The 144,179-nt window shown below is 44.2% G+C and overlaps 3 protein-coding genes across 8 annotated transcripts; 1 reads left to right on the top strand and 2 right to left on the bottom strand.

Annotated features, from left to right (window-relative positions):
* Positions 1 to 11,690: 11,690 nt before the first annotated feature.
* LRRC74A (leucine rich repeat containing 74A) lies at positions 11,691 to 38,829 on the bottom strand. Of its 3 annotated transcripts, XR_014168707.1 has the most exons (16): positions 38,541 to 38,828; positions 36,467 to 36,589; positions 34,927 to 35,102; positions 33,906 to 34,013; positions 32,155 to 32,251; positions 30,975 to 31,024; positions 29,752 to 29,833; positions 26,143 to 26,228; positions 23,947 to 24,141; positions 22,863 to 22,958; positions 20,924 to 21,067; positions 18,138 to 18,245; positions 16,905 to 16,990; positions 15,135 to 15,212; positions 13,089 to 13,163; positions 11,691 to 11,896 (listed from the first exon to the last, which is right to left on the bottom strand). XR_014168707.1 is itself a non-coding variant. In XM_081912988.1 (15 exons), the coding sequence occupies exons 1-14, from the start codon at positions 38,575 to 38,577 to the stop codon at positions 15,152 to 15,154; spliced, it is 1,449 nt and encodes a 482-aa protein (XP_081769114.1). In that variant the 5' UTR covers positions 38,578 to 38,829; the 3' UTR covers positions 11,691 to 11,896; positions 15,135 to 15,151. The 3 variants fall into 3 exon arrangements, 2 of the variants coding, with proteins under 2 accessions (XP_081769114.1, XP_081769113.1); XM_081912988.1 differs by lacking the exon at positions 13,089 to 13,163 and having other exon boundaries at positions 38,541 to 38,829; XM_081912987.1 differs by lacking the exons at positions 11,691 to 11,896; positions 13,089 to 13,163 and having other exon boundaries at positions 14,993 to 15,212.
* Positions 38,830 to 38,875: 46 nt separating this feature from the next.
* ANGEL1 (angel homolog 1) lies at positions 38,876 to 56,016 on the top strand. Of its 2 annotated transcripts, none has more exons than XM_081910623.1 (10): positions 38,876 to 38,994; positions 44,506 to 45,099; positions 46,262 to 46,488; positions 46,986 to 47,055; positions 48,468 to 48,901; positions 50,437 to 50,563; positions 50,938 to 51,048; positions 52,457 to 52,526; positions 53,355 to 53,518; positions 54,665 to 56,016. In XM_081910623.1, the coding sequence occupies exons 1-10, from the start codon at positions 38,979 to 38,981 to the stop codon at positions 54,823 to 54,825; spliced, it is 1,974 nt and encodes a 657-aa protein (XP_081766749.1). In that variant the 5' UTR covers positions 38,876 to 38,978; the 3' UTR covers positions 54,826 to 56,016. The 2 variants fall into 2 exon arrangements, with proteins under 2 accessions (XP_081766749.1, XP_081766748.1); XM_081910622.1 differs by lacking the exon at positions 38,876 to 38,994 and adding an exon at positions 41,906 to 42,403.
* A 4,071-nt stretch (positions 56,017 to 60,087) lies between these two features.
* Positions 60,088 to 76,369, bottom strand: VASH1 (vasohibin 1). Of its 3 annotated transcripts, none has more exons than XM_081914103.1 (8): positions 75,872 to 76,369; positions 75,218 to 75,581; positions 68,910 to 68,998; positions 68,061 to 68,117; positions 67,168 to 67,242; positions 66,201 to 66,582; positions 64,352 to 64,464; positions 60,088 to 62,895 (listed from the first exon to the last, which is right to left on the bottom strand). In XM_081914103.1, exons 1-8 carry the CDS (start codon positions 75,916 to 75,918, stop codon positions 62,823 to 62,825), a joined length of 1,200 nt encoding a protein of 399 aa, XP_081770229.1. In that variant the 5' UTR covers positions 75,919 to 76,369; the 3' UTR covers positions 60,088 to 62,822. The 3 variants fall into 3 exon arrangements, with proteins under 3 accessions (XP_081770229.1, XP_081770228.1, XP_081770230.1); XM_081914102.1 differs by having other exon boundaries at positions 75,218 to 75,584; XM_081914104.1 differs by having other exon boundaries at positions 75,218 to 75,615; positions 75,872 to 76,366.
* Positions 76,370 to 144,179: the final 67,810 nt, after the last annotated feature.

Consider the following 144,179-nt stretch of genomic DNA (forward strand, 5'->3'; position numbering starts at 1 on the left):
AACACATTATGACTTCAATATTAAGCCCGCTCCCCCTCTCCCAGTGCTCACCTGCTGCCTCCCATATATTGCTTCACATACAGCCAGATGAAAAGTTCTGGTGAGTTGGAAACTTTACTCACTATTCCGTGACATTTTGGACACACTAAAAATGCTGAAAGCTGTCCAGATAAAAGTGGCACTCTAAACCTTTGCTATGTGTTTTAACCTGCCTCTTCCTCCACTTGGCTTATTTGGCATGCAGCGGATCAGAAAATAGCGCACCGGCAGATGACATTATAGTCCTTCATCTGTTCTGAAAAAAGTGGTGTCGCTTTGTTCCTGCCTTCTGCCCAACACACGCAGACATAGGCTCTTGTAAGTAAGGAAGAGATCCTTGTTCAGGAAAGTGAAGGTACAGGCTCGGCAGCAGACACAGTGCCGAGGAGTCACGGATCAAGAGATCAGGGGCAGGGCAGGCAGCTTAGAACTGGACAAATGTTATGAGGCTGTCCCAACAAGTTTCACCACCCCTTCGACCAGCTTTGAAAGATGAGGTGTGGCCTTAAAGGAATGTCTAGGTTGAAACTGCATGCTCCATCTGCAAAGGTATTCCATTGTTCAGACTCCTGTTGAGGCTCCCCTCCTCATAGCTGATCAAAGCCCTCCTCAGCCTCCAATGAGGTTCTCTGTTCCAGAGGAAGGTCAGAGGGGGGAGCCAGTATCCCTGCTTCCCCTTCCAAAGTGATAGAAGTCAGGCTGGAAAGCGGAGAGCCCTGCTCCTCCAACCCAAGTTCCCACCACTTCCATTTCTTCCTCTCTCGCATTGGAGCCTGCCATCACAAGCTCAATCACATCAGGGCTCACGACACAGCCTGACTCTGCTCCACTCCACCCCTGCTTCCCAGAGCTCTACAGGAAACTGTTCAGGATTAGGCTGGGGCAAGGGAAGGTGGAGACAGTAGAGCTGGGTGTCAGCGGCAGCTCCTACAGGTCCTTTCAATTCTTTTGCAAGCACTCATAAAGGGCTCAAGGGATGCGGGTGGCGCTGTGGCTAAAACCTCAGCACCTAGGACTTGCCGATCGCATGGTTGGCGGTTCGAATCCCCACGGCGGGGTGCGCTCCCGTCGTTCGGTCCCAGCACCTGCCAACCTAGCAGTTCGAAAGCACCCCCGGGTGCAAGTAGATAAATAGGGACCGCTTACCAGCGGGAAGGTAAACGGCGTTCCGTGTGCTGCGCTGGCTCGCCAGATGCAGCTTGTCACGCTGGCCACGTGACCCGGAAGTGTCTGTGGACAGCGCTGGCTCCCGGCCTATAGAGTGAGATGAGCGCACAACCCTAGAGTCTGGCAAGACTGGCCTGTATGGGCAGGGGTACCTTTACCTTTACCTTACATAAAGGGCTCAAGCTTCTGTGAGTGCTAAAGTCCATTTTCCAATTTACACATAAAGTTATTGCCCCAATGAAAACCACAGCCCAATACAGTAGTATGTCAGTCTCTTGGTTGCTGGGGGTTCTGGTTTCTGGGAGAGGGACAGCATTGCAGGGCAAATGGAATGACACTTGGCATGAAAATCTGCCAACAGGGAGGTCTCCTACCACCAGGAATAAGTGCACAGCAGCTGTTTTCTAGGTCATGCTCCCCGCAACTCAGAGAACAAATATGTAATGAAAAACTACCAGCAGAGATTTTTCCAAGGCACTAGTTCCAGGTACATGACTTTCAGAAAGCTTTTCCTTGTTCAGGATATTCCTTGACTTACAAAATCACGGAGAAGCTTTAGGACTGTAGCCAGAAGAGGAATGAGTCATCTGTAATAGAAGAACTCGACTGATTTATACACTATCAGAGATATCCGTTATGGCTTTGACCTTTCCTGCTGTCTTGCGAAGAACATTAGCATCAATCGCATGGCCCAGATAATCTGCAGTGCTGGAAGCGGTCACATTTGTCCTTGCAAACTTTCCTTCTTTGGGCTCTCTGAGGCAGGGGTGGAGAAACTCTGGGCGGTGGGCCGAGTCAGGCCTCCCCATTCCCGCCTTGGACTCCTCCGAGCAAAGTGCAGGCTATAAATCAAAGAAATGAGGAAATATTTGGCTTGCTAGGACATCTGAGCAAAGCCACACAACTTACCCTACACCTGACGTCTGAATGGGGTGGGCACAGGTTGTGATTGAATCAGGAAGGCATTTGCAGGATGCTTTGAAGTCCTATTCGTCGGCAGACTTGCAAGCACCAGCAATCAGCTGATCATCTGAAGAGAGTCTTGCCTAGCCTAAGGCTCAACTATCAGCTAGATCAACTGGAGGAAGTAGCTCTGGTTGTTCACCTGTAATTCACCTAAACAAAATATGTGGCTTGTGTACTTGGCTCCTGGCTAATAAGGAGTCTGCTCCTGCATAGATATCTGCAAAATTTGGGGTGGGTGGGTTAAAAGCTGCAATAATTCCCTGGAATACAAAAAGAGGGGCACATTTCATCTCCAGCAATTATCAGAGACCACTGAAATGTGCTTTTATGCAATCAAAGCAATGCATTGTGATACTAAAAACAGGCTGCTTTATTGATAGCTATCCTGTTTTTTTGATGTTCTTAGAAGATTCTTTCTGCAACATGATACCCAGGCCTCTTCCATATTTCTGTTATCTGAAGCTCTGCCCAATGTAGCTGGCCTAATTTGAGATACAATGCTCTCACTTCAGTAGGGACAGTTTCCATATGATGGACACATTCGTGGAATTCCTTGCCATATTTAACAGAAACAAGAAGCGCAATAACTGCTGTGACCCCTCCAGCCTTCTGCGTCTGATGGTATGGGAAAGGATGGGGCAATAAACTATGCAATCAACTAGGCAATGAATGGAAGGTGGATAAACTGACTTTTGCTTTCCGCATGCACACCCAATTGCAAACACATGTGCCAGCAGGCGAGCACAAAACAGGCAAGACTTCTCGCGATTCCTACAAGCCAGTAATTGCCTTAAGCATGGGAAACGTTTACTTCTTGTTCTTTCCATGTACATTTCCAATCTCGTCTTGGAATTTGCCTACCTTTTGGACTTAAGTAGCAAACTGCATTATCCTTCTCTATGGATTTTCACAGCACAATTGGATGGAAGATACGGCCCTTGATAGAACAAGCCAGGAAAACTCTCTGGCTTCTGGGTGGGTGGGATGCGGGGCAACGAAGATGTAAAGGAAGGCGAAGTAAAACTTGTGGCTGCTGTTATAAAAACAGGAAGGTGTTAGCCTGTTTGTGTGCAGCCAGATATATGGAAGAAGAGAATGGACGCAGAGTTGTTTTTGGCCCTGGGCTCCTCCAGATGCCTTCGTAACTGTCCATTCCTGATGCTTTCCTGAGGGGGAACGTTCAAAGCAAATAGATTCTGAATTGTATCATTCTACTGTTGGAAGTCTGATGTACGTTTCTCAATGGAGTAGGCCAGATATCAGTTATTCTGTTGGGATATTGAGTAGGCTTGAAAGTAATCCTACTGAAGTGGCTTGGAAAGGGTTAAAACATATTTTCGGATATCTACAAGGGACATGTGATTATTGTCTCAAGTTGTCCTCCTCAGGACCAGAAGAACTAAAGTGTTTTGTAGAAGCAATTGGGCAAATTTACCTGACAGAAAGTCAGGTGAATCTGGAGCTAAGTTGAACATATTTTGTGGGGCCAGGTTAAGACATTTTAATGCACCCAAGTATTTCAATATTGTTATCTATCTTTCACTCATTCCATGGATGGTTTTGAGCTGCTTGGTGTTTTAAAGGAATCCCTGGTGATAAATTTATGGTGGGAAATGTGTACTTGCAGGAATTTTTGAGTGTGTTCAATTTTATTTATTGTTGTATATTTTTTAATATTTATTTCTTTACTATGTAAGTTGTGTTTAGGCCTTTGGGCATAATACGACACATAAATAAAGTTATAACGACAACAACCAGCAAGGAAATTTAAGGATGGTGGAATAATGTGCTAAGGCCTACAAATAAAAACAGCTGGAAGCTTGTTTCCATGGATTCACTCAGCAGGCAATTGTTGGTAACATCATGGGTGAGTTTCTCCTTAGAAAGGTAAGGTGACATGGAGAGACTAGACTTCCTTTAATTTTGGATCTTTGCTGACACCTAGTGGCCAAGTAGTTGCATAAGCAAAATCAAGGATGCTCATCTACCTGTATAGCACATATCTGTTGGTTTGAGAGGTTTTTCTTTTGCCCTGTCGCTTTAACCAGGAACAAACATCAACCAGGTTAACTGTGGAATGACGCTTGTTCCAATTACTGTAGTAGTAAACCACGGGTTTTCTTGGGGAATGTGGCGGGACAAAAGAAAAACCTCTTGGGCCCGTACCTGGAAATCATGGGACAAACAGAATACAGTGGTACCTCGGGTTAAGTACTTAATTCGTTCTGGAGGTCCGTTCTTAACCTGAAACTGTTCTTAACATGAAGCACCACTTTAGCTAATGGGGCCTCCTGCTGCCGCCGCGCCGCCGGACCACAATTTCTGTTCTTATCCTGAAGCAAAGTTCTTAACCTGAGGTGCTCTTTCTAGGTTAGCGGAGTCTGTAACCTGAAGCGTATGTAACTTGAAGTGTATGTAACCTGAGGTACCATTGTAAACTGCAGGGATGTATGGATGAGTCCTAGTCTGTTCATTTCTACCTCCAGTGTTTTGTTTTTTTCTAAAAAATGTTTAGGGGTACTCTCATTTCAACTCAAGAAAATCACCATTTTATAGTTCCAATTGGGAAAAATAAATACAGTAAATGGACAAAAGCAGAAAGATTCACAAAATGTTTAGGGGTATGCATACCCCTGCATAGTCCCAGAAAAAGAAAGCGCTGTCTATCACATCTGTTGCATTTAGGGAGCTTCCTCTACTTCTCATACAGTCCACTTCGAAGCCCACATCAGTGGGACATGAGGGCATTAGCTTTCTCCCACTGTCATTCCTAGTTACTGATTTTCAGAGGCCTGCTGCCTCCGATTCTGGCACACAGCCACCATGACCAGTAGCCATTGATAGCCCCACCCTCCTTGAGTACATCTCGTCTCCTTTGAAAGCCATCTAAGTTAGGTCAGGGGCATCACTGAGCCTTGAGGTGGTCATTTCATGCTCTGTGTGAAGACGTGCTTGCTTTATCTGCCCTAATCTCCCACTCTTCAGCTTCACTGGATGACCCCACGTTGAAGTATTATGAGAGGGAGGAAAACATTCTACCCACACCTTCCTTTCTCTCTAAACTAAACAGCTCCAATTGTTGCAAGCTTTCCTCATTGCTGTTTGGAAGAAATAAACCACAAGTGCTAGTTTGCCCATCACGGCCTCTATTATTGCCTCTATTATTATAATAATAATTATTATTAATAATTATTATAATTATTATAATTTATACCCTGCCCAACTGGCTGGGTTTCCCCAGCCACTCTGGGCGGCTTCCAGCAGAATATAAAAACATAGTCAAACATTAAAAACTTCCTGATACAGGGCTGCCTTCAGATGTCTTCTAAAAATTGTGTGGTTCTTCATCTCCTTGACATCTGATGGTACGGCATTCCACTGGGAGGGCGTTACCGAAAAAGAAGGCCCGGTAACTTCACTTTTCGTAGTGAGGGAACTGCCAGAAGACTCTCAGAAGTGGACCTCAGTGTCCAGGCTGAATGATGGGGGTGGAGATACTTCTTCAGGTATACAGGGCTGAGGCCGTTTAGGGCTTTAAAAGTCAGTACCAAGACTTTGAATTGTGTTCAGAAACATACTGGGAACCAGTGAAGATTCTTTAGGACCAGTGTTATATGGTCTCGGCGGCCACTCCCAGTCACCGGTCTAGCTGCTGCATTCTGGATTAGTTGTAGTTTCCGGGTCACCTTCAAAGGTAGCCCCACGTAGAGCGCATTGCAGTAGTCCAAGCGGGAGATAACCAGAGCATGCACCACTCTGGTGAGACAGACTGCAGGCAGGCAGGGTCTCAGCCTGCGTACCAGATGGAGCTGGTAGACAGGAAGGGCAAAACAAAAAGGGAATCATTTGGCAGTGCGCTCTGTATTGCTGCTACTTCATGTTTGGTGAATGAAGCTGATGTGGAAACTTTATCAGTTTTACAAATTCTCTTTATTTTGAGGGCAAAGCTTCATGGGAAAATAAGCCTCGTTTCAACATGAAAGCTGCAGAATTTTTGGTTTCACCGCTTTGCTACAGGAAGTCTCTCCTTTTCAGCGGAATAGCACAGATGGGTCCCTGACACAAAGTACAACTTAAGTTATTTTATGAATCTGGTTGTGCGGTGCTAATAGCTGTTTCCGGTACATGAGCTTATGTCTTGCACTTGTTTTACACAGAAATTTTATAACCTCACTAAAGCAAGATCTCGCAACAAACTGAGGAATGAAGTTCTGTGGCATCAATATTTCATGATAAAGGACTAAATCACTCCAACTTTTAACATTTCCACGGACTTGCTTGGGATTTACTTCCAAGAAATTGTATGCAAGATTGCAGTGTGAAGAACTGAATCCTGACAATCAAGAGATCCAATCATTTCCATCCTGTTGTCAGAATCTTCTCTCATCTTCCCATTTGGGCCCATTGCTGATAATTCTTGACTGCTCGCAGCTGGCATTTTTTCTACTGCTACAAAGGATGCCACTAGTAAGGCAACTGTCATAAAATATTCCCAATTATTTTCCATTGCTTCCTGAGACATGACATATAAGCTCAAGAAGCTGCCATATACTGAGTTAAGGCACCGTCCATTTAGCCCCATAGCTGTCAACTTTTCCCTTTTCTTGTGAGGAATCCTATTTGGAATAAGGGAATTTCCCTTAAAAAATGGGAAACGTTGACAGCTATGTTTAGCCCCATACATTCTACATTCACTAGCAGTCGATTGTCAAGGTCTCCAGTAGAGATCTTTCCCAGTCCTGCTCTCTGATAACCTTATTACGCCAGGGTTAAACTTGGGCCCATCTGCACACAACACCTGTGCTCTATCACTGAGCTGTGGTCTCCACTCTCTAGCTAAAGGACCCATTTTTTTCAAGCAACCTATCAGGCAGCTCTCCATTAAAAGGCATCCCCATTTCACAATAGGACATAACCTTAAACTGGGGACACACCTGGGTAGGGATGGGCAAATCTGTCAGTTTTTATTTCTCTCAGTTTCTAAGATTTCCAGTCTTAAGTTTGGTTATCCACATTTTCACATCAGTTTGTGACCTTTTTTTGAAGTTCTCATGAAAATTCAATAACATTTTAGTGCAGATTTCTCCTAATATCTGCACTTTTGTATGCAATTCTGCCTAGCCCAATGCATTTTTATGTATATTATTTTCACCAACACGTGCATTTTAATGCACATTTTACCCAAGTATATGCATTTTTGCACACATTATTTGGCTAGAGGACTGCATTGCAAAGTTTGAAGTTAGAATTTCGAAGGATGGCTGGGCTTCAATTTGCGTATTGTTTCAGAAACTGCAAATTAGGTAGGTTTGCCTTTACACACAGACTGAATCAAAATTCTCTCCCATCCCTAGACCAGGACATTACTAACAAGCTTAGCTACATCCTATACATGATGTATACAGAAACTTCTTTATAATTTATAAATAGATATTAAAGCAAAGGGTTCTAACTTCCTCCGGCAGTCTTATTTTCTGTACAAAATGGTCCTGACCTGACACATAGCAAAGTATCTGATCCCAATGAATTTTCCTTGCCTTCTAGTGAACCTGAGCGATAAGTTTGTGTCTCATTACTCCTCATGTGTTCACAGTGATTTCATCCCATCTTGCTGTGAGACCTGAGAATTTTGGAAGCTGGTTGACTTTCTTAATCATGGAGAAGAAACTTTTCTTTAGTATGTTTAGTGTTGTCGTATTATGATTCCAAAGTATTCTGTCGTAGTAAAATATCCTCTCCAAAAGCCATGTGCGCTTAAGGAAGTTTTTACACTGCACTGTGTTGTAGGGTGTGGAAATCAAACCAGACTGATTTGCCCTGTGCTAAATCTCCTTCGGAGATTTCCTGCTCAACGACTGAGGGGACGAGAGTAACTCCCTAAAGACTTAATTATCTGTTCTTCTTTGCAATTTTCAGTCTGAGTCTTTGCTGCATCTTGGCAACAGTGTTATGCTCTTGGGCCCATTGGTAGTGGTGTCTGTGGGGAATATGTTTGTTCCCCACAGGCATGACTCTGTAGGACTTAGCCATGTCGCTGGGTTGGATATTGGACTCCACTTCTAGTTCTGAGGTGGCCATGTTGTAATGGGAACGAACGGGGGCTTCCGAGCAACTTAGGTTGGGCTCAGAGTAGAATTTCACTTCCAGACTGGAGGCTGGCATGCCCCTTGAGGCAGAATGTGGTTCGCTCTGGGAGAGCGGGTTGCTGGAAGAGGGCGCTTGGCCAGCAGAATGTTGGCTGCTGGTGGACACTCCTGTCGCCGCCGCTGGGTGATACCATGAGCTCAGAGGGGTGGCTGAGGAACGGGTGGGCGGAGGACTATCAGGCTCCGCCTGCACCACTGACTTCTGGCTGGGAGAGATCACCATCGAGCTGTGCGGTGTGGCCACTTCCACGGCACTCCTGAATGTCTGCAGCACACGCTCATTCTTGTGCTTCTCTTTCTTCTTCTGCGACTCCTCCAGCCTGAGCTGACGCCGCTGGTCACGCACCATCTGATTCCGTGTGTCCACCAGGCCTCTGTGAAGCAACAGGGAGGGTAGGTAGGAGAGGGTTTTTTTTAAAAGCAGGAATGAGAGAGCTGAAGGTACAATGATTTCCATACACTGCAGGGATGGACAGAAGGTTGTACTGGCAGATAAGCCTCTGGGTGATATGCAGTGCATCGGCAAAGATTTCTGACTCCTCCCATTTGTTTATCAATGGCAACAACAAAGCAACACACACACCAATTACACTGCTGAAAAGGAAAAAAGCTGTAAAGCAGGGAAGAGGAATTTTTACAGATCCAAGGGCCAGCCTGAGTTGGATACACACCACAATCACAGCTCAAGGATCTATTCCACCCAGGCAAAAGTACTGGAGGATGTGGGTCAGGGCCCCAGTAAGGGGTGTGGCCTAGGAAGAGTTGCAAGGGCCAGAGAGGGAAGTCTGGAGAGCTGCTTGAGGTTCCCCATTTCTGATACAGAGGGTGGAATAACTGGAGGTATTTTGTGTGTGTGGAAAGATTGTACAATCAGTTCAGTTTTGGTAAAGGTAAAGGGTAAAGGGACCCCTGACCATTAGGCCCAGTCGTGGCTGACTCTGGGGTTGCGGCGCTCATCTCACTTTATTGGCCAAGGGAGCCGGCGTACAGCTTCCGGGTCATGTGGCCAGCATGACTAAGCTGCTTCTGATGAACCAGAGCAGCACATGGAAACGCCGTTTACCTTCCCGCTGGAGTGGTACCTATTTATCTACTTGCACTTTTACGTGCTTTTGAGTCGCTAGGTTGGCAGGAGCAGGGACTGAGCAACGGGAGCTCATCCCGTTGCGGGGATTCAAACCGCCGACCTTCTGATCGGCAAATCCTAGGCTGTGTGGTTTAACCCACAGCGCCACCCACGTCCCTTCAGTTTTGGTACTTGGACCAAATTCCTGGGCTCAGAATTGTTTTATTCTAATTGTCTGTCTTTCATCGTGGCTCCAGTTGGTGGACCTCAACCTTCCAGTAAAAAAATAAAACAGATCCTGCAAGTCTTCCTGTTTCTGTTATACAGAGGAGCCTTGTGTGAGTAAGCTGCAAGGCTGGGTGGATGTAGGCAAAGGATGCTTCCAGGTGAGAAGTCCATTCACTGGTGCACTCAGCAATGTAGCAGGACCACCACCTTGAAGGCCCTGCCTTAGCACGCAGCACATAGCATTGCTTTGTCCTGTTGCATGGGTTTCTTCTCTTTTATTACTTCCTTGAGGGTGCTTTGATCATCCCTGTGCTTCAGGTGCTTCTCTTCTGAGTTACCAACCTGTCTAGTATTTTTACTAGGATACTATTTTGCAGTTGGGGGGTTAGTCTGGATGAGCTCACTCCCAGTCCTGTCTATAACTGCAAAACTAAGGTTTGCTCAGGAGAGTGGTGATAGAACCAGCAGGACTGCTGGAGATCATCCTGATGGCACTGGCAAAGTAGTCAACCATGCAACTGTTGCAAAGAAGATTTCTATCGATAGATGGGGCCTTCTGGAAGCAGAGAGTCATCTGGTAATCAGGTGTTCACATCCCACCTCCCTGGGAAAAGTGGTATCATTGGTGTGTAAGACAGCAATAGACTGGCAGTCCTGGAAATGAGTGTGAAACAGGCACATCATTCTTCCAGGGGACATGTTTATTCAGCATTCTTCTTGATTTCCTTATGTAGCAGCTGGATGATGTGCACTCTTTACTGAACATTTGTTATGATTTGTTTATGGGGTGGTTACATAACAAGGAACATTTATTCTGATTTGCTTGTGGTGTGTCTACACACCCTCCCTAGAAATGGGGAGGCCTGGAAAAAAACCGGAATTTTTTGGGGGGGGAACCAGTTATTTCCCCCCATTTTTCCCACTGCCATTTTTTCAAGAAAAATTGAAAAAAACAGTTTGATATAGTTTTAATATTCCACACACACACACCATTTTCCTGGGGGGAAAATCAGCTTTGGAAAAACCTGGGTTTTTCCCAATTTTTCCGGGTTTTTCCCAGGCCTTCCCATCTCTAGCCCTCCCATCAATCATTTGTTCATCTGACACTTTTCAATGCATTTCCCTGTCTCTTTCCAAACTGCAAAAAGTCTGTGCATTGTTTTTAAAGTGGATTTGTTGCACTCAGGCAACAGGGTGTTTTGATGCACTTTAACGGTGCAAACAGTAGAGACATCACCTTGCCAACAAAGGTCCGTATAGTAAAAGCTATGGTTTTCCCAGTAGTGATGTATGGAAGTGAGAGCTGGACCATAAAGAAGGCTGATCGCCAAAGAATTGATGCTTTTGAATTATGGTGCTGGAGGAGACTCTTGAGAGTCCCATGGACTGCAAGAAGATCAAACCTATCTATTCTTAAGAAAATCAGCCCTGAGTGCTCACTGGAAGGACAGATCCTGAAGCTGAGTCTCCAATACTTTGACCACCTCATGAGAAGAGAAGACTCCCTGGAAAAGACCCTGATGTTGGGAAAGATGGAGGGCACAAGGAGAAGGGGATGACAGAGGACGAGATGGTTGGATAGTGTCTTCGAAGCTACAAACATGAGTCTGACCAAACTGCGGGAGACAGTGGAAGACAGAAGTGCCTGGAGTGCTCTGGTCCATGGAGTAACGAAGAGTCGGACACGACTAAACGACTAAACAACAACAACGGTGCAAACCTAAAATACTAGTATGTACTTGAATCTGGAGGGCACAAACAGAGACCTGACTTTCTGTCCTAGCTGGTGGACAGAACTCTAACTTGCTTGCCTAAGCTTGCATTCCCCTCTTCCCTCCCCATTTATTTTTCTTTAAGTGTGTCATCTCTTTCAGATTGTAAGCCTGAGGGCAGGGTAGGGACTGTCTCCCTACTGAGCTTCTAAGCAGCTCTGAGACTCCTTTTGGCCAAAGTGAAAGCTTTTAGAGAATGCTTTTACATGTGCAAACAAACAGGATGCAGAACAGAGGAATAATGCAGTCTGCTGCACATAACATTTCATATTAGGATTTTAAAAGAAGTTCGGTTTCCCAGGAGAGTTAGCCAATGCATCAATTTTATTCCATTCCTGCCCTTTTTTCTCTCCATCTACAGAGGCTGGATAAAGCCTTTAAAGAAAGAACAGCCCTTTGATTGGATCGTCATCCTTGAACCCGGGAAACCAAGAGCCAATGCAGATGTTTGAAATAAGTACAATATACAGTCCTCCTGGGCTCGCTTCGTTCTCTGCCATTAAGAAGCCAACCTGCAAACGGAACAGCAACTTCTTTTATAACTATGGAAACTTATTATCTAGTCCTGACAAAGCATTTTTCATCCTCTAGCTAAGTCAGAGTTTTAGCTAAGTCGGCATGCTATTTTGGTGTGTATTTTCTTATATGCCTGAGCTTATTTTGCATTTGCTTCCCCCCAACCCACCGAATAAAAATATTTTCAATGATTTAAGACTCTTCTTTTGCCTTAGCTTACTCAAAGACTGTGAACTATCAGTGTGCCACATTTCTTATTATCAAACTTGTATAATATCATATTCCTGAAGAGGGGCAATGGTAAGATTCAAAGTACCCTGTATTAAGAAAGAAATGGTTGCACAAATTTCATAGACTCACAGAATCATATATCTGTTACAGATCTGCCTTTTACTGGATTAACTACTGCTATGGAACTTAGTCATACCATATTTTCCCATGTATAAGATGACCCCTATTTTGGGGGACACCAAATTAAGAAAATGGAGGGAGATTGCCCAGAGTTGTTCAGCTTTTTGTGTGTGTGGGGGGGGGGGTGCTTGCCAAAAACCGCTTGCCCAGTTGCCACAGTGGCAGCCAATCATCAACAGGCTTTGTCACAGCCACCAATCACCCGCCAAATCGCTGCTGACAATCTCCTGCTCACAGCTGCAACCAATCGCCCGACCCCCCCTCTATACTATAAGTGTATAAGATGACCCCCAATTTCTAACATTATTTTATAACAAAAAAATTGTCTTATACACGGAAAACTATGGTAAATCTCATCTAAAGGCTGGATCTGCACAAGAAGCATCTTGGGCTCCTCTAAAACAGCCACATATGAACTCAGTTTAAAGGACCCCTGACCATTGGGTCCAGTCGTGGCCGACTCTGGGGTTGCGGCGCTCATCTTGCTTTACTGACCGAGGTAGCCGGCGTACAGCTTCCGGGTCATGTGGCCAGCATGACTAAGCCGCTTCTGGCGAACCAGAGCAGCACACGGAAACGCCGTTTACCTTCCCGCCAGAGCGGTACCTATTTATCTACTTGCACTCGATGTGCTTTCGAACTGCTAGGTTGCAGGAGCAGGGACCGATCAATGGGAGCATTGTGGGGATTCAAACCGCCGACCTTCTGATCAGCAAGCCCTAGGCTCTGTGGTTTAACCCACAGTGCCACTCGCATCCCTGAACTCAGTTTACTCACCTTTAAACTTTTGACATGGTGACCCAGCCGCTCAACGGTTCTCTGTATCTCTAGCTAAGGGCTCATCCAGATGACCTGTTTATGCAGCATTTCAACCTGATTTGCTTACACAAAGCTTACAAGGTGGTTAGACTATGTTTGGTCTTTATTGCACATTTCCTCTGCTTTGTTTATAGGGTGGTTATATGACAATGAGCATTCATTCTGCATTCATCCTAATACTGTTGTGGAGTGTTTGCACATCTTGTAATGAACCATTCATTCATTTCAGAGTTTTCCATGTATTTCTCTGTTTCTTTCAAAACTACAAAAAGTAAGTGGTGTGTTTTTTTGTTTTTTTAAAAAAGAGGGGGATTTGTTGCACTTTAAAAGAGCACTTTAATCCACTTTATTTGTGCAAACTTAACATTCTGATAATTCCTCCTGCAAAATACTGAGAAGGGAGGCACTGCAGATCACACAGCCCAGTGTTGCTACTTTGCAAAACAACAGTGCCTTGCAATTTGCAATGCAGCTAATCTCCTTTGTCACGCAGTGAAGCAAGAGAAGGATCTCAGCTCTTGAAGAAGAGCAAAATTCCTTAGGAAGCCTCAGCTGTTTTGAGAAATTTGTCCAGATCCCACAGGCATGCCTCAAAATGTGCTGACTGGAGTAATCTGAAGCACAAAAGACAACCTCCAAATCTTTCTTAGGGCTTATCCCCACTTCTGCCTGTCCTGTGTCTAGAAAGCATGATTCTGAGCATGGGTTTTGCCTTTGCCTCACCACTTCCCACCAGAAACTCCCTCTTTAGTGCTAAATCGGAACAAATGGGCAATCTGCAAAAAACCCGGTTGCCATTTGTTCCGATTCAGCACTAAAGTGTGGGTTTTTCCAGGGGAAAGTGTGGGACAAACAGCCCATAGTCATGTAGGAGTGGAAATTTATGCAGGTAAAGCAAATATTGTACCTGCTAAAATTCACTCTTCTGAAAGAAACAGGAACTCAGTATGCAAGGAAGGCAGACTGATTGGAACTTTTACGCTTACTCTTCATCCTTAAATCACAGCAATTTGAAGTATCTTAATGTTTTCGCTTTTAGTCTACAATTATGCATACTATCTTAATGAATACAAATATTTAGGAGCATAAGTACATCAGTGCCTGCCTTATGCCAAGTCAGACTATTTGTCTACCAAGCTCAGCATTGCCCATTCTCAGGCCTCAGCTGTATTGTAAAGTGCAATATACAAATGTGACACTAGATGGGGAAGGTGAGCTATGGCAAATTCAATATATTTCCCCCCCCAAAAAAAACAATTTAAAAAAACATTTCACAACGGGTTTTTAATGGGTGTAGATTCCATTTGACTGTCAATATGGATTTACTTCCACATCAGAGCTGTATGGCAGGAAAGTACATGGCTGCTGAAGGGTTGAAATATAAACAAATCACACAATGGGAGAAGTGTGTGTGTTATTCCTCACTTGCCAGACTAATTTTTAAAAGAGCTTGCTTCAGAAACAGCAAAAATGTGTCTTTGTTTCAAGCAGAGATGGGGAACCAGCGCACTCCCGATGGACTACAACTCCCCCCATCTCTGACCATTGACAATGCTGGCTGGGGCTGATGGGAACTGGAGTCCATCAACACCTGGAGGCTCTTCACCTCCTGATCTAGAAAGCACTAAAACTGCTTCTGCCACACTATAAATATAAAGCATATTAGATGATGATGTCTGAAACGAAAAGGATTTCGCAAAATGGCATGAGCCTAGGTGGGAGAATCATGACAGGAATGTCTAACTGGTGACCATGACACACACAGTTCCACATGGGAATGTAAAGATAATAATAATCATAAATGCACTGCTTGGGGGGGTTGTACTGTGTTTTCTAGATTCTGTATTTCTTTCTTTTGGAAATCAGTTGATATTTCAGTATATTTTACGATCTCAAGTCAAGACTTTTGATTATTTCCCCACTTCCAGTACATCTCCCTCAGCCCACAGGACATGTTTCTTAGCTTCCTGACACAACTTATCCTTCCATCCTTCACTGGCTGACCTCACTCCTGGACCTGATTAGCCTTCTTCCTCTTCCACCTCCTCAGGCTTCTTTTCTGGCTCCTCAACTTTATAATTACTAATTTGAAAGGCGAAGGAAAAAAACCAGTGAGGATTTGTTTTTTGAAAAAAGAGAGTTCTATCCAGTCTTGCAGAAGCAGCATGTTGCACAATGGATCTTTCCTTTCCCTTCCACTCTCTCCACCCCCAGCCCATGCTGATCCCTTTACCCCCTGAAAAGCATCTCAGGAGGCCGGGGGGCCTACCAAACATGGTGAGCTATGTCATATAGGCCTGCAGTGGGAGGGAGAAATTGCCCAAAATTGGAGAACAGAGCCTTGCACAGGCTACCTTTTGCTCACGCGATATGGGATGCATACCTGATTTTTTTCTCCCTCATCCCCCAACAGACCTTTGAAAAGAACTTAGCACTGGGCACAGAACAAACAAAGCAAGAGTATTTTTGCATGTGTGCTGCTTTCAAACCCATAGTCAGATCTATCCACCGCATCACATGTAGAAATCGGCTTCGGGCACATAATTACCCCCTGTGTGGCTGTGTGCCAAAGGCTCAGTCCTGCACATGATGCTGAAGGCACATAACCAGCCTGCCAGAGGCTGGAAGCAATATGCGCTGGCCATTAAGTTGCGAGCTGCCCGAACAATAAACCCGATAGCAGGGTTCTCCAGCTGTTTTTGGACTACAACTCCTATCATCCCTAGCTAGCAGGACCAGTGGTCAGGAATGATGGGAACTGTAGTCCAAAAACAGATAGAGGCCCAAGTTTGGGAAACCTTAGCATATAGCATTATCACTAAAACAGTTCTATTATCACTTTAGAAATGAATCTACATTCAGGCTCTTAGGAAGAGTTGAGGCCAAAGGCAGTATATTAACTGTTTTTAATTCTGACATTTAAAATTGTTGTAACCCATCCTGGGACATGCTACTGAAGGGAAGGTAATAATTTTAACACCACCACCACCACCAACAACAACAACGAAGAGACTGAATTTACAAAGGAAAGAACAAGGAAGAAGCATACAAGATTGCCCACCCCTTAAAGGTAAAGGTAAAGAGAGCCCTGACCATAGGTCCACTCATGACTGACTCTGGGGTTGCGGCGCTCATCTCGCTTTATTGGCCAAGGGAGCCGGCGTTTGTCCTTAGACACCTTCCGGGTCATGTGGCCAGCATGACCAAGCCGCTTCTGGTGGACCAGAGCAGCGAACGGAAACGCTGTTTACCTTCCCACTGGAGCGGTACCAATTTATCTACTTGCACTTTGATGTGCTTTCGAACTGCTAGGTTGGCAGGAGCAGGGACCGAGCAACGGGAGCTCACCCCGTCCCGGGGATTCGAACCGCCGACCTTCTGATCGGCAAGTCCTAGACTCTGTGGTTTAACCCACAGCGCCACCCGCGTCCCACCCCTAAGAGACCATCCTTAGCACCTTCAGACCTTCTTAGTGGCTGCTCCCAGACTTTGGAATTCCCTCCCTAGAGAAGCTAGACTGGCTCCCTCCTTGTTGTCCTTCCTTGTTGTCCAGACAGAGCCTGCTGACTCCTCCTAACTAAAAAGAACACCATGGAGGTCAGTGTGTGACCCTTTTCCAAGCAGATTTGTAATAGGTGAACAATTTTGGAAGTCATGCCATAGGAAAATGCAGACCTGTGGCCTGGTTGAGAGATCTATTTGATCTCTTGAGGGAAAACCAGAAATTGAGAAGAGAATAGAGTAACAGGCCAAATCTGGCTACCGTTTACTCACCTGTAGTCCACGTACCCCGTCCTGCTTTGGTCTAGCTTACGCACCAGCTCCACAACCTGTACCCGGTCCAAGGGGATCTTTTTTTGCTTGTGATACAAGAAGAATAACATTATTGAAATGGAGTACAGTTACATATTCCAGAGATGGGGAACCTGTGATCCTTCAGATGTGGATGGACGACAACTGCCGTCATGCCTGGCCACTGGCTTTGCCAGAGCTGGAGTCGAGTAACATCTGGAGGGACAGAAGTTCCGCCCTCCTGATATATTCCTTCCTCTGTTGGGTGGCTGTAAGGTAATAGTGCCCACCTCCCTCTCTTCCCTATCTTATCTGCTGAGAAAGGGACCATGCAACAGACGGAGCCTACTGATTCATCCTAACTCAACACCTCTAAACACATCCTGTTTATAATAATACACCTCAAACTGCCGGAAACATAGGTGCCAACTCCCTGGGCCCCGGATGCCCAAGCACCCACAAAATTTCCCATGAAGGGGCTGGGAACCCACAAATTTCGGTGCCATGGCCATGCACACTGCATGGCACCCACGGCCCCGGGAGCCAAGCTGGCACTCCTGGCCTGAAACACAAGGTGGAAAACCCAACTCTCATGACCCTCGCTCACCACTTCCAATATTTATGTCCATTACCAATTCTGAATTTTAATTTAAGCACCCACCCCTGCCCATTGCCAATCTCACATCTAGACTTTGGCCAATAATGTTTCAGCGCATCCACACTGATTTGTTTGAGTTATGTGTTCAGATGGCTCAATCTCTGCAACTCGTCTCGTTCTCTAAACAGCCACGACCTCTGCCAACAAATGTCACAGCTTTTCCTGACTGTTTGATGAGCCAGTTGTCTCTCTTCCCATCTGCTTCTCTGTACCAGCAATACTTACGGGGATGAAAATGAAATATTGTAACAATAAACCACAGGGTTTGTGGTAGGTACTTGGAGTAGCTAGAGATGTACCAATGTGAGAAAATGAGTCTTGTTTTCATCTGTCTACACTAAACATTTAAATTGCTTCCACACTTGCTTGACTGTTTCATTTTCCAACAATGGAAAACATGGGAACTGCAGTTCTGGGAAAGGGCTGAAGTCCTCCCAGCCAATATTGCCGACACCCCAGTGAACTTGCAAGACCCAGGGGTCTTTGAGAGAATCCGTGATAATTTAAACCAATCAAATCTCTTTAAAATTCTAGTATAGTCGGCCTCTGGGACATACCAGCATCATGGTTCTTCGAAACTCCGCCACGGGAATCTTCATGTTGCCATATTTGTCCATATTCCTAAAGAAGTCCCAGAGCCTCAACTTGTGTTCATCTAAATAGTTCTAGGAATAGAAAATAGAAGAAACCTATGTGAGACCAGAAGTCTGATCCCTCTCCCCTGGATAGAATTTACTGTTTTTCTTATATGTTCAGATTATATCTACATCTTGGACTTCTGATGCAGAGGCTACATTTTCTGTTGCTCAAAACCACTAGATAGAACCACTCTTGAAGCGATTCTGCTTATTCTTTTGCTTCCTTCCTGTTTATCTTTAAGCTTTTACAATACAAATATGTTATTGGGTGCTCTTTATGAACTGAAAATATCATCCATTTACTTAAATCTACCCATTGCAGGAATATTCAAGGCATTAAACAGGATTTTGGATGGTACAGATGGACCCTAAGATTAGTACAGTGGTACCTCACAAGACGAATGCCTCGTAAGACGAAAAACTCACAAGACGAAAGAGTTTTTCGTTTTTTGAGTTGCTTTGCAAGACGAATTTCCCTATGGGCTTGCTTCGCAAGACGAAAACGTCTTGCAAGTTTGTTTCCTTTTTCTTAAAACCGTTAATACCCAGGGAATCCGTGCTTGGCAAGACGAAAAATTCGCAAGACGAAGAAACTCGCAGAACGAATTAATTTCGTTTTGCGAGGTACTACTGTACATGCTTCTTAGTTGTGGCACTCACTTAATGGAATACCCTCCCCAGAGATGTTCATCAGGCCAGCTCTATTTTCTCTTTTAAGCAGTTAAGAACAGTGTTGATTTTTATAAATATGTCAGTGCTGAGGAAGAAGTTAAGATTATTTTTGCGCTGTTTTATTCTCTTGGATTATTTTATCACCATGGGATTTATTATTGAAATGTTTGCTATCGACTCAAAAGGCCTGGTAATAAATTGCAAAATCAAAAGATACTGGAAGAGGTCTCTCGCAACTTGATACACTGCCACATGCAATTTAGCCTGCAACCCAATACACATTTACCGGTACTTGGGAGCAAGCACTATCGAAGACAATGCAACTAAGCTGTGAGTAATCTAGTCAAATTTTAAGGTGTTTATATTTCAGAATTGTGGAATGAAGATTTGGGCTGACTCCAGGCCTGGGTCTTCATATTGCTAGGAGGAGACTCTTATATTGGCTCCTGTGAACCTCTGTCCCAGCACAGCAGTTTATGCCCTCAACATGTAGGGGAGTGATAGCCAATGTGGTACCCTCCCAAAGCTGATGGACTCCCATCAGGCTCAGCCAGTGTGGTCAATGATCAGAGATGATGGGAGTTGTAGTCCCTAACACCTGGAGTATGCCACTCTTACGGATTACGGTAGGTCAGGTTGGAGAGTAATTGCTTTCTCTCCAGAAGTACTGTAATGTTATTTCCCCATTCAATAGCACCATCTACTGAGTCTTGTAGAGAATGCATGCTTTTGAAAACAGGAGTCGACTAGGAAGCTGGTTTATGTGTAGCATGGCCAGATTATTATTAAAGGTCTCTTGTACCTTTAATAATAGTATTTTTATTATTTGCACTCCCTCCATCTGACTGGGTTGCTGCAGCCACTCTGGGCAGTGAAGGGTTATGTCAAAAAGGCATTTTGGTTTTAAACTCTTCTAAAACAAGGCTAAGGGATGCGGGTGGCACTGTGAGTTAAACCACAGAGCCTAGGACTTGCTGATCAGAAGGTTGGCGGTTTGAATCCCCGCGACAGGGTGAGCTCCCGTTCCTCGGTCCCTGCTCCTGCCAACCTAGCAGTTGAAAGCACATCAAAGTGCAAGTAGATAAATAGGTACCGCTCCAGCGGGAAGGTAAATGGCGTTTCCGTGCGCTGCTCTGGTTCGCCAGAAGCAGCTAAGTCATACTGGCCACATGACCCGGAAGCTGTACGCCAGCTCCCTCGGCCAATAAAGCAAGATGAGCGCTGCAACCCCAGAGTCAGCCACGACTGGACCTAATGGTCAGGGGTCCCTTTACCTTTACCTTTAAACCAAGGCTAGTGTAAGTGTGCTGTTTTCTGATGTTTAACAATATTTTAGTGCTAATTCTCTTTTTTGAGACAATAAGCCGAATCCCTTTTGATGTATCTCTGTTGTCTGTTAATTTTGGGGGTGCCCAACTCTTGAGTACATCCAGGTTCCAACATCAAAAATTCCCTAGAACTGAGAATCAGGTTACATGTCAGAACTGCAAGCTTGCATGCAAACTACACACTTCATAACATTGCTCCAGAGGAGAGATGAGGGAAGCAAGCTCGGGGTAACAGCAGCCGTGGCTTGCACCCGTGCCAAAAACAAATGAAAACCCCTGTACATTTCCTTTAAAATGTAAAAATTCCCCATGGATGGGCATGTTGGCCCCCCAAAAGAGAACATGTCTGGGATTAACCAGACCTATGGCAACCCTAAGTAACCTCATTTTGATGAGCAGCAAAAGCATGGCTTTTAAGGGGTGTGCTCTCTCCGGTAATGCAGTGTTCCTGTAGTACAAGTGCAGCCTTGAGATAAGATGTGCAGTCTGTAAATAACCAGTGGTGGATGCACTGTTTGAAAAGCCGGACTGTGCAACAAGGCCACTAAGAAAGGAATGGGAAGCCTGTGGCCTGTCAGTTACTGAACTCCATTTGATGGGAGCCTAATCATTGTTGGAATGCCACGGGTTCTCCACGGCTACCCAAAGAGAAGCAAACTCTCTCTCTCTCTTTGACATGACAAAAATGCGAGAAGAGGACCTCACCTGAATCAGCTTCATTGCATCTGGCCGTGGTGGAATCTTATGGGCAACGTGGCCTCCAACTCCTCCATAGACGACATCTAGTTCAGGCCGTATGTCACAGACTACATCTAGCAACCTGATGAAGCCTTCATTCACCAGCACATTCTAAAGCAGAGCAGATTGGATTTAGGGCAGACAGGCTAGATCCCATTTCCATATACAGTGGAACATTGGAAGCCAAACGTCTCAGAAGCCAAATGTTTCAGCTCCCAAACTCCAACGAACCGGAAGTGAATGGTTCCATTTTTGAATGTGCCTCAGAAGCTGAATGGCTTCTCTTTTTCCTTTTTTCTCAATGGGGCTTGCTGACTGCCCCATTGAGCCTCGGTTTTTGAATGTTTCAGAAGCCAAACGGGCTTCTGGAATGCATTATGTTCAACAACCGAGGTTCCACTGTAATCGGTTACAATGGGATTACAACCCTGGAGCCTCTCTGGTTGGTTTCAATGTTGAGGGGATAGGCCGAGTGTACCTTATGCAATCCATCTCAATCAAAATTTGGGGCCCAGGCAATCCAAAAATTGAATTCTATGAATAGAACAAATGCTCTCATTTTGCATAATTGATTCTGCCCCCTTCTAACTTTTTGTTTACTTTGGTATTTACACACACACACACACACACACACACACACACACACACTCTGCTATTTATCCAAAAAAGGCCTCCAGTGTGATTTGCCAATCACTAAAAACAGCCCCTGTCCTCAGGTTTATAATCTAAAAAGATGCAGCACAAATGGAAAATGGATTGAACCCAGGACAACACCCTGTGGCTTCTCATTTGTCACTTTTCCAGGATGACAAAGAACCTTAGTGAGCACTCTTTGGGTTTGGTCAGCCAACCAGTTACAAATCCATCTAACAGTTATCTCATCCAACCAACATTGTACCAACTTTCCCAGAAGAATATCATGGGGGACTTGGTTAAAAGCCTTACTGAAATCAAGATACCCTATGTCCACAGCATTCCCTTGATCCATCAAATTGGTAACTCTATCAAAAAAGAAATGAGATTTGTCTATCATGACTTGTTTTTGAGAAAGCCATGCTGGGTGTTAGTAATCACTGCATCCTTTTCTAAGTGTTCACAGACTGACTGTTTAATTATCTGTTCCAAGACCTTTCCTGGTATTGATGTCAAGCTCACTTGTTGGTAGTAACCCGGGTCTTCTTTCCACTCCTTTGTGAAGATGGGGACAACATTTACCTGCCCTCAGTCTGCAGTGACCTCATCTGTTCTCCAAGAATTCTCAAAGATTATACACAGAGGCTCTGAGATTACAGCCACAAGCTCCTTTGGTACTTTTGGGTGAAGCTCACCAGGCCCTGGAGATCTGAATTCTTTTAAAGTAGCTAGGTTGTTCCCTTACTACCTCTTTTCCTATCTTGGGCTCCTGCTGCCTCCTTGCATTGTTTATTCTGTTATCACCAGATTGGGCACTTTCCTCTTGGGTGAAGATAGAGGCAAAGTAGGTGGTGAGGAGTTCCGCCTTATCTCTATCACCTCCTAGCATTTCACCGTCTTCTCCATGCAGAGGACCTACTACTTGTTTGCTCTTCCTCTTGCTTCAAACATAGCTGAAGAAACCTTTTAAAATTATTTTTAACCTCTCTTGCAAGCCTGAGTTCATTCTGAGCTTTGGCCCACCTGACCGTTTCCCTGCAACTGTTGGCTACTCGTGTATACTCCTCCTTCATGATTTCCCCTTTCTTCCATTTTTTAATAGATGCCCTTCTTAAATCTCAGCTCATCTGTAAGCTCCTTATGCAGCCACACCACTTTCTTCAGATGTCTCACGCTTTTCTTTCTTGCTGGAATTGTCTGCATTTGTGCCTAGGCAGGATTTCAACATTATGAATTATGAGGGCTACTGAACTCTCCCTTAGCATCCTCTTACCGAAATATTGATTTCTTCCATTTTGGTGCTTGTGTTCTTTCTGACACATGAGACGAGAGCAATGGCGCCTTCTACTGTAATGGGATTGTGGGACATCTATAAGGAAAGGAAATCAGAGATGATCTGAAGACAGGAAAGATTTCACTTGCTTGAAAGGAATGCAACATCAGTAGTCCTAAGGTTAAAGAACTGAGTTGAAAGGTCTGGGATGGTTCCAGTTCTGACATGGATATTGTGTGGCAATACATAAACGCTTTACCTCAGTTCTTGATCTGAGAAATGGGAATTATAGTGACAGGACTAAGGGCAGTGGAACGCACTGCTTATCTATTGCCATCCATGGTGTGCTGACTGGGAGGTGGCACATTGGACTGACTGAAAATTTTAACAAATCAGTATGTACTGTATTTACCGTATATTTATTGATGTTTTATTGATGTTTTTATTGATTTTATTCTTATAGTTTGCACTTTGCTATATATTTTTATGAAAGTCCATTCATAAATAAATAACTTGTCCCAATTATATCTACTACATCATAACAGTACTGTAAATATAAGCAGATCTTTAAAGTGAACAATAATAATTTAGTCAGGGCAAAGCCTAATCACTATATAATGTGGGGGAGGGGCAGAGATATTTCTTCTTTACTTTTTCCACTGAGTTTCTCATTTTTAATTTCATGTCCGCCTGATTAGAGAACTGTAGATGTAGACATAGCCTTTCCGCTAACAAACAACAAAAAAACCTTTTGGTTTAACACGTTTCCTCCAGTTTGGAATGCCCTTCCTTCAGCTATACCTGAAGCATCATCAATTATTTGCTCCCAACATCTTGTAAAGACGTATCTTTCTCTGCTGGCTTTCCCTGATCAATAGGCTGGACTTTGTACCATTTGACTTCTGCTTTTATGATATTGTTCTAGTTTCTTTAAGTTCACTTGTAGGGTTGTTGAACACTTAGACTTTAAAAAAAAATTACGTGGCTTGGGAATACTTTTGACTAAACAATTTACAAAAACAAAACATCTTTCATATACCACATGCTGCCAAACTCCAAACCAGCTCAGAAAATAAAATCCTACCTTCAGGATTCTAAGGGTACCATTAACTTCTAACCCCTTGCACAACTTTAACGTCCCTTCATTGTTGATATGGTTGCTACTGATGTCCAGCTCATTTAGCACATTGTTGACCTTGAGGGCTTCCCCAAGGGCCAGAGCACCCTCATTCCCAAAACCGTTCCATGAAAGGTCCAGTACCTTCAATGCTCCATTGGCCTCCAGAAAGAGAAAGAGAAAAAGAGAGAGGAGAAATTAACATTTATTTGTGGTTTCATGTATATGTTCTTTTTAACCCTGTAAATCACCCTGGAACCAGTTCTGGAGACATAATAGAAATAATAAAAATAGAACTCTTCAGGAGGATCACAGAGACAAGGAACGCCAAGGGAGTGCAAACGGACACCTTCATCTGCCCAACTGCAACAAACCATGTCTCTCCCATATCACTACCTATAGCCACAGCAGGTGCTGTAACTCCCAAAGGTTTGACTTTACACACCTTTCCCCCCACCAAGGCACACTCCTCCATTGTCTCCCGAGACAGATGGGTACCAACTGAGGGGCTTACTTCCAAGAAGACATGCTGAGGATGGCACTGTAAAGCTCTCTGTTGGTTAAAGTCCAGTTTAATTACAATGTGAATGGCTCTTCCAAAATTCCTTTAGGATCAGCTGCAGGTCACAAAATCCTGTCTGCTCCTTCAGTGCCAGTTTTCACATAATGGTATCTAGCTTGTACCCTTAATAGCACCACCAAACAATAAAGTAACTCGATTTCCTCTTGGTGCCTGCCCAAACACCAGTGATTTTATTATTATTTTTAATCCTTTTAGTGGTGCCAGGCAATTATGCCAGCTTATAACCCACCAGCCAAAATTTTCCTCACAGGGCTAGTTTATATTCCAAGCTCGTGGGTTGTGGTTTTAGTTATGCTTTTAAAAAAAATCACTGCTGTACATTGCTTTGAAATCTTCTAAAATATAAACTGGCGGGGTATAAAAGTGTTTGGAAATAATAAATAATAGTGCCCAATTTGGACTTTGGCCCATACTGGAATGTGGGTTGACTTAGAGGGGCCTCACCTGGAGTGTGCAGCTAGGTAGGTACGGCATACCCACGAAGTGTCCCAGGAGGGAAAGGGGGGGGATCCTGTTTTTTCAAGCAAGACCACAGTGGCTCTTTTGGGTGCCACAATATCACACGCTACCTTGTCCCCCCAAAAAAAGCTTTTTTGGTGCAAGATAGTGGCACAGGTGACGTGACTTGCCCAGGAGCGCGTCCTGAATGTCGCTCATCCCGTTTTTTTATCTGAAAAAGTTGGATGGTGTGGGTATGGTACTGCCTTGCCAGGTGCTTTTATCCCCTAAAAAAAATATTTAAGGGTACTCTCATTTTGACTCAAGTGAATCACTATTTTATAGTTCAAACCGGGAAAAATAAATACAGTAAATGGACAAAAGTACGAAGAACATACATTGTCTCATATTACACAGCTGACAGCTCACAGTTGTTTTCCGACTCGTATTGAAATACTGCCCCTCAATGAGGGCAAATTTTCATCAGTAAAACAACACACATCCACATTCCACACTGCTTCACACATTAAACGCTCGCTTCCGTCTGAGACTCAGGAAACATCATGACAGGAAATGAAGCTGCCATAGGAGGTGGTAACAACGAAACTGACCAATCAACGTGCTATTCAATGGAACTGACAATTCACCGTGCTAAAGAAGAAACTAAAAATTTTAACATTTTGAGTTTCTTCTCCCGTTAGATTCACAAAATGTTTAGAGGTATGCATACCCCTGCGCCCCCCCCAGGAAAAAAGCACATGTGCCAACTCCCAATGCATGCCCGTTTTGCTGCCACACTGAGCATAAGACAATCCTGCTGGATGAAGCCAATAGTGGATCTACTCCGGCATCCTATTCTCACAGCGGTTAAGCAGATGGAAACCAGAAAGAGGGACCTGAGGGCAACAGCACTCTCCTCGCCACCCCAACCATCTATGAGATGGGGCAGTAAAAGGTACTTTCAGCAGCAAGGGCACCCTGTTTGCTGCTCTTAATCACCACAGGCCTCTTTCCACCATTGCCTCTTCATCCCCACATGCCGGCCCTGTTCAGGCATTATTCCTGAATTGGTCTCCAGCCTCGCCTTGCTCCCGGGATCCTCTCCCCAGGATCCGCAAAGGCGAGGCCCAACGGAGTCTTACCCTGAGGCCTGCACTCAGGGCTACAGCCCCTTTCATGCGCAGGTGATTCCAACTCAGGTTCAGAACCTCCAGCGATTCATTGTTGGCTGAGGAGAAAGAAAAAAAGAAAAGAAAAAAAACTTGCTGAGGATGCAAAAGATTGGGGTGGGTGAAGATAAATGGCTCTCTGGAGTTGGGTCTGTGATGATCCCAGACTCGCATTGACATAATTAGGACGGCCCTGGGATTTTTGTACATTTCAGGGGTGGTGGGGTTCATATTTGGGGGCAGGTCGGTTCTTGATATTAAATATGAAATGGCTGAGGGCTTTTCTTTGCTTTTCACAAGATTTTTTTTTTGTTGGGGGAGTGTGTTCTTGCCATTAAATATGAAGTGGCTGAGGGTTTTTCTTTGCCTTTCACAATAAAACCTTCCTGCCCCTTCAACCTTCTGCCTTCCCCACTCCCTGCAAATGCCTCAGCAGCAATGATACAGTCATGACATACAGTTGTTAACAGTGACGGTTCTTTCCCAAGGATGTGGCCTGTTATGTACTGAAGTTCTCACCCTGGGCCAGCAGGGGGATACTGTAGATAGTTTTCACTCAGGTCCACGTCAGTTATTTTAGGCGGGAAACCCTGGGTTGTTGTTGCTACAATGTTGATAGCCGGCTGCCTATAAAAGCAGGCCGGCTGAGCTGTTTGCTGTTCAGTTTTCTGTTCCAGCTTACAAAATAAAGAGCTGCTTTGGAGAAATCGCTGTGTCGTCTGCCATGTCTACCCACTATTCAACATGGCCAAACTTCTAAGGGGCAACCTTCTGAAGGGGCAGACTTCTAAGGGGCAACCAGTACAGTCATACCTCGGGTTGAAGTAGCTTCAGGCTAAGCATTTTCGGGTTGCGCTCCGCGGCGACCCGGAAGTAATGGATCATGTTACTTCCAGGCTTCGCTGCTCAAGCATGCACAGATGCTCAAAATGACGTCACGTGCATGCACAGAAGTGGCGAATCGCGACCCGCGCATGTGCAGATGTGCAGACGAGGGTTGTGTTTGCTTCAGGGTGTAAACTGGGCTCCGGAACAGATCCCGTTCGCATCCAGAGGTACCACTATGTGTGTGTGTGTGTGTGTGTGTATACCGCGGGCGCGCACACACACACACACAGATACACTGAAACATAATCAGTCAAGAGTTTCTGAGGTGATTCTAATTCTGGGACCCAATTGTGCCTCTGCGGAGCTGTGGTGGAAAGAGATCTGAGAAAACAGTTGGATTCCTACACATTCCCAGAAGCTTTCCCTCTTGGTTCACAGAAGTCGCCAATTTGGTGTCCCTCAGATGTTGCTGGATTACAGCTCCCACCGTAGTGGCTGGGGCTGCTGGGAGTTGGAATTCAGCAACATGTGGAGGGCACCACCTCACAGCTGCTGGAATGGCACATCCTTTTTTTAGAAGCAAGCCTTCGTTTCCAAGCCAGATTTTGACGGAGGCATAAGCATATCAAGCTATCTATCCACCACCCCCTTTGGCTCTCATCATAATGATGGATTTATCTGCCTCTTGCAGGCATGCGCTGACCTTCACGCTGGATTAATAACATTAACAATGCTGAATTGGTTCTGTGAAAATGCTATTTCTGCTAAGGGGGTAAGCTCCAGACTAATTTCAAGGAAACTCTTATCTGGTTAGAAATCATATATCTGACATCCATTTTAACACCAAAAAATGTGTGTTGTTTGTGTGCAATGGAAATGCTCTAAAAGTTTGGGGTGTTATTCCCAGGAAGAGTATTAGAAGCTTATTTGTCCAATAAGTGAAAAATCAAAATTATGTTGTACAGTGGTACCTCGGGTTAAGAACTTAATTCGTTCTGGAGGTCCGATCTTAACCTGAAACTGTTCTTAACCGGAGGTACCACTTTAGCTAATGGGGCCTCCCGCTGCCGCCACACAATTTCTGTTCTCATCCTGAAGTAAAATTCTTAACCCGAGGTACTATTGCTGGGTTAGCGGAGTCTGTAACCTGAAGCGTCTGTAACCTGAAGCATCTGTAACCCGAGGTACCACTGTATATCTGATAGAAAGAAGACTAAAGCAAGTTGACAGGGTCACCCTTGGAAACTACTGCTTGAATGTTTCATGGTAAGGGCAGCCTTCTTTTCCTTTCACAACAGGGAAGGGCAAAGCTACCCACTATTCCAGAAGTAAACCGAATGCCTCAGAGGCACTGACTTGGGCCCCAGGTTATGGCTGCCCAATGGCACCTGTAATGTAACTTGACGTCATGATGTCACTTTGGGTCGGCAGGTCAGCGGCTCTTCCGAGGCTTCAGAGATTACATCCGAGACCTTGCAAGACCTCCAAAAGCAACTTCCAGTTTCCACCAGAAGTCTCGTCAGGTAACCGGAAGTCGCGTCAGAGCCCCGCATTGTGGGTGCTAGACTTGGCACCTATGGAATGCTTCCTGGCCACAACATGGTCTCAAATCCATGAAATGATGAGGCTGCTTATTTATTTTGCATTTCTGCCTCCAGAGCAGGAGTTAGCAGACTTCAGGTTTGTCAGACACACTCCAAGTTTTTTAAAATTAGAACTCAAAGATTTATCAACCAGAGCCAGTTAACAAATGGCACAGAATGCCTCTGAGCACATTATGAGCCGAGAAATTTGTTTTCAGTACAAGAACTGAAGTGAGCTCGCAATCTTTACACAAGAAACTCCTTCTGATTAGCTTTCTTTGTTTTGGCAGTCCGCCATACATCTAAAGCACTGAAAGCACCTGGCTTCCCCCAAGAAATCCTGGAAACTGTAATTTGTTATGGGTGTTGGGAACTAGTTTGGCAAGGGTGAAACTAGGATTACACAGTCAAGAGATATTATAAATGGTCAGGAATCATACTGTATTTGGAAGGCAAAGTACCAACATTAAAATACATGCATGCTATATTAGCTTTCCCAAAGTCTTCTTTAATTCTTACATTTTAAACAAATAAATTTACCAATGCACTGCTTCAGAAGGAGCCATTGCACAATAGGCTTTTTGCAGAATAAATGATGAATGGGTTAGTGGATCTGCTGCCTGCTAAGAATGCTTAATGTGCTAGTTTCCACCTGTGCTATATTTATATATTTGCAAATAAGCCAACTGTTACAAAAGCAGCAGAAGACTCCAGCGATCTCTCCATACCCTCCAACATTTCTCCAATGAAAATAGGGACATCCCATTATATAATGATAATTTTACTATTTATACCCCACACATCTTATTAGGTTGCCCCAGCACTCTGGGCAGCTTCCAACAAATATAAAAACATAATAAAACATTAAACATAAAAAACCCTTCCCTATACAGAATTGCCTTGGGGGTCACAAACCCCCATACTCTCCAATGAAAATAGGGACATCCTAAGGAAAGGTGGGACATTCCGGGATCAAATCAGAAACTGGGATGGCTTCTGTAAATCAGGGACGTCCCTGGAAAATAGGGACACTAGGAGGGTCTGTCTCTCCTCCAAAAGGAAACCAAACAGGTAGTGTTGCCTCTTGGAACTTCTTCCTGCTTGTGGAAGCAGGGAGCACGTAACTCTTTGGTTCCACTGGTAGCCATGTAGAAATAATGAAGACGGTTACCCAGCATCTGTCCCAGCTGCTCTCCTCCCTTGTCGGCAAACTCATTGTGGCTGAGGTCCAGCTCTATCACTCTGTAATTGACCTGTGGAGAGAAATGGTGCACAGACCTACAAGCTCAGTTGCAGCCTTCAGACCAAGCACTGGACCTAGACATCCCGTTTTCCTAATTTGTAGTATCTAATGATCATTGCTTCCTGTGCACATAAACACCCATTTGTGGTGTGCATCAACCTAGTCCACCAAGATACTGACAGTGATGACAAAAGAACATAAGTAAGAGCCTGATGAATCATGCCACTGTCCCATATAGTTCAGCATCCTGTTCTCAGATGCTTGTGGGAAAGTCACAAGAAGGATTTGAGCGCAAGAACAATCTCCTCCTGCAGTTTCAAGCAGCTGGTATTCTGAAGCATCACAGCAGGTATTTTTATAAGTTGGCATACTCTCAGTGTCTGGTTCAATGCACACCTTACCCCAAAGTTCTGCCTCTGATTAAGATTTCAACATTTCAAATTTCAATACAGTGACCCATCAAAAAACCCAACCAAAAAAACAACAGAAACTTCAGCAGCAATAATATTTCACCCAAGAGGAAGTCAACAAGCACAAAGGAATTCATTCCCTGTAGTGGAGCATTGGGGGCAGGGAGGATGAAACAAATCGTGCTCAACAACAGTGTGCTGCTATTTCTTCCTTTTTACTCACAGTACTGAGTACATTTACTTGAGAAGAACATTGTCAATATTCCCCTTCCTCTTTTCTTCTGGTCTCTTATTCTCTGATTCTCTGATACTCCCTCCCCAGTACTCCAGTGCATGGAATATAATGGTACCTCTTACCACAGCACCTTCCGGGCAACCCACATTTCCTCTCAGGGCTAAATTAAACATGAGAAGCAGTTCCATTAGGCTCTCTTATGACAATTTTAAAAAGAAAGAAAATCAGGTGACCACTAGGTGGGCAGAGTGAGAGGCTCTTCCCTTCCTGCCATTCGCCTGTTCATACTTTTCTACAGACAGCAGTTTTTCTATCCCATCTCCCACCTGCTGCATGAATAAACAAAGTTTGGCAAGAACGATTTTGAGCAGACAAGGCATGAAGTATCTTCTCTTCCCACTGCCACAGGTCATTGCCATCCCTCACTTTGAAGAGTGCATCATAACCTTTCATTTACAGCCTTTTGCACAGACTCCCAGAGTTTCCCCAGCTCACAAGTTACTCACCATTAATGATTCCGAAAAATATGGTGCTGTCTCTTCCCTAAAGTTGTTTCCTGAAGAGGGAAAGAGGATGCTAACAGAGGGCTGTTTCACACGAGTCAATTACCTGCATTGACCTCACTTCCATGTAGGAAAATCACACAGACAACACATGCAAAGTACATATATCTGTTGTGCATGACTGAAACAGCTGCATTTGGAGCTGGAGTCCTCCTGTTAAATGTACCATAGGCAGTGCTTTTTCTTTTCTTTTCTAAAAAATGTTGAGGGGTGTGCTTACCCCTGTGTACCCCCAGAAAAAAAGCACTGACCATAGCTTGTTGCTATGAACTTGTTGCTCAGTACATTACATGCAGTTTTCCTTTGTAGAGATTGACTTGTGTGATGTGTTCCCCAGACATGGATTGTGTATTACAAACGTCACACGTCAAAACAATGCAGAACAAAGCAGAGGTTTAAGAATGTTTCTCTCATTTCCTTCCCTCCTTTCTCCATCCCTATTCATGGCTCTTTCCAAAGGGCTTACAGACTTCCTACTTGGCTCAGATGTAATGCATGGCATTCACATTCATGCACACATAATAGAATCAGAACATTAGAAGGTGGAGACAAAAGGGAACTTCTACTGGTATTAACGGCAAAGACCAAAATTCTTCCTCATACACAATTTCAAATATGTACAGGTCGAGACTACAGTCTAATTGAAATGGGGTAAAAGTGGACTAACAGCTAAATACTGCTGAAATGTGGACAGGCCCTTAGAAAACGGTATGGTTGGCTGGCATCATGAATAGGAAGCACTCCACACTGCAACATTTTGTTGCAGGTCCCACTTGACCCTCACTCATCTATAACAAAAACATGAAAATCTGCAGGTTCACTTCTTCTTCTAGCCCCAGTATATGTCAGAAGTAGCCAAGAATTCAGGCACAGGTCTTCCCAGCCTTGTTGTCTAACATCCCTCCCCAGCTTGGTGCCCTCCAGATGGTTTTGGACTTCCAACATTCATCAGCCCCAGCCAGCATGGTCAGTGGTCAGGGAGGGATGAAAGGAGCTTCAGTCCAGAACATTTGAAGGACTCCAGGTTGAGGAAGGCTACTTTCATGTGTTCCTGTGTACAGTATTCAGAAATATCAGTGTTGCTGCATCATTCCACTTGTGTCTACAGAGGTAGAAACCATACCTGAAAGCTGAACAGCCCGGATATTCGAAATATTATTGTAGAACATCCTGCAGATAGCTTCAGCTCCGTCTGTGTTGAGATGATTATTGGAAATATTCTGAAATGCATGGGGAGGGGATAAGGCAAGGAAAGAGGACGAACATCTGAAAAGGATGAAGTTGTTCTGAATAAAGAGGCATTTGAGGAATGTGACCACTTACCCCCAACATGGTACTATCCAGATGTCATTGCACTACATCTGTAATAACCCCTTACCACTGGCCAAACTGGCTGATTGGCATTGCCATCCAAAACATCTGGAGGGCACCAAGTTGAGGAAAGTGGAGTCGGACCTTTGCAAAGATACAAAATGAACTGGTACACACCGCTCAGATTCATGTGAGGATCACAGACGCCAACTGTATGGGGCTGAGGACAGTTTAGCCTCCCCCCATGTGGGGGGACAGAGCTGAGCCCCCCCAATCTTGCACACAATGAAGGTCCCCCCCCCATTGTGGTGCAGAACTCGGCACCTCTGGTGAGGATTAAAACTTAGCTGATGTTTCTGTTCTCCAAATGCTGTGATGCACTTCTCTGCAGTTTGAACATCTCAAAATATGCATTTAAATGTATTATTAAATAAAATACAGAGAGAAAGTATAAATATGTATGTCAATGTTAATTGCACCAAAAATGCATATTTAATGTGCATATTTTTCATCTGAAGCAGGAGAGAGCAGCATTGAAATAGTAAGATGCGTGAAAGGAGAACTTAACCTTTACCCTGCTGCACTGGCCCAGGCGAAAATCCATCCCCACCTGCTATTTGCACAAGGAGGGGGGTTTTCATTGTTTATGATGCAAGTGTCTCTCCTGGTGCAAGCAGCAGTGAGTATTTGTTGGGGGCAGCACTTTTGGCGAGACCTTGGCAGAAGGGAAAGGTTTATACTCTCCACACTCTGCAGTTCCCTACTATACTATACCCTCCTTCTAGATCCTATTTGCATTTGAAACAACCTGCATGTTGAGTGCATTAATTTATTTAAAGTCATGTGTATTTGGGCCCTGACTTGTTGTATTCAAAAACAGGATGGCAAGAAAATGTGACATTTTCTCCTCTCCTTACAATTTCAATGCACATCTATGGATAAGCTGCCTGTTTTTCAGATTTGTGTGAATATGGGCCCAGAGCATGATGTTATTCTAGGGGCCAATGCAGAATTCAAAGGATGAACTTACGCATGGATCTCAAAAGACTGTGTGAAGATGCTACTTACAGGCAATACTGATATGGGCAATGGTACATATAGAAAGATAAATTTAGCTTTGAAAATAATTTGATGTGGGGCTTAGCTCTGCTGCACATGGCATTTCTGCAGAGGGCCCTGGATGGTCTCCAGGCTCTCACCACCAGATAAGGAGGTATATCAACAATCTCTTGCTCAGGGACTCCCAAAATCCTGAAGCTGATCAATCCACTACTAGGATTCTGATGGTTTTCTAGGGTTCCAGACCTAAGTCCTTCCTAGCCCCTGTATCCGAGAACATATTGAAGGGGTGTGGGCTGAACATGGGACTTCATACATTGAAAACATGTAAGCGATTACTGTGAAATGAGAAGGCCAGTGAACAGTTTCCAGAGATAAACAAGAAAAAGGTTGTAAAAGACTTTGCACATCAATAATAGCAATAACAATCAATACCAAAAAAAGGAATGAATTCGTCAAGTAATTGAACTCCCTTCACCCTCCATACAGGGAAAGATTGGGTACCATCTCCTGGATGTAGCAGTTCTCCCGCAGCATCTGTACCAGGTATGTGGCTCCTTCGCCCAGAATCCAGTTATCTTCTAGCTCTAAGTGGGTGATGGTTGTGTTGGACTAAAGAATGCAAAGAGGGATAGAGAACTACAGGAAATCAGCAGAACTGACTGACAGAAAAGGCCTTTTAAAAAGTTCTCTGTTTGCCCAAAATATTAGTTTTCGCAGCTCGACATCACAAAACCACAAAAAACTGTAAGCCCAGACAGCTAACACTGGAGTTAACGTTAATTGGATGAATGCAGCTAATGGGCTTTGTTTTTAAAGTTTAAACAGCAGCTAGGCAGAGGAGCAGATTAGGACACCAATGGGATCTTTACTCCTAGATGAAAAACAGCTTTGGGAGAGGGAGAATTTACAAACAGGAGACAGATGAATTATATTGGGATAGTTGTGTGTGTGTGTGTGGAGGGGGGGTAGTTTCCTCTTTAGACCCCGGCTCCCTCCGCCAATAAAGCGAGATGAGCGCTGCAACCCCAGAGTCGGTCACGACTGGAGCTAATAGTTAGTGGTCCCTTTACCTTTTTAAATTCTCTGATCAAAATCACACACCCACACCCTGAAGGCAGTAGTTACCATGGGAGGAAGACAGGCTGTTTTTTGTTTGTTTGTTTGTTTGTTTACATCTTGGCTGTAAATAGAACCTCTTAGGTTTACAAAATTAATAATACAGGTACCAACCTTTCCCCTAGCAGGGCTAGTAGGAGCTGGGAAATGTGATTCTGATGGGGAAAACAGTGTGGGACCAAGTTGCAGAGTGTAAACAAAGAACATCAATACAATTGCAATTCTGGTTAAAGCTCCAAATGTGAAGGGGAAATATGGGGACAGGGAAGTTGCCATCTACACAGTACAGTTAACCAGATCTAGTGATAAGACAGTGTCCTCTTTCTTCCTACATTTAAGAATAATCTTCTTTCTCCCCTATCAACTTGATGTGAAATAGTGTGGACTATTATTTTGAAGTACTTACAACCAGAGCAATGGCAATGGCTTTCGTTCCCTTGGGTCCAAGCCCATGATGGTTAAGGTTCATGACGGGCTCTTCCATGTTACGAATGAAGTACGAGACAGGAACCACTCCTACCAGCTTGCAAGCCTCTATGTAGAGTTCTGCACCCTTTATGGTTGCAAATGATCGGTCAACATCTGGAAAAGCAAACTAGTCTGATTGGCATAGCATTTCCCCTGTGATCACTACAAAGAAAACAGACGTGTCCTGACCTAGACTTCAGTAGCACAGTCGCTAAGGAAAGGTTTAAATTGATGGCCCCTAAAATATTAGGCAACTGAACACCTCTGAAGTTCTCCCTTATGCCTTGCAAATGTGCAAAATCCACGCTGAGTCCAGGAAAAAAAATCATAAGATCACAAATATCTCTATCCTTCCATTTATGCCAAGCCTGCACTGCAATATGCTGTAGTTAAATCAATCCTATTTATGTTCAAGACAATATCAACCAGGTAAACCAATACAACAAAGAAAATCCATTTGCAGGGTTGATGTAGGTGCACATTCTTGTACATGGCTGGTCCACATTTTATTTGATGGTTTCCTGATACAGATGTCTCTGTACATTCACTGGCTGGGCTACTGGTCATATACAAGTAAGTGCAAATAGAACTACCATATTTTTCGCTCTATAAGACGCACCAGACCACAAGATGCACCTAGTTTTTGGAGGAGGAAAACAAGAAAAAAAATTGTGAATCTCAGAAGCCAGAACAGCAAGAGGGATCGCTGCGCAGTGAAAGCAGCAATCCCTCTTGCTGTTCTGGCTTCTGTGATAGCTGCGCAGCCTGCATGCGCTCCATAAGACGCACACACATTCCCCCTTACTTTTTAGGAGGGAAAAAGTGAGTCTCATAGAGCAAAAAATACAGTAGATTGTGGTTCCTGTATAACATTTTGAGGCTAAGAACATAAGAAGAGCCTTTCGGATCAGGTCAATGGCCCATCTAGTCCAGTATCCTGTTCTCACAGTGGCTAACCAGCTGTCTATGGGAAACCTGCAAGCAGGATCTGAACAGAGAAACATTCCCCATTCCCCTTAGGCTTGCAGCAAATGGAATTCTGAAGCATTACTGCCTTTGATTGCGGAGCAAGAGCTTAGCCACTGTGGCTAGCAACTTGCGTTAGCCTTCAGTTAAATAAGATTGACAAGGCCTACTATTGTCAAATAACTTCGACACTGATATTTGTGGCTGATCCATGTTTTGTTTTGCCTTGATGAACCAGAATGAAGGTTATAGAGGCATTCCTCAGTTTAGCAACAGAACCCATACTTTTAAACAGACAACTACTGACATGGGTGTAGCCAAGATTTATGTTGGGGGGGCAGAACCTCAGTTAGTTTATTTTTATTGATTTGCTTGATTGGGGGGGGCAACTCCCCCCCCCGGCTCTGCCCATGACTACTGAGTGTCCTTGACAAAGTCACTACTATCCTACAAGGTTATTATGAGGCTGAGGGGAAAGGTTTGGCTGGAAGACAAGATACTAAACAGTCCACCTTCTATCTCAAGGTCTGTGTCAGAATTTTCATCCCTTGACTTCTCTTCTGTTTTGTCAGTGGTGTCAGTAACAGACAGGATCTCTGCAGACGTGCTGCCTTCCGACATCTCGCCATACTCATCTGGAATGAGATTAATTGCACACATTCTGCAGTAGGAATACAAGCACCTTGCTATGCCTAGTATACTACACAAGAAGCCCTCGTTGCCCATCAGTGAAGCCATTCATGAACCCAAGCGCCTTAAAGAGCTTTCTCTCTCCTTCCCCATCCATGGATCTTTGCCCTTCTCTCCAGTGTGCATGACACTCACCCAAAAGCCGTCAGAGGTTGATGGTTGCTTTCTGCTGTGAGATCCAGAAAAGTCCACCACTAGCTGTCTTGTGATGTTCGCCTTGCAGTGGGTGTGTTGATCATTTCAAATGAGGTTCTCCTCCTTTCTCACACCTTTGTCATTTCTCACACCTACAATCACTTACCGTGACTGGGCTCCCCACATTTTGTTGACCCCACCACCTAAAATGATGACAACTGCTTTCATCTCTTTCTTGTGTTGCTAACTTGGAAGACACACCGGCTGTGTTTTGTATCAGGCAGAGAAGGCTCTGGAGGTTGGGGGTGGGGATTGTGCTGTTCTCTAATAAGATGAAATGGTTTGAATGCCACTCTGCACAGGCACTGGAAGCAAGATTTGTAACTAGATGCTATTAGATGTGATTCCACCTCTCTCACCTCCAATTCATAATTTATTTTACAATTAGGCAGAAACAGCATTGGAAAACTGCCCCTTAAGACAACTCAAACTGTACAAGGGATTTGTTGCTATACCTCGTCCAGCCAAATGAAGGAAAGAAAAAAAAATGTGTTACTCTTTATTCAATCTCTTTTTTTGCACAGGGTGTTCAACCTCTTCCTTCCACTTACTGGGTTACTGAGCTGCACTTCTGCAACCTTCTTGAGTGTTATTCAATATTTAAGCTCGACATGAATGATCCCCAGTTCAGCCATTCAGGTATTGATATGGGTGGAAAAAAAGAGTGCTAGTTGAGGCCATTGACAGGTGTGTGTTGGGTTTATTGGTTTGTTTTTTCTTTCTTTCTTGTTCTTGTATTATGTATTTTGTGTTTCTATCTTGCGTTTTTGAGTTGTGAACTGCCCTGAGGTCTACAGATGGAGGGCAGTATACAAATTTAATAAACAACAATGATAATAAATAACAAAACTGATAACCACAATTCAGAATGAACTGGGCTTCAACACTGTCTTGACTTACAGTCAAAGATTCTGGTGGGTGCTGGGAATGGATGAAATAAAATAATATAGAATAAAGGATCCAAAAAAGCCATCTAAGGTCAACCCCTTATTTTGAAAAGCGAAATGGGCCACCCAAGCAGGGTTGGTCCAATAATTTTTGCAGCAAAGGATAAGGTAGTGAGCTCCTTCCCCGGTTCCATATTCAGAAGCCAGCTGGATGGGCAGCTGAATGGTGCTTCAACACTAGGGATGTCCCCTCACTGTACCAGACGGCAGCAGGCAAGTGAAGGGATGCAAGACAAGCCATGTGGCAAAACCAAACAGGTAGGAGGCCTAGGTGGAATGACTGAGAAGCTGCCACTGCCTCTACATAGCATCTGCTGCCCAAGGCAATTGCTTTACTGTGCCAGCCTTGCACAGATGTTCTTCCCTAATTCTGCTCCCTCCCCCCAGTCCTACTAGTCCAGACAACCTTTCTGTTGTGGTAGTGTGTAACCCTATTTAGTGATACTAGTGGTTGGTTCTTCTACCTCAGCCTCACTGTTGTTGCCTGTTTCATCAACCTGAGATTCTTTATAATTCCTGGCACATGTGAGCATCACTTCCTAGTTTCTTTTTGTGAAAAAGATTGCTGTGGGGAAGGAGAGTTGGTTTCTGGACTCACTTAACCCTGAATACTTCAGAGTTTCATAAGACACCAATGCCCTGCTTTCCATTTTTGGCTCTTATACATACACAGATAATTGTGATTTCTGCTAAAGCTCTAAGGGCATTCATTTGGTGATTGCTGTTTTAAACAAAACACATACAACACTCTCACCTTCATCCTCCTCAAAGTCAAAGTTCAAAAAGTCCATGGTGTTGTTAAGGAACCAGGCGGTCTGCTTGTGGATTCTTCCCTTATAGTGTTATATGTAATTTATTGTGCTATTTCAGATTTTTTCGAAACAGAATCTTTACTGGAGTTACCCAACCATAACAATTTTTTACATCACAGAAACATTTCCATGACCTAAGGTGTCAGCTGGTGATGTGGAATCCCAGATGGGATTGTTTCTGATTAGGAAGACATTTCCTAGTCACTGGGACTGTCTGAGTGTTGTGCATGCTGTTTGCCTCCTCTTGAGTTCAGGTCACTTTAATTTCATCTCAAGTATTCCATGACCTCATCTAGACATTGTGACTCAAGATATATAGTATCTCCTATGGTCACATAGCTCAGACTTGCATCGGGTCTTCTTTGCTGAGCTGGATCAAAATGGATCAGAATTCAGGTGAGAGATTTTGTTTCAGAAAGTGATGCTGTTGATTGCTTAAGGTAAGGTTACCAGATTTTTTTCAATGGATCCGGGGACACTTTACAACTTCAATGGATTTTGTATGGGGAATGATGTGTAAATCCGGGGACAGTCCCCGGGGATTGGGGACGTCTGGTAACCTTAGCTTAAGGGGCAGCTAAACCTGTTGAGGTTCTAAGAAATAATGTATGGTTCTGGGTACTAATGCTGCTACTTTTCATAACCCTAGTTCAGCTCCCTCTCTTTAAATGTGGTGATTTTTTTTACAACAGTCAGCATATGGATTTGTCACCCTAAAGCCTATTAAATTAGCCAGATCACAACAATTCAGGACACAGGTGACCCCTTTGTGAGAATTCTTCCCAATCACAACATTTAGATGTGTACCATCTGTATGACACTCCTATCTGACTCCTTCATAAATAGCAGACATCTGAAAGCGAGGTGTAATTTTTTAACCATAATTTTTATTAATTTTAGCTTTAAAATATTGCATAATACAATGGTACCTCTGGTTACATACTTCATTCATTCCAGAGGTCCGTTCTTAACCTGAAACTGTTCTTAACCTGAAGCACCACTTTAGCTAATGGGGCCTCCCGCAGCTGCTACGCTGCCGCCAAGCGATTTCTGTTCTCATCCTGAAGCAAAGTTCTTAAGCCGAGGTATTATTTCTGGGTTAGCGGAGTCTGTAACCTGAAGCGTATGTAACCTGAAGCATCTGTAAACTGATGTACCACTGTATAGGCATGAACGCTGGTAAGGTAGTGCTGAGCAAGAGTCTTCATAATAATAACCTTTCTTAACGGACAGCAAAAATGGTAAAATCTGTTGCCATCCAAAAGTAGCATACAATACAGAAGGAAACCAAGCTGAATGTGGTAGTGACATCTTTCCCGCCACCAAGTTGTTGAAAAGATGGTTCATTGGGATCTTTATTTATTTATTTATTTATTTATTTATTTATTTATTTATTTATTTGATTTCTTACCTGCCCTTCACCATAAGGTCCTTGAACTGGCTACAGTAATTAATAAATACAATTATTAGGGTGGCTCATAAAAATTATATATTGAATTTCAATGGACAAGGTAAAGAGAACTGATGTTTAGACATGCTTAAATTTGTATTGGATTGGGCCATTAACACCCACTCTTGCTTTCTATTTTGGGTGCCTGTCAAGTCTTTGTTTTCTTGCTGCAAGTTGTGAGCTGCTTACAATTCTAATTAGCAAACAGAGACTGTTTTCTTGTTTTCAGTGACAGCTGCACTAGTCATAACTGTTAGACAAGAAGAAAGGCTTCTAATTATCACCTAATGTGACCTCTGATTTATTCCATGAGCATGTAAATAAATCCAAGACTGGAGCTGGTGATAGGGTTATTTTGGGAGTGATCTTACAGACAAGCATGGGGTAAATTTAGTAAAACCAACCCACATGGTTCAAGTAAACGGCCCAGGCCTTACATGACAGGAAAAGGCAAAAAAGATAATGAAAAAAGAGAGGAATTAATCAGAGCAGCTGGCAGTACTATTATTTTTAGGACTTTCTTAAATTAGGTAATTTAAAATAATGGAGTTAAAATCTGATGAACTGTTTTCATTTTCAAAGAAGCCTTTGGATTGTGGGGGGAAATGGAAGCTGACTTTTTAAGTATGAGACACCAGAAGGAAACTCCTTCCCTTCCAAATTATATTTTACTTTTTAAAAAACACTAATAAACAAGTCTCATGTTTCTTTAATTCTGGGAAGATTTGATGGCCTGCACTAATTCAGAGCTCCTGAATGCTTCACAAACCACACAGTCCAGTTTTGGATTCATCAATAATAATTATTAGCTTTGATTCTGTGCTGCTAATGCTATTATTAAAATCCTCATAAACCACAAGGATGTGCTGAAGTGGTGTGTGTGTGTGTGTGTGATATTCCAGAAGGAGATTTCTAAGGTGTGCACCTAACAGGCTGCTATGCTGATTTGCACAACCACAAAGCAGTGAGATGTGCGCTGAGCGCAGGGCACCTGAATTGTCTCCCAACACAATTCCGTTGCTTCATTGCAGTACCCACCCCTCCCCGCTTAGAAAATTTGGGAAGGCCCAACAATTTATTTTTTACATCTGTATTGTGCCTTTCCTCTTAAGAAGCCACAGGTAGCCGACATTTGATCACGGCATCATAAGAGTACTAAGGAACGGACCCCAAGGGTCATCTAGTCCAACCCCCTGCAATGCAGAAATCTCAGCTAAAGCATCCATGAGAAATGGCCATCCAACCTCTGCTTAAAAACCTCAAAGGAAGGAGAGTCCACAACCTGCTGAGGGAGATGGTTCCACTGTCAAAAGACTCCCCTTTCAACCTCACAATAACCCTCTGGGGCATGGGGGGGCAGCTGGCCCCCATAAATCAATCAAAATTAATGCAAATCAGAGGTTCTGTCCCCCCAAAAATTCCTGGCTTCGTCCAAGCTCTGAGGTAAAGTTAGGCCTGCGGGAGAGAGCGACCCGCTGAAAGTCACCCTTTATTATTATTATTAATTGGATTTATATACCGACCTATACCTGGGGGATCTCAGGGCGGTTCCCAGAATAAAATCGGGATATAAAACCACAAAATACATAATAAAAATAAAAACAACCACCCAATACCCCTCCTCCAAAAAAAGCCTTTTAAAAGGGCATAGAATGTAAATCAGATCAACAAAAGGCCTGGTTATTGGCTGTCTTATTTAGACAAGCTGCCCAGATGTTTAGAAAGCGTGCACGATTTTAAATTTGGCTTCAGTCTATCCTATAGTAGTGTGTTTTTATCTATCCGCATGTTCTTAAATGATGGCTGCAAACTTTTCGGGGATAATTTTATTGTTTTGTCTTTTTTTCAACTTTGAGTGTGCCCTAAAATCAAGCGGGTGTATACATTTTATGAACTAAGATAAATAAATGAACATGGGCTGAGGGGGGGGGATGGCTTCCAGAGTTTCCCACAGAAGCGCCTGTTTGGAATATTCCGCATTTAGCAGCAGGCACCGGGGAGATCCAGCCGCGGGATCTGTACAGGTGCTCCGTCCCCCCTTCGCAGCCTCCGTCAAGCGGGCGGCGGAGACGGAGCCGCGTCCTCCCGAAGCCTCTCGCGCCAGCCCCGCTCGCTTGGGGAAGCTCCTCCGGGCCCGCCAGCCTTCCCAAAGCAAGGAAGGCCCTCGGGCCGCCGCGACGCCCAACGGCTCATCCCGCCCGCGCGCCGCTCCCAATCAGCCCGCTCGAGCCTCGCTGAGGCGGAGTCGGCCTCGCGCGTGGCCCACAGCTGGGAGGGGAGGCGCGGGCGGCATGATCGGGACCGTGCTCTGTTACGTGCTGCTGCCCGTGGCGCGGCTCCTGCGGGCTTTCCGAGGTAAACCCCCCTCCCCGCGCCGCCGTCCCTCCTTTTTTCCGGCTCCTCCTGTTTCCCTGCCCCCCCCAAGCCTCCTCAGAAAGAAGAGGCGGCTTCGGCGGCTCCTCACACGACGCGAGGGCTTCTGTCAGCCGAGGCCCAAAGCTGACAGGAATCCCCGCTGCCCCTCCGCGCTTCTCCACCAGGCCTGGCCGGACGACGCTCAGTTGGCAGCCTGGAAGCCTCCCCTTCTCCCCGCCTCAGGGACCCCTTTTTGCGAAGTCCGCCCCCCCCCCTCGAAGGACGTGGTGGTGGTTGTTGTTAACAGTTCTGCCCCTACATTCACGGGGACGACATTATCTGTCGCCGGTGCTTTATTTCAGTGTAATAAAATGCTTAACATCAGTGGGGGGGCTGTGTTATTTTAAAACCAGACGGCCACTTTCCCATATGGGCAAGTGAGGGGAGGGGCGGGGGGGAGCAGAACAGGCGTGCCAGTTGTGGGCGGGACCCGACGCAGAAGTGGGCGGGGCAATGAATGCAAAACAGAGCCTTTGTACCGTCGGCTGGTTTCTTCTACCCGTGCTGTTTCTCTATCCCGCAGCCGCGCGGAACGAAAACGCACGCACGCTCAACGAGGGTGTGTTTTAAGGTGTGCGTGGGTGCGTGCGCACGCGTCCGGGGTGTGTGGGGGGGAATAACACAAAAGGCCAGACGAAGAAGACTGGGAAGCTGCGTTTGTCTCCAACCCCCCCCCTCCCGCCCCGGGTTCCCTGCCAAATGTTGCTGTACGTTAGATGCAGTAATTATGGTTTGGCTGGATGATGGCAGTGGGAAAGAGATTAAGGAGGCAGGTGGTTTGGAGCGAAGTGTGTGTGGGAGCGTAGGAAGAGTAGGCAAACGCGTGTATTTGTGGTTATCATAATAAATGAAACATAAAGGCCTTTTGAACTGTTCAAAACACTTCAGATTTGTGTTGTAATCCTTTTAAGTTAGGTCGCTGTTACACTGAGCGTGAGTGAGTGAGAATGTTTTCTAAGTAGCCTAGCAGTACCTTGTCTCCTTGTATGACTCTCTAATAATCAGAGTGTTAGGGGCTAGATAGGTGCCCAATTTTCATTTTCTATGTGGCTTTGGAAGTACCTTTTTTGAGGTATGCTTTGAATACATTCTCTCCCCCTCCCCCTTTTGAAGAAGGGGGCTACAGAGGTCCCATTTCAGAATTTTCTAACAATTCAACACTTTGAACTGTAAATGTATCAATTTTCAGGGCTCCGGCACACTGGAAAGTACTCTTAAGGGTTAGTCTTTCTCTGCGACCCCTGACCCTATTTTCTTGTATAATAAAGTTATCATCCTGCAACACACTCCACCCATCATGATGACAAATATTTTGCTACCATGTAATGTCAGGTGACTAAAAGACAAATGTGAGGGAACAAGGATTAGCATTCTAACCCAGAGAAGAGGATTCATCTAATAGCCAAGCTAGATCCGATGCGGGAGATCTGTCTGGTTTGTTTGATTGGGATCATGACTTTGGGGGAGATATTTAAACCTCTTCTCCTGCCCTGTTTTCTTGCTCCCTTCCAATCTGAAACTACTGTTTCCTAAATACATATACCAGCCAGATAACATAGCTAAAACCTTTACATTCTGTACTACTTCATTCTGTTCCAGTTCATGAAGTAATCCAATATCACTTGTTTAACTTTTATATCTGTTTTAACAATGCCTCCTGATCTGGTAAGAATATTTTGGAAATGAATGTCTGTTAATGGTTACTTCTATTTGCACTCAAATCAATAATAGAAAATCATTGAGACTTTGAGATCAGCCAAAGTGATCAAGGAAGTCTTGATATTGCTAAACCCTAATGTTCAAAATCATGAACCTGCAACAATGTAGGACTGCTTTAGACAGTGGCATGGACTACTTTCTTGCCCACCTTCTCAGGATTGGTAAAAGCAGGTGTGCCCTACTGTGCCAACCTTTTGCTGATCCTTCTGAATTGTCCTCGTATTATAAACTGTTGAGTTCTAATAATTTTGTGGCACCTAATTTTGCTACCCTTTGGAAACGTGTTGTTTTAATCAGCACCTGCTGTTGGCTTATTTTGGCAGATGCTTTCTTTACATGTCGAAAGAACATGCTTCTGGCGAAGAGCACGACCACCCATATAGACGGCCTATCTGCTCCCATCAGTGGGAAGCCTGTCTCAGAGGAGCAGCAAGCCCTGCTGCAGCAGTGGCTGGAGGAAGGTGCTGGTGAGGTCCATGCCAGTGAGAGTGCTTCAAAACCAGAGAAGGTGCCCACGATATCAAATGCTGAGTGGCTGGAAGGCCCAGAGCTGCTGATGACAAGCTTAAGCGACCTGAATGTATCACCACAATCTGGTGGCCAGGAGCAGCTGCCAAGTGGGGTCCAGACTGAGACGTCTCCTGGACTACAGGAATTTGTAGAAGTGACAGGAAGTTTACCCGCAGAAGAAAGGGAGGCCTTAGGGGACAATGCTATATGGGCAGCAGTAAGGACACAGGCTGATCCTCAGATGGTTGAAGCTGCTCCTCTGTCTACAGAAGTGTGGATTGAAGACCCTGCAGTGTTAGCCTGGAGTCCTGCCCAGGAGACAGATGTGGCACCAACAGAGGGAGCAGTGTGGCCTTTTCAGAATGCTGGTCAGTTTCAGCCACTCCCATTAGAGATACCTTATCATGGTGAGTATAATGAATGTATTTTATCTTCTGATTTTGGCTCTGCTTTCATAGAGCAAAACTTTTCAATATAATATGACTGTATGATCTTTGCCATGTGTAAGGCTGCAACAGAGCTGAAAAACACCAGTATTATCTTTCCGTAGACTCCTTCAAAGTTTTGCCTCGGAAGCATAGTCCATTGCTGGACTCCTTTCATGTTTGGATATGTTATTACTAGTTTAATGTAGTATGACCAAAATTACAGCCCAAAAAGCATAGGCAGAAGGTTTTGTGAATAGTTGCCATCAGAATTGCCTGGCAAAGTAGTGAAAGGAGTTATTCGAAGTGTATTACTATCTGTGAAGCAGATGACGTTTCAGAGTACAGTTGCAAGGAAATGAATCTAGTGCTTGTTTGAAACATGTGAGCATTGCAGAATCTTTCTTCTTCAATACATTTAAGTCTGGAAGACTAGCTTTCTTAGTCTGTTGCTGTAAAATTTCATCATGTGAAGTAGGCCTATAAAATACCACACTCTATTAATCTTCAAGATGCCACCATGCTAACTTTGTTGCTTTTAAATACATTTATCCATCTCTGCCAGTGGAGTACTTTTACAATCTGAATAATCTTTCTGAACGATTATATCATAGTTCAAATTCTTCAAGCAACTGGTGAATGATTAATCCTTCATTTCCCACATAGCAGAGGTAACTTAGGGCCAAACTGTAAAGATAGTAAATGTGTCTTTGCATTTAACAAGTACCTTTTAAAGTAAGTAGTAACTTCTAAAAGATTGTAATTATGAGGATCACAGCTAGAGAGGATTTAACTCTTTCATCCCCTGCTTTGGTCCTGGTGAAAATCACTTCTAATTGCATTGTGGGGGAGGCAGATTGGTGCTATTTGCAGTTTTTAAAACAATGCATGTGAAACATAAGGGTGCATTTAACATCACATTTGATTTGGTCCATAGGGTCAAACTATTTGTGATGCTGGAGATCTGTGATCAGGATCTCCCACTGTGTTTTTAAATTAAAAGCACCTGTTTGAACTTTTGGAATGGATTGGGGTTCTGGAAGGGGGTTTAAGCCTTTTCCCTCATGCAGTTTCCTCTGCCTATTCCCTCATCCCCCACTCCCATATTTCTAACATTTGTCTTCCTTTCTTTGTCATTATGCAGAAATTCTGTGGAGGGACTGGGAAGATCTTTCTGCCCAGGCTTGCATCCCAGCGTTGAGCTCAGAGGCTGGGTCTTTATTTGAATTCAGAGTCATGTCGTATAACATTCTGGCCCAGGACCTGATAGAACAGAGCCCTCATCTTTATATGCATTGCCATCCAGACATTATGAACTGGAGCTATCGCTTTACAAATCTCTTACAGGAGATCCAGCACTGGGATCCTGAAGTGAGTGTAACATTTGCATTAGGCACTATATTAGTTAGAGAGGAGAGGGAAATCCTAAGTATATTGCTCTTAGCTAGTGTCTGATAATATGGCCCCCAGAGTCCTCACTTTCAGCAACTGGAATTTGGGTCCTTCTCGCACATAGCTCACATGACTGTAAACCTGTCTTTTAGTTTGGATTGTCTGTAGATTCCTACCAAGGGTCACTGAGAACTTTCTGGCTTTAGGTAGCACTATTCAGTGGCTGTGAATCTGTAAGCACTTTCACTTTCAGTCTCCCACTCCTTGAACTCTTTGCACCTCCTCTCCTTATTTTAAGTAGTTTTTTGAATATGTAATTGCTTGTAGTCCCAAAGGATGCTGTATTTTCCCACTCTGTAGTAGGGGAAATAGGTATAGGGAAGATATTCAGTCAGAACTAGTTATCGTGAGGGAACTTAATCTGTTGTGCTGCCTTGGGAGAGCTGCTGCTAAGTATGTTCTCTGTTGCTTTCCAGATTCTTTGTCTCCAAGAAGTTCAGGAGAATCACTATTGGGAACAGCTGGAACCAACACTTAGGCTGATGGGTATAAGTAGCTTTTGCAATGGAGACTAGCTCAAGAATACTCCTATGAGGAATACTCCTCCAAGCACTGCTTTTTCTACACAGTTTTAGTGGCCACAATTTTTCTGGGATGATTTGCTTTACCCCCTGAGTTTGATAGAAGGAATGGTTGTGGGGAAGTTGGAGCTTCTCTGCTATCTTTAATGTCACACTAGGATATCATCATTTAGTAAGAGGCTTGGTCTGTCTCTCCCATGATTTTCGTAGTGGGGTTGTAGCCTCATGCTGGGGATTAAAGTCAACATTCCTTTTAAAATAAAAAATAAAAAATGAGAAGCAGCCATGGGAGGCTGCAGTTAGGAACAGGAGGTTGATGCAGGAGGAGCTGCTTAACTTCTCTCCCTCCTGCTGTCTTCTCACTCAAAATCCTGCTCCTACCTGCAAGCTGCTTTTCCTGCGAGTCAGGATATGGATCCCAGCAACCCTTCTCCCCGCTAGTGGAAAAGCAAGTTGGGGAAACTGATTTTGTGCAGGGAAACATCCAGGATCAAAAAGGATTAAGCAGACTTTGACATTCCTTTGCGCAAACTTGGGAGCTCCTGTAGCATCTTTTCAGTTTAACAAGGAAAAATTGTATCAGGAGACAGTTGTATGCATCTCCTCCATACAGTGGTGCCTCGCAAGACGAAATTAATCCGTTCTGTGAGGCTCTTCGTATAGCGGTTTTTTCGTCTTGCGAAGCAAGTCCATTGACAGCTCAGCGGATTAGCGCTACAGCTGTCAAGCAGCTTCCAGCGATCAGCTGTCAAGCAGCTTCCAGCGATCAGCTGTTAAGCAGCTTATCAGTGGAACAGCTGATAAGCGGCTTAGCGGCTTAAGAAAAGGGTGGAAAAAGCGAAAAAAACCTGCGGGGGGATGCAAGATTTTTTTTGTCTTGCGAAGCAACCCCATAGGGGAATTCGTTTTGCGAAGCGCCTCCAAAACGGAAAACCCTTTCGTCTAGCGGGTTTTTCGTCTTGCGAGGTGTTTGTCTTGCGGGGCACCACTGTAACCTCTAGTTGAGCTTTGTGAATAAAATCATGCCAGGTTTAGAACGTCTGACTTTTAGGTTGGTCCTGACTTTTAGGTTGGTAGGGAACTTTCACCCCAGACATGGTTCCCTGCTTTCCTGAATCTGCTCCAACTCCTGTGACAGTTGGATGTGTTTGGCTTGGCATGGTTTCACAATATGAACAGGAGGAAGATTTGTTGGCTGGACACTGTAAAAACAGAAGTATAAGATCTCGATATAATTTCACCTTGCCTACAGAGACTTGCAGCCTAATCCTATGCAGATTTACTTATAGTTCAGTGAGGCTTATGTATGTTAGAGTTGCAGCCTTAAGTTCTTGGTTGTTTAAATTGATCTGATGAAGCCTTTTGTTGTTTGGCTAGGCTTCGCCTGCATCTACAAGCGGAGGACAGGCAGGAAGACAGATGGTTGTGCAATCTGCTACAAGCAAAGCAAGTTTCAGTTGATAAGTGCTAGTCCTGTTGAATACTTTCGGCCTGGCTTGGACATCCTCAACAGGGACAATGTGGGTCTGGTATTGTTGTTACAACCTTTACTCCCAGAAAGCTTGGGAGACAAATCAGTCAGCCCCTTGTGTGTGGCAAACACTCATGTGTTGTATAATCCCCGTCGGGGCGATATCAAACTGGCTCAGATGGCTCTGCTCCTAGCCGAGGTAGACAAGACTGCAAAAATGGCTGATGGCAATTACTGCCCTATTATCTTATGTGGGGACCTGAACTCTGTGCCTGACTCACCGCTATACAAGTTCATTCGGAATGGCCAGTTGTACTACCATGGAATGCCAGCCTGGAAGGTAAGCAGAGAAAGGGGATAGATGGCAACATCTCTTGACTCAGCTTAAAATGCATCATGCCTTTCCTCTGTAGACTTAGCGGCTTCTGAGATTTTCTACCATTGTACCACCTTTTTTGTGGCTTTGGTTAGTTCACTAAGAGAAATTGAATGATTTAATTTCTCTTATGATAAAAAGGCCATTATTGTATTTGGGTCATAGGTGCTACAGGAAGAAGTCCATGCTAGAATCTATGTAAACTTAGGCTATCTGCATGACAGCTTCCTGCATTGCTGCTTTAGTAAAGGTAAAGGGACCCCTGACCATTAGGTCCAGTCGTGGCCAACTCTGGGCTTGCAGCGCTCATCTCGCTTTATTGACTGAGGGAGCCGGCGTACAGTCATGTCGCCAACATGACTAAGCCGCTTCTGGCAAACCAGAGCAGCACATGGAAACGCCGTTTGCCTTCCCGCCGGAGCAGTACCTATTTATCTACTTGCACTTTGATGTGCTTTCGAGCTGCTAGGTTGGCAGGAGCGAGAACGGGGATTCGAACCGCTGATCTTCTGATCGGTAAGTCCTAGGCTCTGTGGTTTAACCCACAGCACCACCCACTTCCCGCTGCTTTAGTATATTAGCACAAAACATGAAGCTGGGGCGGTGGACAAAGCAGGCACAGAAACAGGAAGGTATTGAGAACAAAACTTTTCTACGTTAAATTAAATGTTCAAACAGATATTATGATACATTCAATTTAGAACAGATAGAAACTATTCCCCCTCATTCTAGCTGCCCCCAATGTATTCTATTTTATTCATTTGAAAATAATAAACTTTATGAAAAGCAGAAAGTCAAATGGGTGTAATATTCTATACTGAAAATGTGAAATCTGTTATGCAAATGGCACAAACTATGCTGGTTTTGCCGAATGGTCAGATGGGAGCAGAATAAACTGAAGCTACCAGCATATGTGGGCTGCTAGATAAGGGTGTGCTTTGGATGCACATTGAAAACTGTCATGCATATACCAGTTTAAAATTACTGGATTCTAAACCTTTTTCTCTCCTTGAGACAATCACATGTTTGCTGTTATACCCCCATCTGCTATAGGCTAGATTTCTAACATTCTTGATTACCTGGGAATAGTCTAGACTGGGTTCTTCCAGACAGAGGCAGAGTATTATAAAAGGGTCCTTAGCAACAGGCTTCCTTAACTTGCTGTATTATTTTTGGAAAGCATAACTTCAGATTAAATTGGAGTGGTGGGAGATACATGCTGGCATTCTGATGATAGCAGCACTGTACGGGTGCTTCAAAAACTTGCATGCAACAGCAGTCTTGACCCCATAATACACACCCTTCATTGGGTTTTCTTTCTTTTGACTAAGTGACAAATTCCTTTGCTTGTAAATTCCTAGCATAGTCACAAATCTGTAGATGTAGGTGCCAGTTTTTAAGCTTGTGTGTGTGGCTGCACCTACTATAAATTTTGCTGTATTTGAGAAGATTGTGTGTTTCAAAACACCTTTGTGTGTGCTTGTGTTCTGCCCCTGTAGGTGTCTGGACAGGAAGACTTCTGTCAGAACCCACACCAGCGGAAACTGCTGACTCCCCTGTGGCCCAGCTCTCTGGGGATTACAGACAGCTGCCAGTATGTCAGTCTATGCCAAAGCAAGAAGTCAGGTGAGCTTCATGGTGGAAATGAGGACAAGTGTTGCAGAGACTTGTTCTCTGCCATTAATGTACTGTCTGAAAGTTGCTAGTTTTTTACACTCTAAAACCATCAGAGCCTAACCACATATAATGTTACTATCCTATAAGTAATGTTTATTCATAAAAGTGTGTATTCCCGACATCCATAATTATAGGTTAGGGTCCCCCTCCTTCGCTTTAACCAGCATTTGAGTTTTGAAATTGCATTTTAATGGTTGTATGGGTGCAGTGTGGACTTGTACCTGCACTTCATTCAAATAACAACACTAGGTTGTGGAAATAATCAAAATCAACTTAAATGCTTGGTTTTATTTCCCTCCTTTGATCTGCTTTTCTCCCTGTAGACAGGCGCAAATACAGCCGTGACTTCCTGCTTCAGTTCCGTTATTGTGATGTTGCATGTGAGCGACCTGCAGATCTGATCCTGTTGGAAGGTGTGACGGATGCCACGCCAGGTATCCAAAATTTCCCACCGCTTCATTCTGCAACTATGATACACCTAGTTGGAACAGATCTTTTAATACTTAATGGCTTGGACTCACTAGCAGGGTTTGAGTAAACACTTACAATTAAGAAAACAAGTATAAAGGTCAAGATGCAATAATGGGGAAATAACATAGGGTAAGATTTAATGTGAAATTATGGTACAAAAATTATAAGATTATAACAACATTTAATTAATTAAAATTAAAGTTAGGAAAAAACAGGAGGAGAAGTAAATAATTAATGAACCAGAAGAGGAAGTTGTGGGAAGTCACTGGAGGTGGGGTGAGGGAGGTAGAGATTTATACGTTCTTTTTGTGATAATATTGATTGTGTTGAATATAAAATTGTAAAATTTATTAGAAATTATTTTTTAATAATAATAATACTGAATGGTTTGAGGCACTGCTGAACATGGGCGTAGCCAGGATTTTTGTCGGGGGCAGGCCTTTTATAAGGGGTCAGAACCTCAGTTTGCTATGTATTTTTATTGAATTTTATTGATTGGGCAGGGGCAGCTGCCCCCCTTGGCTATGCCCATGCTGCTGAAGGTGTTCGTTGGTGGGCTGAAGCATCGCCGCATACTTCTCTTGGTTCCCTGTGGCTCTTTTGAGGACTTTGTAGCAAACCTTGCATTCTGAAAAGAGTGTCAAATTAGATTACGTTTCCCCCAATCTTTGAAGTCTGCCTCATGCAATCTTCTGATTAAAATATATTTGTGGATTATTCTCATCCTCTCCAGAGGACACCCTCTTGCGGTTTGGTAATGGTAGTCCATTATGTGCCAACAGTAAGTTAAGTCCAAGGATCACAAAACATAAGCACTGAGGCTTGTATTTTTCAAATAGCAATCAGCCTTCCAGGCCATGTGGAAAATTTATTTTGATCCTGTTGGAAATTTATTTATTTTGAAATTTAGGACAGATACAAAGGCAGCTTGTGTATGTCATGCAGGTTTGCTGTTTTACGAAAAAGTCTACAATTACTCTTGGGCATTTCTAAAGTGGTTCTTTCAATCTTGGGCAAAATCTATTACTTAAAAGAGCAGCACCTTTACTCATCACCTGAGCCTTGTCTTGGTTTTATCTTGTTCCTGTTTGCGTATGAACTGCTTAATCCAGTTCTGGAGGTGAGAAAGCAGGAGGGGCCCATTTCTAACTGTGGTAGATGTTCTCACCTCCCAATCTCTTTATGCACCAATATATTTCATTGAATGCTGAAACCTTTACCTGTTCCCCACTCTCTCCCATTTTGCCACTTGGTCTTGACAATGTAGATTGTTGAAGCAGCAGTTTGGATGGGGTTACTGATTGTGAGTTTAAGCCAAAAATTGTACGTTCAGTGGTGTATCTGATCTGGATTTTCTTTGGTGCATTGCAGACCGTCCTGCACATTGGCCTAAGGAGCTCACTGTAGTGAACAACTCTGATCCAGATCTGTGTTACTCAAGGTAACTTGAAGGGGAAGGGTGTTGGGTCCCATGAATGAGACAGTTCCATGGCCAGGATTGTTATCTTGACAGCATAGTGGAGTCACCTTTGGTTGAAGGGGATTGTATGATCCTTGTCACAAAGCCTATGTTAGAGTCAAGGTTTTCTCCAAGGAAAGGGGGTTGTGTTTGCAAGAGCAAGTTAATCTTCATACTGCAGTTGCTCTCTGGGTCACAGGAGGGAGTTTTTCTTTTCATTTGTTTCAATGAAATAAATTGAAACCAACCATGGGTGGGCCAAGTGAGAATCTTTCTTGAAACTCAAATGGAGGTACAGTGGTACCTTGGGTTAAGAACTTAATTCGTTCTAGAGGTCTGTTCTTAACCTGAAGCACCACTTTAGCTAATGGGGCCTCCTGCTGCCACTGCGCTGCTGCTGCACAATTTCTGTTCTCATCCTGAAGCAAAGTTCTTAACCCAAGGTAATATTTCTGGGTTATCAGAGTCTGTAACCTGAAGCGTATGTAACCCGAGGTACCACTGTATAAGATTAGATATATGCCAGGATAGTGCAACAGTTATAAAGGCTACACTAGCTTGGTCCCACCTTAGCAAGATTTAGAGCTCTGAGCAGACTCCCCTTGAAAATAGTCATTTATCAAATAGAGTGTTGTAATCAAATTTAAGGGAGTTTCCCTAGGATCAGACAGTAATAGTAAAGCAAATGTCTGTGGAAGGCAGAGTTGAGTAGTTGAATAGTAGTACTTTTAAAGTGCTTTTCTTGCATTAATTGAGTTTCTTCTCCTCTTCCCCATGTTTTGGGAATGGGGAGCTGTTTCTCCTGTACAGGTATCCAGGCAGTATCCAGCATGGCCTCAACCTGACTTCTGCCTACAGCCACTTCCTGCCTGAGAGAGGTTGCCCTGAGATTACAACCATGCCAATGGGTGTCGGGGCCACAGTTGATTACATCTTCTATTCAGCAAAGCCTGTCAAGAGTGATAATGAAGAATGTGAGTGTTACAGAACTTAAATCTCCTGTATGGCTATACTTCGTGTATTTCATCAGAGCTTTTGTGATGGACTGCCTGTCTGTCTCAGCCTCAGCCCTTCAGTGAGCCACTGAGGATGGCAGTTTATGTAGTCATAAAATGCATAACTCCCCCTGTTTTTCATCTGGCTATTACTCTGCAGTGAGTTGCAGTGGTGATCATGTAAGTGCTTTGCTTCTTACGGCTGTTCCTTTAATTGTGATTGGAACAGACTAGAGTGCTGACTTCCTGTTGTTTTGCCATAAGTTCTTCCTTCTTATTGTACTTTAGCTCTGACCTATGCCCCTTGCCTCCCACAAACGCTTCTTCAGCAGGATCTATGCTCACATCTCTGATCTGGCTCCTGAAAGCTCTCAAGAAAAGTATCCTAATGTCAATGTCCAGTGCTGTCCACAATTTGTCACAGGGAGATACTGTACTGAATATCTACATTGTGTTGTTCCCCCACTTTAATTTGAGGTCTGAAGCCTGAGAGAGTCATTTGAGAGGGTAAAACCTGAAATGAAGCTTATACTTACCAAGCTAGTGATCACTTGCATGATGACTGCAACATGTATTGGCAACATGTTCTCTCACTGGTAGAGCATGTGCTTTAAGATGCAGAAGGTCTCAGGTACAATCCCTGGAATCTCCAGGTAGGGCTGGGAGACCCCTGTCTATGGAAAGCCCCTGCCAGTGAGTGCAGACATTACTGAGGCAGACAATTGGTATAAGGCAGCTTCAAAATTGCCATTTTCCTGTTTCCCTGGTTCATATTTTATTGAATGCTGAAAGATTTGGGAATATGAGCTGAATACACATATAGGATATTGCAGTCAGGGAAGGATGGTAGTAGAATGAGAAAACTAATTGGTTATGATTTTGAGAGGCTGTATAAGTGTGTCTGGGTTAGTGCATTTAGTTATTGAAAACAGTGGTTTTTGTGTGTGTGTGTGGTGCGTGTGCGTGCGTGTGCGTGCCCATGACACTTGCTAATATCAGTATTTTTACTTTTTGACACTTCCATTGCAGTCTTTCTGTGGTTGAGCTTATGCTTCCCCCACTCCACATGGGGAATGAGTGTGCATGCTCCGTGCTCCTCTTATTGCAACTGTGATTCATTTTCAGGTCGCAGGATGTACCAAGATGGAGCCCTAAAGCTGCTTGGCCACCTCTCCCTCCTCTCTGAAGACATCCTTTGGTCAGCAAATGGCTTGCCAAACCCTTTCTGTTCATCTGATCATCTTTGTCTGCTGGCCAGCTTTGGCCTACAGATCTCTGACTTCTGATCATGTGCCAGATCTCTAGGACTCTCGCAAGAGTTGGTCTGAATGGGAAAAATCATGCCGTTGAAGTTTACATTAGCTATCTTTAAAAAAAAAAAGCAAAAGCTATTTATCTTCCCCACCCTCACCCCTCCCCTTTTTGAGATGTCCTTGTTCGTTTCTCCCACACTTCTTTTTTCATGAGGAAATAACCTGAGTTCACCCAGAATGCTACAGTGCTTCACTGCCAGTTTATGGCTGCTGCACCAGCTTTTTTTCTCTTTTAACAAAGTGTATCCTGCCAGCAAATTAGCAGATTTCTGTCCGCTTGGCAAGTATGCTTGGCCACCATTGCTTAGAAGTCAGCAGAGCATGTCTTTGTGCACCACAAAGACCTTAGCAGGACTAGAGATGATTTGAGCCGGAGTCTAATCTGGCTTCATTCTTTTTTCTTTTCATCCAAAGCAGCAGTTGGCCCATACATTACTGCTTCTGTTGCACCTAGGCCAGAATGCTGCTGCTGATTTTTGCAAGTGTGCAAAACATAGGGCATTTTTGAAGTGCTGGTACTGCTCATAACCTCCAATGGTGGGTGCTTGTTGACTGAAATGTTCTTTCTCTTATCTGCTTGGAAGTAGCATCAAATCAACCTGTGTCAACTAACCGTACCCTGTGGAGGTCACCTTGCCAAAATTCAGCTCTCCTGCATGAACATTTGGAAGCCGCCTGCTCATACTGTAACAGACTTTTATCTCTGCTCTAAGAGCCCGCTTGGAGTTTATGCTCAGGTTATTGAGAAGGCTCTTTTCTCTCTCCCATCAACTTGTGACATTTTTGTTGCCTCTGGTGGCACTTCAGGGAAGAAAATGATGGACTAAAAGTGGCAAAAACCCAAATGAGCGCTGCTTTGTTCTTTGTTCCAGCTTGTAAGCCACAGTACTGGGTACCTCAACTGGTCCTGGCAGTTGCTGCTCATTTTTTCCTTTATCACCAATGAATTGTGACAGGAGCGTGCAGCTGCAGAGTTAAGGCCAGCCTCTAAATAACCCACATCCTTTCCTTGATACATGGAATCCACAGGATCAACTTCAGCTTTGTGTGGGCCATGGCACAACTTTATTTTGTGGGGGGAGGGAACGCATTCAGAGTTGTCAGTATTTTTAATGTTTTCTTAAAATTTGGAAAAATGAAATAAAATTTTATAATTTCAGAAAAGTTGTAAATTCAGTTGGTTGGAATGGCGTGGGTGAAACTGAGCAGGATGCTTTGTGAGAGCACTTTGTGTGTAGCCCTCTGGTGAACACAGTGGGAACTGCTGCTGAAGATGCACCCTGCTGTGTGGTGCCTGCAAATCCTGAAATCCAGTTTAATATTATGCACACTGACCCTCTCTGGAGTGATTACCTGAGTATAACAGCTCTTAGGAGCTTTCTGTAGAATTTGGCCAATAGGGCTTTTCATTTTATAGAAATGCAACGTTCTAGCTCTTACAGATATGAAAGTAGGCTTGGAAGTGTGTGGGCACTGGGCCATGCCTTGTTGAATGCTTAATAATAATAATAATAATAATAATAATAATAATAATAATAATTTATTTATACCCCACCCTTCTGGCTGGGTTTCCCCAGCCACTCTGGGAGACTCCCAACAAAATATAAAAAATACAGTAAAACAACAAACATCAAAAACTTCCCTAATCAGGGTTGCCTTCAGATGTCTTCTAAAAGTAAGATAGTTGTTTATTTCCTTGATATCTGATGTGAGGGCATTCCACAAGGCAGGCGCCACTACCGAGAAGGCTTCTGCCTCAGGTGTCAGAATGGAGTGTGGAAGGCCTAGTAAGACTTCAAGGGTGGGGAGAGGGGTATTCAGCACAGTGTGTCCCTCCCTTGTTGCTCTCCTTCCTTTCACAATTTTTCAGAAGCAAAATTAAGCAGGTGCAAACAAAGTTGCTTAATCCATACAAGTTGCAGAGTTTGGGTTACATATGGTTAAGGTTTTATTGGGGTGCGGTGCGGGTTAAGTATACACATACAGCACTAGATATGAGTATACTCACCTTAGAAGCAGAAGAGACTTGGTCTGCAATCCTATGTACGCTTACATGGAAGTAACTTCTAGTGAGCTCTCTGGGATTTCTGTGAGAAGGGGCACATGTTGCCCCATTTTTTTACCCCAACTGGAGAAAAGTTCTGCCTTCATTTATTTAATCTTCCTGCAAAGAAGTGGTGGTGGTCGTTTTTAGGATTGCATGGTGAAAAGGCTTCCTGAAGGGGAGGGTGCATAAATAATGAGGAAACTTCTTGGACATAGAAGTGACTACTTAATTGCAGTGCAAAGAGCCAGAAACTTAGAGCGATGCTTAAAGGTAAGGTACCCCTGCCCGTACGGGCCAGTCTTGACAGACTAGGGTTGTGCGTTCATCTCACTCTAGAGGCCGGGAGCCAGCACTGTCCGCAGACACTTCTGGGTCACGTGGCCAGCGTGACAAGCTGCATCTGGCGAGCCAGCGCAGCACACGGAACGCTGTTTACCTTCCCGCTAGGTAGCGGTCCCTATTTATCTACTTGCACCCGGGGGTGCTTTCGAACTGCTAGGTTGGCAGGCGCTGGGACTGAGCGACGGGAGCGCACAATTCCTAGGAGACTGCCTCTGTTGGCATAGCCATCATGGATAGCCTTATCCTCCCATGATTTTGTCCATTCCTCTCTTAAAGTCATCCATGCAGGTGGCCATCACTGCCTGCAAGGCCAAACCCACAACTTATATTTAAAGCACATAGCTTCTGCCACAGAGTCCTGGAGTTTGTAAAGGGGGCTGGGAAGTGTAGCTCCATAAGGCTTAAGTGAAAGTTGCCAGGATTCTGCAGGGAAGCTATGTGCTTTAAATGTATGAGATGGGAGAGATTTATACTCTTTTTGTTCCCTTACACGGCGCAAATGGTGGAGAAAAGAACTTTGGGAAGAAATACCAGAACTGAGAGGCAAGACCTAAGGAGGTTCTGTGTTATCTACTTAAGATCCCACAAATGGTGTTAGTTTTCCATACCGAGTGCACACAATAGTCACGGAAGAAAGCAAACCATCTGCTTCAGTTATGCGCTGTTATGACAACAGCTCTGAAAACAAAACCTAGCTGCTAAAACCGGGTAAGTCATACTGATTGTGTCAAAGCAAACCCCCAAGGTGCCATGAACATCATCTTATTTCTGACACACCAGGCTCTGCTCAGCTTACAGGGAGTCACAGTTGTCTGAAGCAGGTGGTCAGCACACCATGTCAAGTGGGAAGAGGGGTTTGGTGAGATGCAGGACATCTGCTACTGACATCATGCTTCGTTTTAGGATTCCCCAAGGAGCCCAGCATATCTGACTTTCTGGCCTGTTAAAAGGGCAGGAACAGCAGTCAATTAACAAGGCACTAAATTACAAGTTCATTTCATACATCTTAGAGCAGGAAAGTGTATTATTTAGTACTAATTAATTAATTACCTATACCGCCCTTCATCTGAGAACCACAGGGTAGTTTATAATATAAAAACTCAACATTACCATTGTAACAAACAAACAATACCCCCTCCATAGTTTAAAAGGCTATCGATTAGAATTATACAAAGGCCTGGGGAATATTAACTTTTTTTGCTTGGTGCCTCAAGATATGTAATAAGGACCTGCCTGGGAAGAACATTCCACAAGCAGAAGACAAGTGTAGACACATACGTTTGGGTCAGAAGAGATATGCAGTGATTTGTTTACTGGCCATCCTTCAAAGGCAGTTGATTTTGATGCAGTGATGCCAGGAGCCCAAAGGTTAGTCAAAGGTTCCCCAGTGTAGAAATCAGAAATAGCAAACAAGCTTTCCTTCCACTATGCATCATATTCTGCAATAGGCAGCTGGGTGGTGCTTGTTTGGAGGCACAGGCTCTGTTCATCAAGGGGAACAGCAGCTTCTCAGTTGTACAAACTGGTTCCAGACCTGTTCCGGGGTGCCTGCAACATGCAGAGGTTCTCCAACAGGTGCCTTGTGTTTCCTCCAGGTAGAGATCAGAACCACTTTAAGTCAACCTGTTGTTCCCCTGAACTGGGGAGCAAGGTAACCCCACAATTAATTGGTAGTTGTTGTAACCCTGAGCTCATATATATTTATAATCACTTGCTTTGATATAGGCTAATTGGCTTGCTTTGATGCTACCCTTATCTGTGAGCTTGGGACAGTGGGCTCTGAGCCTAGAAAGGGGAACTATCTGTAAGATTTGGGCATTTGCCACCTATGCCCTCATCTGGGCAGGTGGAGTGATGGGAAGTCCTGGCCAGAGTGACGTATGCTGCTCTGTGTAGAAAGAAGGCATGAATGTTTGCTTGGGTGTGGGGAAGACATCTCCTTGCTGCAATGTTCGTCCAATGTCTGTAAAGGCAGGGAGACCTAGCAGGCTCAACTGCTATAAGTCAATACCGTTCTTTTACCAAAGCACTAGAACTGGTCATTCTGACATTTTTGACATCCTGGTTCAAAACACTCACACCCACGAGTCTGGTGACAACTGATGAGTTCTTTCCTAACCTTCTGTCACAGCCCCCTTTGCTGTAATTATAAAGCTCAGCAGACACAGCAAACAGCTTCTTCCTCTCAAGATCACCAAAACTGTTTTCCCCTTGTGCCTTTTTGTTGCAAATATACCCAGTTCTCACCTCTGCCACAGCTGAATTGCTGGTTGCAGCTTTCCTCAGAGTCTGTTCCAGCTTGCCAACTAAAGCATTCTCTCTGTTTACAGCCAGTCTTTTAAAAATTTTTAAGAAAACGAAAACAGGCAGAGACTGCTACATGGCTTTGCAAAAGAACACTTGTTCCAATTGTGTGTAATGTTTACTTTCTCATTAGTTGCAAGTTTCATAAACAATGCAACCCACCAAACTTAGATTGCTTCTTTATAAGGGCCTTCCTGCAGAGATATCGCCATCAGTTCAGCTCAAGGACCACATGATGGATGCCAACCTCCTTTACATCTAATCTTGAAACTTGGCTCAACTTCTCCAGCTCTGGAGGATGTCTAAACATTAAGGCTCATCTCTCAGCCACCAAAGGTTCATGGCCCCAGTAATGAATGTGATCCCTCCCCCCCCCCTTTCATTATGCATTTCTTTTGCAGATAAACTTGGCAGTTAACATGCTAGAGAAGAGAAAAAACAAGGGATAGTTGGCGTTTGATGACAGGACCCACTATTCTAAAAAGGAATATGTTTCAGACATTTCAACACAGGCAGCTGCTAATGGATTAATACGGGCTTCGTTTTCAGTAGAATTTCACTATTTATTACCTAAAATTAGGCTCAATGTGAACTACAAAAAGAACATCCATCTTTAAATATAAATATGATCCAGTCATATTTAAAATCTTTTTCTTCTTAATTGTAGAGACACAAAAGGAGACAGGCAACAAGCATGTTGGATGGTTCCTTAAACAATGCTCCAAAAGTGTGTTTTGTTTTTGTTTTTTAAATCTGTGAACATTTTCTAACATGATATGTTTGCATTTGGCTCATAAGTGTCTGTACACATTCTGTATTGTAGTAAGACATGTTAAATATTCCACGTGTGAACTCCCACGCCCCCCCCACCCCAATTATGTTAACATACTGTAGATCTCACCTCGTCTTTGGGACCTACAGCCCCACGCCATATTGCCTCTTCCTCCGTCCACAACTCACAAATAAAATACCGATCACAGACAACACTCCCTGGCCCTATAGCTAGAGACACCCACAGCACACCATCTTCTGAAATGTTTAATTACTTTGCAGCAGCTCACTAGTCAAGAGGAAGACCAGCTCAATCCTGCTACAGAAAGGCAGTTAAGTAAAAAGAGTTGTTGTTTTTCTTTAAGTAAAAATCTGGAAAATACTGTCTGTTAGGGGGGTGGAAGAGTAGTAAAAGGCAATCAGACTTCCTGAAAAAGATGATGGAAAATCCACAGCCAGAACAGATCCTATGGAACAAGAGAACTAGGAAACATGATACTGTGGAGCAAGTGCTTTGCACTCTTGAAGCAGGGATGGGGAATTTGCAACCCTCCAGATGTTATTGGGCTGCAACTCCCATTATCCCTGGCCATTGACCATGCTGGCTAGGAATAGAGAGAGTCAGAAGACCATCTGGAGAGCATCAGGTTTCCCCTCACTGCTTTAAGCTGTGTCCCTTACATAATACATGAGCCCTTTTGTGAACTGTCCCCTCTCTCAGCTACTGACGAGTTCACACTGCTCTGAAAGCCAATTGAGCCCAAGGAGGCCATCAGCTAATCAACAGGGATGAGTGACGAGCGAGTATCATTTGTCGCAGCAGCATCTCAGATTCACTTGCTGCTGGGGAGGGACATCTCAGCCCTGTTTGCAGAGCAGGCTTCTTTTAAGGTTGTGGCCATACTAGTCCTCCCCACATTTCAGTTTATCATCCTTTATCATCCCAGGGCATGTCTTCTGCATACACACTATCTGCAATGACCATTCCAGATGCAGAGCCCCCCCCCTTTAAGTCAAGTGCTGAAATTGTTCCGACTGCACCCACAGCCACTAGCCCACCTATCCATCCATGTTTTTTGAGAAAGGGACATGGCTGGAGCACTGAGACGTGCTACCACATTTAATTAACAAGGTGACTTAAGTTTTTTTTTAAGGATTTACAGGTGCACTGGCACAGATTTTCTGCTAAAAACATGGCAGACAGAAGGGCAACACAAGGCTTCAGTCAAGGACAGACATAGAAAACCCCACACTTTTCATTATCTAGAATATGATTGGCAGAGGTGGTGGGCACACGGACGGACCAGAAAAGAGGGCACAAACAGTGACAGATGCACAGGACGTGATGTGGCTGGTACCCCAGTTATATGTTAATATCTGCATAAAAGAAAAGGCATGGGTATACCTTAAGAATAATCAGTGTGTGATCTTTAAATGACAACAAATCAACACCCTGATAAAGAGAACGAGCAAGGGTTGTGCTGCTAAAAGAGAGGGAGCGCAAAACATCCTTTTTTCTTTAAAAGGGAGAAATACTCATGAAGTCAAGTCATATGGATCTGCTGTTTGCATCCACATCACACTCCCACCTTGAAAGGCTATGATGCTCTGCCAATGCACTCGAGACACCAGAATAGCACCAGAAAGCAAAGAGATGGAAAACTGGTCTCCAACCAATCTCTTGAATGCATCACAGTGGCTGAGGGCCACGATTAGGCCGGTTAAGATGCTACTATCCTTCATTTGGCTTCTGCATGCAAGAAATGTCTCCTGATCTGCCTGCTATGAAGGCTCACTTCCTGGGACATCAAACCGGCCACCTTCACCTTGCTGCAGGAACTGCAGGAGAGCATTGTTCTCATCATACAAGGCACTCCATCATTTGAAACAGAAGTACAAGATGGTGGTTTCAGGGCATATGCAAAGACGGTGCTTGCTTTCTCCACACTCCAACTCGATAAAAATATTAAAATTCTCAGAAGGTACAAATTCAAAAATTCTTCCGCAGGATTCAGCTTTTTGTTTCCAGACCCTACTTCTCCTTCTCTGAGGCCTCATACCAGCTTGATTCTTTCAGAAATAAGGGTGGAAAATATGCCCTTCTAAAGGGATTAAAAGAAGTTCAGTTCCCGTTGGGCTGGCGAACACAAGGGTCTCGCCATCAACTCAGCCAAAAAGACAACTTTTCTTACCAATACTGTACAACACTGCAACACTGTCTGGCAGAGTCCACTGCTTGTGCAGTTTGTTTAGCTGCTGGATTACAATATATATATATAAAGGGGGAGGAAATCACCCCTTTAAAAGTCAGAGAAGAGAACTCCCAGAATGCCATGTACCCCACAGAATAGTGCTCTGGGGGGCGGTCAGCATTGCAGGAAATACCTCGGAGGAAACCAGCACTTCATGCCCCTGTGCCCCCTTCCCCACACATTGCGCCCCTTGTGGGCAGACTCGGTCCAAATAAGTGTCCAGAAAACAATCCTTGAATGGCGAGAAGACTTCTTTATACTCTGATTTGGTAACCATTGAGATCCGGCATAGCTTTGGGCTCTGTAGGCTTCTTCTCTCCAGATGGTCTAAAGGGTAGGGGAGAGAAAGGGGGAAAGGGAGGAACACAAGTGAAATGGAATATTGTCATGCAGAACCTTTCCCAACTGTTAAAGAGAGGGTTGAATATGCACCTCTCAATGCCCCACCCAGCTACTACAGTGATGGGAGGGATTTTCAGCCAGCTGGACATGCTGAATGTTCAAAGAGTAAGTTCAGGCAGAGGTCCAAGTCTTGGCTTGGCCAGCCACATTTTCAGTCCCCAACTATCCATCTGCTTTATGCTTGGGGGACCTCTGGAGAGATGGTGGCAGCTTTGGGGAAGGCTGGAAGTAGTGCTAGCTTCTTGCTAAGCTTCCCCATGGTGATCTGGCCAAGCCAGAGGGGAGTGGGTGAGGTTGCAGATGGCATGGATTTATTTTCTGCTGTGCATATCAGGGAGAGAAGACCTCCTTGACTTAGAAGCAGGTCAGATGTCTGCCCCAACCCTGTGGAACACTGAAGCTGCCATCCTAACACATGCTTGCTAGGGAAGAGGTGGGGATCCTTTGACCTGGCAGATGTTGCTGGACTACAACTCCCATCAGCATCAGCAAGCATGGCCAATAGCCAGGGATGAGCAGAACTATAGTTCAGCAACATCTGGAGGACCAAAGATTCCCCACACCTCTACTGAACATAGTTGGGCTTTTGCCTAAATAAACATCTGCAGAATTGCTCTGTAGAACGGAGGGCTCCACTGAGGAGCTGCACTTAAAAGTTCAAAGATAGCAAAGAAATAAATGTAACAAAGTTGCTGGTGGGTGCTATGATCAACTTCACAACATCCAAAGAGATGGAAAGTGAGGTGTTGCTGAAGTAGCAATCAGAGGCTGTATGCACCCAAAAGATGCAAGTAAATTTTTGTGACATGTGCCTCAGCTCACAACCACCTATGAGGTTTCAAAAAGTGTGCACTGCAGATGTGTTTGCATGCTTAAACTACAATAAGTTGTTACAGCTATTGGATTTTAATTAATAGTATGTACAGTGGTACTTCGGGTTACATATGCTTCAGGTTACAGACTCCGCTAACCCAGAAATATTACCTCGGGTTAAGAACTTTGCTTCAGGATGAGAACAGAAATCGTGCTCCGGCGGTGCAGCGGCAGCAGGAGGCCCCGTTAGCTAAAGTGGTGCTTCAGGTTAAGAACAGTTTCAGGTTAAGAACGGACCTCTGGAACGAATTAAGTACTTAACCTGAGGTACCACTGTATATGCTATTGCTGTTTCATATAAATCATTTTCTATATGCAATTGCTTTAACTGCTTTTATATAGGCAACTGCTTCAAATACATTTTTATTATATTGCAAATTGCTGTGGAGTGTCTCAGGGGAAGTGATTCATTAGTGAAATGAATAAGAATAAATGAGGAGAGAGATGGGGATAAAAATCCCACATCAGGACTGGTCATCTACATAGAATCAACATCCTTTGTGCTCACCGCCGTTCTGTCCGGCTGTTGCGACGATGTGGACTGGATTGGCTTCGCTGTGGGGATGACACATCCTTCTTCCTATCCTTGGTGGGCGATGGTGGCCCTGCTCCTTTGCTGATCTAGGAGGAGGAAAGTGACAATGAGCAGAAGAAGCCATTATGTTCTTCCCACAGCAGCCATGTAAATTCACATCCGACAAGTGCAGTAAACATTACGAGCAAGGAGAAGGAGGTTGCGGCAGAGAATGCTAACACTAAGCATCTATGTATAGCTCCTTCTGAAATGTTCAAAGCACATAACCAATATGTTGCATTAATCAACCTTCTTCAACTTGCAAATCTCCAGATGTTTGGGACTACAACTCTCACCATCTAGGACCATTGGTCACGCTGGCTGGGGCTGATTGGAGATATAGGCCCAAACAGGAATGCACCAGGATGGGGAGAGCCAAGTTTTACATTCATACCTTGGTTTTCAAACAGCTTAGGTCTCAAATGTTTCGGCTCCCGAATGCCGCAAACTTGGAAGTGACTGTTCTGGTTTGCAAACTATTTTTGGAAGCCGAACATCCGATGGGACTTCTGCAGCTGCAGAGCATGGCGGAGTAGGATTTGAATCAGGGATGGCCCAGCTCATATTCTTGGCCATTTTACTGTGCCAACTCTTGGTGGTTCTGCATGCATTTTACTACAGTGTGAGCTGTCTTGCATCATCTAACATCAACGCCTTATTAATTTAAAGCATTTTTTCCCTTGCTTTTCCACTAGAAAGTCTCCCAGAGTGGCTTAGGTATGATCAGTAAAACTGGTCTCTGCCCAGATGCTTACAATCTAAAAAGACACCACACAAAAAGGAGATAGGAAGGAAGGGGGGGCATGGGAAAGCAAATTACACACCAATTCTTACAGAAATATAGTAGCTATTGTGTAATGACCAACTGGAATATAAAACAGTTCAGGGAGAGGAGGAACCAAAGCAAGCTGCTCTCTCACAGAGAGAGTAGCCCTGGCTCCGTCTGCTGCAGCCTGATGGAATCCTAGGTACATCTACAGAATAAACGAGATACTGCGGCTATCAGTTTGTTAATAAAAACACAATATAAAAATTGAGTAAACAGACAGATCTGAGACCTGGATCAATGGAGAAGCAAACAATTCTCCTCTCCTTTCCATTCCTTAGCCCACTTCTGCCTAGCACTCAAGAGACTCTTAAAGACTTTGCCCTAAAGCATGGCATATAAAATTCATTAACAGGCATCCAAGTAAGAGGATTCAAGGACAGCAAACACGGTGTCCTCCACAAATCCCATCAGACCTTGTCAGCATGGCCAATGGTCAGGCATGATTGGAGCTAATTGTAGGAGGGGAGAGGAGGTGTTTGGTTTGGTTTGGTTTGGTTTGTTCTTTTTCTTATTATGCATTTTGCGTTTTTACCTTGTATTTTTATGCTGTGAACCACCCCTGAGATCAACGGATGAAGAGCAGTATACAAATTTAATGAATGATGATGATAATGGTCATGATAGTAATTGTCCAACAACCTCTGGAGGGCAGTGGCGTAGCGTGTTTTGTCAGCACCCGGGGCAAGGCAAGTAATTTGTGCCCCCTAACCCGTGGATTTGTGCCCCCTAACCCGTGGATTTGCGCCCCCTAACCCTAGCCCCCAGATGTTGCGCCCGGTGTGACCGGCCCCCCTGCACCCCCCACGCTACGCCACTGCTGGAGGGAAACATGTTGGCTACCCCTGAACTAGACAAACTCAACCGAGGGCTTTTGGCTTTAAGGCTTGACCCCAGCAAACAGAACTCAGCGTTAATAAACTACTCGCAAGGTAACACCACCTCCCACCCTCTCACCTTCAGCCTCATGTCACGGGAATGCCTCTCGAGCTCCTTGCGGAAGTCCTCACGGCCCAGCTTCTCCACATCCAAGATGGAGTGCTTCCACTCAATCTGCTCCACACTATGTGGGTCATGGGACACACACTGGCCAAGCTTCACCTTTTTTAGGGTGTGCCAACAGCGCCGGTAGGCCTCCTCATAGTCAAAGATCAGTTCGCTCAGTGTGCGGAAGGTGGGCGCTTTGTACATGAGATCCTCACGCCGACTAATGCCCAGGGCACCGTAGCGGCCCCCAAAGTTCACTCCCAGCACAATATGGCGGAAGTAGTTCCCTGAGAAGTAGGTTTTGAAGCTGATGGGGAAACGCTCCAGGGTTGGCATGTTGTTGGTGAGGTAACTGTGAATGGTGAAGTATTCAGGAAACAGGTGGTACAACAGAAAGAAGAATATAGTAAGGGCCCTTCCCCACATCTCCAACAATATCTTAGCCACCTTGGTTGATTATGTCCTACTCTTAGGACTACGCAAATAGGTAGATCTAGATAGCAAACCCCATTGATCTCACCTGAAGATACAAGCTGAACAGACCTGTCTGCTTTGGAGGGACCTTCTCCTCTAGGTGATATCCACATGCAGCCATGTACTTGGGCATAGTCCTGAAGCATCAGCGGACCAAAAAGGCTATTTGGTACAAAGCTCATTTGGTTCTTCTTGATTGAGACACAAGAGAACTCCCTGCCTGAGGAAACTCACCATGCCCTTCCTTGATGTCGGTCTTTTGTCACCTCCTGAATATTTTTTTATTATTATGGTAAGAATTTGTTCCCCCAAATAGAATGCTTGGTAATACCAGATGTATTTTGCTAGCTGGTTTGACAGGACATTACATGGTGGGCTTCAAATGGTACAGTATTAAAGCCATCCTGTTGAAATTACTGTGCTTGAACTGATATGCACACACTCTCCTGAGAGAAAAGGATACATTCCCAGGATGACAGCTTCCAGACACTTGATTGGCAGAGCCTCTTTTGTCATTTCTTTGGCCAGATCCATCAGCCTATGGAACAGGACAACAGGAGGAGCAAGAGAATTAAGGGGGGGAGCTAGTGTCAAGCAGAACATAGGTAGAGAGAATGGTTTGGGAGAAGACAGAATGGTCTGGTCACACAAGAACAGAGGGAAAGCCCTTTGCTTGGTTCAGACTCAGTTCCTCACCACATCCCTCTCCCTCACTGATGACACACAGTTTCCCTTCAATAATTCAGTGACAATTCATCTTCCAAGCCAGACTGCATCCTGCACATATATTTGGATTAATTTCTATTTTGATCAAACCCGTGGTGTTCCTCTTCTGTTATTCAATGTCCCAAGGTAGGAGGAACACGTGCAAGGTGGAACGGAAGTCTGCAAAAAGCCATGCGTAATCAGGAATGTGCAGCTCCAGTGTTCGTTAAATGTCTTTATGTAAGCAAGACATCAATAATGACAGAGGTTCCGAGATACTATGCTGCATGGAGTTCAGGGATACTGAAGCAGGGAGTATATGGACTGTGTAAGGCTTATAAATCCAGAAAATAAAGACAGAACTTTGCTCTTTACAGACTATTATGCATACTTTCCAGGACCCTGATTAATGGGTCCTCAGCATCTGGAAGAGTACTGTGCTCTTGTACTGTAGTTTGGGCAAGAAGACAAAACTCCCAGCAGCTGCATCCAACTTAAAGAGTTCAGTTTTTGTGCTGTGCCTCCCCTGGGAGGCAAGTCATTGAGACTTCAGCCAACAAAGAGCTCAGCCTGGGCCTTTTGGCCAGCCTCAGTAGAGTCTTCAGAGAAGGTAAGATCCAACAGGGATGACTTCAGAGTGATAGTACTTACCCAGTCAAAGGCCTGCTTTTCTTGATTTCAAAGAACTGTGTCCCAGTGTGATTGTACCTGGGAACAAGGAATTAAGGGCCACACAGCTTGGAAGAGGTGACGGAAGGAGGGAAAGTTGCTACAATCACAAAACTCCTAGCTAGGAGCACAAAAACAACAAAAAGAGAAATTGGGTGCTCTGGGACAAACCAGATGTAATGCTAAATGCATAATTAGAAACCATGCCAAGGCTGTTGCTTTTATGATTTAATAGCAAGTCCATAGCTCCCAATTTTCATCAGGGCTGCAGTTGTGCATGGAGAAGTTTAACCCTTCTCCCTCTGGCCACAATACTAATGAAATTCTAACCCCTCTCTGGCCCTGCAGCCACAGAAAAGCTCCCACTGGTGCCAGTTGCAGTTATGGGCACCTACACAGTTGGCTTTTAGCATAGCCAAGAGCCTTCAGCAATATGTTAAATCCCTCTTCCTTACCAAAGCTAGGCAGAGGAGAGCAGCACATTATCTCCTGTCCCTGACCTTCCTCAAAGAATTAAATGCAGAGTTCCTCCTTTTGGATTGCACAATGGGCATCAAGTAGAATGCATTTCTCATACCAGAAGCCTGCAATGGATTAACTTCATCTTGCTTACACAGAGGATGCTGAGATGTCAAGGGAACAAACAAAAGGAAGCTAGTTTTAGATGGCAAAACCACAAACAGCAGTTTTCTTTTGGGAGGGGACTGGGCTTCTTTCCCCAGTTGGTCTAAAGTGCCAAGCAGGCAGAAATTCTTTTTTGTGGTCAAAGCAGGGAACTTGCCCGGCTTCCCTTTTCATTCCTTGGCAATGTGGCTGAGGTTAAAAGGATACTGAAGCTCCCTGATATAACGCTGTACAGCTTCCAGGCGCTCAGGGATAAGAGTGGACGGCTGGAGCGTAGGCACACTTGGTATGGGAATCTGTGCATAAGAGGGGGAGGGTGGAGGCAAGGTATGAGATCACCAAACAGACATCAACTTACAGACACAGCCCACACCCAGACACAGCACTGAAGGCACATTGAATCATTGTTCCACAGAACCACACGGAATAGCTCATTTTTATTACCGGTCACCTGAGGTTAGTAATGCAGAGCAAGAAAGCAAGAGAGAATTATTCCATTTTCAGATAAGCTAAAAGAAATTCAAGAAATTCTCAAAAAAGGAAAGAGCAGGATGAGCTGGGAGGATACCACAAAGTGATTTGGAAAGCAGTTGCAGCCGAAATAAAAAATGTGCATCACAGACTTAAGGAGTGTTATGCCAACATTAACAAGTAGCAGCAGCAAGTAGATGCAGGTGAAATGGACAGATTGTTCCTGTGAATGAGGAACACATTTCACATCTCTTAGGGAACAACAGCGCAGGAGTCCCAGCTAGCAGTATCATGCAGTCACTCTTGGCAGAAGGTGATTAAAATGAGGGGTAGGAATTAGAGAACCTACAGCCACTCCTAGTGCTGTAAGAGCTTGTTACTATTGAAGATGATGAGCTGTGGTCTGAAAGCTAAGCATGCTAAATGCACCAAGACCAGCCCTTAGGCAGAGCCATTAAAGGTCTATGACTTCAGGTGGGTGCAACATTTAGCAGTTATTAGTTTCTCCAGAAAGGGTGTGCACCGGAGAAAGAGAAAACGGAGAGCTGAAATGTACTTGCCAAGCAAAGTCATAATGCTAGATGGGCTTCCAGAAATGCAGTGCAGGCACTTGGGCATTTTTAAGGTGTAAGAGCTGTACAGCAGAGAACTGCCTTGGAGATTCCAGATTTTTTTCTTTTTTAAAAACAACAACACACTCCTTAAGCCAAGGAGCTAAGCTACAGATAACAAGGCACAAAAACCTAAAAACAAGCAAACCTCCACACACAACCTTCCAAATACTAGAAGAGTTGCTAGTTAACCTAATCCATACAGAAGTTGTGCCTTATCTAAATTGCAGCTGTGTTAAAAAACAGTACTCTTAGTTGCTTCCTCCTCTGCTGGAAGAAGCAGAAGTTGCTGTTGCTGCTTCTCCCCATCTGCTTTACCAAGCGCATATGAAATATTCCCAGTGTAACTGAAACCAATTAAAAGTGCAGAAGAATCTCCTAATACCTATAACTAGTCCTTCACTTAGGCAATTAAACTGATGAGGAATTCAGTATACTCTACACAAACCTGGGCCTGGAGCCCAGACTAGGTTAAGGTTTCCTCTTTATCCAGGATCCTAGTCTTCACTTAGTGAAAGGGAGGGAGGGCAGAATGAGAGACAGTAATCTGTCCCTTTTATCTCAGAGCTAACTGATAAGCTGTGTTAATGCTTTGTTGGGACACTGCCCTGCTGCTTTCCACTCAAAATATGTCCAAGCAAAAGCTTTAATTGATCCAAGCAACTGCTAAAAGGAAACATAAATCTGTGGCTGCTAGCCCTTTCTGAAGAGCTTTGAAAAGCAGAGTGTCATGCTCATGGCTACTCGGTGAAGTCAGCAACACAGCCAAGAAGAGACAGTGTGCTTGTCCACATCAGAGAAAAATGTGGATTTGCACCTGCCTTTCTCCCCTTTAATGTAGGGGTGTCCACATGATGTCCTCCTCCCCCCCCTTAAATGCATGGCTGTTTGGTCTTAGACATTTTGGATTTTTTTCAAGGATTGAAAGCCTGTTCTTAAGTTTGATTCCTGAGCCAGTTAACATGTTTAGGAATTGTTTCACCACATTCAGGGGAATATCTGAAAGGAAGCAGAAAGGTTTGCATGTAATAAGATGGTCCCCACGTGGGCTGGCAGTGTGCAATCACTGTAGGATACCAACAGAGATAACTGGGCACCTAATGCAACATTAAAGTCGTCAAGGTTTAGAGGGGCCCCAACCAAGACAATGCTTTGCAGGAGAGTCTACATTGTAGAAGATTTGCAAAGCATATATATTTCCTCAGAGGCAGGACAGTGAACACCATTGTTAGTTTGCAACCGCTCCCACACAAAATACTCTCGTTGCATTTTGCAATACAGACAAAACCCATAAATCTAAGTGTGAATTCCTGGCATTGAACTGCTAGACTTGCCAGCCACCCATGTTTGACTCTGAGAACTTGGGACTGGATCTCATCCAGATATGAAGGCTACAGAAAAAAGTATTAAAGAGATGCTTTGGAACTGTGGAGATTTGGCAGGTCTAGTGTGTTCTAGCATTAAATCTCAAAGCATTGAGGGAAAACATTTGGCAATAATATACAATGATAAAGTATTATGTACCTTTAATGTGGTCTTAGGTGGTACATAATATAGCCCAGTACTAACTCTGAGATGCACTTTTGTTCACTTCTTTCATAATAAACAAGTCCTTCTGGATCTTCTGTAACCATATTCCCAAATCTCCCCTTATGGACCTCTCTGTACCTTAATATAATCAATGGAGGCCCCTTTTTAAAGTGTTCCTTCAAGCTCAAGCACAGAGAGTTACTCCATGGATGCAGCCATGACCCTACTGAGGAACACCTCCATGGCACCTACTTAATTGGCCTTTCTGCACACCACAACGTTTTGTTCTCCCACAACTATTTAACACTCTCCCATTTTAAAATAACATTTTAATATTAATTACATTGAACAATTTATACTTTTTTTAACCTTTTGCAGCTGGGCTGTTTTTAGTTTTCTGAGATCAAGACCACTTGATACAAGTGGCTGTGGCTGCTATTAGATTTTGCTCTCTGTGCTCATTATGGATGATATGGTGGCATTTGGATGGTCTTTTATCTATTTTGTTCTTCTTCTTCTTTAAAAACTTGTCCAAAAACTTCCTACACATCACCCAGAGAATTGTGTATTGGATTTTTTATAATAAATAAATTATGGAAAGCTACCCAACCTTACTAAAGAGCATGAGGAAGGGAAAGACAGCATTGGGTGCATTGCAATGCCAGCTGGCTGAGTTGGGTGAGCCAAGGGAGACAGCAGTCTGGGGAGAGCAAGGACAGATGGAAAGCCAGCACTCTTGAAATGGAGAAGTAGAGTGGACTCTGCTTAATACTGCTTGCACTTGCTATTAACAGCTGTTTTGTCTGAGGCAAACATGCTAACCATCTGCCATACATGGTAACAGCAGCCAAGGTCCCACTCATGCATGTAGTCCTCAGCATGGAAGCTACTTGAAAATGCAGCCATGTGGCAAACCTTCTGGTTTTGGCACCTTTAACTGCTTGCTACCATTGCAAACCCCTGGAAGCTTTTCCCCCCGCTGTTGGTGCACAACAGGGATCCCGTCACATGCTACTGAGGAATCTCCCTAGATCAAGGGTGTGGAGAACGTAGCTGAAGATGTATGGGTAGCTCTCCAGGTGACTGGCAGTTAAGGATGTACAAAGGCATTGCTTCCCAGCCTGCCCCATATCAGTTGCACGCAGCACTGTTTCCATTCCACTGCAGTTTGCCTTCTTCCAAAAACTGCTACATAATTTACACAGTAAATTATTCAAGTTATGTTGTCATTGTGTTATTGCGCCTCATTCATTTCAGTGCAAAGGAAACACAATACATATTGTATGTGGACGAAAAGAAACCACAGCAGTGAATATTGATTGTATTCACTGGATTGATTTCTACTTTGCACATGGGGTGAATAAGTGAACTTTGGCCATTTCTGTTCCTGTTTCTATTTTAGTTGGAATTTGTCAGCATCCCAATTTCCAGTAGATCAGCAAGAGCTTCTGACTGCCAACTGTCTAACACTAGGAACACTCTGAAAGCTCTCCTACCTCCAATTTTGTTCTGGTGGTGGTGGTGGGGGGGCGGGAATGCTTGAGGTGGGGTTAATGTTTTTGTGAAAGAACTTGTGTGCCAGATTCTGGTACTGGCCACAAATTCCTGGGCTGAGCACGTGCTTAGAGGTATCTGGTCCACCCCGAACCCATTCTCTGCACCTCAGGATTTGGACTGCAGGATTCTATTAAAAACCCCAGCCGCCCAAGCCCACTGGACTAAGGGCTGAGACTGTTAAGATTTGTGGCATTCACATTTTGTCTGCCTCCATTAAATGTTACACTACTTGATCTGATACAAGTCGGCACCTACAACTCTTTTGCAACTCTTTTCCCTGAATCTTCCCTATGCACTTAGTGTCTAGATCACTTCAGGCACCTTGACTAAGCTCAGACCACGATAAATGTTGATGGCTACTAGTCATTTTTGCCACAACATAATAAGATGGCTGCTCTGATCTGGAATTTGGTTTCTTACGTTGGTTCATTTCAGAGACACCTTCAGCACACAGCAAGTAAGAGCAATCCTTAGTCTGTGGGTGTGTACACACATACAACGGTAAAGTGCATTTGCTGCCTTCCCGTCTGCAAATGCATCTTCTGGTCTGTGTACACACTTTGTTGCCTTCATACAGGTGGCATACTGCTCTCTTGGTGTTCTGAAAGCACCTTTTGGTTAGAACCGTTATAAGTAGTCGTACGTTTTACAATGCATTCTGAAGCATTTCTTGTGTGGAAGCTGAGAGCGCCTTCCCTGGGAACCTCCTGTTGGGGAAGGTTTTATGATGTTTTGGGGCTTAACTCGTGTAGCCACTCCTCCACACTTTCATGGAGATTCATCTGAGAAATACCCAACCCATTCGGTGTCCTGGACTACCTCAAAGATCATGCTTTAGCCCCACTCCCCCCAATATATACCAGTATACTGATTCTTCAATCTTTGGAGAGTCACATAGGTTTCACTAATATTTTATTCTTTAAAAGGAAGGGCAGAAATAGCCTCCAATAAGTGATTGTGCCCTTTAAAAAACACAGGTGGAAACAGCAACCAATAACTCTTTCTCCTCTGTACTTGAACACAACTGGAAAGGAGTTGGCTTCCTCCACTGCATTTAAAAATAATAATAATCCCCAGAGTTTATCAAAATCCCAAAGCTTTGATCGGCTTAATGTTGCAATGGCTATAAACTTTTCCCACTAAAAGCCGTATTATCTGACGTCTTATGGTGGCAGGTCAACAGATTTGAAGCTTTTCTATTTTGTGCATTGCCCTTTAACAAAATGTAGTATCTATATGTTGCCCTTTAAAAACCACAATGTCTCCAGTGGAATCAAATGGTGTAACACTCCTGTTTCAATAAATGAAACTGTTGCAATGTTGCGTGCCTGGTGACAGGACAAGGGAGACTTTGAGACCTTTTCATATCATACTGTAAGCATCAAGAGTAGTATACTAGCCTCATCCATCCAGTATAAAAATTATGGCAAAGCTTTTCCTAATAGCGCCTCTTCCTCAAAACGGTTCCTTTTCTAGCCCAAATTAGTTGCAGTATGCCTATTCTGTAGCCCTTTTGCAAGTCAGTTCTCAACACACAGTTATACAGTCTTGGATGATGTTGTGCATGTTATTCAGTTACTTTATCCCAGCACAGGTCCCAACCTCATATGCTTTCAGCATTAATATTTCAACAAAGTTGTTCAAAAGCCGGATAGTGCTATCAGAGGCTACTTGAGTTACCTCAATCACTCATGCACACAAAGGGCACTTCTGGAGCCAATCTGAGCACACTCCTCATCAAAACAGGCAGCATTCCCAAAGATTGTTCCAAGAATTCTGCATTCCCTTGTGCTGCTATGGAAGATCCTGACTCCATTAACGAACAAGAAGTCGCTAATGTAGACGACACAAAAACATCAAAGACCTGTTGATACCATCTCAGGTATGCAAAGGCAGAACCCCAGCAGTTTGCATGCTCACTCTGCAGTTCACCTCCTTCCTCACTATGAATTAGAATCATAGAATCATAGAATAGAATCATAGAATCATAGAGTTGGAAGAGACCACAAGGGCCATCGAGTCCAACCCCCTGCCAAGCAGGAAACACCATCAGAGCACTCCTGACATATGGTTGTCAAGCCTCTGCTTAAAGACCTCCAAAGAAGGAGACTCCACCACACTCCTTGGCAGCAAATTCCACTGTCGAACAGCTCTTACTGTCAGGAAGTTCTTCCGAATGTTTAGGTGGAATCTTCTTTCTTGTAGTTTCTTGACATTGTAGAATCTTGACATTGCCGGGTTTCAATCCCAGATTCCCCCTCCCCCCTCCATCTTCCCATTTCATTCATTCGCTAGCCTGTAACTCCGAGATTCAGCTCACGCCTGCAGAAAAGAACTCCCTCTCACCTTGGGCAGGTCACTGGCTCCCCGGATCCTCAGGGCCACCCTTTCTCCCTCGGGGTGGATCTTGGCCACGTGCTTCCACATCCTCTCCCAGGTGGCCTCGTTGACGGGCAGCCCGCCTCGGTTGACGAAGAAAGGGACCCCTCCATCTCGGAGATCTTCCTCCGCATCTTCTTCCTGCTCCTCGTCTCTCTGCGCCACCCCTTCGCTGGCCTCGGACCTCCGATGCGCGGCCGCGCCGCTCCCGCCGCCGTCCACTCTGCCGCCCGACATGCCGGCGGCCGCATCCACCGGCTCGGCGTCCCGCTCGCTTAGGGCGCCGCCGCGCCGCCCGGCCTCTGGCGCTTGCTGGGGCCCGAGCTGGCCGCTGCTGGAGACATGGCAGTTAGCGAGCCGAGGCCCTTGAAGACAGACGAGACAAAGAGGGTGTGGCTCATTCACGCCCGGAGCCCGCAGCGCCCGGGGAGCCCAGGGCCAAACTCGCCCGCCAACCCAGGAGGGCGGAGGAGCCCCGAAGCGATTGCACGAAATCGCTCTCCGTTCACATGCAGGGGCGCAGCAATGATGCGGATTTAGGGGTTTTTTGGGGGGTGGGAGAAATGCATACTTCAAAAAAAATGTTCCTAATTCTTATTCAGTCTGAAATGCCTCACTCACCTAGCAGGGCATCGCCAGCCGGTAGAGCAGCAAGTCCACGAAACCATCCCAAGGGAGCCCCAACGGAGAGACTCGCCGCCCGCCCGGCGGCTGAGAGAAGCTAAACAAAAGGCGGCGGCGGGAGTCAGGCGCAGGCGAGCGGAGGAGCCGTTCTTCTGCTGGCTGCAGAAGGGGAGAGAGGGAGGGAGGGAGAGGGAGGCGGGGGTGGTTCTCCTCCTCCCCCTCTCGGGGTCCTTCTGAGGCGCAGCCCAAAGCCGGCCGGCTGCGAGGCAGGTGAGCTCAGCTCCTGTCACAATGCCAAGAGCGCGGCTGCGGGGCGAGGCGGGCGCGCGCCGGAGGGAAGCCGGGGAAGGGGCGCGCGCGCGCTCGCTCGCTTACTCTCGGCCAGACCCGCTAGCCGTGTGCGCGGCTGAGCCGGAGGGACAAAGGCCCGCCCGCCCGCTCTGAGGCAGCGGCTCTCTTTGCCCGCTGGACGACAAGGAGGAAGAGGAGGAGGAGGAGCCGGCGGGGCAGATGCTGCTGCAGCTGCTCCTCCTGCGCGCAAGGGCCGCGGTCTGCGGAACCTGCAGGCGGCGCTTCGGGCCCAGGCGCTCGCGCAAAAAATAGATAAGAACTAGCTCAAGCGCCCGAGGGCGACACCGGGGGGCGGCCGCCGCTGGGTCTCCCTCCCTCCATCCCACCCACCCCTGAAGCCAAACTCGCCCTGCGCATGCGTTTCTTCCTGGCGGCCGCGGCTAGTTAAAGGGACAGTGACACCCCCCGCCCCAAATCAGGCAGGCTGCTGCGAGTTTGGTTGTATGTAGCCAGAGCGGCCGAGGAGAGAGGGAGGGGTGTCTCTCAGCCCAAAGCCCCCTTCTTGCCTTCCCTTTCTAAAGCTGTATGCAAGACGCGCGCTCTGCTGCGTATTCTTAGCCCCGGATTTTGGGAACGGATTGTTGTTACAGTTGCACTCTGTACATGCTCAGAGGCAATTGTCTTCAGTTTTTACTTCGCTTGCTCCAGGGCGGAGCTCTCTGGCTTTGAGGACAGGCTTCTGGATTGGGGCGGGCATTGTTTTTGTTCGTTATTGTTCTATATAGAATTGTATTTTTATATTGTAAACTGTCCTGTGATCTTCCAATGAATGAATGAATGAATGAATTATTCTTTTCTGTATCTGCTTAAAACATTTTAGTTCAGGCACGCCTATCCAGACATGTAGAAATTACATGTGTTTTATCTCCTTTTTAGGTAACGTTGGTTTTAACCAGCGCTGAAATGTTATAGACACCAGTTTTTAATTTTAATTTTATAATCAAAAATTGTAATGTTTTATATTTTTGTTCACTGCTTAGAGGGTTTTCTGACAAGCAGTATATAAATTTTGTTAACTGAAAAAAAAGATAAGAGCTACAGTATTGTACAAATACATATTAATGCTTGTGTTTCAGTTCAGATTCCCAACCAATAACTGAATGGGTTTCCCCCCACCCAGCTGGAAAATGATACACAACTGCATGTGACTAGTGACCATGCTGCAAGGGTGTGTGTGTAGGGAATTCCCTGGTCCACACAAATAAAGCAATCTGAAGTTGGCTTATCGCTCCCAGGCATGGAGTTCAGGACTGGCCTTACAAACAGGGGGCAGCTCAGCCTTGTGCAAGGTTCTTCTGGATAGGGAAGGGCTGTAGCTCAGGGACAGAGCATCTGCTTTGCACGCAGGAAGTCCTGGGTTCAACCCCCAACATCTCCAGGAGGTAGGGCTGGGCGAGGCCTCTGCCTGAAACCCTGCAGAACTGTCACTGATGGTCAATCCAAAAATGACTGAGCTAGATGGACCCAATGCTCCAGTGGTGTAGCATGGGTTGCTAGTGCCCGGGGCTGGGTGAGTGAGAGGGAGGGAAACTGACGCAGTACGCAAGTGCATTCAACTGCCTAATGGTGTTCGTGTCATTGCAGCCACAGAGATAAGAGGATTTTTTCCCCTTCTCTGGAGAGGTTACTTCCTGGTTCACATGGTGAAGCCGTTTTCTATGGAGCCTAGCATCAGAAGCACACAGCTGCCTTGAGGCAGCACCGGGTGTTGAAATTTTGCACCCCTAACAATTTTGCACCCAAGGCAACCACCCCTCTGCCCCCCCCACTATGCCACTTCAACTCAGTGTATTCCCTTTCCCCATATTGTATGTAAAGTGAAATTTCTGTGGTAGCCTGAACAGCGTTATGAACACGGATGATTAATATGCATTTCTATATGTTCATATTGTTGATGTAAATGGAAAAGTCAGGATCTGGAAAAGCTGTAGAAAAAAGTAACCAGAATCAGGGGGTTGAAGGATTTCCCCTATGAGGAAAGGTTAGAATGTTTGAGAGTTTTTTTGGTTTAGTAAGAATATATATGGGACAAGACAGAGGTTATTATGTTATGCATTCCTGAGCAAATATGCAATGTAACAAAATCAGTCACAGATTTGCTTGGGCAGAACAGCTGCTTGTCTCCTCCTCACAAAATGGAGCTATAAGCATCCCAGAGAAGAGACTCTGCTTTGTTATTTAATGGGCAGCAGCGGTTTTTTTAGGCCTGTGAAATAATCTGAGAGTTGCAAATGTCCAAAGGGCATTCTAAAAATTCCTGTACTCTACACAAAAAGCGCTTGTGAGACACTTAAGAAGCAGGGCATGGACTCTTTGCTAATAAAAGTGATGGCACAGTTGTCTAAGAGAAAAACCTTTGGATCCCCTGGACTCTGACATGATTCTCTATCTGTGATTCTCTATCTGCTAGTCTACAGGGCCAGCCCTACCATTAGGTACACAACAGCTACTTTAGGCAGAGGCAGCTGAATGTGGGTGTCACAAAAGGGCAGCAAATTGTTCAGTTCAATTTATCAATGCATCTTCACAGCCACGGAGGGAAAGAGGTGCTTGGGGAATTTATTTATTTTGCCTCAGAAAATAAATTGGCAGAAAATCGGCAGAAATTGGCAGAAAAAACTTGACCAGCCTTGACCTCAAGGACTACACACCTTCATTTGGTGGCCTTTTAAACTGTGTGGGAGGACGACAACGATGACGACTATTGTTCTGTTTGTTATTATGTTACAAATATTTATGTTTTTATACTGTAAACTGCCCTATGATGATTGGATGAAGGGTGGTATATAAATTTAATAAATAAATATGTAGATTGAGAGAAGGAGCCATTTGATGCTTGTCCTCTGGCACCATAATGTCTTGGTCAGCTCTGCTGGGTGCAATTCAGCTCTGGGTGCAATTCAAAGAGTTGGCCATTCCCTTTAAAATCACAAGGCCAAATTTACTTGCTTTGGTGACCCATTGATTTATTGTCCCATTAGTTTTGGAGTATAATTATGAGAGCCAGTGTGGTGTAGTGGTTAAGAGTGGTAATCTTGTAATCTGGGGAACCGGGTTCGCGTCTCCGCTCCTCCACATGCAGCTGCTGGGTGACCTTGGGCTAGTCACACTTCTCTGAAGTCTCTCAGCCCCACTCACCTCACAGAGTGTTTGTTGTGGGGGAGGAAGGGAAAGGAGATTGTTAGCCACTTTGAGACTCCTTAAAGGGAGTGAAAGGCGGGATATTAAATCCAAACTACTACTACTACTACTACTACTACTACTACTACTACTACTATTCTTCTTCTTCTTCTTCTTCTTCTTCTTCTTCTTCTTCTCCTCCTCCTCCTCCTCCTCCTCCTCCTCCTTCTTCTTCTAGTATTCATTGACAACCAGCTGCATGCATTTAATTGCAAAGTTTGCCTATTTTATAATCATTACTTGAGGCATTCAAGCAAAAATTTACTTAACACCGCAGTTAATGTGAATTTGACAACCTGAGTCTACTGAGGAGGCATCTCCAGCAGTTACAACTCAAGAGGGGCTTGCTTTCTACAGAAGAGCAACATTGGTTTCAAAGGCAGCTAAACAGCTTCTGTGGGTCTCTTTGAAAAATGGTTTGTCCCAGCTAGCCTGCCAAGACTTCTGCTGGCTCCACCTTCTACCCTGCTTTTCAAACCTTTTGCAAAAGACCACAATTTTCTTTCAGCCTATGTCATCCAAGCTGAAACCCTAAACCTTTTCTTTCCCTGTCCACTACTGCACACTGCTGGAAAAGGAGCCCCACCTCTGCCTGTCTTGCACAGGCTTTGCCCGACTGATGGCTTCCCCAGTGAGTTGAATAATAGAGTAATAGAGCTGGATCCTCTAGTCCACAAGGCAGGAATATCCTTTATGGGGATTGAACCTTTGGCATTATCAGCACCATGCTCTAACCAACTAACCAACATACAACATCACAGGTTGATGACTGGCCTTTGTTCGGAAATGCCCTGGTCCAGAAAAACAAGGTTAGCCAGCCTCTTTACATTGCTGAATCCAACATCTGTCAGCTCATCTTAATTCTCAAAGCACCAATAAAACCCCAGGGTCCAGGAATAATCCAGAGTGTTCCAGGGCACCCACAAACCTGTAACAATATGTATTGCCAAATGACATCAGCCACAGCTACTGCTTCATTAGCAAGTTCAAGATAGTAAGTAGTAACTGAGTAATTTTGGTGATGTGAAGCTAAAATCAGATAAACGTCGCTTCCAAAAATGCATATTTGAGGGTCCTTTCACATGGCAGTTCAATGATTAATGATTTGTTGTTCTTTTTGCACAGGCAACTGCTGCAATTGAGTTTTGCATCTGCTCAAACTTCTCTGCTTCTTTCGCAGAAAAGAGGTGGACAAGTCTTGACTAAGAAAACTTCAAATCACCCTTGGTTAAACTCTTAACTCACCCTGGTGAGTTATTTGGAGTGACTATTACAGCTCTCCTCTGATGTGCAAGCAAGCTGTAAAAGTCACTTAAAACAACTCCCTATAATGATGATGATGATGATGATGATGATGATGATAATAATTATTAATAATAATTTATTATTTATACCCTGCCCATCTGGCTGGGTTTCCCCAGCCACTCTGGGCGGCTCCCTACAGTACACTAAAAACACAATAAAAGATCAAACATTTAAACCTTCCCTAAACAGGACTGCCTTCAGATGTCTTTTAAAGATAAGATAGCTGCTTATTTCCTTGACATCTGGTGGGAGGGCATTCCACAGAGTGGGCGCCACTACCCAGAAGGCCTTCTGCCTGGTTCCCTGTAACCTCACTTCTTGCAGTGAGGGAACCGCCAGAAGACCCTTGGAGCAGAATGATGAGGGTGGAGACGCTTCTTCAGGTATACTGGGCCAAGGCTGTTTAGGGCTTTAAAGTTCAGCACCAACACTTTGAATTGTGCTCGGAAACGTACTGGGAGCCAATGTAGGTCTTTCAGGACCGGTGTTTATACGGTTATATGAGCACTTTGTGGCCAGCTGTCATTCCCAAGTGTTAAAATGTAAGATTTTAGTCTTTTTTGATTTTTGGTTACACTTGCACAGGCTTCACAGTCCATAGATTGGGAAGCACTGACCATCTCCTCCACTTCTCTGCATGAAACTAGGGGGATTCATGCAACCTGAGATGTGATGAAGCCAGTGATGCTGCCCTGGTGCTCCTACTAGCTACGCCTCCCACCAACCGCCCTTTGGAAGTTGTTGCCTAATTCCTGCACTGTGTGATGTGTGTGAGAGAGTTTGCATGTGGTTTTTGATTGGGGAGGTCACAGTGCAGGGAATGTTATTGCCAGCTCCAAAAAATGACCCTTTGCATGGCAATTAGGTTTGAAATCCACTCCTCGTTGGAGTCAATGGAAGGCACTTTGGTGATGGTGCGGTTGCAGCAGACGTGAAAGGGAGGGTTAAATATAAGGTTGCCAACTAACCAAAAAATGCCCTCTCCTCTTAATAGGTTTTTATTAGCAGCTTCACTAGCATAAATTGGCAATGGAAGCTTTTTATGCCATGGACACAGGCATTATTACCTGCTAATAAGCTGTACGGTGAGCTATTCTTGGCAGAGGAGGAGAGGCTAGTAAAAAATTGGCAACTTTTGGCATCAGTAGCTAGCTAGATTGATTGATAGATGGCCACAAAACTAAGCAATAAGCAGTGCTTCTTAAAAAAACAACACACGTTTAGGGCTACTCTCATTTTCCTATTCATATTTGAAATACTGCCCCTCAATGAGGCCAAACTTAGATTCACAAAATGTTTAGGGGTACCCCTACCCCTGCGCTCCCCCCCCCCCCAGAAAAAAGCACTGGCAATAAGCAAAAAGAACAGTTGGCAACCCAGTTACAACTAGTGATGAAATGAATTATCATAAGAATTCAAAATCTGACAAACTCCATGCATCAAGATGACCACACACCTTTAACTGCATAAGAGGCAAATACTCAGTGGAAGACTTCAGCACTCCAGGATGCTGACAACTCATTATGAATCACTGGAGCTGGGAGGGGGACAACCTCTAACTGTAGACTGCCAATCCTATACATATCTAATCAGATGTAAATTCCATTGATTTCAAAGAGACTTCCAGCTGTTAAGGTGGTCTAGCACTGCAGCCTTAAATTGTGAATCATCACACAATTTTTTAAAACGTTCATACTGCAAACTGTGAAGTCGCAAATTCAAAATCTAGGCTAGAAAATTGTTTCTCTATTCAGCTATCATGGTGTTTTTTCCAGCTGTTTAGAGGGGACTTCCGTCTGGTGTCATCTCACTTGTGAAGTGACAGACATTTCCCATCGAAGACATTGGGCACAGAGAGGGAAACAAATGATAGTGTCTGAGTCATTTGTTCACAAGCTTCCCAGAAGGATAGCTTCATTGCCCGTAATTCTCGAACTGCTTATTGGAAGAACTGCCTTCTGGTTTCTTGATTTTAAGAACATTTAGAAAGCAGTTGCCAAAAATGATTGCCATTTTAAAAAATTAATAAACACCAGAGATGTCCTGATATTCATTCATGGCTGCCTCTGGGGCCATCTTGTGGCTACTGGAGAGATTTTTAAGGAGGAATCAATACAAGGTTTGACTGCTGCATTTTCTGAGCATGGGGGCACATTTCAGTCATGCAACGACTTGATATGAAGATGCATTATTCTAGCCTGTATTGGATCAATATAGATATTGAATCAGGCCCTGCACCAGACTTCAGGAGACCCCTGGCATGATGTTGCTAATGCACCCTGCAACACATGCACCCAACTGTGGCTACATATTTTTCTTCTGCTGCCAATGCCCATGTGGAGGCAGCAACACTGCTTATTGTCTTCCTTGCTGGGCCTCTGAGTGGCATTAAAGCAATGTCTGGTTGGCAATGCTGCTCCCACCCACGGTGGATACCCACCATCTTATTTTACACACTATTGTTGTTGTTGTTGTTTAGTTGTTTAGTCATGTCCGACTCTTCGTGACCCCATGGACCAGAGCACGCCAGGCACTCTTGTCTTCCACTGCCTCCCGCAGTTTGGCCAGACTCATGTTTGTGGCTTCGAGAACACTGTCCAACCATCTTGTCCTCTGTCGCCCCCTTCTCCTTGTGCCCTCCATCTTCCCCAACACCAGGGTCTTTTCCAGGGAGTCTTCTCTTCTCATGAGGTGGCCAAAGTATTGGAGCCTCAGCTTCAGGATCTGTCCTTCCAGTGAGCACTCAGGGCTGATTTCCTTAAGAATGGATAGGTTTGATCTTCTTGCAGTCCATGGGACAATACAGTCTACAACACACTCCCAGCCTACAGATCTACGAAATCACCCTTGGCAACAAATCACTTGTACTTGGCCAAATATTATACTTAATAGAGTCAGATCTCTTTGTTAGGTTTTGCCATTCAAGTGGTCCTACCATCATGTAGTGCCTAACCTTATTGGGAGGGATCCCAAGAGGACATCCAGCTGAACCCCAATCCCATAACATTATAAAGGACTAGAAAAATATCAGACTTCATTTTCAAAACCATACATTTCTTTTAGCCTTTTCTTATGTACTGTATAGATGAGCATGCATAATAGCTGCAGTACATAGTCTCATGAGATGCTTGTCTTGCCCTCCTTGGCACAGATTATATTGTTTCACCTTAACTTAATATAGGCGAGCTCCCATCATCCCTTGCAATCCTGACTGGGGCTCGTGGGAATTAGCTGGAGACACAGAGGCTTTTCTTGCTCTGTGCTGGGCCCTAAGCTATGTATTGGGAATCTGCCTGGGAACCTAATGAAGAAGCAAGATTTGCTGGGGTGTTAATTCTGCGAACCTTTCCATCCTGAGCTCAGGTTGTATATATGTGTAAATAAACCATATATCCGAAAGACACCACAGTCTTCATTTACCTTCATTCTAAGGAAACACAATACACAATAGGCACACAATACACAACAGACCCCCTTTGATTCCCGCAGGAATGCTTGCTTGAGCAGAACTCTAACACAGCTAACTGGAAATGATCCCCATGATAAAGTGTATCTGTTCTTATGAAAACAGTCCCACAGAGACTCATTATGGTTATTGCAGCCAAAAAACTTGTGAGTGCGAGTGTAAGATTTATATGACAGTGGATGATACTTATCTATTTATGTCACACCCACCAGTTCTTCAACAGAAGTCAAGGTGGCATAAAGAGGGTTCCCTGGAGATCTCTCACCCAAGCTGTGAGGATAGGAAGTTGCCTTATACCAGGGCATCTAGCTCAGAGTGGTAGTGACTGGGCTGCTATTTGTCAATTCAGCCCAGACTGGCAACAGCCCAGACTCTAGGAATCTGTCCAACCAAGAGCACCCCAGGGGAGGCGCAAAGGAAGAGGATTTCGAACCTGGGGACGGGTGGTGGGAAACTGGCCACACCTCAGAGGAGGAGACGAGCTGGGAAGTGCTAGAAGCAGTGTGTTTGAGGGCTAGCAAAGTCACAAGACACAGTAAAGAGGTTTGCAGTCTGGATGCAGCCGTCAACAGTGATGACAGAGGGGAGGTACACCAAGGGCATATAGTCAGGGGGTGGGTTGGGGCAGCTGCCCCCCCCCAAATCAAGTAAATAAATAAAAATACTTAACTAACTGACCACTTACATCACAGATAACTTGGTTCTGCCCCCCCCCCAACAAAAAGCATTCCCAACCCCAACTAAAAGTTTCAAGGGAAAAGCCATTGTTGCACAGATGTTGTCAGTCTTGCCTGACTCAGACTTTGGCTTTCAACCATGCGCGATGAGATCACCTGGTGCTGCTTGCCAAGGGATTTCACTAAGAGTTTCTCCCAGTTAGATTCGGCATGTTCCCAAGTTTGACCGATACATCTTCTCTTTTAGTGTTTTGTTGGAAGCCGCCCAGAGTGGCTGGGAAAACCCAGCCAGATAGGTGGGGTATAAATAAATTATTATTATTATTATTATTATTATTATTATTATTATTATTATCATCATCATCATCATCATCATCATTATATAACATGCCTTCCAGGGTTCACATCCACACCATACATTTAAAGCACTCTTAAACCGCTTGAACAGTAATGGCTTCCCACAAAGGATCCTGGGAACTGTAGTTTGTTAAGGGTGCTGGGAATTGTAGTTCTATGGTAGTTCTATGGAATTTGTAGTTCTATGGAATTTACAACCCTCAGCACCCTTAACAAACTGCAGTTCCCATGATTATTTGGGCAAAGCCTTCATTTCCAAAGTGGTACAGTATAAGAATGTTTTAAATTTATGGTGTGGATTTGACTGACAAATCAATCTCTTCCCATATAAGTCATGAGCCTCTGCTTCTTGGGGTTTTTATGTCACCAGCCTTCATAAGAATGACAATATTAGAGCTCTCTCCATCTTTCCCTACCCTATCCAGTTATCCCGTGGACCAGAGATCTGGCTGGTTACTTCGAGGCTTCTCTGTTGCAGCAGACAGACCAGTCCTCAAGAACAAACTAAAGCTGGACACTTGGAAATTAAGTCTTTTAGGCATAATATGCACAGTTCTTTCCAGACCTGATATTTAGCACTGAGAACAAATCCATTTTTAATAGAATGCAATTGAATAATAGTTAAATGAATCCCATACGTTGATCGACCCTTTAACTGTCCGTCCTCCCTCCAGTCTGTCCTTGTGCTACATAACTTGTTAAGAAAATAAAATAAAATTGCATTTGTGGTTTTAAGAGAAAAGTCTGTGAAAGGCTTTGGGGGCAGCTCAGTCATCTAGAACACCATTTAACTTTTGAAAGGGAAGAAAGCGACTTGTTCATTCCCCCCTTCAAATATATCTTTAAATAATGTGCTTGCTTAGGCTGTAGCAAAGTGCTTCCATTTAATTAGGTGGAGTTCCAATTTACAAAACAGTTTATTGTTCTTGCTTTGCTGGGTCTGCCTAGCTGGTGGCAGTGGCACAGAGCCTCAGCCCTGCGAGTGCGTTTTGTCATTGATTAGAACAGATTGAATAATATTCGCCAAACAGTCATTGTAATGAATGGGAGTGGATTTGATTCCCACAAATTATTTAATACATCTTATGCCACATTCTCTTGGGCTGTTCTAGGAGCTGGCTGAACTGGCATTAATCAACATTTCCTTTGTGATTATGTTAACAGCAGGAGATGCCAGTCACTGTGTTACCGCTTCCTGATGAAATTCGAACATTTTAAATAATGTCTCGGCACATATTTGTCAAAGTCTTTGAAGAAATAAGATGGTGGAGCCACTCTGAAACATCCATGTTTGGCAGAATTGCTTCTTGAAACACAGAGGTGGATCTTTCTGAGGCAGACAAGAGAGACACAAAGTGATCCTGTGATAAGGCCATTGAAACCTGTAGAAGATACAAGTTTAGAATCTTTCAAGGAGAACTGGAAACCTTGAAAAGTAACTATACATATGTGAAGTCCACAGTGGGGTTTGAAGTCTAAGGAAAAAAAACAGCAGAGCACCGTAAGAAATTTGTTAAAGATGAAACTGGATAGGATGGGATTTTTAAAAATGCAATTGTATGTAATCATAATTATAAACATCGAGGTTGGGTGGGCGGAAAATCATTAGTATTGTAGAATAGGATTATAATTGTTGAGTGATAATGTCTCACTTTGAATCTTGAAATAAATTAAAATATTAAGAGCCAAGATGAAAAGGGAAACCTGTAGAAGATAGTACTGTACAGTGGTACCTCAGGTTAAGTACTCAATTCATTCCGGAGGTCTGTTCTTAACCTGAAACTGTTCTTCACCTGAAGCACCACTTTAGCTAATGGGGCCTCCTGCTGCTGCCACACCGCCAGAGCCCGATTTCTGTTCTTATCCTGAAACAAAGTTCTTAACCTGAAGCACTATTTGAGGGTTAGTGGAGTGTGTAACCTGAAGCGTATGTAACCTGAAGCGTATGTAACCCGAGGTACCACTGTATTTTGTTTATATGATGGTTGGAGGTGGTGACGACTTCGGAGGTGATAGAATGAGAAACAATTAGTACCAAATGAGTGAAGGGCAAAAAAGTGAAATAGTTTTGTCACAGATTTTACAGCGGCGGCGACTAACCTGGGCTAGCCTCCAGGTGCTGTTGAATGACGGCTGCCACCAGTCCCAGTCAGTATCTCCAATAACTAGGGATAATGGGAGTTAGGGTTTAGCTAGGCTTGCCATATTTCAAAAAGTGAAAATCCGGACACAAACATTGTTGATCTATACTTCCGACATGGGTTGGCATACATCTGGATTTTCCTGGACATTTCAGCGATTTCTTCCCATGTTTTTGATGGCTAAATCCCAGCTATGTCCAAGAAATTCCGGACATATGGCAGCCCTAGTTTAGCAGCTTTTGGAGGTCCTCAGGTTTGCCACCCCTTTTACAGTATAATGAGCATTGTATGGAATTTAAAAGAACAAAGCTGTGCACAGATGCTTGCATTCTAAAAAATGAAACAAGAGTTTGAAAACATTCTGGGGTTAGGCTAGATGACCCTCAGAGATTCCTTCCAGCTCTGAAATTCTATGATTCTTATTTTCTTATTTGTTTTTTCTTTCTTTCAAGGAGCTGGGCTCTAGACTAGACACACTTTCACCTGTACCTGATTTATGCCGTAGTAACAAGATCTTACTTTGCCACCTAGTGGAAAGCCATAAAAGTTTCCCTAGCCTAGCTATTTTGCTAAGATTTCGTTTTAAAGAACATCTCTCCTGATCTGTTGCTGTGCATGTGTGAAAGATAGAAATGTATTTAACAACAACAACAACAACAACAACAACAACAACAACACTTGCATCGGCTTTTATACAGTGGTACCTCTGGATGCGAACGGGATCCGTTCCGGAGCCCTGTTCGCATCCTGAAGCGAACGCAACCCGCATCTGTGGGTCATGATTCGCCGCTTCCGCGCATGCACGTGACGTCATTTTGAGCGTCTGCACGTGCGCAAGTGGCAAAACCCGGAAGTAATGCGCACCGTTACTTCGGGCTCACCATAGAGCGCAACCCGAAAATATTCATCCCGAAGCATATTTAACCCGAGGTATGACTGTATTGATTTGTGATTTTGAACTTCTCTCACAGAAGGTCCAGGAAATCTCTACAGTGCCAGGCATCTTGATAGTGCTATACAAATAAGCAATTGTATGACTAGCAGTAAAAGTGACAATAAATATCTGAAGAAATTTGATCCCTTTTCTTCTTTATTACAGTAGTATAGGAACCATCAATTTTCTTCTTAAAGAACAAATCCCCCCCAGTTTTTCAAATTTTATTTATACTTTTCAAGTTTATACATTTCACTAATTTTACAATCATTTCAACATTTCAGAATTTGACTTCCTTCCCCCTCTTTCTGAGGTTCCTTAAATTTATTTTTAATATCCTCTGCATATCCAAATTAACTTAATTTGCTCATTTATTCATCTACTTTAAATATATGCTCTTATAAAACTGCAGGTTATTACAATAATCCTGCCAATGATCTTATCTGTTTACAATTTATCTGTAAATATTCAATAAACCATTTCCATTAAAAAAAAGGTTGCTTATCTTGATTTCATATTCTTCCGGTAAGTTTCTCTATTTCTGCGTATTCCATAAGTTTTTGGGTCTATTCTTCCCTCGCTGGGACTTCTGCTTCTTTCCATTTTGGGGCGAGTGACATTCTAGCCGCTCTAGTAGCATACATAATAAGTTTTTATACATTTTAGGTAGTTCTGTCCCTATAGTTCTCAAAAGAAAAGAACAGCTTTTCTTAAAGAACAGATTCAAGCAGGGTTTGCTTTGACTAGTTAGCATTGTTTTCTGCTTCTCACAGAAAATAATTGGCTTCTGAGCTCTCCCCTACATTAGTGTGGGCAGAAGTCAGATAGATCAAGATCTACGGTCAGATATCTGGCTGGTTTGCAGTAAATAGCCAAGGCTTTTTGACTTCCCCCAATTAAATTAGTGACAGGAGCGAGCCAGCAGTAAATCACACCATGCACCCAGCAGCTAGGCGAGGAGGATGGAGGAGAAACCCACCCATTAGCCAGTTAGGCACCATCACCTATTTGTAGCACTCACAACATAGCTCATTCTTTTGGAATGCTGATGAGGCCACATCAATGGCCAGCTAGGGCCGTTGTCTTAGAAAGAAACTTGTCTTACCAGTTCAGCAAACTCCTCTGTTAGGTTCTAACCATGCCTAGGTACAGGACCCCAAGAATTGGAAGGAACTCAGAGCATCACTAGACTGAGCCTGTTAAGTATACTTAATTAATTGACACTGAAATAGAGAATGCCGTAATGTGTGTTGCTAAAATAGCGGATTTTCCCAGCCAGCATATTGAGAGCTCTCTAAGCTCTGACTAGTTGATAATTAACTGTGGTGTTCTCTGCTCTTAAACTGAGTATTTAACTTTAGATCATGTGATGAAAGTATTCAGTTGCAAATTTGTCATTTTGGAAGGGTGGTGGCTGCCTTTCTTTGTTCCCAGGCTCTGTGAGAGAAGGATGTGCAAATGACTCGCTCCAAAGAGCTCAACATCCTTGGGCTGAAAAGCAGACTAATCGAGCCCATGTATGAGAGAGGTCTGTTTATCAGCTCTGGTTATAAGTTCCTTTATTTCAAAGATGAACCTATGCCTTGGACAGGCAAATGTCATGGAATAATTTGAGTGCCTCATTGATTACTTTTGCACCTTTTTTCCAAGAAGGTCTGGTTGGTAAGCTTGAACATTGTTTTATTCTAAAGGGAGTCAGTTTTTATGCTTCAAACTGCACAATATTAATATCTGCAATAGATTCCCTCCTACCAACAACAATATGCATTTAGAAACACGCGACTGAAAATGTAGAGAATACACAATAAATGGGCGTGTGGACACAGCCCGTAACTCTTTTGCATCTGCCTCTGATTTAGTCAATCAACCAGAGCCAAGAGCAAGAGAAATACTGTCTGGTAAAAGCAAATAAATAGACCTGACAAGCTTGAAGTCTGCCCACCCTTGCCCTAGACTAGCCAAACTGTCTTTGGAGCTTTCCCTCTGAGAAGAAAAACATGTTTTTCGGAGGAAATTTCATTCCAAGGATGTGTGTGTAAAGGCATCCCATTGACCAGAAGGGCTGGAAGGTAAGTATTCTATGTGACAAATGAGGATTAAGGCCTCCAGCATTTCAAAATGGATTCTCTCTGGCAACTCTGTTTTCTAGACTCCAAGCAGACAGAGTTGTGAGAGAGAACTTCATGGGGAGATACATCCGACACCCTGACCTGGGAGTGACAGGAGACATTTGGCTCAAGTAGGAGTGTCCCTCCAAGTCCCACAGTACCTGCGTCTGAGTTAATGACACCTAACCTTGGTCAGTCCCTGGAAGGACACTTTTTGTTCAAAAAAAGAGAAAAGGTACACAGTGATAAGACCATTTCCTTTCTCACAGCGTCTCCTTTAATGTCAGGCCTGAAATATGAAGTCATTAGGGGATATTAAAACAGTGCTGACAAACTAATTAACAAAAGACATTACGCCGGATGGGCTCAATTTATCCTTTTTAATGGTTCTTATAAATGGGCGCCGCCAATTAAAATTAATAAAGATTTACCAGCGATTGCCTGGCATACACTGCTAAGGAGTTCCACTGAAGGTCGAACTTAAAGTCAGTCTCCTCATAGCTGCAAGTTCAGCTTCCCACCCTGTGCCCAGCAGGGCTGCTCTTGGCTCATTTTTTTCACGTTGTTATCTGTTTCTAGGTGTTTACCTGGTTCTTGTCTTGGTTGCTTTAGAAATCCATCTGTCTCTGTGTTGAAGCACCCTTCTCACTCCCCAGTTCCTAATGCACATTTGGAATGGGCACAACTTTCTGTTGGCAGAATGACTGGAATAAGGCAGATGGAGTCCAGAGAAAAAAGAAACTGATAATACTTTCCTGAGGTAAACTGAACAAGAACAGGGTATAACTTGAGGAGAAAGGAACAAAGAGCTTTGTCTTTCCCAGGCTTCCTCCTGCTTAATCTGCATCCAGTGCACTCCCATTGCTGGTTTGGGAAGTGATAAACTCATGATGTTAGCTGCGATCCATATCTAACCTGGCTTTTCTTATGAAATACTGTGTTTCGATGTGTTTCTTCTCCCAAACCACCTTTTATCCGAATTGTGAAAAAGAACAACCTAGCAGCCTTTTAAGCTGGTAATGTGGACAAGGCCTTAGTTAGGAAAGGTCTATGTAAAAAAAGAAAGAAACCTTCAGAATCACACAGCCAATCAGAACTTGAGTCACCTCAGAAAGATCATCCCATTTTGAGTGGTTGCTAGGCAACACCTCCACCTTTTGCTGGCTGTCCAAACAGGAGCAGAATTAACCCTTAGGTGACCAACTGGATGATCCCTGCTGTTGCACTTCTGACACCTTCACAGCAGAATTTCAGCCTTTGCAGTTCTGCTGAGAATTTGGTACTCTCTTGATGCTTATCCACACTGACTCTTGTTTTACTGCTTTTCCCTGGGGGAATCCACTCTTTAGTGCTCAATTGGAGCAAACAGCAATTTGGACTTTCTTCAGATTGACGTTTGCTCTGATTTAGAGCTAAAGTATGGGTTTCCCCTGGGAAAATAGTGAGGCAAGGGGGAAACCACTCATTCCTGTGCATAGAAAGCCACTTGGACTCATGCTTTATAATAATAATAATAATAATAATAATAATAATAATATTTATACCCTGCCCATTTGACTTGGTTTCCCCAGCCACTCTGGGCAACTTCTAACAAAAGATTAAAAATACATTAAAACATCAGGCGTTAAAAACTTCCCTAAACAGGGCTGCCTTCAGATGTCTTCATAGGACATTTACAAACAGAATTGTGGATGAGCCCAAACTTTGATGTATTTGGAATGCATCAACAGATATTGAAAAGTATCTGCTTTCTGAAAATGCTTTGGAGCATTTCATTTACACTAGGGCAAAGAGGGCTGAATTGCTTGGTTGAATGGGGCACTCTGGGTGCAGGGGCATATTGGTGGAAGATGACAGTCCTGTTTGAAATATCACAGTGGTGCCCACGGGAGACTACAGTGTATATTGCAGGGTTTTTGCCATTACTGCCAGACGTCGAGATTTTACTGCCAGACCTTTCAAGATTTTTCCTTTTGAGGTTTTGTGTGTGCTTTTTAAATGGGTTTAAGATTTTGAACAAAGCTCTTCAAAATATCCATGTGCTCTTCTCATGCATCTTCTGCCTGAGCCTTAACTCTGTTAACAAGTTCAACAGCTGGTTATCGCTTTTCTATTACAACATTTCACTACAAATATGAAAATCAGTCTCTGGTTTGTGTAATGAAGGGCATTTTAGGTCAAGCTCAGAAGAGGGAAATACACAAGCCCCAGAATTTAGTATTACAGAAGCACTATTCCTATGTGTGCGCAGTGAATGTGCACAAGGGGAAGTGGAACTGATGTCACATTCATTTGCCCATCTGCAATGTGCCTATATGTGTACCAAAAGTTCTGTGAACAGGCTGATATGCTGAGTCAAAAACTCTTCAAATAGCATCGCCACCGACTGTGCTTACGGGCCTACATGTATACAGTCTGGAGGCATGAATATACAGCCATCATGCAGATCTGCCAGTGAGTGTGCATGCTTAGGGAACAAGGTTTATTGTCACGACGTCTCTTCTCCATACAAACATTCACATTACCTGTGGGGTAGGAATATCTGAATGGGGCTTGTGTGGGATTTTGCATTTCTCCCTTTTCACTAGCATGCCTGTTGTGAACAAATTGCTTTGCAACAGTCTCAGAAGCACCTTGTTTATTTTGTGCCTGTGGCAGTATAGATGCTGCAACACAACTCAGTCCTATTGCATCCTCCCTCCCAGCCCCCATCCACAGACCATTTTAGTTCCCTGCTGTTTTGACAACTCTTTCCCTTTTTTTCTTTCCCCCAGCTCCCCCACCCCACTAGAAGGCAGATCCCCTTTCGCACTGCCGAGGGGGCAGAGCACACAGTTCCTTAGGTAGCTTAACAATTGCAATCACATCACCTATGCCACATCTTTTATTTACATGGTAAGCTGAATTCACCAATGCTGGTACCCCTCTAGGTGTTTGCAATGCTCAATATTTATGGTTCAGCATAATTTGGTATCTGTATGAAATAATTTTTGTTGTTTAGTCATTTAGTTGTGTCCGACTCTTCGTGACCCCATGGACCAGAGCATGCCAGGCACTCCTGTCTTCCACTGCCTCCCACAGTTTGGTCAGACTCATGTTTGTAGCTTCGAGAACACTGCCCAACCATCTCGTCCTCTGTTGTCCCCTTCTTCTTGTGCCCTCCATCTTTCCCAACATCAGGGTCTTTTCCAGGGAGTCTTCTCTTCTCATGAGGTGGCCAAAGTATTGGAGCCTCAGCTTCAGGATCTGTCCTTCCAGTGAGCACTCAGGGCTGATTTCCTTCAGAATGGAGAGGTTTGATCTTCTTGCAGTCCATGGGACTCTCAAGAGTCTCCTCCAGCACCATAATTCAAAAGCATCAATTCTTCGGTGATCAGCCTTCTTTGTGGTCCAGCTCTCACTTCCATACATCACTACTGGGAAAACCATGGCTTTAACTATACGGACCTTTGTTGGTAAGGTGTTGTCTCTGCTTTTTAAGATGCTGTCTAGGCTTGCCATCGCCTTTCTCCCAAGGAGCAGGCGTCTTTTAATTTCGTGACTGCTGTCACCATCTGCAGTGATCATGGAGCCCAAGAAAGTAAAATCTGTCACTGCTTCCATTTCTTCCCCTTCTATTTGCCAGGAGGTGATGGGACCAGTGGCCATGATCTTCGTTTTTTTGATGTTGAGCTTCAGACCATATTTTGCGCTCTCCTCTTTCACCCTCATTAAAAGGTTCTTTAATTCCTCCTTACTTTCTGCCATCAAGGTTGTGTCATCTGCATATCTGAGGTTGTTGATATTTCTTCCGGCGATCTTAATTCCGGCTTGGGATTCATCCAGCCCAGCCTTTCGCATGATGAATTCTGCATATAAGTTAAATAAGCAGGGAGACAATATACAGCCTTGCCGTACTCCTTTCCCAATTTTGAACCAATCAGTTGTTCCATATCCAGTTCTAACTGTAGCTTCTTGTCCCTGAGATTTCTCAGGAGACAGATGAGGTGATCAGGCACTCCCATTTCTTTAAGAACTTGCCATGAAATAATTACAAATGTATTAATTACATACCCTCCAACCTCTGGAGGGAATCCAAATTGGGACACTCGTTTTTTGGTCAACCGCTCTGGCACGAGCCAACTGACTCCCGTCAGAGCATATAACCAAAAAACAAATATCAGTGTGTCAAAACAAAAGGCAGGATATTCAAAGATCCAAACAGAAGCCAGGATGGCTTCTGTAATTCTGGGGTGTCCTGCTTAAAATGAGGCTGTTGAGCAGTATGTAATTACCAGTCTTGCTCTCTCTCTATAACTGAGATTTCAGAAGCATTTGGGTCTGCCTGATGTAGTTCCATAGTTCCCTCCCTTTCTTTTTGCCTCACTGCTGGAATGAGAAGAAGCGGCTCAATCCATTGAACTTTAGAAGTCTCCAGAGGATGGCTTTATTTGAGGCAGGCCTCCTGCTTAGCCTGGGCTGGAACACATTTCCAATGCTAGGACTTTGCAGAAGAGGACTTTGTGGGATAGGATCAGAGATATGCGAAATAAACAAATTATAATGAAGCGTCTTTCAGCCAAGGATAGGGAAACTGAGAGCTGGAGGTCAAATGTGCCCCTCATCCTAGCAATCTGGCCTCCCCAGACCTGATAAGAAAAGCCTGCTAGATCAGACCAATGGTTTATCTAGCCCACCATCCTGTTCTCACAGTGGTCAGCCTATGGAAAAGGCCTGCTAGCAGGAGCTGACTGCAAGAGCACTCTCCCCATTTGAGATCCCCCAGCAACTAGTACATTGCTTCCAGCAGTAGAAGCAGGAAGCCTCTGTAATAACATCATAAGCTATTGCAATGTAAGCCACATTGAGAGAGAGCAGATGAATATTTTAAAGTAAAAATGAAATATGTAGAATTAGCAGGTGGTGGGAGGTTCAATCCCTGTCCTTGCCTGCAAATGTCTCCTTCCAGTCTTGCATTTGAGATGCAGGTGGTGCTGTGATCTAAACCACTGAGCCTAGGACTTGCCGATCAGAAGGTCGGCAGTTTGAATCCCCGTGACGGGGTGAGCTCCCGTTGCTCAGTCCCAGCTCCTGCCAACCTAGCAGTTTGAAAGCACATCAAAGTGCAAGTAGATAAATAGGTACCGCTCCGGCGGGAAGGTAAACGGCGTTTCTGTGTGCTGCTCTGGTTTCGCCAGAAGCAGCTTAGTCATGCTGGCCACATGACCCGGAAAAATGTCTGCGGACAAACGTCGGCTCCCTCGGCCAGTAAAGCAAGATGAGCGCTGCAACCCCAGAGTCGTTCACAATTGGGCTTAACTGTCAGGGGTCCTTTACCTTTTTAGTGTTTGCATTAGTTTTAGTGTTTAGTGTTTGCATTAGTATTTCAATGGAAACAAACATGGGCTTCTAGTTTGGCCCTCAAGTGCATGCAAACTCCCCTTCTTTCAAAATATGACTTTCGACAAAAGCATTAGCTCAAGGCATTCAACGCCACGTTACCAAATTTCTCTCTTTCCCCCCTGTAGCTGTGCTCTGTCGGCTCATGTACATTACATTAATCGAGCCCTCCCTAATTCCTGCATCATGATAAATCTCCTACTGTCCTATTATTTGGCTAATTGCTGTGGATTATATGGCAGTCAGGTGCTCCTTGGCAGGAAGAGATAAATGGAGGACATTTCCCTTGTTTTGATTTCATTTACTAATTGCTGTGTGGAGAAGTGGTTATGTTAATTCATCCCCTCTCCCTGTTAGATAACAAGCACTTGTTTTTCACAAGCTGAGGAGGGAGTGGAAGAACAAGAGCCCTGGAAGGATGACATTCATTTTGTGCTCAGAAATTCCCCCGAAGGTAGTGTGTCTTTCCTTTCAGCCTGCTGTGGACAGAAGCCTCCCCTCACCTCAGAATGCCAATATAGGCTCAGGGCAGGGCTCGGGTGCCATCACACGGCACAAAGAGTGGATTGCGATATACAATAGGAGGGATATGGAAGAAAACTTCATTTTAGCCAATGACCGAGGTACAGCTTTCCAGGACCAGCACAACCTTCTCAGTTGCCTTGTATCCACACATTAACATGTTCCATCTTAGCTTGTTGAAAGCAGCACTGAGCCTGGAAAGCCTTAGCAGCCACATTTCCTGTCCTGACATTCCAGCATGGAAAAACACACCATGTAGGAATTAGCTTGCAATGCGCATGCTAGGTAGACTTTAATGGGGATTGTGACATACTGTTATGGGTTTGTGGGGATCAGTCAGGGTGATGCCTATGGATCCTGTTCAAACCTGCAAGCCTGTGCATATGGGGTTAGAATGCATAAGTGGATGCCAGCCAAACCAATTCCTTTATTAAGGTAATGGCCCTAGCCAGTTAAGTACCACTGATTACAGGTACTTGCACCTGTTGCCATAGAGGTTGCCATAGAGACAAATGGGTGAGCGTTTTCCCACTTGACTGGGCTGGATGCCATGGCATCCTAAGAAGAAGAACAATGGGCATGTATGGGCAAATTTGGAGGCTGAGGTATGCCTGCTGTGTGCTGGACCCAAAACTTTGGGCTCTCCTGGAAACCTAATGGGGGAGTAAGATCTTTTGAGATTGTATAGTTAAAGACCAACTAAGTTAGTTCTTGGTATGAGCTTTCGCGTGCATGCCATTTTTCACCTTCTCACCCCTTGCTTTTTCCTGTAAGACCTATTGCAGTCGTTAAGAGTCGTCAACAGGCTCATCACAGCTATCTGCCAATCACCCATTCCCACCACCCTTCTGAGTAATACCCCTCCCCACCTTCTCACTATATAGAAGGGTCTGGAAACTTCTGTTTCAGTGTATCTGAAGAAGTGTGCATGCACACGAAAGCTCATACCAAGAACTGACTTAGTTGGTCTTTAAGGTGCTACTGGAAGGAATTTTTTTTGTGATGCAACAATCTGTTATTGTTGTTTTGTGTTTTGGAGTGTGAGCCACGTTGAGTTTCTTTGAAAATTAGATAAAGATGTGCACTATAAAAATTTAAAGAAAGTAAAACACTAAAATAAATTAATCTCATATGTGACAGACCAGATGAGTGGGGCAAGACCTGCTGTGGATGGGGTTACACTCCTTCTAAAGAAGCAGGTGCAGAGCTTGGGGGTACCATTACTGTCATTTGAAGCTCCATCAGCTTTGTCGGTGCAAAACATCAGCTTCACCCCTCTCTAACAGTGGCAGCCTAACTTCTGCTCCCTGGTGACCTCTAGGTTAGATTACCACTGTGGGTTATATGTAGGGCAGCTTCTGAAGGTAGTTTGGAAGCTGTGACTGGGCAGAGTTCAGCAGCCAGATTGATGACTAGGGCAAGATGGTCAGTGCATATAAAACCAATTCTGGCATGACTGCACAGGCTGCCAGTTAGTTTCTAGGCTCAATTAAAAATGCTGCTGTGGTCTAAACCACTGAGCCTCTTGGGCTTGCTGATCAGAAGGTCGGCGGTTCGAATCCCTGTGACGGGGTAAGCTCCCATTGCTCGGTCCCAACTCCTGCCGACCTAGCAGTTTGAAAGCACACCCAAAAGTGCAACTAGATAAATAGTTACTACTCTGGCAGGAAGGTAAACGGCATGTCCATGCGCTGCTCTGTTTTTGGTGTTCCATTGCACCAGAAGTGGCTTGGTCATGCTGGCCACATGACCCGGAAAAACTGTCTGTGGACAAATGCCAGCTCCCTTGGCCTGTAAAGCGAAATGAATGTCGCAACCCCAGAGTTGTCTACGACTGGACATAACTGTCAGGGATCCTTTCCCTTTTACCTTTTTTACCTTTCCCAAGCAACCTTCTTAACAGCAATGGATTGATACAAACTGGGAGACTGTGATGAGTTACAAACTCAGTAACGTTCATTCCAATGGCTAAACTCTGAGTATGAGTAATATTGGTTACAACTCATTGCTTTATGACTACAATCCCATAACTTTCTCTCTAGTTAGGTAGCACCTCCTTGGCTGATTTTGCTTGGATTGCCCCAGAAGCTTACCTATGATAATACCAAGGACTGTGACCAGTTAGCTTCTGTTTCCCTTTCATTAGTGATCTTCTTGTTTGTTTGTGTTTGGGTGTCCTTCCTTCTGATTTCCCATAACGCTTTTCCAAAATAAAAATCCATGTGCTTTGCTTTGTATTTTATTTTCTTATTTGATGTTTGTAAAATTTTAAAAATAGCTGTTCCACCTGGGGGAAAAAATTCATGTTCATTAGGGCAATGCCACCCTTGTTACAAAGCACACAGGCAATACCTTTGCATTTCAGATGGAGTTGTGAGGTTCCCCATGTCTCTGGACGAGGGCCTGGGCTACTTAGCTCTTCGCCAAGCAAAGAGCAACCTGTCCCTCAGGGTGACCTTCCAGATCTCCTGATCTTTTAATTAGTAGGAACTGATAACAGGAAGGTGACTGCCACAGATAGTATAAAAGCAATGACACTGAGCCTTGCATAGAGATTGCAAAAGTTTAGACAGCTGAAGTGGTGGCGATGTATATAGGGACAGATCCAGAGTTCCTGTGTCTGGACACTCCTGCCGGAGCACAGGTGGGTGGGAAGCTGATTTTTGTCAGTTCCTCCTCCCCCCTGAAGACCCCTGCCCTACTCCCAAATCTGCACTTAGGGGGTTGAGGCACTTTCTGGCACAACCTGGGAGATGGTGCAAAAGGGCTGTAGGGGAGGGAGAATTGTTGAAAAGCCTCTCTCTCTTCTTCTGATCTGTCTCTGTCCACATTCACACCATACATTTAAAGCACACTGACACAGTTCCCAGAGTGGTTTAACCATCAATCCCTCCTCTCAGGGTACTCTGGTAATTGTATCTCTGGGAGCGGAACAACTCTAAGCAAACCTGAATGAACTACAACTCCCAGAATTCCTTGGGGGAAACCATGGCTGTTTAAAGTGGTGTCATAGTGCTTTAACTGTATAGTGTGAATGTGGCGTCTGCTGGATCTCAGTCTTTTCCATAAATGGAAGAGGCCCTTCTATACCCAAAAGAGTGTGCTGTGCACCACATTCTCATATCAGTACAAAGCCATTATGAGCACCATACTAGCCAACCCCTAGTGGCCAAGGTCCCTTTGCCTCCCCTCCCCCCAATTGATGGGCATTGCCATTCGAATGGTGTGCGCACGCAGCACCATGTGATTGATTGTGCAGGGTGGTGCTTACCTGCCACGCCCTACAATATTTCATTCAAGTTGGCACCTCTGATGAGCACAAGGACTCTGGTAAAGCAGTGGTTCTCAAGCTGGTCTTCAGGTGTGGTGATAGAATGTGCATGAGTGGCCACAGGAAAAGCACATTTTGTACAGGGCAATGGAATAAATTAGGGCTTTGTATCTAGCACCTTCCTTATACGGTTTTGTTGAATGCCAACAACACACCTCTTCATCCTGAGATCTATATGTTTAGGACCCACTCCAGCTGTGACTGTAAAGGTAAAGGTAAAGGTACCCCTGCCCGTACGGGCCAGTCTTGACAGACTCTGGGGTTGTGCGCCCATCTCACTTAAGAGGCCAGGGGCCAGCGCTGTCCGGAGACACTTCCGGGTCACATGGCCAGTGTGACATCGCTGCTCTGGCGAGCCAGAGCTGCACACGGAAACGCCGTTTACCTTCCCGCTGCTAAGCGGTCCCTATTTATCTACTTGCACCCGAGGGTGCTTTCGAACTGCTAGGTTGGCAGGCGCTGGGACCGAGCAGCGGGAGCGCACCCCGCCGCGGGGATTCGAACCGCCGACCTTCCGATCGGCAAGTCCTAGGCGCTGAGGCTTTAACCCACAGCGCCACCTGTGTCCCATACAGCTGTGACTGTAATTTGTTTTAAATGGTTTTTAATGTTGTAAAGGTAAAGGTAAAGGTACGCCTGACCATTAGGTCCAGTTGTGACCGACTCTGGGGTTGCGGCGCTCATCTCGCTTTATTGGCCAAGGGAGCCTGCGTACAGCTTCCGGGTCATGTGGCCAGCATGACTAAGCTGCTTCTGGCGAATCAGAGCAGCGCACGGAAATGCTGTTTACCTTCCCCCCAGAGTGGTACCTTTTTATCTACTTGCACTTTGACGTGCTTTCGAACTGCTAGGTTGGCAGGAGCAGGGACCGAGCAATGAGAGCTCACCCCGTTGCGGGGATTCTGATTGGCAAGTCCTAGGCTCTGTGATTTAACCCACAGCGCCACCTGCTGTTGTATATGGCTGTAATCTGCCCTAGGGCCTTCTGGTGAAGGGGGAACAGAAGAAGGAGAAAGAGAAGGAGGAAAAGTTGTTGCTAGTCTCATCTTTAGTGCTTTACATCAGTAGCTTTAGAAGAGCGAAAGGCTTGAGAAAGGCAAGAGTTTGCTGGAGCAGAGCTGCGGGCGCCGCAACTACAAATGCCCACACGACCACAACATTGGCCTACAGCCGCCGCTCCTCATTGGCCCCAGTGAAGAGGCCATGCATGCGTTGCAGAGTGCTCCCTTTCCATTCATGAAAAATGGTGAGGTGTGGGAGCACAATGCATGGGGCTTTTAAAATAGTTTTTATTTATTTATTAAAAGAATCTTGGGTTACAGTGGCACCTCAGGTTACATTCGCTTCAGGTTACATATGCTTCAGGTTACAGACTCCGCTAACCCAGAAATATTACCTCGGGTTAAGAACTTTGCTTCAGGATGAGAACAGAAATCGTGCTCTGGCGGTGCAGCAGCAGCAGGAGGCCCCATTAGCTAAAGTGGTGCTTCAGGTTAAGAACAGTTTCAGGCTAAGAACAGACCTCCAGAACGAATTAAGTACTTAACCCGAAGTACCACTGTACTGATCTCACAAAGCTGCAGCTACTCACAGCAGCAAAGGTCTGAGCCTACAAGGACGTCAACCAGTTCTCCCTCTGGTCCTGATCTTGTCCCTTTAGCGCTGCAGCTCTCACTGGGGCTGGGTGTCAAGGTTCGGATCTAGTCAAACATTTACTTATATTCATATCTATATAATTAAGTATTTATTTCAGGGTTGAAGCAGAATGTAAAAACTATATGAAACATAAAGTACGAGGAATGCAATGGGGAATACGGTCTCCAGCCACGGAAAATCTTTGTTGATAAATATTGAGTCTGAATGTGATAAATGATGAAGAATACAGTCGCTCAACTCCAACTGCTCTCGGGAGAAGCTGACAAAAGCAAACATTTAGCCCATAAGACTGCTCCCCAGAAAACCATTTTAAAAATGGACTTCACTTCACTATGAAATGAAAAATTTAAAACGTAGCATGCAAATAAGTAAATATCCTCAAAGGCCATGAAGGTTGTGGTCATTGATTTTTCGCTCTCGGTGGGACACTGTCTTCCGGGAATACTAAACGGCGTGTCCCAGGCCACATTCAAGAACAAGGAGTTTGCAAATGCACTTAATCAATCTGAAGATATTGATTGCGTTTCACAGGGACAAATAAAGGAAAGCTGGCGATGTAGTGTTGCTACATGTTCCTTCCTTGCTCCCTAAAAGATAGACCCATGGGAGATTCTGAGACTTCATGTATCTGGACAGTCTGCTCCAGGTAGAATTCCTGGAGTGTACATCATAATAAGGGATGGACCGTACATACTTACATGGTTTAAACCAGGGGTGGGGGAACCTGGTGTCTTCCAAACATTGTTGGACTCCAGCTACCATCATCTCTGACCACTGGCAGACCTCCCAAGTGTCCCTATTTTCCAAGGACAGTCCCAGATTTACAGAAGCCATCCCAGTTTCTGATTTGATCCTGGAATATCCCACTTCTTCCTGAGGACATGCCTAATTGGAGAAATATTGGTGGGTATAGAGTTATGGTTTTCCCAGTAGTGATGTATGGAAGTGAGAGCTGGACCATAAAGAAGGCTGATCGCCGAAGAATTGGTGCTTTTGAATTATGGTGCTGGAGGAGACTCTTGAGAGTCCCATGGACTGCAAGAAGATCAAACCTCTCAATTCTTAAGGAAATCAGCCCTGAGTGCTCACTGGAAGGACAGATCGTGAAGCTGAGGCTTCAATACTTTGGCCACCTCATGAGAAGAGAAGACTCCCTGATGTTGGGAAAGATGGAGGGCTCAAGGAGAAGGGGATGACAGAGGACACGATGGTTGGACAGTGTTCTCGAAGCTACCAGCATGAGTTTGACCAAACTGCAGGAGGCAGTGGAAGACAGGAGTGCCTGGCGTGCTCTGGTCCATGGGGTCACGAAGAGTCGGACATGACTAAACGACTAAACAACAACAACATAAAGTTATGCAACCCACAAGCCAAGGAGATAAGTAGCTATGTAACTTTTAGAAGACATCTGAAGAAAGTTTTTTAATGCTGATTGTTTCATTATTATTTATATATATATGTTAGAAGCTACCCAGAGTGGCTGGGGAAACCCAGTCAGATGGGTGGGGTATAAATAAGAAAATTATTATTATTATGGAATAGGGTGTCCCTATTTTTGTTGGAGAAATGTTGGACGATATGCACCGGCCGCGGGACTGATGGGACTTGAAAGCCAACAAAATCTGACATTTAGAGGCATGTTCCCTCCGACAGCACAGGGAGAACATACATATTGTGGCTTGTATCCTTCAGTAGACGGATGATTAAGAGGGGGGAATTGAATGGTTGCACAGTACTAAAAAAAGTAATATCGCAGTCTGATGCATGCTTTCTTGGGAATAACTTCCCTTGAACTCCGCCAGTGTCTTACTTCTGAGTAGATGTGCCGGTGTCAGTCAGGATGGCAGGGGGAAGGCCTGCATATTGCAAGTACACTAAATATCTGCACCTCCTCAATAGCACCTACTTATGCGGTTAGAATCCCCGCGGTGGGGTGCGCTCCCGTCGTTCGGTCCCAGCGCCTGCCAACCTAGCAGTTCGAAAGCACCCCCGGGTGCAAGTAGATAAATAGGGACCGCTTACCAGCAGGAAGGTAAACGGCGTTCCGTGTGCTGCGCTGGCTCGCCAGATGCAGCTCGTCACGCTGACCACGTGACCCGGAGGTATCTGCGGACAGCGCTGGCTCCCGGCCTATAGAGTGAGATGAGCGCACAACCCTAGAGTCTGTCAAGACTGGCCCGTACGGGCAGGGGTACCTTTACCTTTACCTTTATTCATTTGAATTCATTTATGAATTGGTTTCCATAAAACATATGGAAGTGGTTTTATAATAAAAACAAAACATTTGTAAAAAAACAATTCCATATGTAAAAGCAATTTCAAATCCAATTCAGATTCAGTTTTCTGCTTAAAAGTCTTGTTGAAAAAGGAAGACCACAAAGAGGCACTGAAAATAGAGATGACACCTTTCTGACATGTAATCAAAGTGGGAAGGAGAGGAAAAGTTCCAGAGAGTAGGGGCCATCACACAAAAGGCCAGTTTTCTAGAGAGATGATTTTTTAAAAAATAAATAAAATGCAAAAGGTCTCTCTCTCTATCTCTCTCTGTTATTTTCTTGATGAGAACTGGCTCTTGGTCCTTGCTGAACACTGCGTACTGATACATTCCTGATGTATATACCTATCATCAGATATTTCTCTAAATCAGGTGGCGTTGGTAGGTGGGAATGAGAAAGTTCTAATGCACATACACTGGCTAAACTAAAGGCAAAATCATTTGGCACTGGACCTACAGATCCGTCTTAAATGAATTCACCTAACTCCCCTAAGACATGTATTATTCAAAGGGAACCATCCCTTAACATCAGCTTGAAGCTTGAATCTTGCTTAACCCCTACAGTCAGTGGCATAGCGTGGGATGCCAGCGCCTGGGGCTGCACAGAGGTGGTGGGTGGGAGGGAGGGAAATGAACAGAGAACATGTACGCATTCAACCGCCTAATGGCATCCACATCACCCAGGAGATCGCAGCCACAGAGATAAGAAAAGAAGAGTCATTCCATTGTCTGGAGAGATCACTTCCTGGTTTGCATGGAGAAGCCATTTTCAATGGAGATCAGCAACAGGAGCATGCAGCTGTATTGAAGCAGGATTGGGTGTTGAAATTTTGTGCCTTCTAACAATTTTGCGCCTGGGGCAATCACCCCTGTGGTTCCCCATGCTGCACCACTGACTGTAGGGATAAGGGACGAGGAAGCTGTGGTCCTTCAGATGCTGTTGACCTACAAGTCCTGCCATCCCTGACTATTGGTCATGCCGGCTGGGACTGAGGGGTGTCGGAATCCAACAGCATCTGAAAGGCCACAGGTTCCCTTACCCTGATTTACCTGAACATCTTATAATTCGCCTTAGTGAGATGGTTTGCAAGATCCAATCCCTTATCTTGGGGTGGGGGGGAGTGGATAAAATACATGTTTTTTTCTTATGTGATTTATGATGCCAAGTTATCAGTAATCAAAGTGGGAGGGTGGGGAATTTGTACGACCTGAGAGGCTGGGATCTCTGCTCTTTGAATTGCATAGAGGTTTAATCTAGCTTCCGGAGAGATCAGAAGCTAGAGCCCAGTTGCAAATACATCATTTTAAATAGATTTGTAATGTAGTCCATGTTGGCCGCTAAGTGCTCAGAAGCATGGGGCTTCAAGCTAGGATCACAAGGGAAGCTGATCTGCGCTCATAGTTTTAGGATGTCTTAGGAAGAGAAGGGTGTCCACAACACTTTGCCTTTCAAAATATTGATTGCACAGCCTTGCTTTTCTCATTTGTCAAAGTGGTAATATTCTCTGTAAAAGGCCACACATTTCTTGATGGCTCAGTGCAGATCAGTGCCACTCAAAACACAAAAGTGACACTCATGCTTTTGTTGTAGACTGTGTACCTTCCAATGGTGATGGGACTCAAAGCTACAAAGCTTCACTTGTCCATTGTTGCCTTCTGTCTGTCTTGAGAGACGATGGAGTGCTCCTCCAGGGGTGAAGTCCCTGGGGCACAAACCTAGGCAGTGTGTATGGAGGTCCTGGGCTGCCCACCCCACTCGCAGCCTCACGGATGTGGTCCAAAGGTAAGCAGAGCAATGTGTTTGGCACCAGCGTGACTGCAGGAGATGCTGCACATATGGAGTGGCAAATTATGACCACACCTGTGTGGGATTCTGCTTCTCTTTGGGCTCCTCCAGAAGACCTACCGTATGTCTTGCACATTCATCCTGACTTGCTTGCACAAAGCTTGCATGGAGGTTAGATTATACCCAGTCTTTACTGAGCATTGGTTCTGATTAGCTTACAGGGAGATCATATAGTAACGAACATTCATCTTGATTTGCTTGTTATGTCTTCTCATTAGTCATTCATTCATCCCACACTTTCCAAAGCATTTCCCTCAGAAATGTCTGAGCAAGATTGTTTGAGCATATTACACCAATCTTGGCCTGACTGCACTAGATACCAATTAGTTTCCGAGCCCAATTCAAAGTGTTGGCTTTGACTATAAAACCTTAGACGGCTCAGAACCGCAATACCTCAAGGACCATCTCTTTCCATAATAACCTATCTGAACCCTGAGATCATCTTCCAAGGCCCTTCTCCGTGTGGCTCCTCCACGAGAGGTTTGGAGGGTGGCAACACAAGAATGGGCCTTTTCTGCAGCGGCTCCCTGTCTGTGGAATGCACTCCCCAGGGAGGTTCAGTTGGCGCCTTCATTATACACCTTTCAGTGCCAGGCAAAAACGTTCCTCTTTAACTAGGCCTTTGCCTGATTGACATCCTATGCCCTTAAAAAATGTGTTGGGGGCAGCGGCACTGTGTTGTTTGTGTTTGTGTTCTTATATTGCGATTTTATCTTGTGATCCGCCCTGAGACCTGTGGGTATAGGACAGTATACAAATTTTAACAACAACAACAACATCCTGTGTATTTCATCAGCCCTGTTACTGAGGTCACTTCCAGAAGGCCTGATTATTAAACATTAGCAGCTTTGTAGCCAGCATTGTTCAGGAATTCTAAGAAACAGAAAGAAAAAACAGTGCAGTTTTGATATCAGTGATTTTGAAAGGTTCGGTCCACCATCTTGATTCAGTATGGCATGCAGTTGTACCCCAAAACAGACAAAAACCTGCTCCTTGAACTCAGGAACCATCATGTAAAATTCATATTATTAAAAACAATAACAATTATTAAGACACCTTAAGAAGTGTCCGAATGATTAACGAGCAGAAAACTTTTCAAAATATACAGTAGATTTCCCCTGATTTGATTGTACATTTTTTTGCAGGGAGGTTAGACAATGGTTGCTATTTATTGAATAATAATAATAAATTTTATTATTTACACACTGCCTACCTGGCTGGGTTTCCCCAGCAACTATGGGTGGCCTACAGCACATATACAAAATTGTAAAACACCAGACATTAAAAATTTCCCGAGGGTTTATTCTGACATGTTTGTGATGATGGAAGATGATGTTGGGTCAAGTTTTCCCACACTTTCCCGTGCTTTTTCATGTCACTTATTGGGAAAAAGCTGGGATCTGTTTTGGAGGGGGAGTTTCAAATCAACTTGTGATTGAGTCCCACCCCCAAATAGCAACAACCCAGAAGTGCCCTGAATCCATATTTTAATGCTTTATCCCTATTCTGGCCTGTAAGCTTTATAGCTCTTAGCTATCCTGATTCTTCATATAGGTCTTCATTATGAAACGACTTAGAACGGGATCTTCTACGAACTCAGGTTTTAAAACTGCTTTGCTATCTAACTCCTGAAAGGCAGCCTAGGTTATGACCTGAAGGCTAAAACTCAACCTCTGCTGGCTGTCTTTTATGCCTAGTTCCTCCACAGCTTTGTGACCCCCAAATGAGCTACTCTGTAACCCATTGGCCACGTGGGGGCACCAAAAGCCTACTTTTTCAGCCTGAGCCAAGTTTCTATAAATCTTCACTTTGGTTAGTCAACAACAGTACTTAATCCTGAATTACTGCCATTCCTTTGTTCCATGCTCACAGCCCTTATTATCACAGGTTAGACTCCCCACTTCACCATTCAGCATGCATGAAAAAGGAGGAAGCACCTGCTCTTCGTTCATAATAATAATAATAGTGCATTTGTGGTGGATTTATTCTGCTTTATTAGTTGTTCTGCAGCATGGCCACATTACTGCTGTCCGGGAGGGCTACAGCACAACGAAAGTGGGACAAAAATAAGCCAGAACAATGGTTGGTGGTACAAAAAGTTAGGGGGTTTCAGAAGTTACAGGACATGCACTGACTGGAAATTAAGCTGCGTGGTTGCCTCAAAACCTTTGCAACTGCAAACAGTACTGGAAGCATCATGGGCATGAAACATGAATGTGTAATAACAGACCCTCCAAGTGTCCTTGTTTTCCAGGGACGTCCCAAATTTAGAGAAACCATCCCGGTTTCTGATTTGATCCCAGAATGTCATACTTTTCCTTAGGATGTCCCTATTTTCATTGGAGAAATGTTGGAGGGTGCAGAATTACCCGACTCCTGAGCCGTCTGAAGGCAATCCTGTATAGGCAAGGGTTGTTGTTGTTTTTAAAAAAATGTTTAATGTTTTATTTTTATATGTGTTGGAAGCTGCCCAGAGTGTCTGGGGCAATCCAGTAAGATGTGTGGGGTATAAATAGTAAAATTATCAATATGGAATTTGGGACGTCCCTATTTTCATTGGGGAAATGTTGGAGGGCATGTAATAAAAAGCAAGTCTGGAGGAACCTGTTTACAGGGAGTATGATGCTATATTTTCTGCTTTCTGGTCTGTATTGGAGAAGATACTCACACCAGACTTCTAATTAATGGACATGTTAGCTATGGAAGCTAAACAATTACAGAGGTAGCTTCAGTACAGAAAATCATTATTTGAGCAACCACTTTATCCCTTACACACAAAGTAGATTGCCACAGTCTGTGTGAGAGTTTCTCCTGCCAGTTCCAAAGATCTCAGAATCCAATCCTCACTAATGGTTTTAGTGTGGCTGCCCCAGTTCTATGGAACTAAATTCCTGTCAAGATATGACAGGGAACTCACTACTGGCACTTTCTGGAAACAAGTGAATATATTTTTGTTCTGACAGGCTTTCCCAGCTGGATAGATAGGTCTTTACCATGAATATCCACTTGTTAATGTTTTAGTCTTGTTTTAAATGTATTTGGGGTTTTTTTGTATTTTTAACTGTTCTTAATTATCTTACATGTAAATTGTCTTCAGGCAGTGGTTTAGAAGGTAGTTCATAAATAGTAATAAATAAGAATGAGAGACGCAGGTGGCGCTGTGGTCTAAATCACAGAGCCTAGGGCTTGCTAATCAGAAGGTCGGCGGTTTGAATCCCGGCGAAGGGGTGAACTCCCATTGCTCGGTCTCTGCTCCTGCCAACCTAGAAGTTCAAAAGCACATCAAAGTGCAAGTAGATAAATAGGTACCGCTCTGACGGAAAGGTAAACGGTGTTTCCGTGAGCTGCTCTGGTTTGCCAGAAGCGGCTTAGTCATGCTGGCCACATGACCCGGAAGCTGTATGCTGGCTCGCTTGGCCAGTAAAGTGAGATGAGCACCGCAACCTCAGAATCGTTCGCAACTGGACCTAACGGTCAGGGGCCCCTTTACCTTTAATAATAAGAATAAGAATTTCATACTCATTATAATCATCCTTTCACAGGTTCAGCAGTTGATTTCCTTCAAATGGAAAGCAACAATCAAACAATCATCTGGGAAGACTTTATAAGAGTCATTGGGTTCTCTCTTAATAAAGGCCTGCATGAGGGTCATAGAACTTCATTTAGCATAGTTATAGTACTTCTGCCATATAATGCAACAGTGAGGATGGGCGTTGAGGGGAAAACACCATCTAAAGACAATTGAATGCCACTGTTTTGATATCACTTCAGTATGTACAAAAAACCTTTATAACACTGTATAATTACAAGGAGGGTTGCTTTAAAAAGATGCTTTTTATCTGGTCATAAATGAGGGAGCAGGGTCCCTAATGCACCAGCACGATATGTGAGTTTGTGGAACTCTTAACAGCCAAAAGACTTTACTCTGGAGATCAGTGAGCAGTATCTTTGGAACTCTCTGATACACACTGAGGAACCTGGGAAGAGAAACAGGATAATTAGACTGAACACCAGTTAGTGTGTGTGTGTGTGTGTGTGTGTGTGTGTGTGTGTGTTACCTTGGTTGTAATTCTGGAGATTGATCTCATTTTTTAAAATGTTCTATATTCTTGTCTTCTACAAAAATAATAAAAATTATTTATAATGCCTCTCCAAAAATAAATAAGTCAAGCTAATTTACCAACTTAAATTAAACAGAAAAAGGTTAATACCCTTCTTCTTCTTCTTCTTCTTCTTCTTCTTCTTCTTCTTCTTCTTCTTCTTCTTCTTCTTCTTCGGCAATCACTCATAGCTGAGTAAGATTATCTTCCATGAACACGGTCTTAACAGTGAGTCCGTAGGTGACTGTGAAGGCCAATTCTGGATCCAGATGTCCTTCCAGAGTGGAGACATAGGTTTCCAAGCAGGAGTTGATCATGGTGAGGGTTTGCCAAATGTGCCTTTCTCTTAGCACGTTTCAGCCTTTCGTCCTGAGTTTGAGTGTCTTCAGAGTCCATGACACCTGCTAGGTTGGCAGGAGCTGGGACAGAGCAATGGGAGCTCACCCCATCGTGGGGATTCGAACCGCTGACCTCTCGATCGGCAAGACCTAGGCTCAATGGTTTAGACCACAGCTCCACCCACTTTGAGCCACCTCTTTCCTCTCATTGGAGAACCAATACACCATCAGGGATTCCAGATGGTGGAATCAGAGCTTCCTCACTGCTGCTTCTTTCTACCTTACATCAGTGCCGAAAGGAGGATGTACAGGTGAGCATCCTCAGCACTGAGAGAAGGAGTACAATTTGCGCTGTGTGTTCATGCATGTGTGTGTGTGTGTGGTGACATAGGTGGCATATTTGGCCCAGGGCATTTCAGCTGATATACAGGGCACAGTTGTCCCCCATTAGGCTATCAGCAATGCCTTCTTAGCTGCAGCCTTCCATTCCTATAACAAAGGTTGATCAGCCATTGGCTGGGGTCACTGACCTTGTGACTCCTCTCATGCCCTTTGCCCTTCCCCCTTTTAATAATACTAGTCCCAATTTAATGGCTTGTGTGTGTTTTAAAAAGCTTGCTTTGATCTGTTCCTCAGGCTTCTAAATCTTTAGGACTGGAGGCTGTCAGAACAGCGCATAGGTAGAATGGGCAGGCAAAGTGGTTCAAAATGTGCTGTGGGTGCCTTGGCCACATCTAATAATAATAATAATAATAATAATTTATACCCCGCCCATCTGGCTGAGTCTCCCCAACCACTCTGGGCGGCTCCCAATCAAATGTTAAAAGCAGTACAGCATTAAATATTAAAAACTTCCCTAAACAGGGCTGCCTTCAGATGTCTTTTAAATATAGGATAACTGCTTATTTCCTTCACATCTGAAGGGAGGGTGTTCCACAGGGTGGGTGCCACTACCGAGACGGCCCTCTGTATGGTTCCCTGTAACCGCACTTCTCGCAATGAAGGAACCATCAGAAGGCCCTTGGTGCTGGATCTCAGTGTCCAGGCTGAACGATGGGGGTGGAGACACTCCTTCAGGTATACAGGACCAAGGCTATTTAGGGCTTTAAAGGTCAGCACCAACACTTTGAATTGTGCTCGGAAACGTACTGGGAGCCAATGCAGGACCGGTGTTATGTGGTCCCGGCGGCCACTCCCAGTCACCAGTCTAGCTGCCGCATTCTGGATTAATTGCAGTTTCCGGGTCACCTTCAAAGGTAGCCCCACACAGAGTGCATTGCAGTCGTCCAAGCGGGAGATAACTAGAGCATGCACCACTCTGGTGAGACAGTCCACGGGTAGGTAGGGTCTCAGCCTGCGTACCAGGTGGAGCTGGTAGACAGCCGCCCTGGACACAGACTTACCTGCGCCTCCATGGACAGCTGTGAGTCCAAAATGACTCCAAGGCTGCACACCTGGTCCTTCAGGGGTACAGTTACCCCATTCAGGACCAGGGAGTCCCCCACACCCGCCCGCCCCCTGTCCCCCCAAAACAGTACTTCTGTCTTGTCAGGATTCAACCTCAATCTGTTAGCCGCCATCCATCCTCTAACTGCCTCCAGGCAGTTGGAGGATGATCTGGAAATACAGCTCCATCATTATTTATTCCCCTTAGCTCTGTAGAGGGACCGTCTTGAGCTGCATCCTGCTTAGTATGTTAGCGGAACACCCAAGTGTCTCTACCTTTCATCCTCAGTGAGTCCTCTTGGCTAATCTGGCAGACGCGTCCTTAATGTCTGGCAAATCTAATGCTAGCTTTGCTACTTTATAGCTAATGTACTGGTCAGAAGGGGCACACCTGTCAATTTTGTGCTGAGGTTTACAGCCTTTTTGAATTATTTCCCCCTCCACACACATATTTGATGGGTGGATAAGGCCACATTCACACCATACCTGTCAACTGTCCTTATTTCCTGGGACATTAATGGAATTACAGAAGCCTTCCAGTGCCGCCACTGAAGAGGACGAACCGGTGCTTGCAGCCAGCACTTGTACTGAGCAATGGAACCCTCCTGAAGTGGAACCCTTGTGTGCAGGGAAGGTTGTTCTCCGCCAGAGTGGAGGTGGCAGATGTGTGCAACACTCTTGCCAGCCCCTTTCTGCCATCGCCAAAGCCGCTGCTGCTGCCTTGACGGCGTGAGGTGCAGTGCAGGTGAAGGAAGCGAGAGAGGAGGGAAGGGAGCCAGCAGCTGCCAGGTAGGGGGAGCAGCAGGGGAGACGGCCAGCTGACTTGCCCATCTTTGGGTGCCATGCTTCATTGTGAGCTGGCTGACTCACGTAGCAGCACAGTTCCAGAAGACACACGTCTCAGTTTTCAGATTAAGGGCACTGATAATAAAGCTGAAATGTGACAAATCAACACTATACAGTGGTACTGTACCTTGGTTTACAAATTTAATCCGTTCCGGAAGTCTGTTCTTAAACCAAAACTGTTCTTAAACTGAGGCGTGCTTTCCCTAATGAGGCCTCCCACTGCTGGTGCCCTTCATCATTCGAATTCCATTCTTAGACTGAGGCAGATTTCTCAAACCAAGACACTTTCTGATTTTACGGAGTTTGTAAACCAAATTGTTCTTAAACCGGACTGTTCTTAAACCGAGGTACCACTGTACTGTACGTGGTTTTGGTGGTAACTTTGGGGAGAGGAACCATTCTTGATTCATCTTTGAATGTGCAGAGAAAAGAACCTGGTAATCATGATTCATTATTAGTCAAATAGTTCAGATTTATTATTGCTGTTTCTCCCCCACCAGTGCATGTCTCTTTGCCTGGTCAAAAGGTATGTTTTCAGCTCCTGGACTGAATTTTTATACAGCAGATAATAACACACCCTGAAGGTTCTGCTTTTGATATGGCTTGCATAAATATTTTTCACAAATTCTGCTCGTAATGAAGACATTTTAATGATGCTCCCATGAGTACAGTGAAGCAGACTGTAAGAATGCAGTGAACTCCTCTTATGTAGAGCTTATTGGAGAAGATCTATTTTATAATCAGACTCAAGAGATGGACAGTCCAAGCAACTGTGGTTATTTCCACTGTCAGCGAAACGTTTCCAAATTTCTGTCCGTACAAGTCACTTAATATGTGTTTAACTGAGGTTTTAATGACCCACATCAGTCCCACTCCTGAACTTATTTGGTTCAGGAGGGTCAACCCAATTCCCCCATGGATTGGGGCCATAGGGCAGATGGGCTGGGGGCTGTGTACAGTCCTACTAGACAGGAATAAGTTGGTCACAGAGATTCATGCGCTGATAATGTCAGGTGTGGACTCTCATAGGGTGCTTTATTTCGGCCTTCACATGCAGCTGGTTCAGAGGATGAAGCTGGTACAGAATGCGGGTGTCAGAGACATGGCCAGCAGAGAGGACTCTGCAGAGGAAAATAGAAACTTGGTTCTTTCACACAACGAAAGTGAGGTAAGCCCTTCTCGCTCTGGAATGCTGCCTGTAAGTTTTCACAGCAGCACAGAGATGAAGGAGCAGGATGCAGTGGTAGGAGGAAGTTGGATTCAATTCCTGAGGAGGAGGAATTGGCCACACCTGAGTCTCCAAGAAGTAGGAGGCAGGGCAAGCGATTAGAACAAAGGAGGACCAGCAGGAAGTGGGGGCAGGCCTGGAGTATATCTGGCCTTGGGAAGGGCAGGAAGCTAGTCGAGTCAACTGACTCCGACGGTGAGGAATGAGTTGCGGGAAGCTTGGATTGCTGGAAGCCTGTTATTTCTAATAAACCTCAACTAGTTAAACTGCCAGGATGTGGGTGGAGCTGTGGTCTAAACCACAGAGCCTAGGGCTTGCTGATTAGAAGGTCGGCGGTTCGAATCCTCGTGATGGGGCGAGCTCCCGTTGTTCAGCTCCTGCCCACCTTGCAGTTTGAAAGCATGAAGTGCAAGTAGATAAATATAGTAGGTACCACTCCGGCGGGAAGGTAAACAGCGTTTCCATGTGCTGCTCTGGTTTGCCAGAAGTGGCTTAGTCATGCTGGCCACATGGCCCGGAAGCTGTCTGCGGAGAAACGCCAGCTCCCTCAGCCACTAAAGCGAGATGAGCGCCGCAACCCCAGAGTCGCCCACGACTGGACTTAACGGTCAGGGGTCCCTTTACCTTTACCTAGTTAAACTGCCAGCATTTTGGGTCTTGTGAGAGAGAAGTGCTAAACCTGACAGCTGGGGACTGAGTGGAGAGTGATGCTCCATACTAGCCACATATCACACCAGCTCCGAAGGATCTACACTGGCTACCCACTAGCCACTGAGCCACTTTTCAGGTTCTGCTACTAAATAACTCTGGACCAGGTTACCTGAAAAAACACCTTCCCCTTTGCTGCCTGGTAAGGGCAATATGGTCAGCTAATTGAACCCAATTGGTTTTGGCACGGACTGAAAATTATTGGCTTGTGGTAACACATAGGTAGGCTTTTTTAATTATTATTTTTACTGGTGGCACCAGTTTTGTGGAATTCCCTCCCTGCTTAAATACCCCTCATATAAAGAATTGTATAGAATAAATGATGCCTTGTGGAGTTGATGCTGCAGCAAGGTGTCACCCTCCTTCACAAAGGGGGAGGACATTGTACAGGCAATGAACATGTTTGCCTGTGAAAGTTGGAGGACCTGCAGGTATGTTCTGCCCTGCTAGACAGAAGATGGATTGGCAAAAGAACTTACCTGAGACACCACAACCTCTTGCCTCACCTGTGCTTAAAACTGGTGAATGTCACAACCCCACCCGCTTACATGGACATTCAGACAATAATATGCTACTTTACCTCCCCGAAAGCACACTCTTTCTTTGTCTCCCAAGGTAGATGGATGCCAACCATGCAAGGAGGTGTGGCTTTCAAAATGAGATCTAGTTATGTGGGTGTGTCTCTTTTGGATTGTTTGTTTGTTTGTTTACTGATAGAGAGTAATCATTTTTTCTCCATTCTTGTTCTCCACATTTCTGCTTCACTTCGTAATTTCTTTTTTAAGTCCTCATGAAATTTCATAAGCATTTCAGTGCAAATTTCTCTTAATATACACAATTTTGCAAGCAATTTGCCCCAATATGATGCACACTTATAAGTTATTTTCACTAATAAATGCATTGTATTTTAATAAATACACATTTTTGTACACATTATTTGGTTGGAGACCTGTACTTCAAAATTTGGAGAAGTGTGAATTTTGATTATTATTGCGGTTTGGTTTGCATATTCTTTTGAAAAATGTGAATTAGGATGGTTCTCATTAAAGTTTGAATCAAACTGAATTTCCCCTCCATTCCTAGTGAAGTACTCCTGGTGATTTTTTTGTCCCCAAACTGTATACTTCAATTCTACCATAGAGCTATCCCCTGAAACAAATTAATGTAGCTTTTGTTAATTGTTAAACTGATGGCCTTTTGGTGACCTGTGCCAGAAATGTCAAATCTGTTTCCCACTTTCTCCTTTAATCAGTGGCCCATAACAAATGAAAGAACCAAATTTCTTGACTGTAGCTCAAAAGGACATTTGAATGATTGAAATCCAATAAGAATGTCTAACCTTTGGTTGACCTCTGATGAAAAGTGCGAGGGTCAGCTTTGGAATATTACCCCTGCCCTCTTATAATGAATGAGGGTATCACATTTTAAGATTGTTGGTCAGTAAGAATTAAATTCCATTATGCTGCATGTGCTATTGAGTTCATTTATGAAATTTCAGACAAGAAACGATGAGAGACTTGCCCAAGTCCATAGAAACATTCAGTGTCAGAGCCAAAGTATAGAACTTTAATTTATAGTCCATTGCTTAGCTAGAAAGGGTTCAAAATTTATTTATCACATTTGTGTCTGATCCCTCTTCTAGTATACATGGAACTATTCTGTTTTGGCTTCACAATAACTCAGTGAGTTAGGTTAGCCTGTGGGACTTGGCACACTCTCTGAGTGTCATGGTTGAGCAAAGATTTGGACACAGGTTCCAATGGCACAATCCTTTATACCACACTGGTTCACTGGACAGTGTGTGTGTGTGTGTGTGTGTGTGTGTGTGTGTGTGAGAGAGAGAGAGAGAGAGAGAGAGAGAGAGAGAGTGTTTAATCTGAGCCTCTGGGAATTTATATATTTCTTAGACATACCCAACAGTTGCTATGATATACTTTATTATAAGAACACCATATTCAGTATGACCAAAATTAAAAGGTGTTGGAATGTGGATCTATGGCCAGTGAAGTCAAATTTTGACATGTATCTTAAAAGCCATCATCTTGGTTGGGCCATTTGGAGACACCCTTTTCTAATTTGGTATGATTTATTTAGCAGTATCACAGAAGTATCATTATTCATTAATATTTTGTGCTTAAGACCTGTTACATGCAGAATTGTGAGCACTAGCCCTCTTCTCAATAAAGGTTTGACATTACCTCTGGAGCACACCAGAGCTGAGTTTTAATGACTCATTGGGTAAAATTAAAGTTCTGAAAATGTAGGAGTCAAAAGTGAGAGATTTTTAAAAGTTGGTTTTGCAGAGGTGCAGATATATATTGTAGGCGGGACTTCCTGTCATGTGATGGTGCATAGTTGTACGAATGGGCAAAGCCCTTTGGTGGCTCAGTAGTGATAAGGATGGTAAATTCACAACTACAAAGGGTCTGTGCAGGAATGCAACAAAAAGAAAAAGAGAGGGAAAATCCTGAAAGTGACATCCTGCAGTAAGAATATGAGAGGAGCATGCAAAATCAGGCCGAAGGCTCAGTTACCGTATTTTTCATTCTATAAGATGCACTTTTTCCCTCCTAAAAAATAAGGGGAAATGTGTGTGCGTCTTATGGAGCAAATGCAGGTGGGAGGCTCTGCTCAGCACTCCCTTTAAAGAGCGCACGGAGCACACATGCTCCGCACACTCTTTAAAGGGAGCGCGGATCTTGGGGGAGGCTTCGTCTGTTGTCCTGGCTTCTGGCTTAGTCATGTGAAGCCTCTTGAGGGCAGGGTGAGCTTTCATCCCGCTGCCCTGAAGAGGCTTTGCCCGGCTACCCCAGAAGCCAGAACAGCCAGAGGCTATCCCAGAAGCCAGACCCCTCTTGCTGTTTTTCTTGTTTTCCTCCTCTAAAAACTAGGTGCGTCTTATGGTCTGGTGCGTCTTATAGAGTGAAAAATATGGTAATTCAGCATCCTGTTCTCATGGTGGCCAACCAGATGCCCTTGGGTGTATGAAGAGGGTGGAGAGGAATGAGAAATGAGACAACAGCATTTTATGGATATTATTCAGTATCCTTCACAAAACAGCCTTTCCCAACCTGGTGTCCTCCAGAGGTCTTGGGCTACAACTCCCATCAGTCTCAGCTAGAATGGCAAATGGTGAGGGAGGATGGGATTAGCCTAATCCAAAATAGCTGGAGGGCACCAGGTGGGGAGATACTTGCCTAAAGGGCCACAGGGCCACCATTTAACCTAGTGGCTGGTCACCTGAGCTAAATAGTTCCCAGTTCAAATTTCATCTTGGTGATGCTGAAGTGACCACTCTTGTTAGAAGCTCTGACCTGCAAGCGCTCCAGTTGGAGAATAGCCTTCACCAAAGTTGTAATGGGCTTTGGAGACGCCCAAACTCAGCACAAAAGGGAGAAAGTGCTAAGAGGAAGGCACGCTTGGTGAACCCTCACCATGATCAACCCCTGCACAGAAACGTATGTCCCCACTGTGGAAGGACATGTGGATCCAGAATTGGCCTCCACAGTCACTTACGGACCCACTGTTTAAACCATGTTTATGGAAGACAATCTTACTTGGCTACGAGTGATCACCAAAGAAGGAGGAGGAGGAGGAGGAGGAGGAGGAGGAGGAGGAGGAGGAGGAGGAAGAAGAAGAAGAAGAAGAAGAAGAAGAAGAAGAAGAAGAAGAAGAAGAAGAAGAAAGAAGCTGAATAAACAATCCAAAATAGCAACAAAAAGTGCTTTGGGTACTAGAAATGCACCATCAAAACGGTAAACATTATTATGACAGGACTCTGTGGAGTGCTATCCTATTACGGGTTCTTATACAACAGTAATAGCCTGACGAAATTATTCTGGGTGTGTTGGGTGTTTCTTTCTCACGGATAAGGTTGGTTTCCATTGGGCTGATTGTCACATATCATTTGAAAAACTACCACCAACTGCAGCTATTTGTTATCAGCCCCTTTGCCTTTACCACTTCCATTTGTAATTTAAACACCCTAATTTAATAGGTTTGTCTCATTATTTTGATTAATCATATTAACTCATACTAATTAAGAGATGGATTTAGGTAATGACAGAGGTTAATGGGATCAATTTTCACTTTCCCCTGATTTTTCGGGCATGGGGTGCAGGAGCAGAGAGAACTGTGGAAGGGAGGACTGGAATGAAAGAATGGGGGAAATGAAAAGGAGTTGGTGAAAATCACAGTAAGCAATCAGAAATTCTCTGCTAATTGAATGTCTGATTTTATTAATGATGAAATTTATAAAGGTCTTTAAGAAAAGAAAAGAATTTAGCCAGTTCAGCAGTTAAGTGTGAAAATTAACTTACTCAGAGATAAAAGTTAAAATATCCATTTCCTTTTATTTTTCTTCCTTTAAAAGAAAAAAACCCTCTTGGTTGACATTTCACCTCATTAAGGTTTTAGTTCTCTTTGCTTTCTGCTCCCAAATGAACAGAAACAGCATCAAAGAATAACATTCTCTGGATTTGTTCTGGAATCTCAGAGAGCAGAAAGGAAGGGAAAACATTGAGTTCATAGAGATGTCTTGTTTTGTTTCTTTGTCATTTTTATCTTCTTGGGATTTTAACTGAATCGTTGCTGGAAGTTTTGCAGAAAATTATTGGACCAACCTGTCAAGTTGTGCAGTAGAGCAGTGATGGGGGACCCATGGCTCTCTAGATGCTGTTGGACTCCAATAAATCATCATCATCATCATCATCATCATCATCATCACCATCACATTTTTAATCCAGAAGCAAAATAAGTATTTCTTGTACAAATGCAGAACAAACAAATGAAAAGGTTCTTCAGTGGTCCATTGAGACCCCAAGCAGTGCATGAGAAACAAGTTTGACAACAGCTCTGACCTGATGGACCTCCAGTCTGATCCAGTAAGAAGACTCCTATGTTCCCATGCTAAACATGTGTGTGTGTGTGTGTGTGTTTATGTATTTCCTGGCAGCAGTACACATCATCCACTTCCCAAACTGGTGTGCATTCATTTTCATAACTTTTTCTTCCATTACAATATTAATGGGACTATCAGTGGCAAAGGACAAGGGAAGCATTTTTAATGTTTATCTGACAGTTGCAAATTTCACTTGAGGTTGTTTACTGGGATCTGATTGTTGGCAAAGAAGAGTAGGAGAGGCAGCAAGATGAATGGGATCACAGCTATATGAGATGTATTTATGGGCCTTCTGAATACCATCTAGGAGTAATAAAAAAAAGCCCTCCTCTTACTCCTCCTCTAGACAGTCTTCAGAAGTTTTAAGCTCGGTGAGAAATGAGGGATTGTTTTAATTAACTCCCATCTATTCCAGGTGCCCTGTTCAAAGTGAATCATGTTGCATTTACGTCTCAGTCCATTAAAAATTACACCCGGGCTTCTGAATGCAGTGTGTACACCCCATCCTTTCCACTTCTCCCTCATGCATATTTTGCCTAAGAAAGGATTTTGGAGAGGAAAAAGGAGGGATACAGCCTGCTACATTAATAACATAAGAACATGAAGTGAGCCTGTTGGATCAGGCCAATGGTCCACTCAGTCTAGCATCCTGTTCCCACAGCAGCCAACCAGATGCCTCTGGGAAGCCTGTGAGCTGAACATCAGCACAACAGCCCTCTGCCCACCTGAGATTCCCAGCAAGTGTTATTCAGAGGAAAAACAACTGACAGTGGAGGTAGAATGCAGCCCACATGGCCAGTAGCCATTTCACCCATGCTGTTCCTATATTAACATTGGGATCTGTACTTTCACAAATAATATCTCTTTTGGCCCTCAGTCATGTTCAGATTCCCATTCTGCCTGGGAGAGAGCCAGCGTGGTGTAGTGGATAAGAGCGGTAGACTCGTAATCTGGGGAACCGGGTTCGCGTCTCCGCTCCTCCACATGCAGCTGCTGGGTGACCTTGGGCCAGTCAAACTTCTCTGAAGTCTCTCAGCCCCACTCACCTCACAGAGTGTTTGTTGTTGGGGAGGAAGGGAAAGGAGATTGTTAGCTGCTTTGAGACTCCTTAGGGTAGTGATAAAGCCGGATATCAAATCCAAACTCCTCCTCCTCCTCCTCCTTCTCCTCTTCTTCCTATAACAGCCAAATACAGGAAGTGCCCAAAGACAACCCAAGCCCTTTCCCACAGTGGCTCAGGTTCAGGCATTTCGTTGAGGAAGTTCTGCATGGAGATAGTGCTCCCAGCCTCCATAGTCTAGGCCATTTGGAAGTATCCTTCAGTTTGGGACATATGATGGAAGGACCTCATCTCTTTGCCCCCATCACAGCCTCCCCCAACCTGGTGCCCTCCACATGTTCTGGACTACAACTCCCACCAGGGCCATTAGGCAGGGATTGTGAAAGTTGTAGGCCCTGTACTACTTCAACATGGTAAGGCTAGTCTAATTTCCCCTCTTCAGTACACATCTTCCCCGGTTTTTCATTTAAAGAGAGGGCAACAGGAATCAAGCTATCCCTGCAGCACTGCTCTCCCCCTCCCTTCCACACTTCGGTAACCTGGATGAACATCACAGTATCGCTTATTGTACAAAGGCTAAAATCATGTGGTTGGAGTCATCTATATTTTTGATCATCCAGACAAGCCCTAAAGCATCCTGATGCTGATACACAGGAGCCTTTTTTTTGGCCAGCATATCTGTAGAAGATGCTTCTTTCCATGATCTCTTTCTTCCTTAAACTAAGCGAATGTTTGAGCCAGCATGCTGCTTGCTTGAGAGGAAAAGAGACCAGATGTTTGGGACTACAACTCCCATCAGCCCTAACCCCCGTCGGGGGCTGATGGGAGTCTGAAATATCTCAAGGGCACCAGGCTGGCAAAGAATGCATTCAGTACTAATAATTGGTGACCAGAGAGAACTTATTCCATGTACATGTCCCTCCATTTATGTTCACTTTAGGATAGTCCCCGCCCTATGCAGAAAAGCAAATAAGCGCACATGTTTATGTTGTTGTTTTTTGTTTTAAACTCCACGTTTATGTTTTTTCAGCATCACAAAATATAAGTGAAAAGAAAACGCCATGAGCATTCAAAGCAGCCCAGAGAGAATGTGGATTCCATGCATCACCACCTAGTAACGCCACCTCTGTTAGTCAATTACCAGGACTAATTAGGCTAATTACAGTCAGGTTCCTTCCAGTAGTTAGGTTAATTACACCTAGATGTTCCCTGTGGCCACCCATTCCCCAGCAATGAGAGATGGTCCATTGCTGCGTGGCATTAGCAAAAGCCAGGGTGGGATGGAAGCAAGGCAGGTGGCCAAACATCTCTTTTGCTATGGCAATGCACAAAAAGGTGCAGTCGGACACCTTTCAGTATACTTCTGAACACTAGATGCTGGGGACAAATAAAAGGAGAAGGGTCATCACTACCTCCATGATCTGCTTCTGAGCTTCTAGAGGCATATGGTTGACAGCTATGGGAGAAAGAAGGTTGGGCTCTGAGGGCAGATGCAACCCAGCAGTTCTTCTTTATTAATACATTTATATCCTGCCAAAGGAGCTCAAAGGAGCAGTCATGATTCCTGCCCACATTTTCTCTGTCAAACAACCCAGTGGTGTTAGGCTGAAAGATCATTACTGGCCCACGGCCACACAGTGAGCTTTGTGAATAAGGGGAGATACCAGTCTGGGTTTCCCTAGTCCAGGGGTCTGCAACCCGCGGCTCTGGAGCCGCATGTGGCTCTTTTACACCTTTGCCGCGGCTCCGGGGCGGATACTAGCAAGGGGAGGAGGCGCATTGTGTGCCCCGACACTCCCCACTGTGGCGGGCGCTGTACTGGCTGTGACGTCGCATGGGGGCGGTGCGTGCGTTAGTCACACTCCCTCCCAACGTCACCTTCCCACCCGCCCGCCCGCCCGCTACATTGTAAGGGGCATGTGCTATGGTCACTGCATTGAAAGGGGGCATGTACGCTGGTCACTGTTTTGAAGGGGAGTGAAGAACACACACACACACACACAAAAAGGTAACTTGTTAATTTAACGTTTATTTCTATGAGGAGGAGTAATTCTGAGGGGTCAAACAAAGAAATAATTTTAAAAAGTGACAAAAAAGTTATTTTTATAATGACGAGTTTTGCAGCTCCCAGTTTTTTTTCCCTTCGGAAACGGGTCCAAGTGGCTCTTTTTGTCTTAAAGGTTGCAGACCCCTGCCCTAGTCCTAGTCCCACACTCGAACTCGTACTTCACACTGGGGTGCAGCATAGGAAGTGTTGCTCCACCATAGCACTGAACTGTGCAACCAGTTACACGTTGCCCTGAGCTGGCTGGTGCCATTGCCAGCAGCCAAAGTACAAAAACACACTTTAAAAAAAAAGATTTGATTTTTACTGTGTATGGGTCCCCTGTCCCCTTCACACTGCTTTGGAAACATTCATCGGGAAGTGGTTTACGGACCCTTAAATAAACAAACATTTAAGGGTACAGGTATCACGTTCACGCAACGGTAGTCCCCAGCCCTAAGAAGCAAATGTGAAAGAAAGAAAAATGAAAGAGAAGAGGAAACAGCTTAAAAACAAATAATCACCTGAATGGAACTTTCCTGTTCCCAGTTGCTGTCGAACCACTTTGATTTGTTTGTCTTCCAGTTGCACTGATGGGACTGGAGTGGGAAGAAATTTTGGAGCGTGTTGAAGTTTTGGCATAAATCATAGGCTTTCTTCTGCTGCCTCTTTGGTTGGAAAGTAAATGCACCCCTGCTTCCTGGTGATCATCCAGGTGATAGCCTCTTTGGAATTCCACAGAAGGACCTTCTGTCCATGTGTAACAAATGATGGCTATAAAGGAAAGTGATCGCAGAGCTGATACAGGAGGAGGCATTTGTTTATATTCTTATAGTATGTATCTGATGGAATAGAAATTATCACTTAAAATTGACAAATGGAGAGGTACACTGTGGAGATGCCAGAATTCAGCGAGGGCTAAGCTGGCTGTGAACCTTTTCCTCCCCAGGAGATGTCCAGAAGGAATCAAACTGCCAAGACAGCTTCAGCTTAATGTTAGAGCAGGGCTACCAGGCACCTCTGAGAATAATAATCCTTTCAAGGCCCTGAAAAATTGCAGGCTGGATGATTTGGGAGCTTTTCACCTCAAACACATTTGGTGCTTAGAAATATGCAAGGAATCATGAGATCCAGGAACTTGCACACGGCATGTGACGAATGCACACATTTGGTAGAATGGATTGTTGTGGGAATGCTGCAATTAAAGCAAAATGAAAGCGGAGGTCAAGTATGAATGTGGCAAAGGAAGTTTGCTGAATTTGTCCTTCAAAATGTGCAGGCTACGTTTTATATAATTGTGCACATCTTGTCTGATAAGCCACCACAGTACATGCTGAGCCAATCCTGTGTTGGCATAGAAACGTCTGTCTCCCCAGGGCCTCCTTCTGAAAGGGCTGTGTCAGTCAGTCAACAGCAACCTTCACGTAAGAAACTTTGCTTTGCCCATAAAATTACGGGTTTATAACTCCCCCAGGCCAGCGAGAGGGAGAGAATCTAAACGGCTGTGTAAAAACAGTAATGTACTTATTCGGCAGTCTTTATTGATAGCATATTTTGAGAACCAGGGGGATTTTCAAGGTATGTTTTGAATGGAAACACCCGTGGCTTGTTTAAGTTCAGTTTATGATTGGCTAGGAACTCAGCAACTGTTTCATGTAGTATCTTGTTTTCATGGATCTGATCTTGTTTCTTTCTTTGGGAAGTGGCAGAAAGGATTAGTATGGTCTGAGGGTGGGGAATGGACTTTTGAAGATTCATTTAGTGGCAACCCCTAGTGGGTGATATCACCTAGTGGATGATATCCAACATTAATCAAAATATGAGTAGACTCACTGAAATCAATGAACTCATGAGCTGTTTGACAATGGGTCAGACTCCCATGAGAGGTGGTGAGCTCTTCTTCCTTGGAAGTTTTTAAGCAGAGGTTGGATGGCTATCTGTCATGTATGATCTAGTTGAGATTCCTGCATTGCAGGGGTTGGACTAGATGACACTCAGGGTCCCTTCAAAATCTACAGTTCTACGATTCTATGTCCCACTAGTTTCAGCGAGTCTGCTCCGACTGATGTTGAATTTCTTGACTGATGTACAAGAAAGAATATTCCACCTAAACATTAGGAAGAACTTCCTGACAGTAAGAGCTGTTCGACAGTGGAATTTGCTGCCAAGGAGTGTGGTGGAGTCTCCCTCTTTGGAGGTCTTTAAGCAGAGGCTTGACAACCATATGTCAGGAGTGCTCTGATGGTGTTTCCTGCTTGGCAGGGGGTTGGACTCGATGACCCTTGTGGTCTCTTACAACTCTATGATTCTATGATTCTATGATTCTATGAATATCACTCACTAAAGGTTCAAAGATTGGTTTGAGCCCTTTTTATAGCTGATACTTTTTAGCAAACATGCTTTAAGTGAACCTTTCAAGTGAGGACGAACAGTGGCTAATTAGAAAATGTGATTTAGCACATATGGGGGCGGGGGGAATTGATCAAACGTTTTACTTTAAAATTTTGTATTAGAAATGGCATGCTCAGAATTGGCCTTTCCCTGCTGTGTCACACACTGACTACTGTGTACAAAGCATAGAATCATAGGATTGCAGGGGGCCTGAAAGTGAGATGAGTGCTGCAACCCCATAGTCACCTTTGTCTGGACTTAACCATCCTTTACCCTTTACCTTTTACCTTTAGCGTAGGAAGGGACCCCAAGGAGCATCAGGTCTGACCCCCTGCAATGCAGGAATATGCAGCTGTCCCATACAGGGATTGAACCCGCAACCTTGCCGTTATCAGCATCATGCTCTAACCAACTGAGCTAACCCACTGTGATGCAAGCACAGAGAAGTACAATAACCTCCTAAGTGTGGAAAGGTATAATTGTGATTCTGTTTGTACCTTATCGTGGAAGAGTGGTGCCTGGATATCAGGAGGAACTACCATTCTGGAAGCATCCTTATATAGTAAAGGCAATAGCCAAGGGCTGAACTTACGAGTCTGCTCATCGCTCAGTGACAACATCAAAGTTATTGATGTTCTTCATAGCAACATTGATCAATTTCCTGTGGATTGTTTTTATGTCTGCCACTTAGCAATGCAAATAATTAAGCAGTATATACCGGATTTTTTGCTCTATAAGACTCACTTTTTCCCTCCTAAAAAGTAAGGGGAAATGTGTGTGCGTCTTATGGAGTGAATGCAGGCTGCGCAGCTATCCCAGAAGCCAGAACAGCAAGAGAGATAACTCCTTTCGCTGCGCAGTGATCCCTCTTGCTGTTCTGGCTTCTGAGATTCAGAATATTTTTTTTCTTGTTTTCCTCCTCCAAAAACTAGGTGCGTCTTGTGGTCTGGTGCGTCTTATAGAGTGAAAAATACGGTAAATGTTTTAAACAAATAAGTAACTAATTTAACTTCTGTGGTTTCCCCAATTCTTGGAAATTGTCATTTGGGTGATAGGAATATGCTGCATGGGACCCATATCATTCTCTCACCCACAAACTATTGTACCTGGGAGACAATAGTTGATGACTGTTGGACAATCGTTGCAGGATAAACCCGCACCGACAAAGATTTCATTCTACCTCAGATGCTATATTTTGCCTTAGGATTTTAAAAGAAATATAAAACTATAGACAATAAAAAGTAGAATACCCAAAACAATGAAAGACAATTACTAAAGAAATAAAGACTCTCACTGGCTACCATCAGTATATCCTTAGTTGGGGAATTGTGGTCAGTAAAGGCACTAACATGACAGCCCCATAATCACCACTACCCCTGAAGAGTCCAAAAATACAGCCAGCTGTATGGATCCATCATATATACAGAAATACAGAAATACCCTCCAAACTGCGTCAGTACATAGCATAATTCTGAAGTGATTACAGTCTGCATGACTGCAACCTAGATATAGTTCCTCAGGTGAGCTACGTTGAATTTCTGACTGCACAAGTTCAGCTTTTAGAGCACATGGCACTTGAAAGATCTGCAGCCTTCAGCAGATGTGAGCAGCCCTGCAAAGAAATGCTTCCATCTAAACTGTCAGCATGAAGTAGGAACCCCATCCAAGAAACAGAAAGATGCATCTGGCCTCTGCTTGATTGTTTTCCTCGTTCTCTGAATTCCTCTATGGTAATCGGTCACAAGCAAAAAACTCAGTAGCTCCGCATTCACTTGCCAGAGGGAGGAAGCTCCATTAATTAACTTTGTGCTCCAGCAGATGACATCAACATTCCTGCTCTGAAAAAGAAAAGTTCCAGAGCTGCACTCCATTACAGTCCCGCCTCCGCTGCACCATTGATTCTTAGTATATCAATAATCCATCTTTTCAACAGAGTCATTTGTGATTCATTGAATGCTAATACATCATCGAGTAACTTACAAGCATGTGTGACTCAGCCCTGAGAAACCACAATGCATACAATCACACACAAACCATAGTACACACAATCAGTAATCTGCATATTAAGAAACCCCTTATTCACTTTGCAGAATCAACCTGAAGCAAGATGAAAGAGGGAGGTAGAGAGCGTCTCAATAGTTGAGGGCTCACCTTTGCTCCACCTTAGGAATAAGTGACAGGATAAACAGTAGAATTGCGATTATGCCGAGTGTCCAGAGGTGGACGAACCTGTGACAAAGACACAAATCTCTACGTGATTGACTAATTGCTTTTAATATAGTGAGCCATGTATTCTGCAGGGACAGGAGCCTAGGAGCACTTCAGGACTATACGTGCAATAGAGAAGTAACGAACAGAGCACATTGGTAGGTCTCCTGTCACCTTTCAGCATTTTGGAAAGAAATACAAAGGGAAACTTGAGCTGCAGTTCTGCGTAAAGTGCTGCCACCAGCTTTATTATAACCTCTTCCTGTCGCATTTTGGCTTTCCTTGAGGCATAGATGTAACAGTAAAGATTTCCTCAATGAACTCAGCACCTTAAACTTTCAACGTCAGTGACTGAGAAAACCATTGAAAGTGATACCAATCTACTTAATGCTCTCGTGCTGGAGCAGGGCTGCTGAATGAGCAGCACACGGCCAGGAAAGCTGCCAAAAGCACAGGAAGAACGGACGTATAAACGTATAGCTTGTATACTGTTTGTTTATTAGGCAAATTGCCATTTCGTTGGCCTCAGTGCAGTGCATATATATATATACCTCTTTCAAAAGGCCCATTAATAAAAACTTATTGAGTCAGATGGTAACAGCATTAGTTGTTCAGCTTCATCTCAACAGACAAAAGCGTGGGACACTGGAACACACACACACACACACACACACACACACACACACCTTGACATATTTTCAAATACTCCACCTAGAACTATTCAAAATTAGGACAATCTAAAAGGGGGAGCACTTTCCACAAACATTCTCAGCAGTGTGAATAAGTCTCCCTCCCCTTTAAGAGTTATTTTTCATTTTTTAAGGTGCTGAAAAACTTAACTCAATCAAAGTGAGGGCAATCTGTGACCTGACTGGCTGGCATAACTCTTGTGATTATGCAGGAAGTGTTACCTTCACTCCTAAATTGCTTCTTTGTCCTCAGTGATATTGTCACATAGCCAAATTTGATTGGCTACATCCTGCTGTAATGTCATCTTGTTCATGACATCATCCCTGATTAGCTGGAATCGGTCTAGGGAGGAGAAAGGAGCTCTAACCAGGACATTAAGTAGTGCAAAAGGTATCCGTATTGAGGGGGAGCAATGACAATGAACAAGGGGTTTCAGGAACTGTCATTCTCCCTGCAAGATTTATTTTCAACCCAAAATGTGGAAGTGGAGGCAAAGATTTGACGCAGGACTATTCTAAATAGAGGGTCTTTGGAACATTAAACTAACTGCAGGCAGTATGGAATACAGTGAAAGAAATCCTGTTCCCTTTGTCAAATGGTTGCCACTGGGAAGATTACTTCCTCTATGCTACCAACTTTGGCTGGCTTTAGCGGGTGTGTTGTTTCCTCTTCAAAGAGGAAAAGAAGTTTTGAGTTCACTTCTTCAGTCAGGTCCATTTACCTACCCATGGCATCACCAGAGGGCAGTTTTTGAAGGCTCTTGCACTGTCACTTTGGGGCATAGTCATAACAGATGGGCAAATTTCCCCTTGCTCATTTTGAAAAGCACCTATTTCTCTGGACTATCTCAAAAGATTTTGAAAATAAGCTCAGGAAGTTCAGACTACTGCAAATCATATTCTGGGCCCTGCCTGAACATCGCTCCAGCCTAGGCTGTGGAGCTGGGGCCCCTGACATACCATATCCATTTGCTGCCATTCAAGATGGAAATTAAGAATGAAGGATCACGTGAGATTGATTTGCCTCTATGTGCCAGATTCTTGTCTGCCTCCGCTTTCCTGTTTTTAGAACTGAGGGCAAAAGCAGCAAACTTTGTAGCCTTTCTGAATCTCATGCCAATAATTGAATGCAGACCAATGTGGGCAGGACTTTATTGAAGATCTACAAGCGGGTGCTCACAAGCTGACCACAGCTCACAGCAGCACATAAGAAGATAGGAAGAGATCTGCTGGATCAGACCAAAGGCCCATGTAGTCCAGCATCCTTTTCTTTCAGTGGTCAACCAGATGTCTCACTGGGATGACCACAAGCAAGAGGACCTGATTGCAACAGCGCTCTTTCCATTTGTGATACCCAGCGATGGGCATCTCTCTTTCTGTATTTTCTTCTCATTCATTATCAGATTTCTTTTAAATCTGGTTTTCCTCCAAGTTTCGGAGTGTGTTAAGTTAATTGCGGATCATTTCTCTTTGTCTCTTTAAAGACTGATCATATACTTTCTATAACCCACCCTTCCTGGGCCTTCTGTGTATTTATCACCATATTGTAGCTGCAGAGCACCTACAATGGAAAGTACCTAGGCCTGCAGCTTTGGCATAAGGCCACCTCACCCCCCCACCGCCCCCCACTGCTACTAAGAACACGCCAAGTGCATCGGGAATCAGCCAAAAGGACAGCAATAAAAATAATAGAGCTGGCACTATCCCTCCCTCCTCCTGCTTTGCCAGGGCTCCCTGAGCAGCATTTATTCATTGTTGTTAACAGGGATGGGGCCTCTTAGTCCCTCTGCAGTGCTTGGGAAATGTTCCCTCTATGTTATGTTAGGCTTTTATCTCACTCGCGAGCCGTTGCCTCCTTCTGTCATGAGTTTCATTGTTAAATCTCTGTGAGCAACCTAGACATTTTCCTCATTATTTCCCCTTTGTGGTGGTGGTGGGGAGAACCTTGGAATCTCACAGATTTTCTGCCCCTCACTCTTTTGTCCGGTATGTATGAACAAATCCAGCTGTGTAGGGAGGGCTATTTTTTAAAAAAAGGGGGGGAGCTATATCCCCATAGTACTTGGAGGAGCTGAGTGTTGTGTATGTGGGGGTTTTCTGCTCCTTCATTATTCCCAGAATAACTGGGCAAGGAAGGTTAGGCTGAGAGATAGTGACTGAAGCTCACCCAATGAGCTTCATGGTTGAACAGGGGTTTGAACATAGCTCTCCATGGTACTAGTGCATGGCCTACAAATCTTGGTATCCTACAAATGTTGCAGACTACAGCTCCCAACCTAAGAGCCTGCTTGATCAGGCCAGTAGCCCATCTAGTCAGGCATCCTGTTCTCACAGTGGCCAACCAGAAGCCTGATAAATCACTGGGTGATGGGACATGGAAATATGTACATGTCATGATTCCAGGGTCAGACATCCCAGGTTCAGGAAATGAGGCTGTGACTTTAGAAGACGTTTCAGAGTGGAAAGAGGCATCAACACTGAATACGGGTGGCCCCCAATTCCAAGAAGTGCTCCACTGCCACAGTCTCCTATGAGTCCACTGCTGCTGAAGCAGGCAAAGTCCCTTTAATAACTATCTGACTTTTAGAAGACATCATCAGATGGGCACAAGATATTGGTCATCCCATTATGTTGGCAGAATGGGAAAACCTTTGGAAAATAACTATGAATTTTACGGTGTGTTACACTATTAAAGAGAACATGCTAAAGATGCAGTTTAGATGGTATTTTACCCTTTCAAGGCTTTCCAGGATGCATAAAAATATCGGCAGTAACTATTGGAGGTGTGGGGAAAGTAATGGAGACATGTACCATATGTGGTGGACGTGTAGGAAAATAAGAGAATTCTGGGGCCTCGTCTATGATGAGCTGAAAAAAAATCTTTGAACAACATTTTTTAAAAAGCCAGAAGTGTTTTTGTTAAGCATTGTTGGTAAAGATATCCTGAAAAACTTAAGAGAAATATTTCTATACGCTATGGCAGTGGCCTGAACACTAGAAGCAAAGAACTGGAAAGGGGAAAATGTTCTGACTATAATGGTCTGGCAGAATAAGTTACAAGAATATGTGGAAATGGCGCCATTGACCAACAGCCTAAGGGGCAGTTCAAGACAAGAATTTGCACAAAAATGGGATAAATACAAGAGATATGTACAAAAATATACCAATGGTTTTTTTGTCTATGGCAGCATTTGAATGACCTTGGATAAAGAAATATAGGAGAAATAAGATTAATGGTACAAATTGTTGTAAGAATATATTAGAGAATATATAAAGAATAGATTAATAATGGTAGGTACATTCACTATTAGAATAAAAGCATGCAACGGGAATTGACAGGGAGTCCAAAGTTTTTATGATATTTTTTTGTTAATAACGTTTGTTAATAATATTTGTTAATAACCACATAAAAAGTAGCATAAACACAGCTGAAGCTTAAGGTTTATAACTATGTAAGAAAAGAAAAGTATATGTTTTGTGTGTGTGTGTGTATGATTGAAATCTCAATTTACTCTATGAGATGTACTATATATATGTAATGTATTGTAAGACTATTAATTGTTACATTGCAAAAAAAAAAAAAAGACTTCTGAAGACATCTGAAGGCACCCCTGTTTAGGCATGTTTTTAATGTCTGATGTTTTATTCTGTTTTTAATCTGTTGGGAGCCACCCAGAGTGGCTGGGGAAAACTAGCCAGATGGGTGGGATATAAATAATAAATGTTTATTATTATATTATATTATTATTATTATTCCCAGTGGAGGTGGTTAACCACTCAGAAAACCCTACTTAGGTCTCAGGCAGGGGTTGTCTGTCGCTGAGGAATCAGTAAATGTAGCTTTACAGTCTGAGCTCTGCATGGAGCTGTCCAAGGTGCTCCCTTGGAACTTTACCTTACCTTACTGGAAACTGTACTTGGCCTCACAGTATACTGAGCTTTGGGACGCAGGTGGCGCTGTGGGTTAAACCACAGAGTGTAGGACTTGCCGATCAGAAGGTCGGCGGTTCAAATCCCCACGACGGGGTGAGCTCCCGTTTCTCGGTCCCTGCTCCTGCCAACCTAGCAGTTCAAAAGCACGTCAAAGTGCAAGTAGATAAATAGGTACCACTCCAGCAGGAACGTAAACGGCTTTTCCGTGCACTGCTCTGGTTCGCCAGAAGCGGCTTAGTCATGCTGGCCACATGACCCGGAAGCTGTACGCCAGCTCCCTCGGCCAATAAAGCCAGATGAGAGCCCCAACCCCGGAGTCGGTCACGACGGGACCTAATGGTCAGGGGTCCCTTTACCTTTATACTGAGCTTTGCCTTGGCTGGCCTACTGAACTCTTGTATGGAACCCGTCACCTGACTGAGACCACCATCTGGGACAGATCAGTATGTGAATGTACGAATCCTCTGTCCCAGAAATGGGAGCAAACTCCAGGAATTTTTATTCCCAAAGCCACATCTCGAATTAGCTTCCCTGTCTTGCATCTCCAAACAGGCAATAATATCCACAGAATCCACAGCTCCATCTGCCTAGGCCACCCTACACAGTGCAATGTTCTCTCTTTCTCCATGGCCTTGTCCACCTTCCTTCTTTCATCACCGCTTCCCTTTTGAATTTAGCTCTGTTCCCGTCATCTGCAGGTGAGCTCCGAGAGGGAGAAGCTAATTGCGCAATAAGTCAAGGTGGGTATCTTCTCCCCTCAACCCAACCTCCCCCTCCCCCCTCCTGTCCATACAAGATTGATAATGAAACCGATACCTTTCGCCAGCGTAATTTTCATATTTAATGAGCGTGACTCAGAAACTATTACATTAATTAGTCAAATCCCACAAACCGTTAATAGTGCATGGTGTAATTAATATTGTATTCAATTAAAAGCTGACCCATTTCAGGTGCCTTCCCCTGGTTTGGGGGGAGGGGCTCTTTGGAAATGGCGTATGTCACAGTGCCCGGGGCCAATCCTTTCCCTTTCCTAGCAGCGAGTGAGGGAGGTATCCATCTTCTCCGTTTTGCTTCTGTGCTTCTTTTCTCCGCAAACATATGCTGGGTTCTTTCCCTCCCCATCTCTGAACGAGGCTGCTCTTGCTATACAGACAACCTGCTTGCTGTGATTTATGGGGTAGGCCTGTACGGGGCTCACAGACTGGAAAATTTCCAGTTTACACAAGAATTCCCTGAAAAATGAGCCTGGCTAATTTATTTCTTTCATTAACAACTTCTAGCTGTGAGGTAATCTTTCTGGAACCCCCTTCTCCCCCTTCACAAACCAAAGCCCCACTTGCACCACTAACCCCTCTCTCTCTCTCACACACACACCCCTCAGTGCACACTCTAGATATCTCTCAGGTACTTATAAACAAAGCAATGGTGGATGAAACTTCCTTTGCAAATGATGACGACAGGACAAACTAGGTCCTGAGCACAATTTCATCCCTGAACGTGAGCTTTGTGACCAAGGGATTCAAGCTTTCCTCATAGGCTTCTTATATACCACAAGGAAACACTGATATCCCAGACTCAAACCCCACCTCATCCTTAGACAAAATGTGTGGTTTGAGCAATTCACTTTTTCTCAGCCTAAGGACTTTTTTAAAAAGCTGAAATTTTTGGGAAGGGGTCCAAAATGTTATGGAAGGGGCAATGTGTCCACAGGCCTTCCTTGGTGGCCTTGGAAGTAGACAGGCATGTAAACATCCATATTTTGAGTAACCAGAAAGCAAGAAGGAAACTTGAGAGCTCTTGGCCATAGTGGACTTCACCCACTAATGCCTAATCTTATCAATATTTGCAGCATCCGTTTTTGGATATGTGCACCAGCTTTTATACATAGTTATGCAACCCCCAAGCCAAGGAGATAAGTAACTATACAACTTTTAGAAGACTCCAGAAGGCAGCCCTGTATAGGGAAGTTTTTACTGTTTACTGTTTATTATTATTACTATTACTATTATTTTTTTATTTGTTATATACATATTACATACATACAAAAAATACATTATGAAACAAAAATGCCAAAAAATACAAAAATACAGAACTAAAAATAGAACAAGTAAAGAAAAAGAATATATCAAAGAGAAGGGGGGGGGAGAGAAAATAAAATTAAAAGACTGGCTTCCTTCGACCACTATACGGTTCCTATATCTCATATCTTGGTTGTCTGTAATTATTTTATACATTTTGTTAATTGCTGACAATTTGTTTACCTGTGGAGTTTTTAGTCTAGGCTAAGCCAATCATAATTTGGGGAACCTGCTTTCCTCATATAATTTGCAAAAACATCCCATTCTCTCCTGATTTCTTCACTTGGTTGGCTTCTTACTAATTCTGATAGTTTTGCCACTTTGAGATACTTGCTTAATTTTAATAACCATTCTTCTTTTGTTGGAATTGTGTTTCTTTTCCAGTATTTTGCAATCACAATCCTAGCGGCTGTTATTGCATATAGAAAGACTCTTTTATTATCTTTTGGGATGTCTGTTGCGAAGATACCTAGTAAGAATAACTCTGGTTTGTTTGTTTTCCAAAGTGGTTCTTAACCATTTTTTTAAAAAATTCTTCGTAAATCATGTCCCAGAATACTTTAATTCTGGGTCATGTCCACTACATGTGGAATAGATTCCCATCCTTAAGGTTGCATCTCCAACACTTACTACTGATTTTTTAATTAATTTTCACCAGTTTTGATGGGGTCAAAGTTTTATTATGTTTTCATATATGTTGGAAGCCTAATAATAATAATAATAATAATAATAATAATAATAATAATAATGGAATAGGACATTCCTATTTTCATCAGAGAAATGTTGGAGGGCATGAAGTGTTGCTGCCCCATTAGAGCTCATCTTGTGCTGCTTTGAGTACCACCCTTGGTGATTTCTGGCTGTTCTCCAGGTGTGAATTGCTGACAGACAACTTCAAGGCCCCCTCCTGCTCTCTCCAGTGTGGTGTAGTGGTTAAGAGCTGTAGTCTCGTAATCTGGTGAACCGGGTTCGCTTCCCCGCTCTTCCACATGCAGCTGCTGGGTGACCTTGGGCTAGTCACACTTCTTTGAAGTCTCTCAGGCCCACTCACCTTTGTTGTGGGGGAGGAAGGGAAAGGAGAATGTTAGCCGCTTTGAGACTCCTTCGGGTAGTGATAAAGCAGGATATCAAATCCAAACTACTACTACTACTACTACTACTCTTCTTCTTCTTCTTCTTCTTCTTCTTCTTCTTCTTCTTCTTCTTCTTCTTCTTCTTCTTCTTCTTCTCTTCTTGTGGTTCTTTATCTTTAAAACAGATTTGGACTTGGCAGCCCTTCCAGTAGAGGGCTGTCCTTTATAAACTAGGAGACATGGCCACCACAAGATGGGAATCCTACCAAGGTTCTCTGGGAAAGAATAACAATTGGATTAGCATGCCGCCATCTCAGCTTGCCCAAACCTTCTTTGGCATGCAGGTGTCAGATGGCTCACTGCCGAGGGAGCTAGACAAGAACTTTATTGTCTCTCTCTAACAAGGATAGAACAGGCACAGGAAACTCCCGACTACCCAGATAAAACTAAATCCAGTTGTGCTACTTAGGGATTATACTATATAATGGCAATATCTTCCAGGTGCCCCTGCTATATGAAAATGAGATCTGTACCAATGGAAGCAGGGCTGGCTTAAGACTTTTAGAGGCCCTAAGCACTCAAAAGATTTTAGTATCCCCATAAATATCTAAATCAAAATATAAAACAATAATAAACCATAAAATAAAATTTTATTTTTCAAAATGAAAGAAAACCTACAGTAAAATGGAAAATAATGTTTATTTTTGTATACTTCCACTTTATTTATATGGGGGGGACACTACTACTATTTCTAATTGCAAAGATTTTGATCTAAAAACTAATATTATTCAACACATCTGCTTCTATGCTTAGTAGAGATAAGCATCCAGCCTGCCTTGCTTCATAGTTGTTCTTAGTTAGGCTTTTTGTTGTTGTTTAGTCGTTCAGTCGTGTCCGACTCTTTGTGACCCCATGGACCAGAGCACGCCAGGCACTCCTGTTTTCCACTGCCTCCTGCAGTTTGGTCAGACTCATGCTGGTAGCTTCGAGAACACTGTCCAACCATCTCGTCCTCTGTCGTCCCCTTCTCCTTGTGCCCTCCATCTTTCCCAACATCAGGGTCTTTTCCAGGGAGTCTTCTCTTCTCATGAGGTGGCCAAAGTATTGGAGCCTCAGCTTCACGATCTTTTTAATATACTTCAACTGAGAAAATGAACCCTCAGCCGAGCAATTTGTGACCATTAATGTTAAAAATCTGACAATGGAAAATTTCTTTGGTGCTCCCCTTCCCTTGATAACCTAAGCAGGTGCTTATTTTGCTTAATGGTTGAACCAGCCTTTGATGGAAGATTAGGGTTGCCATATTCCAAAAAGAAAAAACCAGGACACCCCAAAATTGTTGAGCTCTTTAAAGGAAAATGCAAAAAAATCGAAAACCCTGCAATTTTTTGATTGACTTGCCTAAGACCCAGGACCCTTTCTGCCCAGACATATGGCAGTCCAATGGAAGAGACTCTTTTCAGAAGTGCTGCCCTGGTTGTGGAATGCTGTCCCCAAAGAAGTTTGCCTGGCACCTGCCTTGTTCTGTTGCTGGCAGTGTGCCAAGTCCTTTTAAATTATCCCACGCTCTTCCTCTGAAGCTGCTTTTGTACTTACCATCACCATTTTGATTTATGACTTCACTTTAAGGACTTGGTGGGGGTCACAACAATTTAAAAAACAACATTAAACCATTTTGAATATTTTTTAAAGAATTAAACATCCTTAACATTTCAACTTTTGACAATTGAACATTTTAAACAATTTGACATATGTATGTTAAAACATTTAAAACAAAAGTACAGTATGCAGCTTCAATTTTTTTATATATAATGTGTTCTAAATGTAGTTTATGTAGTTATCATGTAGTTATCTGGTAGTTTTAAAATAGTAGCTTTTTTAATACAGTTATTCCATTTTAATGCCGTATTTTGTATGGATAGTATTTTATTGATTTCGATTTTAGCGATATTATTTATTCAGCTGCTCTGAAAATATTTTCTGAAAGTGGTTTGTCCATCTTGTAAGAAAGAACCGAATAAAGGTACCTCAGTATGACCTAGGCATAATGATTTATTTGTTTATAAATGCATGTTGCCTGCCTCTTTTGGTGAAAGAGACCTTTCAGTTGCTCTGCATCAAACAAGGGGTCATTTGAAAGTCCACAGTATGTGGCCATGGATGAGAGGTTTTATTTCAGAGAGGATGCTCACTGATCACGAGAACAGATTTTAAAGTTTCCACTGCCTAGTACCTAAGCACTCTGCTGCCCAAGAGAACAATAGCCCCCTCCTGTGTGACATGAATAAGCTGAGCCAATGGCGCTCAAAGGGGTCGTAACTCCCTCCTTGCCATCCTGGGACCACTGTGACTCGAGGCAAAACGAGAGGCAGGGCTTTCATAATCACAGAGGAGGCAGAGGCAGAGGAAGAAAAAGTCAAAGTGAGGGAATCCAATGTTGGCATCATACCTCCAGGGTTACAGGCAGAACTGAATCATTTGTACTATCTTCAGCTTTGGCAAAAAGAGGTAAACAGCAGCACAAGTCACCATGTAGGTATTTTCTAAGTGTGAGCATGTGGCACGGGGTGGCAGAGCTCAAAGTGGCCCAATATTACATTATAAATTACATTCAAAACTGTATTGAAAATACACAACAATGAGACCTGTTCAGGGTGCCAGGCAGGCAGGAATACTCCCTTCCAAGACACTCCATTCCGGCCCAATTGTTTTCTACCCTCCCACCAGATTTTCAGCTTTTGGTCACCTTATTGCACTGATGGCAGACCTTTTAGAGACTGAGTGCCCAAACTGCAACCCCAAACCCATTTATTGATCGCAAAGTGCCAACATGGCTATTTAACCTGAATACTGAGGTTTTAGTTTAGAAAAAAAACACAATACAGTGGTACCTCGGGTTACAAACACCTCGGGTTACAAACACTTCGGGTTACAGACTCCACTAACCTGGAAGTAGTACCTCAGGTTAAGAACTTTACCTCAGGATGAGAACAGAAATCACGCGGCGGTGGTGGCAGTGGTGGCAGAGGGAGGCCCCATTAGCTAAAGTTGTACCTCAGGTTAAGATTGGACCTCCAGAGTGAATTAAGTTTGTAACCAGAGTTACCACTGTACACAGATAGGCCTAAATGGAACATACAAACAAAATCATCAAACCAAACATGTAGGGGGCATATAACTTCTATTGCACTGCCTACCTTTAAACTCCGCTAATGATATAATCCCTGGGGAAAATTCCGTTGGGCTGCTACTGCCTATTGTTCTACCAAAGGAGGACAACGGTGCATTAGATGTGCAGTTACGCTGGATGCTAAGCCTGGACTACACCGCTGGGTTATGGTCACATATGCTTACTCAGCTGCTCCCATGCCAATATGGAGAAAAGGACACAGGACTACACTAGTGGCCAAAATTGTGGAACCTTCTGGAAAAAGTGTATTTCCAATTAATAAAAGCAAATTGAGTCATTGGGCTGTTTGGGGGTTTGTTTTGAATTTTTGTGTCCTTATTTCCAGCGCCCCCCATATTTTTTCAAACTTCTGTATATCCTGAGGTTCCACCAAGTCTCCTCGCTGAGACCTCTTTCTTGTGCTTATGTGGTGCTAGTGTATGTAAGGAAATCTGGCTCCAGAACATTGCTAATGTGTCCAGAATGACAGAATAACTAAAGGCTCACTGTTTAGGGCTTGGTCTTCTGAACCTCAGCTTCGTCTGCCTACCTGCCTGTAATAAGTGTGGGGAATCTTTGACCCTCCAGATGTTACTGAACCACAACTCCCACCAGCCCTAGCAAGCGTGGCCAAGCTCTCAAGGGCTGTTGCTGATCTTACCTGCCGAATCGGATCTGACTGGATGTGTGGAAAATCCAAAGAGAGATCTTGCTTAACTCAGCTCCAGTTCAGTGGGTAAGATCGGATATTTGGAAGGCATCGCAACAGAACAAGGAGAAAGCTCTCGGACCCAGGGGAATTAATTGGTACACAATATGATCAAAATATGGGTTAAGCAAAAGGGTGTGTGATCCCCACCATCTCTCACTTACGCATGCTTACACACACACACACACACATGGCAGAGGCATATTTTCTTTCAGGTATGCAGGTTGCCCTGCCCTTCCTTTTAGCTGGAGCTTAAGTAGATCAGCGTCAAAGGAAAAGCATCCCCCCCCCCACACACATTCACCTCCATCAGGAAAGCCCTCTTGAGTAATAAGGAGACACCATATGAATGTAAAGTTGTCAGTTTTACAGCTTCTTTCATCAAGAGCGAGAGAAAGCAGGAAGCGAATAAACCAGACTTCCTAAGCCAGGGGTAGGCAACCTAAAGCAACCTAAGGGGCTGGATGCGGCCCAATCGCCTTCTCAATCTGGCCCGCGGGTGCTCTGGGAATCAGAGTGTTTTTACATGAGTAGAATGTGTCCTTTTATTTAAAATGCATCTTTGGGTTATTTGTGGGGCATAGTTATTTGTTCATTTCCCCCAAAAAAACATAGTCTGGCTCCCCACAAGATCTGAGGGACGGTGGACCGGCCCACAGCTGAAAAAGGTTGCTGACCCATGGCTGAAAAAGGTTGCTGACCCCGTCCTAAGCTCTCAGTGGATGGTTTTCTCAAAAGTATTAAGAGAAAGGGTCTTTTTGCTTTTCTCCTTAATTCAAAGTTTTCAAGAGTTTTAAAAAATACAAGTTGATGAAGCTTACCTTTAGCAAGAACAGATATCTATATATTGTAGCATCTGCAAGCATTGGTGGGGGGCAGGGGGGCTCAATCTGTTCCCCAAATTAGGCCTGGTGATGCAACTGAAGTCTCAGCATTCCATGGGCTTGGCATTCTCTACAATATCTGTGATGAGGTAAATTTCATTCCCCAGGGTTTTGAATGTTAAGTGTAAAGATGTTCCATTTTCAGGCTTTTCCAGTAATCAGTATACCTGAAGGAGTGTCTCCACCCCCATCATTCAGCCTGGACACTGAGGTCCAGCTCTGAGGGGCTGCTGGCAGTTCCCTCCCTGTGAGAAGTGAAGCTACAGGGAACCAGGCAGAGAGCTTTCTCGGTAGTGGTGCCCACCCTGTGGAACGCCCTCCCATCAGATGTCAAGGAAATAAACAACTATCTGACTTTTAGAAGACATCTGAAGGCAGCCCTGTTTAGGGAGGTTTTTAATGTTTGATGTTTTATTGTGCTTTTAATTCTGTTGGGAGCCACCCAGAGTGACTGGGGAAACCCAGCCAGATGAGTGGGGTATAAATAAATTATTATTGTTAATATTATTATTAATACTAATACTACAATGTATACAGCACATTTTTAGCTTTCTGGGTATATTTTAGTTATACTTCTTCTCCTCTTCTGGGGGGAGGCTTCAAAGTGTCTTCCCTTTAGATTTCAGGTTCCAATTCCAATTAAACTTTTATTGCACTAGCCATAGGCCATGGCATCATTCAGAAGGAGAACAAACAAACAACAACAGCCATAAAAATCATCGGGCACAGACATACAATAAAACCACGGTCATGGCTACTAAAATTATTTGTAAGATTTCAGGTTGCATTTGAAGTATACTGAACATGCATGGGATGAAGGTGGGGCCTACCATCATAATTCCACTCCCCCTACATATTCAGGACATGGCACTCCACACCACTAAACTTCTGCATAGGGCTAGTCAGTCAGGCCTAGAGTGGCCCAGTGTAAAAGCAGACAGGTCCCCCACAATTTTAATAGCGCTGTAGAAGAGAGAGTGGATGCAGCCTGTCACACCAAGCCGTACCTGCTGAGATTCTGTATTCTGTATTTAAAGATGCAAGAGCCCTGTCTGCTTTTTGCATCTCCTCACCCTTGTCAGGCCTGAGCATCTGTGGCTTCTCCAACCCATGACACAGTTGAAAGAAATAACGGCTGCACTTACTTACCTTGAACCAGTGCCACTTTTCCCCCAAGTAAACCTGGCTAAGATCAAGGTGAGGCAGTGTGAACTTGTTGAATTTGACTCAGCTGGAAATTGGATTGTAACTTGGCCAAGGGGGTTTGTTTGTTTTTGGAGGCATGGGAGAGGAAGGGGGCATCTTTCTGAACTGTTTTCTCCTTAGCTCAAAGGCCATGATAGTCCAAAGGCCAATTTTAAATTTACATGAAAGTTAATGACTTGGCCCATGCCAATGGATAGCGGCTGGTTTTGTGTCCTGGGGGAAATGGCATCCCCTAAAGGGAAATATTCAGAACTGCAGTGCAGGCCGCATGCATATTCTAAAACCCATCGCGCCAAAGAGCCGTTTGCCAGATTAGGTCTTTTCCAGGCCGATGGCAAACCAGTCTGGTTGTGCCTGTGCCTCGTGTGTAGTCCAGGGGGAGAATTCAACGATATTTCACCCAAATGAGAAATGTTATTCTGCAGATTAAACCCACGCAGCGCCTGGTTTTGTCTTTATTTATGCCTTTCTATTTCCTTCTCTGCTGACATGGGTGCACATGCCGGGAAGCACTGAAGGACATAATTGGCGTTGTGAAAAATTATTGGGAAGCCAGGACGTTCCCTTGCAGTGATCCCCCCCTTCTCTTTCCCATCTGTCACCATCTAATGTGACAAAGTTTTTATCGGGCATTGAGGCAGAGGAGATTAAAAGTAAATACTGCAATCAGGAAGCAGCTGGGGGGAAAATGTAACACATTTCACACTAAGCTGAACAGCTCATCAACTTAGCCTTGTATATCTACAGCAGGCAGGCAAAAGGGAGAGGCCATGGGTTTTGGGGAGGCGGGGGGGGGGGTGGAAAGACAGCTTGAACATGCTCCTCCACACCAGGAAGGCTGGAAGTGGGTTACGTTTATACTATATAAGCAGGGATCCCATTCACTTAACAGACGTTTGCTAAAGGGATCAGGTTGAAACCACCCCACCCCCTGCAATCCTCCCCTTTCTTTGATTAAGCAGCACTTTGGCTCCCAGGCTCTGATCCAGATCATGAAGGTACCTTGTTGTGACCCCTGGGAGCAGGGTGGTTGATGCTGAGCGCAGTGGTTAATTCCCATGCAGCTGGCTCCAGTAATGTTGGGGGGGGGGCAAGTTAGCAATGTTGCTCCTTGGTGATGTCCATGCACAGTAGCAACTGCATCACCAGACTTTCCCTTTATTAACTGGTTAAATTTGTATTCTGACCTTCCTGTCAAAGTGTTAGAATTCCCGCTCCATGATTGCAGTCATGGGATTTTTGTCTATCACATGACAGTGTATATTTTGACTCCACAAAGTGGGAAGTGACGGAGACAGGATGTTTGTGTTACTGTGTTCTGTGAAGTGGAACTATTGTCCTTTGTTTTTTCTCTTTGCTGTCTGATGCTAGAGAGAGAGGGAGCCATGTTGCAGTGCTCCATGTGTGTTTATATGTAAATAAAGTAGATTAGCCAAAATGCTGAGGTCTGTCATGCAAGCTGCAAAGACTTTGCGGATCCCTAAGTGTGCCGATGTCTATTGGCATTGGTCGCTGTGGTGTTCGGGCAGAAGAAAGCTTTTGAAGCTCCCGAACGATCGACCAGGAGGGAGGGAACATGCCAGTCGGGCATGTGTCTCTGCCAGGGTCCTACTCGAGTGTAGGATGAGCTCCTGACACAAAGGAGCCCATGGTGGCAAACAAGAGATAAAGCAAGAAACATCTTAAAAACAAGTCCAGTGCAGGTGCAGACTGCGGAAAATCTACGCTTAAAAGGCTTGTTGGAAGATGACAGTCTTCAGTAGGCGCCAACAGGACTACAGAGGTGGAACCTGCCTAATATTTAAGGGGAGAGCATTACAAAGGGCAGGTACCACAACACTAAAGGCCTGATTGGTTTTAGTGTTGGCTGGCAGGATGTCTGGAAGGATTGCCAAGTCTCCCTTGGTGTTGATGGCTGACACCCACCACCATAACAGGCTATAGTGAGATTGTGATTTGGCTAACATTGAGAGGGGGAGCGAAGAGGTCAAGCTTGAAGATTTTGTTAAGGTTTCATTAAGGTTCCCCCAAGTTCCCAAAACCTGTAGTTTAAGGACTGGTTGAGCTCCTTTAAAATCTGATCACATAATAAGGAACAAACTTCAAGCCAAGCTAGAGAGTATGAATTTCAGAAACTGAATGGTAAGTATTGGGAATTTCTATGACACAACTGCTCCTAAGCTTAATAAATCAAGCATCTGCAGGGATCTGCTAGTTTAAGCTGTATGTAAGAAAATATATGACATGAAAGAAGTAACATTTTCAATATTTTCAATGAAATGAGTAATCCACGTAGAACATAGGGCAATGAAAGAAAGAACTAGGAAGTTGGACATTGTATATTACGTGTAGATGCAACAAGTACTCTTGGCTTAAAAAGGAATGGGACGTGTATGTTAAGTGGATAATTACTTGATATCTGGGCATTGCCAAAACATGAAATGGCTTTTCCGAGAGGTACATATGGAAAAGTGCTGAGTGCCAGAAGAATGAAGAATTGCACACTGGTGATAGAGAACATCTGATTTACTGGAATGGGCAGTTAAAGGTGAACTTCTTTTTAATTGAGGAGAAGCAAAAGATGTTGCTGAGCAAATGGCGTTGGCAACCCTGAATCTCTGCACTCAATCAGGGATGGGGAACCTGTGGTCCTCCAGATGTTATTGGACTAAAGCTCCCATCATCTTTGACCAATGGCCATGCTGGCTGGGGATGATGGGACTTGCCATTTGATGGCACCTGGAAAGCCACAGGTTCTCCGCTCCTGCATCCCATGGGTGGGGAATCTCAGGACTTTCTATCTCAGGACTTTGGGACTCTTACCAGGCTGTACCCTTCACCAGCTCTGCTCCACACTCTCCTCATTGACTTTGCCTGGCTGGAATGCATCTTTGAAGTGTGACGAAGCCTATTGCTTGCCTAGAAGAAGGATTATTTGCAGCTTGATCACTTGAGATCATCTGCAGGAGCATAACTGATTGTCCCCAGAGTTGGTGAGGCTCTTTTTTACAGCAACAAGAAACTGAGCTTCTGATACTGGACCAGTCGTGTGGAATTCTCTGCCAACAGAGATTCCGCAGATACCTTCTGTTTTAATCTTTCAGCATCTCTTGAAAGCATTTCTGTTGTTGTTGTTTAGTCATGTCTGACTCTTCGTGACCCCATGGACCAGAGCATGCCAGGCACTCCTGTCTTCAGCATTTCTATACCACCAAGTTAATGCCGGTGAGTAAGAAAACTGTGAGGTTTGGTGTTTACAGAGTGTTTAAAGCTGTCTAGTTTAGAAGAACTACAGCTTGTGGACTCTCTCTTCACTCACACGTCAAGCATGCGCTGTGCCTGCTCTGCTACGAGTCGAGGAATTCTTTTGCTGTGGAACAGAACCGGACCGGTCAAAAACATCATTCGGTAGTAGTTGATTTCTGATTTTTAAAACTGTGTATTTTTTAATTATTGTATGGTTGTATGTACAACTGTTGTAACCTGCTCTGATTTTTTAAAAATTGTTTTTATTAAAGATTTTCTTTGGTTGCTCTGATTTTTTTAAATGAATAACAGTATATGAATAATTTTACCAATAAATAATAAAAAAGTGTGCGTATGAAAGCTTTGATTTCAGCATGGCTGAAATGTGACCTACTGCAGAGGTAAGAGTCATAACCCTTGCTCCACCCATGTTTGCCTCTGGCCCCGCCCTCCATTGGCCTGTGGCCCCTGGAAGGTTGGCCATGGAGCTGAAAAATATCCTCCACTCCCAGTTTAAACAA

The sequence above is a fragment of the Podarcis melisellensis genome (genome assembly GCF_964234715.1).
Source record: "Podarcis melisellensis genome assembly, chromosome: 1".
Classification (NCBI taxonomy): domain Eukaryota; kingdom Metazoa; phylum Chordata; class Lepidosauria; order Squamata; family Lacertidae; genus Podarcis; species Podarcis melisellensis.

Coding starts and splice junctions, on each gene's coding strand:
- LRRC74A (XM_081912988.1), bottom strand. CDS start 38,577: ATGGACTTTTTGAACTTTGACTTTGAGGAGGATGAAG. Junction 29,834..30,974: donor ATTTTTCGGAATCATTAATG/GTGAGTAACTTG, acceptor TTCTCTCCACAG/GTCAATTACAGAGTGATAGA. Junction 15,213..16,904: donor ACGGGGTACGTGGACTACAG/GTGAGTAAACGG, acceptor CTTTCAAATTAG/TAATTATAAAGTTGAGGAGC.
- ANGEL1 (XM_081910622.1), top strand. CDS start 41,980: ATGGCTTCCAGAGTTTCCCACAGAAGCGCCTGTTTGGAATATTCCGCA. Junction 47,056..48,467: donor ACCAACACTTAGGCTGATGG/GTATAAGTAGCT, acceptor TTGTTTGGCTAG/GCTTCGCCTGCATCTACAAG. Junction 50,564..50,937: donor ATGCCAAAGCAAGAAGTCAG/GTGAGCTTCATG, acceptor TTCTCCCTGTAG/ACAGGCGCAAATACAGCCGT.
- VASH1 (XM_081914102.1), bottom strand. CDS start 75,918: ATGGTTTCGTGGACTTGCTGCTCTACCGGCTGGCGATGCCCTGCTAG. Junction 68,118..68,909: donor CGTTATATCAGGGAGCTTCA/GTATCCTTTTAA, acceptor CCTTGTTCCCAG/GTACAATCACACTGGGACAC. Junction 67,243..68,060: donor AAAAGCAGGCCTTTGACTGG/GTAAGTACTATC, acceptor CCTGTTCCATAG/GCTGATGGATCTGGCCAAAG.